A 144,179-nucleotide genomic window follows, 5' to 3' on the forward strand; every position below is an offset into this window, starting at 1 on the left:
TAGCATAACCGAAAAGTAAATTATGATAAAGATATAGAACTGCATGGAATTAACATGGAATTAATTTATTTCCTAATCAAGATCTCATTATTCATTGTAAAAACTACAAAAGCACACCAAAATGCTTCCATTTTAAACATACCAACTAAAACACCACTAAACTATTTACAAACGTAACATTATTACTCACACACTCTCTAAATCTGCTCCGCTATTTATTTATCTATTTATTTATTTCTAAATCTGCTCCGTTATTAATTTATAAACGCAACATTATTACTCACACACTCTCTAACTCTACTCCGGTATAACACTCAACCTACCAGCAACATCAACACTCCCTCCATCTAAAACCCGACCCGAACAACTCTTCGTAAAATAAACATTTCTCCCACGACACCCGCGCTTCTCACCGCCACTTTTATTCAATGCACGGCTAGCCTTCACAGCCAATGCAGCCATCTCCTGAGGCTGCAGCTAGCACCTCAACCGACTCACCGGCAATGCGAAATAAAGCTGGCCAGGCTGCAGCACATCGTCGTCTCGGATAGCAGTTGCAACGTCATCAAACTCCATCTCATCTGAGTTACAGATGAAGAACAAAGGGTGTTTTTGTAAAACGTGTGACACCTTAACTGGATATGAGTATTCTTGAAGGGTTCCATCGTGTAGTATTAACTTGGCGGTGGTGGCATTGACTGTGACTGATGTTGCATCACTAGAACTGCATATTCCCATTTTTGGAGGGTGAGATATGATGAAGAATATGAAGATATGTGTGTGTGTGTGTATATAAAGGTGAGTTGTGGGTGACAGGCAATAAATAGTGAAGACATTATTTTGTAGAGAAATTGGACAGGTGAGGAGGTGTGTATTGATAAGGGCTGACGTTGGCATGATAGGCAGCTGTGTTTATTATTATTAGCATTAAGAGATTATCAATTTATCATGTTTAGGATTATATATTATTAGAATTTGCAGCTAAATTTAGATTTTACAACCAGATTTATTTATAAATATTTATAAAGTATTCAGATTACATCGAAACAGAAGGTAAGCGGGCAACAAGCTGCGCCGTTACCCCATTTTGAATTACAAAACCCAATCTTTTAAAAACTACATTTGCGAATCTTGGAGTCATAACATTACTATTATAATTAGAATAAGAATAAACTAGACTAGGAAATTAGGAATAGTAATCTGTTTTGACTAGATTTTATTTTGGTCTCCAACTAACTTTGAAATATTATACTAGTAGTATAAACTTTTATCGGTTGATGTAAGTGTAACATGTTTTGGTCATTGACATGTATTGAAGTTAACCTTTTCTCTTAAATGTGTATGAAATAACTGAAATAATTAAAATAGTCGTAGTTTAAAAAAATATTATTAAAAAAATTTATGTGTGTGTAGTGCACCATCATCTTTCCCAGGGTGTAGCATTATCGCTTGAAACTGTCGTTGTCGTAGGCCACCAAACACCGCCACCTCTCATAAATTTTGGTAACGTAATCCCCAAGTCTTGTATGTCATTTTATCTCCCCCCCCCCCTCCTCTCAAACTCGTTGACCACCATACCCGTATCTGCACCAAGGTCGGTGAAGTCTTGACCTAATCAGGCACCCAACTCAGATCCACACTTAATCAGGTGTGTGGGTTGTCGAGCGTGTTTGCCTGTGTATTAGAAAACAAGCGGACCCCATAAAAGATTTTAATTTTAACTTTTTTAATAAAAAAACTCAAGAGTACTTCAGTAGCTTTTATAAAATTTAACAAAGAAAGTTAAGCTCCATTTATGTTAGGGATCAAAAATGTGTTATGCTTATGTAAAAGTTTGGACTAGTTGTGTAATTTCCCAAAATTATATAACAAAAGCGAACCACGGAATCATTTGTTTAATTTATTATCAGAATAACATGATAGTTATCTAAAGTTTGGACTAGTTGTGTAATTTTCCAAAATTATATAACAAAAGTGCAATCCAATCAAACCACGGGATCATTTGTTTAATTTATTATCAGAATAACATGATAGTTATAAAGTAAGCATTGGTTGGGTGATAAAAGCCTTTTCTTTTAAGAGTGAAGACTATAGTTTAACATTTGACATGGTAGTAGGTTTTCCCTTATGACTTATGATAGTATAAAACAAATAATTTGAATGGGTATGATAAATCATACATATAATATAAAGTAAAAAACAGGTAAAGAGTAAAACGTATTAATTAAGTATATATTTTTTAAAAAAAGCAATATAATTTTAGTAAGACTTCGTTAGTAGGCGCGACGAACAGTCCATAATACAACGGTGCATTTAACTAACTATAACGGTACGTATACTATTTCAACGATAACAATGAATCTAACTTATTACGCCAATGTATCTAACGTTATAATGGCGTGTCCAATGCATCCAAATCTGACGCAAGGATATGCGCTCAATCGTAATGGTGGGCCCAAACAATAGAATGGTGTGTTATAAACGCTTGTCATAATGATTGTTTTACAATTTTCTCTAAAATACATGTGTCAGAGCATTCTCAACCGATCCCCTATCTCTATCTCCATAATTACACTAAAAAATATTACAGTTTTCTCTTATGTTTAATTAAATAATATTTTTTTGTACCTTAATAATTACAGTTTTCTCTTTTCATTCTATAATTTACAAAAAATCGCTACATTTTCTTCAAATTTATAAAAAAATCACTACATTTTCTCTCTTCATCCTTTAATGTACACTCATAACCACTTAAAACTCTACTCTATAATTTACGAACTCTTCTCACAAAATTTTAGAGGATCAAATGAGAATGCTCTCATGTCTAAATACCATGTTGGTTGTATAATGATACATAGCGCAAAGCTTGAGCTATTTAGTAGTTGTGCAAGTAAAAGGATGCGTATTAAATTTATTTAGTGAAGAAAAAAAAATAATAAAGCAAAAACTATGCTTTTAAAATTTTAATATGTCTGGCATATTTTGCAATAAAATACTTAAAAAAAATATTCTTGAAAAGGTGGGATGCATTCGAAAAATAGTTTATTAAGGTATTTAATAACCCATGCGCGAGATTCTTCGAGAATGTATCAGTTAATAATATAAATACATTTGTTACTCGATCGAGTTTGTAGAAATAGTTGTTATAGCTTTTACATGTAATGTATTTAACCTGCTCCCTTACAACGCACATGTACAAATAGTTATTATTAACACGTATCTTATCTTATTATTATAATAAAACATCTTTAGTTTTCATTTATCCTCTCTGTCTACCCTCACCCCACCCCCTGAGGCGATATTTTAAAACCTTAAGTTGTCCTGGTTATTGTATCATAGGAGTATAAAGAGATAAAACGTTTTTGGCTAAACAGAGACATGCAATCTATTTTAAGAGATATGCATTGTTGTCAATAACAAACACGAAGACACAACTCGTTGAAGACAATGGTTTGAAATTTCGAATCATTTTACATTAAAGTTTTATTACTTATATTAATTCAGTTTTGTATACGATATGATTAAGGTTAAGGTTAGTGATATAGTTAAGGATATGAGTTTGTTAAGATGTAGGATTAAAGTTAAGAATTTTGAAAAACATGTTGCTATCATCTACTATTTTAGAATTGAAAATTAAGTCTTTTGAGTCTATCATGTGAAGTTTGTGTAAAAGATTCCATTAGGTACCTTCGCTCATCCTTCTTCCTCAAATCAATTAAAGATTGATATAAGATACGAAGGTGATTTTGTAGGCCACCTCTATTAACTTAATGTAAGAAGGCATAAACATCAAATTTAATAGTATTTTTGACGGACAAATGTTTAAAATCCTGACTACGCGTCGATTAATTCCTGATCAATCATTAGTCGCTACCGTATCTTCTGATTAATTCCCATTTATCTAAAATCAGCCAAAATTGAAAATTTTATACAAAAATTTGGAATGTATACGTATATTTAAAAATTTACATATAAATTCTAATCCGATTAATCCCAACTAATCCCTCAAGTTCCGAATCGATAATCAAACACAATGCAAACAAATTACTCTTGTTTATTAATCAGAAAATATTACTTAAAAAAACCGATTACAACTCTCAAACCCTAACTCGGTTTGACTCTTGATGAACCTTAACTTGGTTGCATCCATATGAACCTTAACTCGGTTGCATCTCGTTTTTCTCTGGATGAATCTTAATTCGGTTGCATCTCACACGTTTTATAATGTCTAACCTTAACTTGGTTCATATAGAATTATTGGCTAATCTAACTTATTAGCTAAGACATTACCTATTTTAATTACAATACAATTTGAAAACATAACCACCTATGACCAGCTTGTCAACATTAGTCCCTCAAGTTCACCGACTTGTGATTTGGAGTCTGAAATTACTTCCAACAATCCATATTAATCTCGATTAGTCGCTAGTCCCTACCGTACCGTCCGACTAGCGCCTAACGATTTCTACAACACTGCTAAGTTTATTGTGTACTAAATAATTAGAAACATTGAATCTCATAGTTGAATGATTCTCCCATAAATTTATATAAAATACATATATGACGTTTGTTTGATTTCCAAACATAGGTTTTCTGTTACATATGTATTGGAGGTGATGGTGTTCTCATAAATTTAAGAAAGTTGAGGGGTAATAGTTGTGACGTATGCGGAAGTAATAAATATGGCACCGCTACAGTGCACCAAACAACTGATATCCGATTTGTAGCTTACATTTATAATAGTGTGATAACTTATAAGTTATAACATGTAGATTATATTTAACTAGTCTTTTCCTTGGTGCGTTGTGTCGTGGCAAGTCGGTTAAACAAGAGCAATGGTGAAACTTAAGCGTTATCTGTCGCAAGTGTTGAGGCGGTAAGTCAACGCGAACTTAGTCGGTTTCGGTTACGTGCGTTATTGTACCAGTACTAAAACAAAATAAAAACAAAAATTAATAAAATTTGAGGTGGACCAATAAGACGGCGTCGGTCGGTAACACTCAAGCATTGGTAAAATCCGACCGTTGTCAAACCCGGGCGTTGATGAGATGAGTCTACGCAAATTTATAGTTGGTTTCTGTCACGTTCGTTACGGTAGCAAAACTAAAAAAAACCCGGCATTTAGTCAGTTTTTGTTACATTTGTAACGGCACTGGAACTAAAACAAAACGCGTTGAGTCTACTCGAATTCGGCCGGTTTTCGTCACGTTTGTTATGGTACCAGAACTAAAACAAAACAAAAAACAAAATTAACATTCGGTCGGTTTTCGTTATGTTTGTTACGGATCGAAACTAAAACAAACCAAAAGTACCAATAAGGACTTTGCTACACCAAACTTCTTACTTGTATTATATATTATATAATAATTTTAAGTGATCTTTTACCGGACAAAAAGATGCTTAGTAGTAACTTAGTTAAAAAAGACAACCATCATCTGTAATTGAGTTAATGTTAAAAATGTTAAAATTGAAGGAAACTCTTGTTGAGTTGATAGTAACCAAATAACCATCAACTCATACATTTTTCACTAAGTATCGTGTCCTTTAAACTAAGTACCGTGATGCTTTGAACTATAAAACACAAGTATTTGGTTTATTTCAAATTAAATACGCGTGTTGTTTCTCTTTGACTTTTCCAATTGAAGATTTTGAGAATATCGTTGGATTCGTGTACGATTTGGAGATATATTCAGGCAATTCCAAACTACAAAACATAAAAAATAAAAGTCATTATATACGATCTAGTATTTAGATTCTGCCTCGATTTGGTACTGCTTTCATGTCGAAACAGTGTTATGCCCTTGCCGGAGAGATATATTTGCCTCAATTGTTTAGATCTTTCATCAACTTAATTTGTTCATAGCATGTTCCAGTATTTCGATAGTTTTTAGGTTTTCAATTTAATATTGAATGGATTTAATTAAAATGATGTTAATGCATGGGATTATAACTTTTACGTTTTCACCCTATAAATACTACATAAAGACAATAGTCAATCTTGTAAAGAAGTTCTTCTCAACCTCTTTAGAATATGAATCTATCTTAATCGGGTACATAGCTACAAGTATAGGAAAATGTAGATGCAAACAAATAATTTGTGCGGTCTTGAATAAAAAAAAACATAAGGGTTGTATTGTTAAGTAATTTTATATTAAATGTGACCCATTAATTTTAAAAATCTTGGGAAAAAAAATGCAGCAAGGATTGAATAATTTATGAATGAGTAAACCATGGTTTTCGTCAAACATGTCATTTTAGTTCAATAGTTTCAAATTTACGATTTTTGTTCCTATGGTTTCATTTCACTTGCAATTAACCCGAATTCATTGATTCCGTTAATTCTTGTCGTTAAACCCATTAGCGTGTTCTTCACTTGAGGGGCAGATTTCCCTTTTTCTCCCAAATAAACCGTAGTCTTAGTTCCCCAGCCCCCTCACTTGAGGGGCTGGGCTGTATTTTGGGGAAAAAAAAGACAAAACTGCCCCTCATGTGAAGGACACGCTGGTGGGTCTAACAACCAGACTTAACGGTTTTAGTGAATTCAGGTTTAATTGCAAGTGAAATCAAACTACAGGGACGAAAATGAAAATTTTGAAACTATTGAACTAAACTGCAGATTTAAACAAATCACATGGACGAAAACCGCAGTTCATAAACATATGAAAAGAAATCATGTGCAACCTGCCAAGCAAAGCTGTAGTAGTACCAGTCATCTTCATTTTATAACAAAACACAATTTTTATTTCTCTAAACAAATTCATAAATATTAAGATCTATACTCTCAGATTCCATGTGGAGACAATGTCTTCCAAGAAAACATTGTTCACCAAACAACCGGCAACATATATAGCAAGTAAACATTATCAGCAATGACTAGGACTAGATTTAAAAAGTACTCATTCCTATAACCTGATCATGTTCCTATGCATGTAAACTGTTGGTCATACATAAATGTTTTTTACAAATGCTTATCTGCTGTTGTCTGGAAATCTGAAACAACATTCATCCATTGAAGGTGGTGATTCATGCATGCAGAATGATCTGGAGGGGCTGGTTTAAGTTATACCTTCATCGATCGACACACGTATATTTGTTGATCAATTCCGCGATATAAAGATGACGAATACATAATAATCAAACAAATGTCAATGATGAGTATGCTATAGGAAGTTTTGGTTGTTGGTCTTTCTGGTGTTGGTTGTTGACAGTGTTGTAAAAATCGCTTGTCGGTGGTCAGGCGGTGGTATGGGGACTAGCGATTAATCGGATCGGATTTTAATGTATAATTTTCGGTTTTATATATGTAAGCACACATTTTTATATGTAATTTTCAGTTTTATACTCACACAAACATATTTTGGTGGAAATTGACTGGAAGCTCACTGGAAACCATTGGTTCTTGCTAGTCTCTCGCTGGAAACCGCCGATTTTGGCAGGATTTGACCGTTGACCGATTAATTAGCCAACTGGCCCAAAAATAATCAGTGAAGTAGGGACTAGTGATTAATTGGGATTAATCAGTGCCTGGTCGGAAATTTTTCAATATTGGTTTATGATTTTAAAACTGATTACTTGATTCTGTATGGTATTTTAATCTTCCCACTTGCTTAACAACTTGAGAGGAGAAGCGATGAACAAGTTACATGGCAAAATTGCCAATTATGATATTCCAAATCTTTAACTCTTTAAGGTTTCAAATTATTGGGTTAATTGATCCAACAAATCATGGCATTACAAGTAGAGATGCACAAACCGGTTTTAAAACTCAAAACCGGTTTGGGTTGAAACATGTTCGGTTTGGTCAACAAAAGTCAAAACCGGTTTATAATCGGTTTCGGTTCGGGTTGAAACCGGTTTCTTAACTAGGGTACCATCGGTTTACGTTTGGGTTTTAACCGGTATTGGCCTGTTTCGGTTCGCTTAACCAGTTTGAAACAGGTTTCGGTAGAGAGAATTACAAACCGGTTCTGAATCTACGGTTTCAAACCGGTTTTTACATAATCATTTTCAAACCGGATCGATTTCGGTTCGATTTTCGAATCGGTTCGGTTAACCGGTTTATTTGCTCAGCTCTAATTACTAGAAACAAGATTCTTTTTGAGCAATTTAAAAGAACCCAAAGAAGTTTCTAACCCACAATTAGGTTCTCGGTTCAGAGCAATTTCATAGAATAGTAACTAAGTTTTAAAAGTGCTTTAATTAGGTCGCTCAAATTTAAAAAAAGTTCAAACTAATTCACTTAACTTTCATATATATTAAATTAAAGGTTTTAACATGACTTTTTTAACATTTTTCTCTTTTGTTTTATATAGGAAATCTTTTTATCTATATTTTTATGTTGACGTTGAGCGATGATGTGAGTTTATTTTTTAAATTTAACTGCATATATTGAAATTCCGACTCCCGCACCTTATCCTCCATTGTTTTCTTGACGCTTAAAAATGGGTGATGGTCGATTTGAATATTTAGTGATCCGTTTTTTGGGGAAATTTGTATGGGTGACCTAATCGGAACCCTTTTGAACTTTCGTAGGTTTATAATGAGACATGTATAGTTTTGAGAAGTTGGTCTATTATTACCGTTAAAATTCTTTAAAATCAAACAACATTTTGCCTCCAAATTCTCTTACTCAAATGCTTCCGAAGCTACCCAGTAACCTCCCACCCAATATCAGTCTCAAACTCATCAAAACATACTGCGATTCGGACGATTTAACCCGTGCACGCCAACTGTTCGACAAAATTACCCACCCAGATTTTCGCTCTTGGACCGTGCTAATTTCCTCTGACACAAGAAGGGGTTATAATAATGAAGCTATTAATTTATACACCCGATTGCGTGACCGAGAAATCCCACCCGACAAATTCGTACTTTTATCGTTAGTCAAGGCGTGCGCCACATCGAGAGATCTTGTTCACGCGCAACGAGCTTATAAAGATGCGGTCACATTCGGGTTTTGTCAAGATCTTGTTTTGGGGAATGCAATGATAGATATGTTTGGAAAGTGTAAGCATCTTGACGGTGCGAAACGAGTGTTTGACGAGTTGTGGTTTAGGGATGTGATTTCGTGGACGTCGATATGTTCGTGTTATGTTAATTGTGGGAAACCGAAATTCGGGGTTGAAATGTTTAGAGAAATGGTTTTGAATGGAGTGAAGCCGAACTCGGTTTCGGTTTCGTCGATTCTCCCAGCGTGTTCGGAGTTGAAGTATTTGAATTTATGTAGAGAGATACACGGGTTCGTGTTGAGAAATGGAGTTGAGGAGAATGTGTTTGTTAGCAGCGCGCTTGTGAATATGTACGCTGGCTGTGTACGCATTAAACAAGCTGAACTAGTGTTTGATAAAATGGTTAATAAAGATATTGTGTCACATAATGTGATGATATCTGCATATTTTGAGAATAATGAGCCTGCAAAAGCTCTTGATATATTCAAAAGGATGAAAATTGGATCATCAAAGTTGAATTATGCGTCTTGGAATGCTGTTATATGCGGGTGCTTACAGACGGGTAGAACACAGCAAGCGTTAGAATTATTATCGGAAATGCAACACGCGAAGTTCAGCCCGAACCAGATTACGTTGACCGCTGTGTTAACTGCGTGTACAAATTTAGAAAGCTTGCGAGGTGGTAAGGAGATTCACGGTTACATATTTAGACACGGGTTCTTAACCGACACAACAACATTAACCGCGCTTATATTCATGTATGCTAAATGTGGGAAGCTTGAAACATCTCGAAAAGTGTTTAACATGATAACTGTAAAAGATACGGTCACTTGGAACACGATGATTATTGCAAACTCAATGCATGGGAATGGGACCGAAGCATTGAGTTTGTTTAACCAAATGCTAAACTCGGGTATCAAACCGAACCAGGTTACTTTCACGGGTGTTCTTTCCGGTTGCAGCCACTCGCGGTTAGTTGACGAAGGTCTGTTTATCTTCAACTCGATGAGGCGGGTTCACATGATCGAACCAGACACCGAGCATCACTCGTGTGTGGTAGACATTTTAAGCCGCGCGGGGCGGTTAGACGAGGCGTATCGGTTCATACAAAATATGAAAACCGAACCGACTGCTTCTGCGTGGGGTGCGTTGCTCGGTGCGTGCAGAGTGTATAAGAATGTCGATTTAGCACGAATTGCAGCCACACGGTTGTTTGAGATCGAACCAGACAATGCAGGAAATTATGTTTTGTTATCTAATATTTTGGTTAATGCTAAACTATGGGGTGAAGCCTCGGAAACTAGAAAGTTAATGAAACATAAAGGAATAACAAAAGAGCCCGGTTTCAGTTGGGTTCGGGTTAAAAACCAGGTGCACACTTTTGTGGCTGGTGATAAGAGAAACAAACACACTGATGATATTAACATATTCTTGAGTAACATGAGTGAGAAAACGAGGCAACTCGGGTACTTGCCCGACACCGAGTTTGTGCTTCAAGATCTTGATTGTGAGGAGAAAGAAGATGCATTGTGTAATCACAGTGCTAAGCTTGCAGTGGCTTTCGGGTTACTGAATTTGAACGGTGAATCGTCGATTACGGTTTTTAAAAACTTCAGGATTTGTGGGGATTGTCACAATGCCATCAAGTTTATGGCTAAAATTGTTGGTGTGACTATAGTTGTTAGAGATTCATTGAGGTTTCATCATTTTAGAGATGGAGATTGTTCCTGTAAAGATTTTTGGTGAGCTTTGTATCCTATAAAATTTATTATTGCACTAGCTGTAAATGGGTCGGTCTGGGTCAGTTTTGGGCTCAAACTGAACCAAAAAGACTGTAAATTCGGTTTATGAGTTTTTAAAAACCGTTCGGTTTTGGTTTTAAAAGCGTCTTTGGTTCGATTTCGGTTTTACCAAATTTTTAGCTGAAAAGAAATTGGCCCGTGATAATAAATTTTGGTTTGAAACTTTGAGCCCAAATTCTTTTGTTTATTAATGATTAATTGATTATTACACATTTGGACCTAAAATTTTTGGGCTAAATCATTTATTATTTTCTTATAAATTACTTAATTTTTTTTTTCGGTTTGGTTCCAATTGGTTTGCTTTGATTTTTTCGGTTTTTGGTTACTAGTAAAACAGAAACTGAACCGAAAGATCTTTTTAAAAAAGCTTAAAACCAAACCGTCAGTTTGTGATTATGTTCAGTTATTTCGGTCCGTTTACGTACAGTTCGATTATTTCGGTTTCATTCACACCCCAGGCTGCCATTATTATTAATGTAAACTTGCAGACCACAATGCACCTATGTTTTGTGCGTATTAAAACTTAAAACTTAAAAGATTGTGTTGTAAACTGTGATTGTAGTGACTAGTTGCAGACAGTTGGAATATTGGAAAGATTTGTGTGGTGTTTCGGAAGATAAGCAGATAGGAGTCTAGGATAAGATGATGTTCCATTGGCTGGTTTGGGTTATTTTTGATGGTTTTGTGTAGTGCCACGTGGGATTCATGGTTTGTAGGAGAAACATATGCATTTCCACTTAATAGACAATGATTTATATCTAAAATATAAAATAAAACATGTTAACGCTCGGTAACTCGTAGCATCACCACTTTTTATTAGGGATGAGCGTTTTCAGTACCGGTACCGATTAGTATTTCCCGAATTTTGAATGAAATACTGGCACCGTACTAGTTCCAAACTGAACATTTCAGTACAGGTACTGGTACCAAATATTTCAAATTTTCGGGATCGGGATTTTCGGGATTGGGACTAGCCGGCACCGGTAGCGGTACCTAGGGATGAGCAAATTCGGTATTGGTACCGATACCGAAATCAGTACCGATTCGGTACCACAGTTTTGAGTTTCGGTATCGGTACGGTACCGGTACGTACAGTTTTCCCGAATTTTACCTTAAATGCCGGTACCATACTGGTACCGGTACCGAACCGAAAATTTCGGTACTGGTACCAACAATTTGCGTTTTTTGGGAACGGGATTTTCAGTACCGATACGGTACCGCTCTCATCCCTACTTTTTACTAGTGGTATCGAGATCTAGGCCCAAAACGGTTCAGGCACGGTCAAAGATGATCAACTCGGATTTTTTATTTAAACCAGTTCGGGTTTAAATTGTTTATGAGGGAGAAAGAATCGGGTTTTGGTGAGTTTGAAACCGGGTTTTGACCGGGTTCAAAGTAGAGGGTTATAAACCGATTTCCACCGTACAATTTGGTCCAGGTTCAATGTCATAATATTTCTTAATATATTACATTAGGTTGTAATGAGATGCGATCGATCATACATGTCATAAAGAGTTGCACTGAGCCTTTGAGTTATAAGTAGAGGTGTACAAAAACGTTTTTAAACCCAAATCGAACTGGTTTATAAACCGAACCAGTTTGGTAAACGGCTGGTCAAAACCGGTTTGACTCAAACAGGTTTAGAAGCAAGATAGACCGGCCTGGTCCATGTCAGTTCGGTCTGGTTTAGAACCAGTTTAACCGGTTTCCTCAAATTGATTCGGTTTAAAGCCGGTTTGGTAGATCTTTAGGGGAACCAGTCCTGGAAATGACGGCTTGAATCTGTTTCGGTGAAAACGGTTTTTTTTTACACCTCTAGTTATAAGGGCCATGATGGGCTTTACTAAACAGGTCTTTAAGGGCTTTATATAAACCGTGTATTATTGTATTAATGAATTGTATTGGGCCTTAATAGCTTTCAACGGCCCATGACTATTAATGAACATTGTAGTTTGTGGAGGTCCTTTCTTTGGAGACCTTCAATGACGACTTGCTTCCTTACCTATTAAGAATGGGGGTTTGGGGTTGTATTCGGCAGTAGAGGCTTCCTCTTATGCGTTTGTGGCCTCGAGAGCCCAATCGTGGGTGCTTCAGGATCACATTTTGCGAGACAGTGGTATATGTGGGATGGATTCTGATTATTCTTGTGCTCTGGCTTGTCTTCGTGATATGATTCCAAGCTTCGATTTTAGCAGTTTCTCTAACAAAGAGACCGCCCCCTCTAAAGCCCAGCATGCATTGGCGAACACTCTTTTTAGTAAAATTGTTCACGACATGGAGTCACACTTTAACATGACAAGCGGACAAAAAGCCATTTTTGAGTGTCTACAAGCACCACATGCTCAAGATTTTCTTCTTGCTATCCCTATAGATGGGTTAGGCCAGCATATGTCTCCAGCGGAGTATCGTAGTATCCTTAAGTATCGCCTTATGATTTCTCTATTTCCGGTTGATGAGATATGTCATGTTTGTCGTAAAGCGTGTTTAGACTCATATGGGGAGCACGCGGTGCACTGTAAAGAGCTCCCGGGGTTCAAGTACTGACACGATCTGGTTAGGGATGTGCTCTTTGATATATTCAGGCGAGCTGGAATTTCTGTTAAGAAAGAAGCACCTGTGAATTTCCTGACTGACCCGTCGGAGGGAAGATCATCTCTTCGACCGGCTGACATTTTGGTGTTTGGATGGATATGATGGAAACACGTGTGTGTGGATTTAACAGGGGTTTCTCCTTTGGTGGGCTTAAGGAGTAGTGGTTTCGCGGTCGGTCAAGCCGCATTAAAAGTTGTTTCAAGTAAGGTGACAAAACATGAAAAGGCGTGTCTTGACAACCAACATGTATTTATTCCTTTTGCTTTTGACACTTTTGGTTTCCTCGCGCCTGAAGCTGTGGAGCTACTTACCCGTGTTCAACGGGTCATGCATAGTAATGTTATGACTCCAAGATCAGCAAATATAGTTTTTAAAGATTGGGTTTTGCGATTCAAAAAGGGGTAGCGGCGCAACTTGTTGCCCGCTTGCCTTCTGTTTCGATGTATCCAATAAACAATCATTTACAAAGATCTTGAAATCAATATAAATGGAATGTCTGATGGTTCTCCCTAAAAAAAAATTAATGAACCAATGAACCATGATGGCTTTTATTAGGGGTTGTTTGGGATTTCTTATTTTCACCACCTTATAACTTATAAGGAGAAGTTATAAGTTGCAAACGTGTAACTTATCAACATTTCCTCTCACATAATAAGAAAACCCAAACACTTTTTTTTAACCTATCATAAGTCATAAGTTATAAGAAGGTAAAAATAAGGAATCTCAAACACTCCCTTAGACAGCATTATGTCGTAAAGAGTTAATAAGGTTGCAATGAGTAGGATGTGCTTGGTAGCGAACCGGTACCGATCTCGAAAATCCTGATTCTGATTTTTCTAAAAGCTTGGTATAGTACTAAAAATGCTAGGTTCATATATGCATCGTAGACAAAAAGTCAACAAATACCGATACCGAAACCGATCCCAAAAATCCCTATTTCCCCAAAAACTTGATACCAATACCTTTACCGACATGTTTATTTTAGTACCGTACCCGTATCATTTTCCCATCCCTAATACTGAGTCATAGTATATCATAGTGGGGAATAAGATATCTTGATAGAGCATATTTTTGCCCTAATAGTCATAGTAGCTCTTAATTACCCATGATAGGCTTTATTCGGTAATTCTTGATTTACAACAAAAGATACTATATTGTAAGTGACAAAAATATATCGTATGTCTTAATAGGCCTTGAATCCTTGATAGTCATTATAACTCTTAATTGACTAGGGGTGAATAAACCAGGTAAGACCCATGAGACCTGCGAGATCCAACCTAGAACCATACCCGGTCATTTAGAATAAGATTAGTTTTCGGATTTTAAAAATACCATTAAACAGTTCTAGGTCAGTATTGATCTTGCGAGTATGACCATTTACTCTTCACATAAACCAGGTAATAAGTTGATATAATTATGCATAGTCATTTCAAAATTTTTAATTTTCGTTCAAATATGGAAGGATACAACCTAGGTGTTTGTGGAGAAATTATATTAATTTTCTTTTACCATGCATTTTGTTTTTCAACTCATGATTAATATTTATTTTCGATTTACATATAAAGTCAATCACTAAGTCAATTTTGATATTTTATTTAGGCTCCACGTTCATTTTAAATAAGAAAATTAGATTTTAATAATCCAAACTATTAATTATTGGTCATTATTAATCCTTACTAACAACATGACTAGTGGTAATCCCAACTTTCAACTTTGTTACTAGTTTCAATCCTAGTTTAACGAGTCGTTAACTTTGTCAGTTAAGTAGGTGTAAAATTACAAATATACCCATTGACATTAAAATGATAAAATAAAACAAAAATTTACCACTAATTATCACGGACCTTAGAGCATTCTTATCCAACCCATCATTTAATGTGAGAGATGTTTTTATAATTTAGAGAGTGATTTATGGTGTTGTGAGTGAAGAGCTTTTATATTTTAAAAAGTAGTGATTTTTCTGTATATTTGAAAAGCTACTGTTTACCCCCTATAATTTTTTAATATATTTTGAAAGTGGTTGTGAGTGAAGGAAAGAGAAAATGTAATGATAAAAGGTATAAAAAATATTATTTAATTAAAATAGAGAGAGAAAATGTAGTGAGTTTTAGTGTAATTTTTGGTTTAGTGATAGGGGGTGGGATGAGAATGCTCTTAGAGCATTCTCATCCAACCCCTCATATTATGTGATGGGTGTTTTTATAATTTAGAGAGTGATTTATGGTGTTGTGAGTGAAGAGCTTTTATATTTTAGAAAAAGTAGTGATTTTTCTGTATATTTGAAAAGCTACTGTTTATCCCCTATAATTTTTTAATATATTTTGAAAGTGGTTGTGAGTGAAGGAAAGAGAAAATGTAATGATAAAAGGTATAAAAAATATTATTTAATTAAAATAGAGAAAGAAAATGTAGTGAGTTTTAGTGTAATTTTTGGTTTAGTGATAAGTAGTGATTTTTCTGTAATTTTTGGTTTTAGTGTAAGAGCATTCTCATCCAACCCCTCATATTATGTGAGGGGTGTTTTTATAATTTAGAGAGTGATTTAGGGTGTTGTAAGTGAAGAGTTTTTATATTTTAGAAAAAATAGTGATTTTTCTGTATATTTGAAAAGCTACTGTTTACCCCCTATAATTTTTTACTATATTTTGAAAATGGTTGTGAGTGAAGAAAAGAGAAAATGTAACGATAAAAGGTATAAAAAATATTATTTAATTGAAATGGAAAGAGAAAATAAAGTGAGTTTTAATGTAATTTTTAGTTTGGAAACACGGGTGGTATGAGAATGCTCTTTCATGTGTATCACAAACTCTATACCTTCTCCCCCGACCCCGACCCCGACCGAGCACACTTGTCTGCTGGTAAGTCCACCGGCAACTCCGGCGACCTGTTTTCCGGTGACCCCTCTAACCTCGATCAACCATTCTTCCGCAGAACCCATCAACTCCAATACTGACATCATCACTAAACCTCTCTACCATACTCCCTCACCGTTGATCCAACTCCGGCGAACGCACATTCCGACCCAACTTCGCGGCCTCAGAAACCATCGATTATAAACCATGTGGACTTGCCAATTAGGTTCGTTTTTTCCGACGAGCGTACCATCTGACCTAACCTGCAAGTAATTCCGGCGGCGTGGCCAAGAAATTCAGATCTGATTTGACAGATCCAAGCAATTGGAGTGGCAGCTGTTATCGGAAAAAAAGGTGTTTTTGGATGTGAAATGTGAAATGGTGGTTTTATACTTTTATTTTGCTCGCCGGAAAACCAAGGAGTTCGCCGGAAATCTGTTGAAGAAGATGCAGGGCTGGTTTGATGGCAGTGGGCTTCATGAGAATTGGTGTTTTAATTTTTGATTTTTTTAAAATTGTAAATGGGTATTTTGGTCATTTAACACCTACTTGACTAACAAAATTAACAATCCGTTAGAGTGGGATCATTACTAGTAACAAAATTGAAAGTTGAGATTATCACTTATTATGTTGTCAATAGAGATTATTATTGTTCAATAGTTACTAGTTTGGATTATTAGAATCCATTTTTTCTTTTAAATAAGAACTTGAACAATTCTATTTTATAATTTGTCCATGTGATATTTCAATAATACATGGTATAATTTGTCAATTGTATTTTACAACTTATCCATGCGAGACATGTCAAATAATATATTATATATTCGTCTTTTTGTAAGTAATCTAGAATAAAATCATTAAAAATGTTTTTTGTTTTGTTGCATAATAATAATAATAATATATTTTCTTTAATCTAGGACTAGCATCAAGAACGCTATCTCAACATGTTTTAACATTCCTCATCGTCGGTTTTGAACATCTCGTTCATGTGTATAAACGCCATGAATGGGAGAAGATGGGACCAAGAGTGGGGCCAGGTGGGGCTTGGTTAAATCATGTGTATTCGATACTAGACTTGGCTCCCGCAATGCAAGTACAAGGTGGGTTGAATGACTTTTGATCTAGAAAAAAAATGGGTATATTATTTGTATATAAATATATTGATTGTTATGAAAAAGGAAATTTATTTGCAAATTCAAAATATTATTAAATTAAAAAAATAAATATATATTTTAAATAACATAATTTATAATTTTTACTGTAACTTTGTACCTTTAAAATTTTTATTTTATATTTCAAACTTAAAAATTTTCCCACAAAAGACATTTCCAAATTCCAACACATATCCCCGAAAGGCTATTATTTTCACTACAAACACTAATGCTTATTTTTCATTTCTTCACATTGTCACAATTTTAATCTATTAACATTTCTCTAATTCTTTTCGATTCTCACACAAAAATGAGTTCGAGTGAATGAATATCGCATACATCACCACATGTTTTAGCATTTATAGATTTAGCCAAAATGAGGTTTGAAGAATTGATGGATGATGGTGTTGAAAAATTTCATGGAGGTTCATAATGCTAAAAATTCTCGAATCACAACATGATGTAAATGTATGCAGATGAATGGTGAATAAGGGGACGGTGATCTTTGGAAATACTTTTGTTTAGAGTTCGTGTACCCTGAGAGATATTTAGATGAAGGTTCGAGACGAGAAAACAACTTTTAAATCAAACTTACAACGGTATATTCGGCACTCTGTCAACTTCTTTCAAAGATATGATTGTCCTCATAGAAAAGGCCTTTCTCGCCTACATAAAAATGTACAAGTGCATACGTCACTTGGCATATGTTAGGTTTTGGCTCATGTTATGTTTCTTGGGGTCAAGCTGAAAACTCTAATTATTCTCTTTATATACCGATGTCATATAATTGTAGTATTTGTCTGAGCTTAATGGAATAGCATAGTTGCAACCCGTTGATGTAGAGCATTCTACTGGGACCAGGCCACATTAAAATTCTTGTGTCGTTTATTATTTTATGTACTACGTATTTATGTCGTTTGTGTGTAGTTTTGCTTCCTCATTGCCGCTTTGTTCTTAACATGTGGCACAACATGTGATATTTGAAAATGCATAAACATATGTGAATTTCAAGTGCCTTCAAAATTTTTTAGACGCGTTATTGAAGTTTCTCATATTACTAGTTATCTAAAAAGGATAAACCCTTCCCACATACAACATTTTTGTAATGTGCAATCTAACTAATGAGGGTTTTAGGTGTTTTGGGGGTTCTTATATACAACGTCAAAAATCCAGACTTGGCGCCGATTAATCCTTGATTAATCGCTAGTCGCCACCCTACTGATTAATTTTAGGCTAGTTAACCAATTAATCGGTCAATGGCCAAATCCGACAAAAATCGCGATTAATCGGACTTAGTCAACGTTTTCTACCGAGGTTTCGGCCAAATTCACCGGTTTCCAATGATATTCCGGCCAAAATGTATATGTGAATGTATAAAATTGAAACTCTCATATAAAAATATGTGTGTGTGTAACTGAAAAATATACATTAAAGTTCAGTCTGATTAATCCTGATTAATCCCGATTAATCGGTAGTCCCCACCCCATCGTCCGATTAACAACTAGCGATTTTTACAACCCTGCTTACATATTATGAATGCTCCAACTATTTGAAAATAGAAAATGATCTATTTACAAGAATTCAATTTTTGTAAGAAAATAGAATTAAGTCATTTGTTTTCACTTTTACATTAACTCACTCTCTCATACGTGAAAAGACTTGTCCAGATGAGCTTCTATGTTGTGAAGAGTCACTTGGTGGTGGTTGCTTCTCAACTTCGGACTTGTCTATTGTCACCCTCCATATCTTAACCGATTTATCCAAACTACCACTATACACCATCCATCGGGACTGGCAACCCGTCACCGAGCGTTGCTTGTCCTCCACCGCTAAACACTTCACGGGTCCCGTATGTCCACTTAACATGCACAAACACTTATGCTCACCGCTTTTCTCTTTCCTCCACACACAAATGTTAGAATCCACAGAACCACTAAAAACCAAATTCTCCACCACTGCAAGACACAAAATCGCTAGTTTATGACCTTTCAAACCCTGGGAACGGGACAACAAATTATCCCGTTCTAGAAATACAAAAAACCGTATGACGAACCACAGTAAACCATATTCCCCGCCGGATTAATTATCAACGACGTCACGGCACATTCTTGTTTCAACAAGTTGTCAATAAAGAAATGTTTCGTTCTCTTCCCGTGGTACTTCCTTCGCCACGCTTTCACTGTCCCATCGGCTGACCCTGAGAAAACCATACCTTCAAATCCGGCCACCACCGAGTTAATTGCATCTTCATGCGCAGCGATTGACTCCAAACATTTAAAATCGGGCACGCTCCAAACTTTAACCGTCGTGTCCCATGAACCAGAATACAAAAGCGATTGATCTTCGTTTAAGCTCAGGCTCGAAATCGCATCAAAATGCTTGATCCAAATGTTCTTATGACTCCCTCTAACCTCCATATAGTTTTCCGGCTTCATCGATTTCTCCATAACCGATTTAAAATTAGGTAAAGTCCCAATCCTTTTATGTATGCTAGGGTTCTTAGCGGACACCTTCCAAACCCTAATTTTCCCATCTTGATGGCCGGTGAATATTTTCTCACCGGCTATCACAATCGCTTTAACCAATCCGATATTCGATTTAAACCATGAAACTCCTTATGATTCTTCCAAACCCTAATGTTCTTGCTATCCGATCCGGTGTACAACAAATCCCCATTAGCCGCTAACGAGTATATATTCCCTTCTTCTTGAACAAGGGACGCCATTAAGCCGGTGTAATTTGAGTTACCATCGGCGCAATCGGGTGTGGATCGTTCTACATATGATGCCCATGGAGACCTTGTCAATGGAGACATTTGGGTGGAAGGTGAAGCACCAAAGAACATACGCGATGTATATGAATCTCTTTGGGACACGTCGTCCTCAGTTGGAGATTCGATGTCGTCCAATGAAGGGTTGTTGTCGGGCATGTTTCTTAGGCGAAAGGACAACTCGTTCGCCATTTCCTTAGGATGATGTTCGTTGTTGTTCATAAACTTGCTGGTTAATAATAAATGGTAGGTATTGTTGGATTATGATTGTAGATTTGAAGGTCTTGAATTTACAAAGGTCAATTATTCTAGGAGTTTAAGGATTAATTTAATGAATATGATCGGAAAGTGGTAGAGGCATTGGCGATGAAGATGGATGCATGTATAATAATAGGTGGTGCATGATCTATATGCTATTTATGTAATGCATTTTCTTACAAAGCTAGTTGATATAGAAATGAAATTAAAACAAAAATATGAACGGCCACTACTTTATACCAGAAAGAAAAAAAAATTGTAGCACATAATTTATCACACAAGAGTTAATTACACCAAATAACATATAAGAAAAAGGATTTGGGTTCAAGTAAGTGAGTTTATTTCAACATCGCAGGGCCGGTTCCAAGAAAGCAAAAAAAAATTGGGTCGAAGGCGAAAATTTTTTGAGTCTTTAAGTAAAAGGAGTATTTTGTTGGGTTTAAACAATTTAATTTTGATACGGGCTTACTTGGTTATAATTTAGGTTGCGTAAAACACTTTTGTATAAAAACATGATTAAACATGTCTCAAATGAGACTAGAACTCGTAACCTTTTGGTTGGGAGTAATACCCCTTTGCCACTAGACCAAGCAAGTGGTTATGTAATTGAGTTTAAACACTAAATATACATATTGTTTAAATAAAAATACATATAATTTTAAAAAAATAAAAAATTCGGGCCTAGCGGGGTGTCAGGCCTGTGACCGGCGACCACCCCACCACACGGTCCACACCTTATGGGCGGCCCTGCTAAGCATGAAAGGCAAGATTAGCTGATAGGTAGGTTGCACCTAGATTGTCACACCAAAGGACGGGAAGTTTGATCAATTTTATAAGTTTAAGAAGTAGAGCTTTAAGCAAGATGAGTTCATCCAATATGTCAACAAGAGCCTTTTATTCGAACTCGGTAGAAGAATGAAAAACTATGCGTTGGTTGCAACTTTGCAAACAATCATGTGATAATGTTATAACCGAAATAGATTTCAAATCTCTTATAGAACCATGTTCGTTTGGACAACAAGCTCAATTAACATTGGACAAATACGCAGAGAGAAGTCGTAGAATGTTGTGAAGTACAATGCTAATGAGTATTCATGAAGGAATGGAGTATGGTTTGATAATTAGGCAAAGTATAGTTTATGAGTGCAAAAGATATAGGATAATCCATTTAATGACAAATCAAGGTTTTTGACCGGGGCATGCAAAAATTGACACACTTTATTGACTGCAAATGTGTTATTCAGAAAATCACCCTTCCATCATGGTACTACTTTGCTATCAGCCACCTATGAGTATTTAGCCTTGCAAGGTGGTCTTTGCTGATTCACACGGGATTCCACATTCCCCATGCTACTTAGGTCAGAGTGGAAGTTGGTGATGCTTTCGACTAATGGAATTTCGCCATCTAGGGTGCAACATTATACTGCTTCGCCTAGCAACACGATGCTTGTATTGCTCTCCACAACCCCAAGTCAATAAAGTGTAACATGTTAATATACTAACAATTACGTCGATGACCAAAGCATCAATGAATTTTTTGAAGATCAAGAAAGAAATAGCCGAATTATTGGCGAGAGAATTTTGAAACAAAATTAAAACAACTTAATTATTTGTCGATCTACAATTCGAGTATATGTGTCCATCAATCAAGGTATATAAAATCCGTTGATTAAACCAATAGTAGTCCGATCAAGTGAGAATAAAAAAATTCTCTACCATCCCCGAGATGAAGATGAAGAAGTACAAGGTCCGTAAGTATCACACTTAAGTGCAGTTGTGATATTAATGCATCTTTTAAGCAATAAGAGACACATCATTGTCTTTTAGAAACATGGCATGAACATGCTACAATTCTAATCCAACACGCTATACTATTTTGCATTCACTAAGAACTAGTCTTGAAGTGAATGAATTAGAAAGAACGATTTGTTCCGGTTTTGTTCCATTATGTTCTCTATTGATTTTTAATAAGTCATCATAACTGATCTTGTAGCATCAGCACTTTTTTATTTTTTTTCTAGAATGATAATTCAAAAACTTTCTATTTCTACTCTTAAATTACATAATTTTTTTGTCAACCACAAGACTTGAACCTTCATCTTTTTACAAGACAATGTCTTAGAGCATTCTCATCCTACTTTCTATCTCTAAATAAAAAATTACACTAAAACTCACTATATTTTCTCTCTCCATTTCAATTAAATAATATTTTTTATACCTTTTATTATTAACTTTTCTCTTTCATTCACTCACAACTAGAGGTGCACAAATCGGTTTTTTTTAAAAAACCGGTTCGGTTATTAACCGGACCGGTTTTTTTTCACCCGGAAAAAAACCGGTTCGGTTAATAACCGGTTTTTTTATCTGAAATCCCTAACCGGTCTAACCGGTTAGGACCGGTTTAGAAACCGGTTCAGACCGGTTAATAAACCGGTTTTTTTATTAACCGGTTTTATAAAAACCGGTTTTTAGGTTAACCGTTTTTTTTTTTTTTTTTTTTTTTTTTAAATAACCATTATTTTTACACAGTATAAACAAACCGGTAACTACAAGGCAAACCGGTAACTACAAGGCAAAATGGACTCACTCCATTCTTTGCTTTCGTTGTTAGGGTTCTTTGCTTGAAAGATTAAAAACACATAACTTTCATTTATAGCTTTTACATTAAAAATACAAACATTAAATCGTTATCGCATATTCGTATCTCAAAAATACAAACATTAAAGAATGCTTAGACACGATTACATTAACAACTTGCTGTTTCTTACTCATTATTTGCCTCCATGTTTGCTGTTTCTTTAACTAATTTTCTTCGCTACCCGATCCCGAGCTATTCCTTAGGTAATCGTCGTACGCGGCTTCTTCATCGGTCATTGGTTGAGTGTGTCCTTGATTGACCTCGTCTTCATACAAGCCCGCCTCATACTCCATTTCCCCCTCGAGTGAGCGTTGATGTTGTGCCCTATCTAAAGAGTCCAAGTAATCCTTGTAGCAAATCGACATCTCTACAGCTGGTGGAGTGAGTCGAGTCCTCCTAATCGATATAACCCTGCCAGAAACAGAAAAAGCAGACTCCGAAGCTACCGTGGAAGCTTGGACCGTTAGTAAATCTTTGGCCATGGCGGCGAGGATCGGAAACTCATCCTCCTTACCTCTCCACCAAGCCAGCAAATCAAGACTTCTAAATTCATCCGGAGTCATGTGTTTCACAAAGTTGGTACCACCATACCTTCCAAGTTCACTGCTTGGGGTGTTTACCTTTTGACGTTTACCGGCGTCTTCCCAAATCATGTAGTACATCCCCATTTCAAGGTCGGTTTGGGATTGGGATTGGGCAACAGCTCTTAACGAGTCATGAATTTGGGCTGACGACCCGTATTTTGTAAGGTAAACATCATACATGTTTGACAAGGTGGTGTTGAAAGCATTCTTTAAAGTTTGGTTATAATAGGGGTTTTGATCGTCGTTTAACACTAGCTCGTCACAAATTTTTTCTATTAAAGCTTCAACACCACCAACATTGATGCAAGGGTTTAACGCAGCAGCACATGTCAAAACAGCGGGTAGCTCTTGAAAATATTTTCGGAATTTTTCTTTCATTTTTACACCCATATCAAAATAAGGTGCACCCCGACAATGAAGTTCACTCAACTTTGTGCACATGACAGCAATTTTTGGTAAAGCAATGGGGCTTGTTGGATAGTAAACCCCGGATAAACTAGTTGTGCAAGATTTAAAAATTTGAAGGACCTCCGTAACGATCTCAATCAATAACCAGTTTCTAGGATCGTACGGTGCACATTTACCCCTACTTGACAAAATTTGATGAAACGCAATTAATGATTCTTTTTGTTGGATGGCTTTCTCAAACATATCACAAGTCGAGTTCCATCTTGTTGGACAATCCCAATTTGGCCCCAACCATTGACAATTAGCTTCTACACAAAATTTTTTGTATCTTGAAAATGTTTTATTGTTGCTAAAAACATCTCGTAACATTCTTTTAAAATTATTTCTTTGCGTTTCGATCACGTTTAACCCGTCTTGCACGGCCAAGTTGATAATATGTGCAATGCATCGGCTATGAAAAAACGCTCCATCACAAATAGGTTTATACTTTAATTTTAAATGGCCAACCGCGGCCGTATTGTTGGACGCGTTATCAAACGAAATTGAAAAGATTTTATGTTCAATCTTGTATTGTCGAATGACTTTATCCAAGAGTTTAAAAATATTTCTACCCGTATGCGGGTAATCAAACAATTGAAACGCAACGGTTCGTTTCATCATTTGCCACGACTCGGGGTCAACCCAATGAGCCGTCACACAAATGTATGAGTCGGGCGAACCATTAGGTACCGACCACACATCCGTTGTTAAGTTTACACCAGTTTGTAAGTTTGAAAAGTATGAAATTAGTTCGGATTTAGCGTTTTTCCAAGCTTTAAGACAATCTCTTCTAAGGGTCGAACGACTTACGTGTTGGTAGCGTGGTTGAACATACTTTTGCATCATCTCCGTGAATTGAGGGTTGTCGAAGTGGTTGAAAGGAAGTGTTTGTTGAATCACAAAGTTTGAAAACTGTTGACGTACCGCTTCAAGGTCGTACGTAAACACCGTTCCTTGATTCGTCATCTCCGGCTGCGAACTACTTCTCGATTCGTCCTTCAAGGCCTTGCAAAAGGGCCTTTGTACATGCGCTTTTAAAGTGGAGTTTGCATCTTTGCCATAAAACTTCAAACAATGTTTGCATCGAGCTTTTTGGCTACCGTTAGACATTTCGCATAGGTCGAAATGTTGCCAAACATCTTGGTTTCGTTTCGTGGGGATGACCCGAACGACCGTTTCTCCCGTGTTCGAGGCACCCATGTTGACGGATGAAGCAGCACTTTGGGAGGCCATGATAATCGACTACGAAATAAGAGCGTATGGAGTGGTAATGTGGTATAATTGAGCGTGAGATAACAAAATAATCGCGTATGAAATAAACGTTTAGAGCGTTTGGAGCGTTTGGAGTTGTATAATCGAGTGTGATCTAACCAATACCCAACCTAAACTATATATAGATGTTTGTGGGGGTAAAATGGTAAAAAAAAAAAAAAAACGGTCAAAAAAAAAAAAAAAACGGCTATATAGCCGTTTTACAACGGAAATAAACCGGTTTTTAATCGGTTAACCGGTTACTAAAAAACCGGTTAACAGGTTTTTCTATAACGGTCATAAACCGGTTTATAAAAAAACCGGTTAACCGGTTTTTTAGTAACCGGTTATTTAAAAAAACCGGTTTGAAAACCGGTTTGGGCTCTAAAAAGTATAACCGATATACAAACCGGCGGTTTGTAAACCGGTCAAACCGGTTTTAAAAAAACCGGTTTTTTAAAAAACCGGTTTCCGGTTTAAACCGGCAAACCGGTTCCCGGACCGGTTTTTTTGACCACCTCTACTCACAACCACTCTCAAAATATATTAAAAAACTATGAGGGATGAACAGTAACTTTAAAAATATATAGAAAAATCACTACTTTTTCTAAAATATAAAAACTTTTCACTCACAATGTAACACCCCGACCAAAGGCGGATTATACATCGGGGCGCCACATATTGTTTCATTACTCGTGACACTATTGGGTGTCAATATTTAATAAATACATTCATTCGCGCACGCGCAAAGAAGACACAAGATAACATAAATCATCATAAATCAATATATTATAAATCATAATAATAAAACAGCAATAACTTGTCTTGATACATTTTAATCTAGGTCCAAAATAAAGAAAACTTCCTAGGTGTCCACAAGCTCCAAAACAGCTACTGCAAACCTGAACATGTGTTAAAATAAACGTCAAACACTTGCGTGTTGGTGAGAAATCAAGTTTAATACAATACATAGATAACCATAAATCTGCGCGCAACATGTGTATGTCTGGGTTTCAACAAGGGTGTAATCAGATCGGGACCAACTCTAAGAGACAAGACTGCCAGTGCTCACAATTGAGCTCACAAACAAGACTAACTGTGCAAGTGTAACAAAAGAGAAAATCATAAACGATAGTTCTCCCGTGTTCATCTAATGGTACCATGAGAACTGCGGAATAGACCGACAAGACGGTTAATGATCCACACATACAAATAAACAGCCAAGTCTACGTCCTCAACACATGGGATACTGCGCGACTAAAGTTCATAAACAGATTAAGACTCTAAGTTTGTATGAACACATGAACATCCCAAAACATTAAAAGCAAAAAGGGATTAGGTACGAGATTACTCACTTGATAAAGATGCGATGATAGATAAAGCAAGAACCAAACAAGCAAGTTAACCTATAAGTAAAGATTATTGTTTTAACGATCGGTTTTAAGTCTTGATTATAAGTTAGCATAATTAATAAGTAAATTATTATATATATATATATATATTACCGGAAAAGCAGGGCAGAACAGGGAGGAAGACGGAGGCAAGAGAGGAGGGAGGCGGCTGAAGAACAACGGCAGAGAGCAAAAAGGGAGGAAGAGAATAAGTGTAGTGTGTGAAGTGTTAAGAAAATAGTACTATATATAGGCAAACCCTAGGGGACACAAACCCTAGAAAAGATCTCCAAAAGTAAAAGAAAAGATATCAACAGTAAAAAGTTCTGAAAAGTAAAGATATCAAAAGATATGGTAGCAGGGAAAAAGAGGAAAAGGTTGACAGGATCCAGAAAAAGGCATGGGAGAGGACAGATAAAGTTACTGGTCAAGCATGGCAAAAGCAGATTCTCAAAAGATTATGTCAGTCACTTTATCTGCCAACCAATGGGGTTGGTGCGCATGCTGCGCCGAAAGTAACTTTTCAGACATAAAGCAGATTAGGTCAACAGCTCAAAAGATAAGACAACTCAAAAGCAACGGCTAGATTAAACAGAAGAAAACTCAAAAGGTTTAGCGCGAGAAGGCTAAGGCGCTAAGGCAAAAGTGCGCGAGCGCGAAGGCGGACAGAACCAACCTTAACGCGTCGCGGGAAGAATCACATTTCTTAGCGCGCCGCGGGAGGAACTAAAATTCCTAGCGCGCCGCGGGAAGAACTATAATTCTTCGCGCGTCGAGGGATGAACTACGATTCTTAGCGCGCTGCGAGAAGAACTACAAATCCTTAGCGCGTCGCGGGAAGAACTACCGTTCTTAGCGCGCTGCGAGAAGAATTACAATTCTTAGCGCGCTGCGAGAAGAGTTTGTCTCGCGACTCGCTGTACAGGTGGTCTTCACGCAGGATTCCTTGTAAGGGGTCTGGCGCGTGGAGCTGCGCAGACAACCTTAGGCGGGAAGGAACAAGGGACAAGCAAAGAGTTAGAAGAAAAAGAGGGAATCAAGGCGTAAGGGCGGGACGGCGACAAGAGGGAAAAGAAGGCGGAAAGAGAGAAGGAGAGGGACGGGACGGCGGAAAGAAAGAGAGAGAAAGAGGCGGGAAGGAAAATATATATATATTATTATTAAAAATAAAGTATAAGTATAAATAAATACTAAATCATAAAAGAAAGAGATCGGGTCAGAGAAACGGGTACCTGGGTCGGGTCGGATCGGGTCAGATGTCACACACAACACCCTGAATCACTCTCTAAATTATAAAAACACCCATCACACAAAATAAGGGGTTGGATGAGAATGCTCTTATACGATATCTTTGATACCATTAGACTAATTGCGCTTCAATCTTACAATGTTAGTTAATTTAGGTTTCGCTTAGTAACTTAATATTTCCAAAAGTTTGAATTGACACCACACCTTTTTGATAAAGCATATTTAAATTTACCAATAAGTTAGTGGTTGAGTGGTAAAGGAGACTCGATGTTTTATGTGACCTATGTTCGATTCCTGCTCACAACATTTAGTTTCAGAGGCACCAAGGTGATGATGAGAGACTATGCGAGTAGGAGAATTTCACTTGTTGGATCCTTGAACTGAACAAGATTTATCTCACCGCACTTCCGTGCCTTCAAACGAGTGTTCAGGGATATTAACCTAAGATGAAGGTTTTTCCTAGATTAAAAAAAGAGTGTATCTTAATGTAATGAATTTAGCCACCGACCAAACAAAAGATATTTAAATTTCCCATAGAAAATACTACTACAATTTTAAAAAAAGCAAAAACAAAAAGCAAATAGTTAGCTTCGATTCCAATGGCCATAGAAAAAAGACAAAAATCCTCTTGTCTCTATGTCAATGTCACACTACTCATCTTTTCGCTTCTCTTCTCACTCTTCATGCTTACTATTCCCATCGCCAGTTCACCACTTTCCCAATTTCCTCTACACCCATGAAAGTAGTGTGAAACCAAATCCACAATAATAAAAATAATATGATCAAATCCTTATTATTATTATTATTATTCATATTATTATCATTACTCAAACCTTAGTTAGTTACAAATTACATACATATAACAAACCACAACAAATTCTGTTAACCTCACCGAGCTCGTGCTCGTGTGCTCTTACTAATAAACCCTAGTCTGATAATAATATTAATAATCATGCCAGCAGCTGCTGATGGTACAACAATGGATTCGAATACAGGACTACCGTACACGTTTGCGGTGGAATACGACGGTCCTCCGATCTCGCACCGCTCGCTTCCGCGAGCCGTGCCGATTGATATTAGTAAGATTCCCGTTGCTGCTGTTGTTCCGGTTTCGCGTAATAGTGGTAAACTGTCATCTATGCCTGTAGTACAACCGATTGTTGTATCCAAATTAGGTCATAAGGATGTTATTGTTTCGCAGAATTCGGTTATTTCGTTTAATGCTGATAAAAGTTGTGTTGGTAATGGTAATGGTGATGGTAATGGTGATGGTGATGGTTTGAAAGACCTAGGGTTAGGTACGGGAGCGGAAACTGAAACCACGGTGTCCCCGGGGTTTGAGGAGCAGAGCTCGGGTGAGTTTTCGGATATGGTTAATAGTAGGGATGGGATCGGGTTAGGGGGTAGGGGTGAGAGTTCGGGTACGTTAGGGTTTTCGGATAGTTTCGATAAGTCTAGGGAGTTTTCGGGGAATTCGGTTGCGTTTAGGGCGTGTAAGGAGAGTCTAGATTTGAATCAGCAGGATTGGGTGTCGAACGGGTCGGGTTTGAGTTTGAGCTTTGAGTATCCGTCTTCACGCGTGTCGTCTCTTAAAACCGATGATTGTAAGGATGAGCCTGGTTGTGGTTCGATGAAGAATCGGTTGATTGGTTTCAGTGATATCGAGTCTGAAACCGGGAGTTTCGTTGATGATATTGATATTGATATTGATGTTGTTGTTAATACTAATATTAATCAAGGTCAACCCGAGGCTGCTCGGGTTAAGAAAGAGCACGGGGTGAAAACTAAAAAAGGGGTGTGCTACCGATGTAATAAAGGAAATAGGTTTACCGAGAAGGAAGTGTGTATAGTTTGTAATGCTAAGTATTGTGTCAACTGTGTGCTTAGAGCAATGGGGTTGATGCCAGAAGGGAGAAAGTGTGCTACTTGTATAGGGTATTCGATTGACGAGTCAAAGAGGGGTAATTTGGGAAAATGTTCCCGAATGCTGAAACGACTTCTTAATAACTTAGAAGTTAGGCAAGTGATGAAGGCTGAGAAACTGTGTTCTGTCAATCAGTTGCCACCTGAGTATGTTTGTGTAAATGGAAAACCGCTTAGTCATGATGAGCTGGCGATACTGCAAAGCTGCCCGAACCCTTCGAAGAAGCTAAAACCTGGGAATTATTGGTATGACAAAAGTATCCGGTCTTTGGGGAAAGGTAAAGTTTTAATCTTTAAAAAACTTATACATAGTTTATTAATCATGTTTAGATGTAAATTAACTAATTTAGGTTATTATTATGTTGTTTATTTTTTAATAGGAGGGTGAGAAGCCTTCAAAGATTATTAGTCCACATTTAAACGTTGGGGCTCCGATTATGCCCAATGCTAGTAATGGAAACACGGGTGTTTTTATAAACGGTCGTGGGATAACAAAAGTCGAGCTAAGGATGCTACAGGTTTGTCTTTTTTGAAATGAGAAGATATGATTTATAATTTTACAGAATATGTTAAAATACTAATCGTGTCAAATTTTGCAGCTTTCTGGAGTCCAGTGTGCGGGTAACCCGCACTTTTGGGTGAACGATGATGGTTCGTATCAGGAAGGACAGAAGAACACCAGAGGTTATATATGGGGAAAAGTGAGTCTAGTTTAGATTTTTATTATATTTTTTTTCGTGTTTTTAATATTATTTAACATATTTCAAAATATAATTGGTTTTCAGGCTGGAAAGAAGCTGGTTTGTGCTGTATTATCACTTCCTGTTCCGTCTAAGCAAGTTTATCCAACTGGAGAGCAATTAAGTAACACACTTGGTCAATCGGTGCCAGATTATTTTGACCAAATTGCCCCACGCAAACTTCTTTTAATCGGGTGTTCTGGATCTGGTACAAGTACCATTTTCAAGCAGGTAATTTATTAGTTTTATTTGATTATAATATATGATTGCATATTTACCTGATGAAATGTTATTATTAGGCGAAAATCCTGTATAAAGAGATCCCGTTCACTGATGAAGAACGTGAGAGTATCAAATTCATAATCCAGAGCAACTTCTATAGCTACCTCGGGATTCTTCTAGAAGGGCGTGAACGCTTCGAAGATGAAGCATTGAATGCTAGCGGTAATGATTTTGATCATATACTTTATAGATATTTATATTCAACATATCTTGAAAGTATTTATGATTATTAATAGGAAACGAAGCTTCAGAAAATGATAAAATTGTATATTCCATCCCACCGAGACTAAAAACATTTTCCGATTGGCTTCTAAAAACCATGGTGGCTGGTAATTTGGAAGACATATTTCTAGCTGCCACACGCGAATACGCACCAGTAGTTGAAGAACTATGGAATCATCCGGCAATGCAAGCCACATACAAGAGACGGGATGAATTAGAAACATTCCCCAGTGTTTCCAGTTACTTTCTAGAACAAGTAATGAATATGCTTTCATTTTCACAAAATAAACAAACCGATTTACAATAACTTATTATTAACTAATCTGCGTGTGAATCTTCATTCTGCAAACATATTGAGCACCGACTATACACCTTCTGATGTTAATATCTTGTATGCCGAACATGTTACTTCATCAAACGGGCTTTCAAGTGTCGATTTCTCGTTCCCGTTATCACCAGACGAAAGCAATGACACAAGTGAACAACATAATTCTCCAAGGTTTGTTCAATAAATCATAATCTTTATCATTTTCTTCTTAAAAATAAAATATGAGTAAACGGCGGTTTTCGTCCCTGTGGTTTGTCCAAATCTGCGGTTTTTGTCCAATAGTTTCAAATTTGCGATTTTCGTCCCTGTTTAATGTTAAAAATATCATTTCCCTGTTAAGTCTGGTCGTTAAATCCATCAGCATGTTCCTTCACGTGAGGGGCAGTATTGTCATTTTTCTCCCCAAATAAACCCTAGTCCTAATTCGCAAGCCCCCTCTTGTGAGGGGCTGGTGTGTATTTTGGGAAAAAAAAGGACAAAACTGCCCCTCATGTGAAGGGCATGCGGATGTGTTTAACTACCAGACTTAACAGGATTAGTGAATTCGGGTCTAACTGCAAGTGAAATGAAACCACAGGGGCGAAAATTGCAAATTTGAAACTATTGGACTAAAACTGCAGATTTGGACAAATCACAGGGACGAAAACCGCAATTCACTCATAAAACATATTATAACAATCTTTATAATTTTCATCAGGTTTCAACTAATAAGAGTGCAAGCACGAGGCTTTGGTGAAAACTGCAAATGGCTCGATATGTTTGAAGAAGTTCGTGTTGTCATCTTCTGTATATCCTTAAGCGATTTTGATCAGTATGCGGTTGATGCAAACAGGAATTCAGTCAACAAAATGCTGCTAAACAAGAAGTTTTTCACAAGTATCGTGACACACCCGACTTATGAGCAGATGGAGTTTCTTTTAATACTCAACAAATTTGATGTCTTTGAGGAACAGCTCGAGCGGGTCCCACTAACACGCTGTGATTGGTTCAGTGATTTCCATCCGGTAGTGAGCCGAAACAGCCAGAATAAAAACATTAGCAGCAACAATATTAATCACAGTCCTTCAATGGGCCAAATGGCTTCACATTATGTTGCTGTGAAGTTTAAAAAGCTTTACGCATCACTAACCGATCGGAAGCTGTATGTTTCGGTGGTTAAGGGGTTGGACCCAAACAGTGTGGATGAAACACTTAAATATGCAAAGGAGATACTCGAGTGGGATGATGAGAAACCAAACTTTAACTTCAATGAGTACACGATTTATAGCTCGGATTCAGCTTCTGACTCTTAGTGATCATCAAACGAAAGCAGGAAGACGGCATCGTACATAAAAGGCTCATCATGCGAACAGAAAGACTGTGAGTTGTATTATATGATTTCATAGTGAATGAAACTTTAGGTGATACAAATGTATGTATGTTCTGTATTTGTTTATCTGACTAGCAAGTAAAATCTTCTTATCTGTTACACGTTTCCTGCGCTTCTCTGCAATTGGTGACTCGGTGCATCCTCTGTTTTCAAGATAAAATCAAACGTAAATTGCTCATCCGAAACTGAAATAGCCTCGAAAGTTACTAAATTAACCGATACAACCAAACTAAATAACCGAACCCAACCCAACCCAAAACTGTCCGTCTGGTTTTAGGTTTTCTCAAAACCTTAGTTTTTGGTTTGGTTTTGCGTGTATGCATTCCCAATATAAACCTAACCGAACTCAATTGGTACCGGCATCTGTTTTTCATATGTTCGTTATTGGTACCATTCTGTTTGGCAGATTTCGATATTTTAATTGTACCAGTTCCGAATCGATAAAATCGGTACGGTATGCGGTTTATTATTTCACTCGTTTTTGGTATTGATATTTTTTGGTATAGTACTGTTCGGTACCTGTAAGAACCAAATCATACCCGATAAATCAAATCAAACCAAACCCGTAAAAAATGGTGTAGCCCCAAAAAATTTTCTGAACCGACCCGTAAAAACGGAAAAAAACCTATCCAACCATAATAAATGGTGTAGCTCCATAATTTTATCATTGAATGTGTGATAATAAATTAATCATTAATTAACAGAAATTTAGGTTTAAATTCATTATTTTTGACCATTTTTTTGACCCAACAACCCATCATGGAAACGAAACATTTTCGAAAACTCAATACACGAAGTTTGGTTTTAGGCTCAAGCAATACCCAAAAACCGGTTTGAACTCAAAACCGACCCAAACCAACCTATGCACACCTCAAAACTTACACTACCTGTAGGCCGAGTGCTCACCCGAGAGAATAGATCGGGAGAAAGTTGACTGGTTTTCCAGCGAGGTCAAACTCAGGTAGGATATCATCTTCTCGGCTTCACTCTTCTTCGCCTTCGATGAGAGTTGAAAGTCCATACTGTCGAACGAAAGACGGATTAAGGAATTTGGCAACAAAAGCCCATAACTTATAAACATCCTCAAAGTTTGTCAAAAACCCAAGTGAAGCAGTGACCACTTCAGCTCTCACAAACCCTTCAAGATCACGGTTCTTGTTATCCATAGGTCTGCAAACCGCAGTATCTGCAACTTCCATCGCCCCACGATTCTGCTTTGTGCTCTGTATAATCTTCACATTACTAATAATAGCAACAGCAACCGCAATCCCATTTGCTTCAGCCATCTTTTGAACAACTTCAGGACTAATAACACCTGTATTTCCGTCTTGGATATTAAACGCGACAGCCGCACCCCTTTCGTACTTTATTTTCGGCCCGTAAATATGAACAAGCGGAACCGTATCTTCTGCATTGCAGCCAGGAAGTCTCAACTGAAGCAATGAAGTCACCAGCCAATTAATCAAGAACCGAAGCCGGATTGTGGTTTTACCGAGCCCCAACATGCTTACATGATCAAGATGCCTGCATGTTATCTCGGGTTCTTTTCTTTCTGATTCTTCCTCGCTGATATATTCGTCAAAATTGAACGCGGTTCTTCTTCCGAGTAACATAAAATCACCCTCGGTTTCTCTTCGTATAACCGAGCTTTCGGCTATATACTCTTCTTGTATTTCTGGACTGTGTACATCAGCTTTTCTTATAATGTAGCTTTCACTTTCTTGAGGCTGCAAATCGAGTTTTTCGATATTATTCTGCTTGCGCGTGAACCAGAAAGGTGGCGGTAAAGGCGACTTGAAGTTCATCGATTCCGATCCTAACGGACTAGGTCCTAAATCGATCCACATTGAATCTTCGGGTGATTCTTCGTCGGTTAATATCGGGCTTTTCATTAACGAAAAGATTCCGGTTTCGTCAAAATTAGAGTCACCATTATATTCGGTGTCGCTTTCGTATACATCCTTCACTAGTGAAGGAGTGAGTACACCGGAAAAAGCCGGTAACTGGTTTCCAGTACCGGCTTCTTCCGGTGCTACTTCATTTATTCCCGGACCTTCATCATTCCAGGTCCCGGAATAACTCAAATGTGAAGAAAACACTGGATTTATCTTCACTATACCCGAAGTAGTACGGCCCGAGTCTTTCTGTAGTGTTTTAATCATGGATTTCTTAATAAGAAGGCACCCGAATCCAGTCGGGTCATACCCGAAAACTCTATAAAACGATGTGATAATAAAATCGGGTCGAAACAAGGATAACCCGAGTGAATCCATATCTAACGGGCCCAATGCACCCGCATCAAGCAACACATGCCAATTATTCTGTTGCGCGCACGACATCCATTGATACGAGTATTTAGCCCCGGTCACTCGTGACTGAACCGGAAACACAAACAGCCCTTTCGATGAATCTTTCCGTCTTTTCTTGTTTAGTATCCGTTTCCTTAAATGGGTCGAACACGGCTTCAATGTCGGCCACTTGAACCAAGCCGAATGAACCTTTGCACCTTTCTGTTTGGCTCTTTGAGCCATCCAGTTAACCGACTGACTTTCATGATCAAACATGGTTAATAAGCTCTTATTGTTATTAAACGGGTATGATTCAGCTAGAAGTTTGAAAGCAGAACCACGACTAGCGGTTAACACGAGCCCATACTCATTTTCGGGTATGTTTAAGTAATCCATGATCCTAGTTTTAATATCATGTTCCGCGGTACCTTGTTCTATTCCATTAAATAGCGCATAATTGCTCAAATTTGATGTTATTTCGGATAAAGTAAACGAACATGATTCGCAATAACTAACAACTTGAAAAAACGAAAACAACCCGAAACCGCAATAATCAAGACAAACCTTGGAATCATTATCCGCCAAATGAGCGTACTCGTTAACTCTCAACTCATCAATCTTTTCAGATGATTTGTAATTCGGATACATAGTTAAGAACTTGCGGAAAGCATGATCAAGATCATCGATAGAGTCTTCGGTTTTGAATATCATATCCGCAAATAAAGAAGTTGCCTTTAGGAACTCCTTTTGTGCTTCAAGTCTTGCTAATGATCTTGATCTTTGTAAGCCATTGTTTTCGCCATTGTTTTCCATGTCAATATTTTGTGGTTCCGCTAGAGACCCGAATTCGGATGCTTGTTGAAGAGCGGCTTTGAGCTTAAGTTCTTGCAACTTTGGGTTTGTTTTGGTCTCGTCTGTCGATTCATTGGACCCCTGTTTTCTTTTGGTTTTCTTGCGACAGATTAAACAAGCGTAACGAAGTGTGATCCGCATAATCTTTGGTAAAGATTGAAACAAAAGATGATTTAGAAATGAAAGAAGATGAAGAAAAAGGTTTTGTGTGTTCTTGCTTGTTGTGTTCAAATGTTCAATACTTTAAATTCTTCTAAACAAAGGGTTTTATTAAAGACTTTTGGATTATATAAAGCAAAAGTAATCAAGGAAGTTATGGAATAATATACTCTCATAGGAGCTTTGCTTTGTAAAGAAGAAAAGAATGAATATACATGCTAGATATTCACATGATGAATGTGTGAAAAGCATATATTAGTTGCTTAAGTTATTGTTTTATGACATAAACGGTTATCAAACTGGTCGTCTTACTGGTTTACTCGCCCGATCAATATAAACAAATAAAACAAACATATAAAGAACTTTAAAAACAAGTATATGTTACTACTTTATCAACAAAATTGAGTTATTATTTTTCTATTTCTAGATTCGATCAAACCATCGATTAGGTTCGTGGTTCAGATGAAAGCATCTAATGCGCTTACCGGGTCTCGGTCTAGCTGGTTAGACCTCAAAACATTGGTTTAATTAGTCGATTTCATATATTTCTGTTTAAAATTTTAAAATATTATGAAATAAAACTTGTGATATTTTAGGAGTTTAATGACTTCAATCTATAATCAAGTCTCATAATGACAAATGAAAGCAAGTGATGCATTTTGTTTTGTATGTTTGTTTTTGTTTCTCAATAATTACTTATTTTATTTAAAAAAAGGTATATTCAATTCATTATGTTAAATTTCCACTTGTCGGGGGAACGTTCAAACCAAACTTTGAAGTCATCGTGTGCCTGATTAAGACAACATAGTCTGGCCTGAATGAGGCATCAGGGCTTTTCAAATTTGAAGAGTGCGGTAGCCTAAATACAAGAAAGTTGTTTGAAAAAAAAAGTTTTGAGCTTGTAGCCTTTTGCCAACAAAAAGAAGATAGTGAAGTTCTAGATATCTTTTTAGTGTTTGGATGTTTTAAACCTTTTCTTTTAATTGTAGAGGAAGGAACTACTTTTAATATATACTATAATCTAGGTTTATAAAGTAAAGGCATAACACTAAACAAGTACTAATACTAATCTTTTCTTTTGAAGTTTTAATCATTAGCTTGCAATAAGGTTGCATATGCTTAGCTTGTAATGGGTGTTAATTATTTACAATAGCTCATATGACTTCACAATTGTATAAATTTATACCGGGTCTGTCCCAGGCAAGGGCGAGCCACATTTTTTCGGAGGCACTAATTATATATATAAAATATAAAGCCAAAAAACATATTAGCCCCTCTATACGAAACATTAAAACTTTGAAACCAATGCTATGATTTTGTTATGTTTATGTTATAATATAATGTTAATGGACGCTTAAAAGAAACTAGTTTATATAATCTGTTTGGGCATAAGGAATTTTTTTTTCCTAGCTGACACTTGAATCCTTATGAGCATCTCTAAATTTATATGACATAGGTACATAAGATAGAATATGCAACACTATATCAAAATTCGGTGGCGGAGCTAGGAACTTTTTCCTATGGGTTCGAGATTTTTCGATGCTTGAATTTTCCACAGCGTCAAAGTTTTCGAGCCTGGACGAGTCGGGTCAGGTCGGATAAATAGAATGTAATATCACTATTGTAACAAAAGAGAATTGCCAACATTAAGTACAATATTAAAACATTTTAAATTAAAAAAAGTTATTATGTATAATAATTGTTTCATACGCGTTTTCATATTTAAAAAACGTTTTTTAACATTTTCAATTGCGACTTTCAATATTGCTTTTTACTCGTTTTGGATTTGATTATCTGAAAATCTAAATAAAAGAAAAATGAATGGACGCATCATGTAGTTGATTCTACACAATTGGCATTCTAGTTCATTTTAAGAAATCACGACAAAAAACTATTGGCTAAATTAAAATTAAACAATGGTTAAACTTACTTACTATTTTAGTTCATTTTTAATGTACTTCTATAAAATATATAAAAATGTAAATTATTCATGCTAATTACAAAAAATGGTCAAAAAATCGGTTACACCAAAGAAGAAAAAGCACTTTTGATGTTGGACGTTGACAGTTATTTATAAGCTTTGCTTTCGTTTTGGGTGGGGAGAAATAACCTTCTTTTTTTTTGGTTGGCTATTTAATTATTTATTTTTAATACTTCCCATAGACTATTTAAAAAATGAACCTTCTTTTATTTTTCTTTTCTTCTTTTATTCTTTTTATCACTATTGTTTTACATATACTGTTTTAAATATTAATTATAAACCAATTTATTTATTTTATAAAAAGTATATATTTATTTTTTATCAAGTTATTTACTTCTATATTATACTGTTATTTTATCTCAAACAAATTAATTAATCATTTTAGAGGTGTAAATAATTAGCCTATTCAAGCCAAGCCCGACCTCTTATAAGCTCGATCTCGCCCATTCACTTAAAAGTTAAACCTCTCATATACCTATTTGAAAGTATAATTTTATACTTTAATAAAATGCTATGTTTATACAAGTTTTTTAAAAATATGACTAGAAAATAATGTTAGAAATAGATTCTATGAAAACAAAATTATATGTATCCATGTACCAACACAACCATAGTCACATCTATAATGATGTTCTAAAACCTGGTATTCCTATAAGTCAAAGACAGGTAAAGACATTGATAATTCCTATATATATTGGATCAACCACCTCATCAGGTCTTACCAAACACACATGCATGCATTTTTGCTACATTATAATCCCACAAATATAAACCCTTCATTTGTCACTTCCCTTCACTCCACTTTCAATAATATTACACCTTCAATATGGCAGGAGCTTTACTTCTTTTTATTGCTTTAACCGCAGTGGCTGCTGCCGCTGATGGTGGTGATGGAGGCGGAGCGTTGGGGGCCTCTTATATCTTTGGCGATTCGTTGGTTGATGCCGGAAATAATAACTTTTTGCCTACATTATCTAAAGCTAACATTAAACCTAATGGCATTGATTTTAAACAGTCTGGAGGAAATCCTACGGGGCGATATACTAATGGTAGAACTATCGGAGACATCATCGGTACGAGCCTAAATCAATATATAAGATTTGTTAATGTTAATATTATGTTATGTTATGTTTTGTTTTATGATTATAGGGGAGGAACTAGGGCAACAATATTACGCGGTACCGTTTCTGGACCCAAATTCAACCGGAGACGCTATATTACATGGTGTGAATTATGCCTCCGGCGGTGGAGGAATTATGAATGCCACCGGAAGAATTTTCGTAAGTTGTTCGGATTTTTTTCGATTAATAGATGGTTCATAATTTAGTTAATTAATTAATTTTTTTTTGGAACTTAGTATATTCTACTTCTAGGCAGTTTGATGCCCATGCACACAAGTTCGTTTGGCTGGCAAGCGAACTCGACAAGTTCAAGTGGCAAACGAAATGCATAGAGTTTATTGAAAATTATACCAGACATCCATGCTATGTTTGGTGAAACACTCTATGGAGTTTGCTTGCCACCTACTAATAAAAAAATGGTTCTAAAACCATTAAATAAATAGTTACTAACAATGTTATCAAAAACCTTTTAATAGGTTAACAGATTATCAATGGACATCCAAGTAGATTACTTCAACATAACACGAAAACAAATCGATAAACTCCTCGGCGCATCAAAAGGAAGGGAACACGTCATGAAGAAATCCATCTTCTCAATCAGTATCGGCTCTAACGATTTCCTCAACAATTATTTACTTCCTGTTCTCTCGATTGGAGCTCGAGTTACACAGACTCCCGACGGGTTTGTTGATGATCTCATTAGTCACCTTCGATCCCAACTAACTGTAAGTTTCATCAGGGCTGTCTCAACAATTTTGAAGGCCTATATCAAAATAAGATTTTTGTGGCATTTTCATAACAACTGTAGATAAAAAAAAGAAACAATAATTGCTTAGAACTGGAACCAAACTCATGACATACAGCTAAGAGGCACACAAATTTACCATCAAAACAATATATAATGATGAGTTTACTCTATCATTAAACTATATCTATATTTAATGTTTTTTTATTTAATTTGAAGGCCTTAATTAAATATAATATAAAGTCATTGCTTTAGTTTGGCTGGCCCAGGGGCTGGCCCTGAGCCTCATGTTACAACTTATATTTACAAACTCTATTGAACTAATTAAAGTGTAAATTACTAATGATTTCAGAGACTTTATCAACTGGATGCTCGAAAATTCATCGTGGGAAACGTTGGGCCAATCGGTTGCATACCTTATCAAAGGACGATTAATCAGTTGAACGAAAACGAGTGTGTTGCATTGCCTAATCAACTTGCAATTCAATACAATGCTAAACTAAAGAATTTGGTTGCGGAACTGAATGATAATCTCCCCGGGGCTACATTTGTTCATGCTAATGTTTACGATTTAGTGCTGGAACTCATCGTTAACTATGACAAATATGGTGGGAAACAATTACACTTATATCTATTACTTATTGTTATCTTTAGAATATTGGATATTTAATTATTTATTAATGTTTTTCTTATCATTTATTTAGTTGGTTTAATTTACACTTTTGAAACTTGGTTACTATTATATGACATTACGACTGTTTTTTATTCCATTGCAAATTACTATCATAGTTTTCAACAAATAAATTAACCCTGATTGTAACACTTTTAAAACTTTGTTACTATTATGTGATATTTTCCTATTCTGTTCTATTCTTTCACCCGCATTGTATGTTGAATTGGAATTTTGGACATTTCAGGGTTTACAACCGCGAGCAAAGCTTGTTGCGGGAATGGAGGTCAATATGCAGGGATCATTCCATGTGGTCCAACCTCGACTTTGTGTGAGGATAGAGATAAACATGTGTTTTGGGATCCTTACCACCCTAGTGAAGCTGCGAATTTGCTCATCTCCAAGCAATTGCTCCAAGGTGACCCAAAATATGTGTCTCCGATGAATCTAAGAGAACTTCGTGATCTAAATCTTTAATAAATGATCGATCAACTTGTGCTACCGTTAACTTTTTGTATTATGGATCTCAGTTAATGTTTCAATCTTTGTGGTTATCAACTTATCGTGTAATCTATAGTTGATTGTTTATAGATGTATGTGTGAATTGGAGCATGCGTTTCCATGTAAATAATCGAAAGATTGAATTTGTAATCTTGATGAATCGGGACAACAATGTCGAATTTGTTTTTCAACAATGGGGACTAAAATTGGATCAAAATGGATAGGTATAAGACGAGTCTAATAAAAAAGATATACGTTACATTAACTCCTAGTATATATCTGTTGACAACTGCTAGAACCATAAAATGTACTTGAAGACTACTTGTACCTCTTGCTAAGTGTTATACAGAAGACGATTACATAATAACCAAAGAATGAATCCTTATATATGTATATGTATAATATAACACTTATGAAACACAGTCATTCATATATATAATATATATATATATATAATAACTATCAAGAGAATCAAGGGTATTGAGCAACTATTTCCTGCAAATAAAGAGATAGATCTTTCGATTTCGACATCATAATCTTATGACCGGCTCCCGGAAAAGACTTCACTTCCTTAGGGGGGCTATCTTTTATGATAAATCTCTGAAATTCTTCATCCATAACACGGTCATCTTCGCACACCACGTAAACCCTACTAATCGATCCATATTTTTCTCGGGTTAGAAGACCCTCCTTGCTCATGTCCTCCAAGAAGAAGTTACTCGGTCGCATCAACATCTTCGCCAATACAAGGTCCTAAGTACACCAAAACGTTAGTACACCTTTTAATGGTTAATCAAAGTGACCAACATGCATGGTTACAGTTTTAGAGTTTAGACTAAAAGGAACAATTTGACACCATTCACCACTTGTCACATAGGGACATAGGTCTAGTGTGGATGGTTTTGATATTCACGAGTAGTGAGTCCTCAGATAACTCGAAACAACTAAATATTTTCTTAGCATCGACGTACATGAGCAAACCTTTCTTTCTTTCTTTTGAACACATCCCTATTTGTTTTTAACTAAATATCGCATATCACTAAATTTATTTGTAAATTTATTTAACGCAGCACATCAGATTCTTTATCTTTATTTTTATCTCTCACAAACATTTATTTTATTATTTTTTTTCTTATACGGTCACAAATATTTATAGAGGTTATGAATATTGAATATTACATCTCTATAAGAGTAATAGAATTCATTAAATTCTAAATTATGCGGATAGAGTTGGAGATAAAGAACTAGACGAAGATGCAAAATATAGAAAAGCTATATATTTTAGTAAATAGAGAATGATGTGAACACTCTAAAAGTGTGTTATCTCTTTATTGTTACTTCAAAATAATTTCACGCACATATATGGCCATGATATATACAGAAGAGATATAACCCCAATTTACGAGCAAAACCCAAACCCAAACCCAAACCCGAACCCGAACCCGACACAATTAAACTCGACAACTGACATGGCATTTGCTTAGCCAATAAGATTAATTACAAGATGTCACTATCACATTCCGTCAGGCTGTTCACCAGGTAGCTAGGGACCAATGACGTGAATGATAACATCAATCATAATATCCTCAACTATATACTTAACATAGCAATAACAATAACATAAATGATAACAATAGTCATAACCATAAGGATAACAATAACCATAATAATATGAAATACTTGAAATCTATAGATTCATATAGGAAAATTTCAATTTTAAATCTCCTACATATACTTCTCTTAATATTTTTTTTTTTCAAATTTCATAATATTATCTGTAATATTATAATCTTTTTTAACTAATTATATTATTCTAATATAAACTTAATATTATGAGTTTTAGACTTTAGTAATTGATGAATTTGATGCATGTATGCAACCAATTTACATGTGGTCCCTTTAAACTACCTCATTCAATTCATCTATTGTCACATTTGCATTAAACGCCAAATTTCAGATATCAGATGAAGAATGGAACTGACCTCCGGGGGACAATTCGGATACATCATGGTGGCCATGTAATTTTCACCAAGTTCTGCGGACTCCAGCGATCCATTTCTGAAAATGAACCGACAATCGATATACGTTTCTGGCTTCAAAGTCTTGAAATACTTCAAAACAAGGAAAACAAAACAAAAATTTACTTTTCAGATAAATACGTAAAAGGAAAGGAAAGGAAAAGAAAGAAAAACAGGTGCACGAGACTCCAGCATGTACTTGTGTCATCTGTAGGGCTGGCGGGTCCATACAATTTGGCATATAAGCGGAGATAAAAACCGCCACCGAGACAACGTGGGGAAACTTCTCCATGGCAAGAGAAATAGCAAGTCCGCCAAAGCTATGGCCCACCAACACAACTCTTTCATTAGCTGGTAACGACTCAAGAAACTGAAGCAATGGTGGTATGAAATCATCGAAAGTGGCTATTTCATCAAGCCAACTTGGGTGCACCCCAGAACCACCAAGGTCCACTGCTGACACCTGGTGTCCGGTGGACCTTAGGTAGGTCATAACCTTGTACCAACACCAAGCTCCGTGGCATAGCCCATGGACTCGCACCAAGTGCTTCTTTGAACCGGTGGAGGCCGTTGGCATGTGGTTAAGATTTAAGAAGAAAAAATATATCCTATGGTTATGTACTTATTATAAAATGTTGACATTATATTTATATATATAGTATATAGTGTCAAGCAACCTTTCACATAAATAACCATCAAATCATCAATGGACCATGGAAAATGAAAAGTCTAAGGTGTGCTGTTTATAGAGAGCTAGTCCCATGTGCAAAATAATTAGGACGACTTGGATTTAATAATAATTAATAAATTAATTACAGCTTTACTGCTTTCACAAATGAATGAACTACGCTGACTTTTCATAAACTTAGAAAAAATGAACAAAATCAAAAATGTTTATTTTATCAGTCTAGTCTAGGTACACAAAATGTTTATTTGACTAGCTTTTTCTAAGGCTGTCTTTGAGAATCTCTTAAAATTTTGGGGCCTGGAAGTTGGAACGAGTAAGAACACAGGTCTCTAAAATCGCGTTCTAAACTATGTAATAGATAATTTGACAATTTTATCAACAATGCTACCTTTCAAAAGCCCAAAACAAACAAATAAAAGAACTCAAATAAAAGTTTTTTTCCTATAAAAAGAACACTAATTGTGAGAATTGAATCCATGACCTTTGTTACTATAGTCTGAAACATTTTCCATTCAACTAAATAGTCGATTTTAGACTATTGTGTTAAAATAAAATTATATATAAAATTTAAATTTTATTTTTTTAATAATTATGGACCTCTCGGAAGAGTGGGCCCGGGTCCGTCGCCCTCCTCATCCTCCCCTTCGGCCGGGCTTGAATTTTCTAAAATGCCCATAATCCACTAAACCTCGTACTTATTCAACTTACTAGATTTTCAACCAATAAAATTACAACATATGTAAAAATATTAGATGGAAGCCAAAAAATCTTCGCCGAGGTCAAAAAAGGTCTCAGTGGAAGCCAAAAAAACCCCCTGCGAAGAGATAAATCTTGTCGGGGACGATATAAATTTGTCGGAAGACAAAAAAAAATCTATTCAATAGCCTAAAAAAATCTCTTCGGGAGCCAAAAAAAACCAAAAGACATAAAGAACCTCACTGGAACGCCTAAAAAATACCGTTGAGACCCTAAAAAATCCTATCCGTTCGACGGTATTCTTTGAAAAATCTAGGCGTCCTGAAAATTGGCTTGTGTTGAAAAATCTAGTTGGATGAGGATTATTAAGTAGATAGGTCGACTAGATTTGAGCTGGACATTCAAATGATAGTCAAGTGGACATTTTGGAAATGTTTTAATTCCAATGAATGTTAAATGGCCGGTTTTATACAAATAAAGGTAAACTAAAACGGCCCAGGATGACAAATATACGTGTTATGGTTTGTTTTGTCTTATAATTCAAACTTCATGCACATGCTTTTTGTTATATGAATACTAGTGTGATGCCATTGATTGACCATTTGACCTGATCTCTTTTTGACAAATATACGGTTCCTACCCGTACCCAACCTGTAGGTACGACTTTGGGTTTCTCCCCATACCGGACCCGACCCGGGCCTGCTGAAACCGTTCCATCTTTACCCGGTCAAAACTCGGACCGATCCAACCCGAAAAGAACCCGGAAACCTGGTCAAATACCCAAAACTGGTTCCTACCCGACTCGGTTTTGACTTTTGTTGACCAATTTCTATGCAGTCAATATCACCGATATATCATCGATGGTATATCTGTTATCGGTCTCTTGGTAAAATATCAGTCGGAATATCGGTAGTGATAATATTAACGATATTGGACTATATTTAACCGATTAAGGCTGGCAATTTAGAGACGATACACGAATACACGACACGAACTTACACGACTTTAACAGGTATCGGGTATGTCGTTAACAGGTTTCGTGTACTAAACAGGTAGACACGAATCGACCAGTTAATTTTTGTGTCTAAACATGTAAAATACCGTTTACCTGTTAAGTACCCATTAGTACCTGGTTAGATTTTTTTATAAATACAAGTATATATAATAATATAATATCTTATATACCCTAAATAGTTATCCCTAAATTTTTATACCAAACTATTGAACATAACACCCATAATTCCAATTCAACATCAAGCAGACAACGCATAAACCATTCTCTGATTCTCCATCTCCGGATCTCCGATATCGGCAATACTGACCGCCACTGGACCAATATATCACCGATATTCCCGATATCAGTGCTCTAAATCTTAATTATCAACTTTTAGTGTTTTAAATCTTAATCAGTTCCTACTTGCTACGATTTTGTGTTTTGCAAGTTGCAAAAGGTTAATTTGCTAATGGTAGGAGAGTATACTAAATTATTGGTGTTAAATTGCTATACATAAATGAATTTTACAAGATACAAAAATTACCAATATCCCACTGACATCTCACCATTACTGCATTACAGCAGATATCTTAGGTATCGGTCCTTGATCGATATCCGATATTCTCCGCATGAATTGCTTAGTTAATCATACCCGGAAGCGGTTCCTGAAAATACCGGTTTGTGCACCTCTGGTCCAAAGTGATGAGAATATAAAAAAGCAAAAACAGTAATCGACTCGAATCTCAGTCCATATTCAACGGTGCAAACTAACATGAACTCAAAAGTTAATACGAGAAACTAATCGTAACCAATATGTACATATGAACAAGTGTTATAAAGTCAATTACCGCCAAAACATCATTTAAACAACTGTTTTTTCTACAGAATTAACGTGCCAGAAGTTTGTTCCATAGGTTACAAATTTCAGCTGAGCATCGTCGGATGCCCGGTTTGAAGCATCCTCTTAAACATGTCCATCCCGAACGCTGAATCTGATGAACTAAACGTAACGCAGCAGTCAATATTATTGGTCAAACGAAAACTAACATTACTGGTCAAACCATGAAAACCCGTTAAAGGAAAACTCACCTTGAGATGGTAATTTCATAGGGAAATGAGACGCCTTCCTTATTTGGTATCGGAGGGATGTGATCTTTTTTCTCGTTAACGAATTTAATTATTTGAAATAAAACTTCGTGCAGAGAGGACTCGAGTGTTGCCCGCCTGGCATTTCTCTCATCAGACGCACTTTCTGTAACAAATTGATATAAAATTATAAATATACAAATTCAGAGCCGGAGCTGATAAGTAATCATTATACCTCCAGGGTCTAAAACTAATTTAGAATGATGTGATTTGCCAGAATGTGGTTTCGGATGGTGAGCGACGTTTAAGTTTATATACCATTGTTCCCAGTATAAGTGTTCGACTTTGTGAGTGAACCATGTTGCTTGTTTGTTCTTTACTTCAAAGAAAGATAAACATATCTGCATCATTATTAACATTAACATCAACATTATCGTAAATAAAAAAATAACATTAACATTTAAGTTTATATCTAAAAGTAGGGGGGTGCACGGTGCGATTCGGTGCGGTTTTGGGCTAAAACCAAACCAAAATCCGAAACTTCGGTTTTTGGATTTTTGAAACCGTTCGGTTTCGGTTTTTCAGTTTTCGTATTGGTTTCAGTTCGGTTTCGTTTTTGTCATTTGAGCTTGAAAATTTTAGGCCGAGAAAAAAGTTAGGCGGAAAATAATGAAATTAGGTATAAATAATTTTGTTAATTATTAAATAAGTGACTATTATATATTTGGCCAAAAATATTTGAGTTATACATTATTAAATTCTTATAAATAAAAAAAATAAAAATCTAGAAATTCGGTTCGGTTCTTACAAAAAACATAAACCCAAACCGTCGGTTTTTTGTTTCAGTTCGGTTTTTTCAGTTTTTTCGGTTTCTAGCACACCCCTATCTAAAAGTAAAACCTGGTTTTTCTTGTTTGGGTGTTTCTCGACCCTATCGATGAACTGATCAATCTTTTCGTCTACTTTCTTTTCAAGCTCCGCATCACCACATTGCACCTAGAATTTGACAGTAAACCATGTGTGTAACAATATAATATATTCATCTAATGATTATAGCTATAACTTATAAGGTAATATGATGTGTATAGTTCAATGGTTTAGACAATACTTACATATGTAATTTCAAAGAGAGTAAGATCAACGTCTTTGGGCCGCACCAGACCTAAAGCTCTGTGAAAGAAAATCGTGTGCAGGATGCCTGCAAAACATTTTGGTAATACGACTGACTACATCTGTTTTACATATCAACTTTTTTATCAAGAAAATCCTGTTTTTGACCAATTTTTCCCAAAGGTATAGGAGCTGTTGACTTTTAAAACCGAGTATGCAGTATAATATGCAGTTTAAACTATCAATCAACTAGGGCATCATATTGGTCAATAAACATCAACAGTTCACTAAATTAAAAAACAGGATTGCTCAAGCACATATTATTACGGATCCAACTTCAATAAAGTCAATTGAAACATATAAATAATGAAGTCTTAAGACGTCTCATCATCATCATCATCATCATCTTCGTACTCAGCATATCCACCAATAGCAAAGCCATGGTAGGGTGTGCGGAGGGTAATATGTAGACAGCCTAACCTCTACCCCGTAGGAATAGAGGTCTTAAGACGTCTAGGGCGCAAAAAAAAGGTCAAATTGGAAAAACTAGGGAATCTAAACGAACCTAACGTTCGGCAAAATGTTTGACGGGAAGTTTGTTTAAAACATATGTAAAATTAACATATGAATACGAATATTGATTAAAACACCAACACAAACAAGGTAGCCGGACCGAACCATTGACACTAACCATTCTCGGTTACCCAAACCAAATAAAACATTATTTGTGTTCATTTTCTTAATGAACAAACATGGACAAGAAGTTTTGTTCGTGAACCGATCTTTTATCCAATAACAGCTTAACGAACAAACATGAACAAAGCTTTGTTTGGTTCAGTCAGGGTCATTAACAACCCTGGCCTCACCACAACATATAAATGAACTTTAAACTAGAGGGGGTCATCTTGACCCAAAGCCTTCCAAATGGGTCAGTTTGGGTTGCTTTTAACTCTAACGGTCAGCATTGGTCGGTTGCAATTTCATCTTGTCATTTTTGGATCAAAGCGGGTCGACAACTTTAAAGAAGTAGATCGATGTGGGTTAGTGTCTTAAAGAAACTTCACAGGTTTCGGATCAGAATGGGTTTCAGGCCGCACAAGTATTCACACGAGACGGGTTATGCCATAAAACAGGTTTCGGATTGAAACGGGTCGGTTCGTATTGGGTTTCAGGCCGAGACAGGTTTCAGGTAGGGATGGCAATGGGTCGGGTTTGGGCCGGGTTTAGGTATTCCCAAGCCCATACCCGATTATGAAAGCCCGTCCCAAACCCCTTGGGTTTCCAATCAGGTTTTGTCAAAATACCCGTTGGGTATACTGGGCCCAAAACCCAGTCGACTTTTGACAAAATATAAATAATCGATTACAAATAATGATTACCATAAAAATAAAATGTCTCAAATAATTGTCATAACCAAGTTTCAACAAATAATATATTTAAAATATTTAGAGTATATAAATATGAATATAGAAAAAGTTACTTCGGGTACATCAAGTCTATAATCGGGTAAATGGGTCAATGTTATCGGATCATTGGGTATATTACAAATCCCAAACCCACGAAAAATTTCAAAACTAATCCCAAACCCGTCCCAATTACGTCGGGTTTGGGGTTTTACTGCCATCCCTAGTTTTGGATCGGATCGGGATTCGGGCCAAACCGAGCCATTTCCCAGTCGTACTTGAAACGTAACATACAATTACAATTGACGCCTAATGAAATATGAACAAATTAGGTGAAACTAGAAGATCTAATCAACGCAATAACTTACATCGAAGCACTTCGCGTATCTCAAAGTACTCCACATCCTGAAAACACAAGCAAATCGAATGCTAAATTGTGATGAATCTGTTTAATTAAGTGTATGCATAGAAGAAGTAAGTTACCAGTTCTTTCAGTTGACAAACTTCGCAATTCATTATATCTTTAATTAGAATTTTGTTTGAATCAGCTACGACCGGATGAACCCTAATTGTAAGTGTTGAGTTTTATTTGGATTAACGTTGTTATTGGATCAGGTTGACGATCATCGTACGTTTGTTTAATTTGAGTAAAATGTTGTGTTTTTTGCTTTTTTGGGGCGTGCTCCTTTAAGTAAAGAGGTTAGTCAATAATAGTCCTTTAAGTATGGCTATTTGACAATTGTTGTGAAGAAGTTTCTTAGAAAAAGTATTTTAAGTTTTAACACCTTTAATTTCGAATCCTGAACTCTTTTCGGGTAAAGACAATGTTGCAGAACTCGCTATTTTTTATTCGGGTGGTGGGTGGGGACTAACGATAATTGGATTGGAACTTTTTGTTAGATACTTTTCAGTTTTATATATACACACACATTTTAGACATAATTTTTAAAATATATATCGATAATTTTATGTATATATATATAGAATCGCAGGAAATCGCTAGGAAGTAAAGTCTAGGAAGTAAAGTCTAACTAGGAACGATAGGTCCGACTACCGATTTTCTCTTCAATTACCCAAAAATTAATCAATCACCAGCTTATTTAAGCTGGCACTGGTGAATTTAATGGGAGCTAGAATGAAGTACCACATTTTTTTTTCATTCATAATTTCTTGGATCATATAATCAGATTGATAAAATGAAAACTATGAAATGACAATATGAACTCAAGGTGGATTATTACTTCCCTTAATTTCAAACTCAAAACAATAACCATTACATCTTCCTCCATTCAAATCCTTTCCTATTTTCTAACACAGTTACACTCTCATAACCGCATAAATTTGGAAAGAACACATGTATATAAAGCTACATTCAACAATAACCGAAAACTTTCTACTTCAATGGTGCTAAACCACATCTTAATGCATTTTCTGGAATGTCATATTAAAACTCTTTTCATTGTTCCAAACACGAACATACAACTCTTGTCCCAAGTATCGTCTTGGCCAGATCGCAGACCTTAGATTCCACATGCCTTTGTTATCCAAAGAAACCAATATTGCACTCCATGATTTTGGATACACCTATCAAGAAATATATGTTGTTCAATATTATTACAATATTCTACTTTTATATATGAAAAAATCACAACTTTAAGTGACTCAAATGAAATATGTTTACCTGCACAGTGTGTCTTGTAGTAGCATCATTAAGATTGTAAAATCTCCTTCTAAGTGTAGAGTTCCACACACCAGAACCAAAGCTATAATTTAAAAATCATTTTCATGTTATTTAAGTTAATATTTAGTAATAATATTAGAAAAAAAAAAAGCTTACCCAACAGTCCAAAAATCTTGACCATCAAGATGCCATGACTGAATGGTGTTCTCGTTGTTTTGGAAGATGATTTCAACGAAGTCATGAAGAGTGAAACCAAGAACCGAGACACCAAGAATTGGAGGTAATGAAGGGGGTGTATCTTTAAGTGAGTTTACATTAAAGACTCCAGAAATGTTGTAAAAATCAGCAATCTTTAATGGTGTTTTTGGGTTAACATAAGACACTTGATTCACTGCATACCGAAGCTTGCCATTAATATTTGCTTCCGAATTAGCCAACACAATTGTTCTAGTTACCGGGATGGTCCCATAATGATACGAGCCTTGCGGGTTTGGCCTAGCTGCGTTTGCTGTCAAATTCCATCTAAAAAACAAGAAAAAATATAAATCTTTAACCCTTAAAATTGCCTCAAATGGTATGCCAAGACTCAAGAATATGTTATACCTTATTGTTCTTGCCTGCTTCATTGACCAATGGATTTGATAGGTGGGATCAATAGGCAGTGGTAAAGAAGCTTTGGTTTGAGAGCCATCATAATGAAGGATTCCAGTAGCGGTAAGCGTGGGCTTGGTGAAACGAGTCGAAGCAACGATGAAATAGTCTTTTACCGGAGCATGAAGTTTGACCAAGAAAGATGCGGATTGACCAACATGAAGGTCAAACGATTCATACGCTTCTTGCAACGTATGCGATCCTTCGGTCTCAACTAATGTCAGTGTATGGCCTTGGATCCTAAAGTTGACTGAAGTAGTCAATGCCACATTTGACACCCTAAACATGTACAATCCACCTGGATCACAGTATACAAGAGTTTGTTAAAAGATGAGGCATTTGAAACATGAATACATAAGCGGATAGATATTATGTTATTATATGTATACCTTCTTGAACGGTAAAAGAGGTTGAAGAAGAACGCCCGTTGATGAGAAGACCATCGGCCATAGGAAGAGGCTTCCCAGCGTCAAGTGTTTGAGATAGCACCTGAAAACAAAATAACCTTAATTAATTGTTTGCCTGGCCCGAAGCGAAAGCAAGAACTATAAAGAAACACGTAGATAATTCTAAAATATAAGTTGATAAATTTCTAAATGCCTCGAACTATTACATAAGGTGCCCTTAGGAATTCAAATTTTTGTCAAGCTGGTTCAGGTAAGAGTATGCTAAGTCTTGAAACAACTTCTCATTATTGTTACAATAAACCTTTGGTTCATGCACTTATTAAGATATGAGTACAAACCTTGTGATCAGATTTCCACCAGTCACTAATTAGTAAAGTGAACTCTTCAACTGGCTTAAGATACGGGACAAAAATCACGGCCCTTGCGCATATATTAATCGCTCCAAAACCACCAACTGCTCTATGCATCTTGGTTGAAGGGAAATACGAATACGATCCAATTTGATCTTTCATTTGCATTTGGTATGTCCAGTTTGAGTTTGGTGGGATAGGACAGTTTGTCCCCAACACTCCATCTTGCCATGAGGTTTTTCTTTGCTTCACACCATTCCTGTTTTGCAACTATTAAGATACAAATAGGTGTCCAAAAGTAAAAACAAATGTATCCACTAAAACAAAACGAACACGAACCATGTGATAAGAAAAGGCTCATCAAGCTTATTAACGACGTTAACAATCACGTTGTCATTGGTGACACAATCTATCGTTGGGGCTGGAAACTGACCGTTGATGAGTATGCCCTACATCATCATCATCATCATCATCATCGTACTCAGTATATCCCACCAATAGCAAAGCTATAGTAGGGTCTGAGGAGGGTAAGATGTAGACAGCCTTACCTCTACCCCATAAGGATAGAGAGGCTGCTTCCGGTGAGACCCCCGGCTCGATAGTAGTTTTGCATCAAGCCTTGGACATAAGGCACATAGCACTCAATCATCGGGACACCGGCTGATCGGTGCATGTACCCTTGTCTTTCGGCTATCAACGCCACTACATGATGCCTGATTAACCGTCCGTCACTTTTAACGTTATTTTCACGAGATTAGTAAAATAACGTCAAAATTAGTGCAATTTCACTTTTGCCCACCCGAGGGTTCACACATATATACATCATATGTGCGCACTGCAAGCAGGGCTGATGAGTATGCCCTACAATGATTGTAAACAATAAGACATCATCAGCGGTTCGTATTTAAACAACTAAAATTAGTTCAATATTACGCTTTGTGGAACTCCAAGTGGAGAAATTTGTCCATATGTTACTTCAAATGTGAAGAATCTATATGGATCTTCAGCCTTAACACAAAAGACACACAACCAAGCAAGAAATCCAAGATAAAATGGAAGCGAGACGGCTCGTTTCATATTATCAGCCTATTAGAATATGTTCTTCCAAGAATTTCTAAAACATGTGACATTAGAACATGGTTTAGAAAATATGATCATGATCGATAAACCGAAAGTTAAATCAAATACTTACAGAGTTGAAAGAAGCCAAAGAGCTAGAAAATGAGAATGTGATGATCAGAAACATGTACATTGGACAACTTATATAGGAAGACAACACTAGAAACATGACATCGATTAATGCGGTAACATGGAATCGATTTAGGAAATAGAATCTGGATCTATTGCCCCATACAAAAACATGGTATCGATTAATGATCATTAATAATCGTTGTTATGTATTCATATAGTAGCTATAGTGAGATCTGTTTGACTCAAAATAGTTTAGTAGTTGACTTGAGCAATGTAGTATGATGCTGGCTGACACTCGCAGTGAAAAACGGATCAAACATAAATGTGTTTAATATTTTTTTTCATGTTTTCTTAGTGATTTTAAACTTTATAACTAATTATGAGAGAAGTGAGCTAAGGTTTATGGGGATTGTACATGTAGTGGAATTGCAAGCCCCACGGCATCCGGAAGAGTATAGTGAAAAATATGTTTTCTTCACCGGCCGGCCAACCATATAGTTCGAATAATCGACTTGACTGTTGGGTTCGTAGGCCTTGTTGGCCCGGTTTATTATATGAAGTCAAAAGAGGAGACGGGTGTGGGCGGTCGGGCCCAAGCCCGGCCCGGTTTAGATTTCTTGCATAATAATTTACTAACCCTAGTTCAGTCTCTATATAAACAACATTATGTACTTGTAATATTTGTCACTCAATAAAGATATACCTAGTTGCCACCCGTGGACGTAGGTCAGTTTAGACCGAACCACGTTAAATCCTCGTGTTCGTTTACTGCTTTCGTGTGTGTGTTCAGTTTCGTGTGTGCGTTTAATCCTAACAAGTGGTATCAAAGCTTAGGTTCGTATCACACGAAGAACACGGGAACCCATCGAGTCGCCGCCAAACCTCCCGCCGCCGCCACCCCACTACGCTAGGGTTCCGCCGTCGTCCGAATCTTGCCGCTAGGAACAGACACGGCAGCCTCGCCGGTTATCTAGCGGGAAACTTTTGTTTGCATTTTTTCGGCAGGAGACTTGATTTAATTTGTGAGTGTGGGTTTGAGAGAGAGAGAGAGAGGCAAAATTTAGATACTATTGGTTGCCTTTTGTTTGGATAAAGGCGGCGTGACTAGGGGGTTCTGACCAAGATTAGGTTGTTTGTTGGACTATTGAATTTTCTTTGGCAAAAAATATTGAGGTTTTTTTTTCTTGAGGGTGTGTGCGTGAGAACAAAGTGGTACTACCACAAAAATTATTATTTGAGAGTTTCTTGTGTTTTCATATTAATTGGTGTCCTCACGTGAAAAAAAAAAGGAAAAGTCAACCACAAGCAACCAGCAAGCAAAGTTCGATTTAGTTTGCGGGCCGATCTCCTAGTTGCAAAGTTGAGCCAAGAACAATTATATCGCGTTTGTCAGGTTTTATCGTTTCGGTTAAAGTTTCTGTTTTCTAATTTACAGTTCGTTATTCCGCTGCACGTTTAAAATAGGTTGATTTTTTTTAACAGAGTTCAGTAGAACAATCGTTAAGTTCAGGCTCGTGTTGTTGTGTCTGTCTCTGTTTTATCCAGTTTTTCGTTTTAGTCATTGCCATGGCAGAAGACGGAAAGTTTTCGATACAGAAGTTTGACGGACAGAAGTTCGGTTGGTGGAAGATGCAGATTGAGGCACTACTTTGTCAGAAAGACTTGGATGTAGTGTTTGAGGATGAAAAACCAGAAAAGTTGTTAGAAGCAGATTGGAAGAAGTTAGACAAGAAAGCTAGGGCTTGTATTACATTGTCGTTGTCGGAAGATGTGGCGTTTAACGTCATGAAAGAAACCACAGCCCGTGGTATGATGGACGCACTATCCAACATGTATGAGAAGCCTTCGGCAGCGAATAAGGTCTATCTTATCAGAGAGCTAGTGACAACTCGAATGAAAGAGGGTGGGTCAGTTACAACTCATATCAATAATCTTAATTCGATCTTGTCCCGCTTAGTGTCAGTTGACATTAAGTTTGATGATGAAGTTCAAGGCCTCTTGTTATTATCCTCTTTGCCCGACAGTTGGTCGCAAACAGTGACTGCAGTTTGTAGTTCGTCTACAAATATTACTTTCGATGGGATTCGAGATCTGATTCTGGGAGAAGATTCAAGACGCAGAAGTTCAGGTGAATCATCAGGCAATATGCTAGTCACAGAAGGTAGAGGTAGGGGAAAACAGCGAGGCAGTGGGAGCAGGAAGAGGAGTCAGTCTAAGACTCGTAAGGATATTGAATGTTGGGGTTGTAAAGAGAAAGGACACTTCAGGAATCAGTGTCCGAATGGTAAGAAAGAGGTGAACGTTACAGAAGACGACACAGATAACGGGGTCAGTAGTGATGAGGCTTTGGTTTGTAGTGTTGAGAGTAGCGTTGATGCTTGGGTGATGGATTCTGGTGCATCGTTTCATGCCACTCACTGTAGTGAAACGATGAAGAATCTTAAATTTGAGGATTTTGGAAAGGTTCGACTAGCGAATGATGATATTTTAGAGGTTACGGGTATGGGAGACGTTGATTTGATAACTTCAGCCGGTACTTCTTGGACTTTGAAAGACGTGAGGGTTATTCTAAGTTTGAAGAAACGTTTGATTTCAGTTGGGCAGTTGGATGACCAAGGGCACGATGTTAAGTTCGGGAATGGGCAGTGGAAAGTAGTCAAAGGGAATCTCGTTGTTGCTCGTGGCAAGAAAATGGGTTCGTTGTATATGGTCGATATGTCATCGAAATGAGTGGATCCAGTTTTGGTGAAAGACAAAGTCCGTTTCACAGAATCTCGTGGGCAGAAGAAGGTTCGTTTAGCAAGTAACAAACCCAGAGCCAAAGTGAAGATTCAGGATGAACGAGCTAGGAAGGTTAAATCAGTTGGGGGACATCGTGACAGTGGGAGCACAGGTCGTGTTTCAGTTACAGTTCCAGGTCGACAGTGGATTAAGAAAACCAGTATTCCAGCTGTAAAAGTCTCTCCAATGAATTACTTGCTGAATATGGAGAGTGTTTGTTCTCAGGTTATCTCAGGATCCGGTAGTTCGTTACAGTGGGAGCCGGTAGGGACAGAGAATGGGTCAGGGGCAGTTTCAGCCGTGACTGACGTGTTGGAGCTCCGGGGAGCTTCAACGGGCCTTCAGGTTAATTGATGAGAAGGCGGTGGCAACTAGAAGAAGTTTAATGTTCATATTACAGAAGTACAATCAGGAGTGCAGACGAGAGTACTCAAGGCCTCCGAGTGGGAGATTGTTGGGTTCGTAGGCCTTGTTGGCCCGGTTTATTATATGAAGTCAAAAGAGGAGACGGGTGTGGGCGGTCGGGCCCAAGCCCGGCCCGGTTTAGATTTCTTGCATAATAATTTACTAACCCTAGTTCAGTCTCTATATAAACAACATTATGTACTTGTAATATTTGTCACTCAATAAAGATATACCTAGTTGCCACCCGTGGACGTAGGTCAGTTTAGACCGAACCACGTTAAATCCTCGTGTTCGTTTACTGCCTTCGTGTGTGTGTTCAGTTTCGTGTGTGCGTTTAATCCTAAAATTGACTACACGCTTTAGATCCATACACTATACGGGTAATTAATTAAAGTAAAATATTTAATAAATAATCAAAATACAATTTACTAATATATTTATCATACACTAGTATACAGTAGTAAAAAAATAATAATTATTTGATTAACTGATATCTTGTCAATACAATGATTTAAAAAAAATAAATAAAAACAAAGTAACCCAAATCAGTTAAGATTTTTTAGGTCTTAAATTTTGTGATATACTTTTATGACTATTTTGAGATTCTTTTCGTAAAAATATCTTGATTTCTGGTATAGTTTTTAATTAAAATTAGAATTTTTAAAATTAGGTATGGAGTTACAATTATGTAAAAGAAAAATATTAAGCATTCTGAATATACACACACACACACTAGTTTTTATCCCCCGTATTACGGGGGTTGTTATACGTTATTCGTTTATAATATTTATATCTCTTTTTGGATTTTAATTTTATTTATTGTAAGAAAGCTAATAATACACTTAGAGTTTGATGATGGAAGGGTTTCACAAATAAATGAAATTTTATAACTTGGTTAAAAGTTATGTGTGTTCGGTGAGACCCATGACCCGTTTATTTTTTATAACTATAAAGTTGTTTATTAATTATAAATAACATCCTTTTTTTTAAAAAAAATCAGATATTAATTTTAGTATATCCCTATTTTTTTAGGATTTCATATCAAATGTTTGGTGAGATTGATTTTTAATTTAATGAGTAACTATAACCCGTTTAAGGGCTATCTGGGTTTGATAAGACCCATATCCGTGAATTCGGATCAAATGAATAAGAAGCCTCCATTTACAAATAATGAAATATGGTAAAAAAATTGGCCTAAAGCAACCTTTATTGTACAAAAAAAGCTGAATTATGTGAAGTTGCATTAGACCTAATGCAATATTTTTTTTAGATAACGCAACTGTTTTTTCCAATGCAACGTTTTAAAAAGGTTGCATTTGAAATAAAAGTTGTGTTATTTGATAAAAGGGTTGCATTAGATCTAATGCAACTTCACCTAATGCATCTTTTTTTTGTAAAATAAAGGTTGCCGCAGGCCAATTTTTTTGTAGTGAGAGAATGCAGGGAGCAACCAGAAAGCTTTTAAATGTTTCGTTTATATATATTTAAAATTATTTATTATGTTAATAAAGAGTTCTATAACTTGCTTGAGTAAAACTAATAAAAATAACATTTTAATACTTTGAAAATTGTTTAGAAAAAATGTATTTTTAAATTATCTTATCTTTCTATAATATATATAAACGAAACCCCTAAAATCATACGTATCGCGATGTGGTCGCTCCCCCCTTTTATGGAAGCCACCAGATTGCTTAATTTTTAAATGGAGGCATCTCATTGATTTAACCTAAATTCATAGGTATGGGTCTTACCAAAACCAGATAGCTATTAAACGGGTTATAACATATCATTAAATTAAAAATTAATCTTACAAATTATTTGATATGAAAATCCTATAAAATAGGGATATACTAAAATTTAATATCCAATTTAAAAAGAAAAGGATATTATTTATAATTAATAAACTATTTTATAGTAACAAACATAAGCTGGTCATGGGTCATCAAATCCAGATAGCTTTTAAACGAGTTATAACATGTCATTTATTTATAAAACCTTTTCATCATTAAACCCTAAGTATATTATTAACTTTCTTACAATAAAGAAAATTAGAATCCAAAAAATAAATATTAAAAAACGAAAAATGTAAAACAACCATTCTCTCAAGCCATCATATTGCTTTATTTGTAAATGAAGACTTCTCATGCATTTAACCCAAATTCAAGGGTAAAGGTCTCACTAAACCCAGATAGCCCTTACACGGGTTATGACATCTCATTATATTAAAAAATAATCTAATCAAATATTTGATATGAAAATCCTATAAAATAGGGATATACTAAAAATTAATATCCTATTTTATTTAAAAATATATATTATTTATAATTAAGAAACAATTTTATAATAAAGAAAATAAACGGGTAATAGGTATCACCAAACCCAGATAACTTTTAAACCGGATTATAACATATCATTTATTTGTGAAACCATTTCATCATCAAACCTCAAGTATATTAATTATTAACTTTCTTACAATAAATAAAATTAAAATCCAAATATACATATATAAATATTAAAAATGAATAATGTACAACAACCTCCATAATACGGGGGATAAAATCTAGTAATATATATAAATGAAACCTCCCTATATTCTCTCAAGCTACCAGATTGCTTTATTTGTAAATGAAGTCTTATCGTGCATTTGACCCGAATTCACGGGTATGAGTCTCACCAAACCCAGATGAGCCTTAAATGGGTTATAACATCTTATTAAATTACTAAAAATTAGTTTCTGATTTTTTTAAAAAAATATATTATTTATAATTAATAAACAATTTTATAATAAAAAAATAAGCAGGTCATAGATCTCACCAAACCCAAATAACTTTTTAAATCGGGTTATAAAATCTCATGTATTTATGAAACCCTTTCATTATCAAATTCTAAGTATATTATTAACTTTCTTACAATATATAAAATTAAAATCCATAAAAGTAATATGGGGGATAAAAACTATTTTAGTTATAAAAAAAATAAAAAAGATATATTTTTTTGTTAAACTACATATGCTAATTTACTAAATTGGGAATTAGGAAGAAAATAAAAAAAATAGATTAAATTAAAATTACTAAATTTATGTGCCGTTCAATTTTTTTACTAAATTTAGGTAATTAAGGATTTGGAAAGAAAATTGCAAATAATATGTATTAAATTAGCCGTTATTAAAATTATGTATTTAATAACAATAATAATAATAATTTTAAAAAAAATTATGAGGAACTTGGGAGAGACTAGTGTTAAAACATGTAGTTTTATATTATTATAGATATAGATTTTAATTAAGTCTAGATGTTGATTATGTGGACTGATGCTAATAAATCGGTTACGATCTTTTCTTTCATTTAAGACTATGCGTAGTCATAAGCCCTCTTATGAGACGTTATGCGACACGTGTATGTCGTGTCAACAAGGGGGTTATGAAAAAAGAAAAATGGTGTAGTGGCTTCATTGTCAGGTACCTGAAAACCATTTCTTTTATATTAAAAGTACTATTTTAAGAAAAAAATCGTATAATATGTTTAGTGATTTATTCTTTGGGTATTTTTGTATTTTCATGTTTGGATGGCATGTGACAAGCTCATACATCCTGGAGGAAGCAAAGTGTCAAGTTTTAGCTGGGAAGGGTTTTGCTGCAAAATAGGAGGGACCGGATGGAAAGTCAAGCCAATATTAGAAGGACTAAAAGTTGGAACTTATATATCTTAATATAAAGAATTCACAATCTGATGGATTTCTTCATCTTCTGTTTATAGATCTGCTACACGTTGTTGCAGGTTAGATTTCATCATAGTATATATACAGTTTTTGATTTAAGATTTTAACTGAGATTGTTGAGAAGATGTATCAAACACTTTTGTAAATTTGATTATAATTGATGAATAAAATCGTTTACTCTTTGAGATTTTGACATTTTGTTCCAACAATAATTGAGGGACATTACTAAGACCCTTTGAAGAGGTAGGTCCCAGCAGAGCCCAGTTGGACCCGCAAGACTCACCTCAAAGAGGGACGTCTGCGCAGTTGAACCCGCAAGACTCACATTCAACAGGGACGTCTGCGCAAAGGCTAAACTCGCAAGACACCTTGAAGAGAGACGTCTGCGCAGAAACCAACTGGATCTGCAGGACCCACCATGATCAGAGACGTGACGTCCTTACGCGCAGTACGCAAGCTGTTCCCGCAGGAAAAGCCTCCCAATGGTCGAGGTACTCCGCCTGTTCCCGCAGCAACGGATACTATCCATTAGGGAAGGCTACCCGCGCAGCAAGGCTACACGCACAAGGCACTTAACTCTTAAATAATTCAGTAATGTCACCTGAAGAAGGAGTGAGCAAAGCCGGGAACATTCCCGTACAAAGCCGGGAAAACTCCCGCCCAAATGAGCCAGTCCGTACGCTACTGGAGGATCTTTTGTACTGTACCTGACGAGGTATGGACAAAAGATCTGACCAAAGCTGCGACAGCTCACTGACAACAGTACAACAAGCAGCATGCTCTATTACTTAATGTCACTATCAGCCGCTGCCTACTCACCAACCTGTCATAACACGTGCATAGCCTGCAGTTGGTGGAAAATGAATAGTACACAGCCGGCCTGGTCACTATCAGCCGCTGCCTATCCACCAACCACCAGCATGGTATGTGCGTAGCCCACAGTTGGCAGAACAGGAATACTATTCAGCCGGCTGTACCTTCTTGGAAACCTACCTTCGGCTATAAATACTCCAACACCTTGGAATGGTATGGACACATTACATTATCTGATATCTCCATATATTATCTTATCTTCACTAGCAATCTCTTAATATACACTTATATTCAAGAGCAATCTAGTCTGATTCTCACGCCGGAGGGTGGTCACAAGGAGGTACCCCCCTTCTCAGTGACGAGCTCACGGTGTCTGTTTTGCAGGTCATCAGAAGAACCATCTTTGCCAGACCTAACCCCTCGTGGGAAACATCTATTTAACCCCCAGATTATCCGTAATCTGCCTGGGGTCGATTAGTGTTTCTTCACCCTTCCTGGTCGTGTCACCGTTGACTTAATAAGTCAACCTAACCTTAATAAAAATATTTGCCTAATTAACTAACAAACTGATTTGTGCGACAATATAGAAATGTACTTGAGGTTGGAGGAGCAGCTCTAGGTGCTGCCTTTGGTCAATTGCTGAAACTTGTCATAAGCACGATTAAACAAACCCTCGCGTTCAAAAAACTACTCACACGCCTTAAAACAACCTTGGAACAGATTGAACCAGCATGCGCTGATATTAACACACTGTCGAATCGTCCTCTTCAAGAGAGGACAATACTCCACCGCTTATTAGACGATGGGAATAAGCTCGTTGTCAAGTGCTCGAGGACTAAGAGTTGGAATTTAATAATGAAATACTACTACGCAAGACAGTTGATTAATTTGGACAAGGAGCTCTTGCGGTTCTTTCATATAAAAGTGTCCACGGCGACATTAGCTGGAGTTAATGCTTTAAATGCCCGAGGCAGGTCATCGGGTATATGCAGAGTTACAGATCCCCCAGAGTTCACTGTTGGTTTGGATCAGCATCTCATAAACTTGAAGCGTAGGCTGCTTGAGGATGAAACTCGGGTGTTGGTGGTTTTGGGCCATGGAGGTTTTGGCAAGACTACTTTGGCCAAGAAGCTTTGTCATGATGAAATCAAAGGTACCCACAATTCTTTTTGTTGTTTAGATTATGGGTGTTCAAAATCGGAACTGGACTAGAAAAACTCGAAATTCGATTCAAATCATAATTAAGTTTCAAGGTTTGAATTCGATTTTCAAAACTTTGAACTCAATTTGATTTCGGCAATTGAATACAAATTGGTGATTTTCAGTTCGATTCGAAATTTGAATTAAGATACTGCATTTTATTTTTATCACACACACATACATACAAAAAATTCTAGAAGTTTTAAGTTCTAAAGAGTAAAAAATTGGATGATGTAACTCTGAATTTTGAATGGTTTATTAACTTCATAGATTTGTATCTGTTGTTGATAAAAACTCAAACTTGTGGTGGCTTTAAAATTATAAATAAAATATATATTTTTTGATTGAATTCGAATCGAATCCACACAAATTCGATTAGTATTCGAATTAGTCGAATATTTGAAATTCTCTTCATTGAACACCCTAGTTTAGATGGTTAACTTCTGGGTTGCAACATGGGTTTCATGGATCTTAATTGCTTGTATATTGACAGGCGTGTTTGGTGACAATATCATCTATGTTACTGTCTCCAAAGAGACCAGTCTAAAAAGCATTGGCCAGACCCTACATGACCATTATCGCATAAATAACAATGAATTTAGAAGTGAAGAAGACGCCAAGAATCAAATCGAGAACCTAATTAAACAAAGGGGGATCAGATAAAGTGCTGCTGGTCCTAGATGATGTCTGGTCTGAATCTGTTATTTGGGATCTTAAATTCCAAATACCAGGATACAAAATTCTGGTCACATCGAGGTACAAATTTCCAGAGTTTAACTCCACCTACGAATTGAAGATTTTGAATGATGAAGATGCAATGAATCTTTTCCGCTATCACGCGTTTGCAAGTGGCCAAAGTCATGTTAATGTGCCAGATGATATCATCAACAAGGTAGATGAATAACATGTTTTTTTTTCTCAAAATTAAAATGGTAACATTCTCATGCGGTTTTCTTGGTGCTTGTGGATTCAGATGGTCAAAGTCTGCAGTGGACTTCCATTAGCCCTAGAAGTTGTTGGTAGATCACTACGCGGTCAATCTTTAGTCATATGGAGATCCCATGACAACAAATGGTCTGAAGGTCAATCGATATTAGAATCACATGAAAAATTATTGGATTGTCTCCAGACCAGTATCGATGCATTGGATGAGTTGCATAAAATTGTTTCTTGGACTTAGGTTTGTTTCCTGAGGATGATCAGATTGCGGGTTCAGCTTTAATGGATATGCAGGTGGAGTTGTACGATCTTGATGATGAGGGGACGAATGCCAGTGTGAACCTTAATGAGCTCTCATCGAGAAATCTCATCAATCTTGTTCCAATCAGGTACTCCGTATTCTGAAAAAGGTTTTTATTGTACCATTGATCAACTAACCAAAATCTAATGTTATAGGAAAGATGTAGCTGATATTGAAGGCCATTGTAGTGAGTTTCGTGTGATGCAGCATGATTTGCTTAGAGAGTTGGCCATCTACATGAACAGACAAGAGCCTGAAGCAAAACGAAGGCGACTGTTCACGGAAATCCATCGCGATGACTTTCCCAAATGGTGGAAACAACCTGTCGATGCACGCATCTTATCTATTTCAACAGGTTCGAGATATTTTTTATGCTTACACAAAGAAAACTTTGTTAAATCCTAAGATAATTTAATGTTGTTAGACAAAGTGAAGAGAATATTGAAAGTAAGAAAAGTGTGATTACAGTTTACAAGTTATTACATTACATACATGCTTTGTAGAGCACGATAAATAAATAACAAAATCAAATTCGAAGTACATTATGCTTGTCAGATAGCGTGAGAGAGAAAGAGCGAGGCGGTTGTGTAGGGGTTGCGACGCGGCTTATTGCCCGCTTACCCGCCACTTCATTATAAATCATTTTGGATTTTTTAATGAATATTATATATATATGGCTATGTGGTTCTAGTAGTTAGAGCATTCTCATCCCATCCCCCTATCCCTAAACCAAAAATTACACTAAAACTCACTACATTTTCTCTCTCTATTTCAATTAAATATTACTTTTTATACCTTTTATCATTACCTTTTCTCTTTCCTTCACTCACAACTACTTTCAAAATATATTAAAAAATTATAGGGGGTGAACGATAACTTTTTAAATATACAGAAAAATCACCAATTTTTCTAAAATATAAAAACTTTCCACTCACAACCTGAATCACTCTATAAATTATAAAAACATCCCTCACATAAAATGAGGGGTTGGCTGAGAATGCTCTTATGCACTCAAAATTGGTTGCTTATTGAACGTCACTCTTAACTTTTTACTTTATACTTATAGCTGTGGAGAATGTTATGTACTACCTAACGAATACTCAACTAAATCTACTCTATATTCTTTACACCCAACTTGTTTAGAGCTATATGCATCCTCTTGTCTCTTTAATAACAATTACCTCACCATCTTTAACTACAGATAGAGAATTCAGCTCTACTTGGAATGATGATCTAAATGCGCCTAATGTTGAAGTATTGATAATGAATATAAGGAGTGAAAACTACACTCTGCCTGAGTTCATCAAGAAAATGAGCCAACTAAAGGTTTTAATTGTGACAGGCTACGGAGCTTATCCTACTCAACTAGACAATCTTGAAGTTTTAGGATCTTTATCCACATTGCATAGAATCAGATTCAAACATGTTTCAGTTTCATCATCGATTCAAGTCATCTTCACATTAAATACTTTAAAGAAACTTAACTTTTATATGTGCAAGATAGGTGATGCTCTTCGTAGTGTTACCACTCAGTCTCTTTATATGTTGGACAACCTCAAAGATCTCGAAATCGATTTATGCTATGATCTGAAGATACTGCCAGAAGAACTTTTTCGTTCTGCTCGGCTCCAGAATCTGATCATCACCAAATGTCAAGAACTAGATTCTCTTCCTATAAATTTAGGGAATCTATCAGAACTTGAATACTTGAGGCTTCATTGTTGCACAAAACTAAAAGAACTACCTGCATCAATAGGAAGTCTCCGTAAACTGAGCTCACTTGATGTATCTGATTGTTCACATCTAACTGCACTGCCTGAAGAAATTGGCGAGCTAAGCAGCCTGCAAGTGATTGATATCAGCGGTTGTGAGGGGTTGAAAGATTTGCCAGAATCTCTGGCCAAATTGGTGCAGCTTGAGGATGTGATATGCGATGAAGAGAGATTGCATTTGTGGAAAAAATTTGAAAGTGTCCTCTCTAAGATGATAATAAACCTTGTTGTGGAGGACAGATTAGAAACCTTAAAGAAAATCTGCCAGTAACTTATCTTGATGTTGTTTTTGTCAAACTTTGAAGTACTGTTTGTGTAATAACTTGGCAAATTTGTGATTTTAATTTGAAAAATTTTTATAAATAAGATGTTTGTTAGTAGTTTAATTTTCAACTTCAACAGCATGAGTTGAAATATGTTGTTCCATTTTGTAGATTTCATAGTTGGCTTTACCATAAGTAATTAACTAACTATAGCTAAGTTTAATAAGTACATGGATAGTATCAAGAAAGTTGCTGCCAGGATGGAGAACTCAAACTGTTGCTAGCATCCCAGCAAGCTAAACGACTGCAATGACCTGAAACTGAAGACAGTCGTGGGCCCAAATCTTTTTCATGGGTTCTATCGATGGCCCGTCAAGGTGTTAGCATTTGGATATTGATAACTATATAAGTTATATTGATAATTAGAGGTTATTAAATTTAAATTAAAAGATATTTAAATTACAAATTTGGCATTTCTTAGGGGTCGTTTCTAAAATTCATGGGGTTGGTTTCAAAAGTTTAAAGGGGTGATTACAAAGTTTTTTTTTTTTTTTTTTTTGGGGGGAGGGGGGGCAGTGGTCGGGATTTTCACTAGCGTAAAATACTAATTTTTTTAAGGTGAACGGCTGCTCCCATGAGATGGCAGTGGGCCTCTTAAGATAATCAAACTAGGTCAAACCCAGCCCCTTGTCATGAGACCATCAAGCGTAAAATACAAATTAATCTCAAGCTTTTTGTAGGTTGATGATATACGAGATTGACAGGTGTTTGTAGACGGGCTTTCCTTTCTGTGCATAACATTTACTAGCCACCAATGGGTGCATCAAATAATCACATTTCAATTTTTATGTGGTCACATATAGTTTTTCAGGGCCTCCCTTTGCTATGTGTCGAAAACAGTAGTCCAATGAGTCAATAATTCAATAGGTCTATATAATATATATCTATGTATATATATATACAATAATTATAGCTTGTTCATATAAGCAACTTGTTTATTATTATTTTTTAAATTCTTTTGCTATTTTTTGTTAAGTATATATTTATTTGAAGGCAAAACGGTTCATGTCTAGTGTTAAATTCCTGCTTCTCTAAGGTTCATGTTGAGTGTTTAACGAACATTATTACCCTGTCGGTGCTCCAAACGGTGAAATGGCGTTTAAATTATGGTGTTTAAACGTCCAATTAACAAAAATCAAACCGTTTAGTACCATTTCAAATAAGTTTTACATCAATCAACTCGTATCCTTATTCCAATCAAAAATCCTAAAACGTCAATTTAAAATTCAAAAAAAATTAACAAAGTTTTTTTCTTTTTATTTAAGGAGGTCCAATGAAAAATAATAGGACGAAAGGTGGGATTATTGACTACGCGTGATAAGATTATAAATTATTATTAACATCCAAAAAAGTTTTAAAAAGTTTGGTTACAACTTACAACCGTGTCCCGACAGAATTTTGTCGCCATCCACTGAATAATTGAGAATCTACAAAGAAAAGAAAGAACCTTAATTCCTGGTCCTTTAAACGTCGACTTAAAAGTCAACCAAACCCCAATAAAAATATTCGTTCATCCAAACCTTGAGTCATTATTTAACGACTTTTGACAGTATAATTTACCGGGAAATACCCAAGCTAAACTCTAAAACTAGCATAAACAAGATCTTCAAATTAAAAAGTGTGATGTATAATAAATTAATAATTATTATAAAGAAATTCGTCGTTAGTAAAAAAAATAAAAATAAAAAATAAAAAAACTTCCTTTAGTCTTTTAAAAGTCTTTAATTATGATTGGTTGTTTTTCTTTAAATATTCTATTGTCGTGATTGTTACATGTATAATAAATTAATAATTATTATAAAGAAAGTTTTAAAATATCCTTTGTTTCAGACTTGCTATATTTGTTGAAAAAGTCTTTAGGTCCCAACACTAGTATTTTACTATTGTATCACCATCCATCTAAGAAAGAGAGAAATTGCAAAGAACCTTCATAACTCATAAGTCAATACAAATATTGTTCATCCAAATCCATCTTTTGAATTACAAGAGACAGAAACAAGAGTTCCTAGCTAGCAAATTGATTTGTGATCAAATGGCAGAGGCACTTATTGCAGGAGCAGCTCTAGGTGCTGTCTTTGGTGAATTACTAAAACTAGTCATAGACACGATTCAACAACCCATGGAATTCAAACCACTACTCACAGGCTTCGAAAGAACCTTGAAAACGATCGAACCATCATTCGTTGATATTGACAAACTCTCGAATCGTCCTGCTGATGAGAGGGCAACGCTCCGTGACCTATTAGACGATGGGAAGAAGCTCGTTCTCAAGTGCTCGAGCATCAGTAGTTTGAATAAAAAGATAAGAAAATACACAAAGGAGCTGACTAAGTTGGACAACAATCTCTGCAAGTTCTTTCATATAGAAGCGTCCGCGGCGACTTTGGCTGGAATCAATGCTTTATTGGACCGAAACAGGCCTTTTGAATCGTGCGGCGTTCCAGAGCTCCCGGAGTTCATTATTGGTTTGGATCAGCATTTAGCAATATTGAAGCATATGCTGCTCAAGGATACCACACGCGTGTTGGTGGTTTCAGCCCCTCCAGGTTTTGGCAAGACTACTTTGGCCAATATGCTTTGTCACGATGATGATATCAAAGGTACCCACAATTCTTCTTGACGTTCTTTTAGATCACAGGTGACAAGATGTATGGGTTGGTTTGGATTGTTGTTACGTCGGAATGGATTAGGGTCAGGATGTGTAATTAAAAAAAAAAGGTTAGGATGAGTTTGGGTCAAGATGATTTAACTTAATTTTTTATAGACCGATGGTTAACTATGTATTATTAAAATGCGTAACGGCACAATTAACGTGTTTCGCGCGTATGATAATGCTTAATGGGTAACAAATCAAACATTCTATTTAAACCAAAAACAACCCTAAAAAGTTTTTATTATGACCCAAAATCACCGAGCTAGGTGGTTACATTTGTCAACCCTAGTTTAGATCGTTTATTAATGGTTAATCATTCTTGTTTGAATATTGACAGGAGAATTTGGTGACAACATCCTCTATTTAACTGTCTCAGCTGAAGCCAGCCTTATGAGCCTTGCCAAAAGCCTATTCATACATTATGGCATAAATAATTATGAAATTAGAAGTGAACAAGACGCCAAGAATCAAATCAAGAACCTAATTAAACGAAGGGGATCCGGTCAAGTGTTGTTGGTCCTTGATGATGTCTGGCCGGAATCTCGTATTCAGGATCTTATGCTCCCAACACCAGGATTCAAAATTCTGGCCACCTCAAGGTTCTTGTTTAAACAGTTTAACCCGACGACGTATGAGTTGAACTTATTGAGCCGTGAAAGTGCAAAGGCTCTTTTCTGCTATCATGCGTTTGCAGGTGGTTCGAGTCCTGTTAATAGTGTCCAAGATGATCTCATCGACAAGGTAGATGAATAACATTTCCTTATATAGCTAGGAATTAAATTGCTAATTCTCATATGGTTTTGTTTGTGCTTGTGGATGCAGATGGTTGCATTCTGCAAACGGATTCCATTAGCGCTAATTGTTGTTGGTGCGTCACTATGTAATGAACCTGAGGTTACTTGGACATCCACTCTCATGCAATCCATATTAGAGTCTCATCAGCAGCTGCTGCTCTGTCTCCGGACCAGTATCGATGCACTGAGTGAGTTGCATAAAGATTGTTTCTTGGACTTAAGTTTGTTTCCTGAGGTTGACCAGATTGCGGGTACCACTCTCATGGATATGTGGGTGGAGTTGTACCATCTTGATGATGGCGGTGTGCGTGCCTCTGGCAACCTTAACATACTCAAATCAAAAAATCTTGTCAATCTTGTTCCAGTCAGGTACTCCCACATTCTCATATACATGACTTTGGTTGGATTTACACAATTAATTCTCTACTTAGAACAGATAAGATAATCTACAAAAAGAAGGCTTTCCATTTACTTCTCCGTGTTAATTCAAAATATTCATAAACCCTCAGTGCTTCTTAAATGAATAACGGTTATGAAAACCTTGAAAACTCATTCTCCACCCTGAAAACCTTGTAACACATATGTGGCAATTCTCTGCATATATAAGTTCTATTATTATTATTATTGTTTTTTTTTGTATTACTAAATAATACAAAGTTTCTTCCATAATGTTATTGTACCCATAATGACTTTATATAGTTCGTTACTTTCATGGGTAGTTTCTTTCTTTGCTACATGGCTAAGCTTATATCTATTAAAACCATTGATCAACTAACCAGCATATGATGTTACAGAAAAGAAGCAGGTGAACCAGAAGGCCATTGTAGTCATTATCGTGTGACGCAGCATGATATGCTTAGAGAGTTGGCCATCCACCTGAGCAGGCAAGAGTCTGAAGCAGATCGAAAACGGCTGTTCGTAAAAATCCCTAGCAATGACTTTCCTGAATGGTGGGCTCAACGACCCATCATTGCACGCGTCTTATCTATTTCAACAGGTTTGTGATCACTTTTATGCCTACCCAATGAAAAGTTTGTTAAATCCTAATAGAATCTAATCTCTAGAGAAAAAGCGCAAAGGATTTTGAATATGAAGAAAGTGTGATTATAGTTTACAAGTGATAATATTACGCATATAACTTCCTAGGAACACATACACTGAACTATGAGAACTGCACAATCACTTGTATGCAGTGTTGTAAAAGTAGGTCTCCGAGGTCGAGTACTCCCCAAGTAGTCGCTACAAGGTATGGCGCCGACGAGAGTTTCTTCAACTCCTCCTAGTTACTGAGAATCGATCAAATGTGGTCAACCCCAGCCAGAGCCACATTTAGTCGGTTAACTTAGGCCGATTTTGACTTAAAAAAGAAAATATAATTCATAGTTCTATAATATTATAAAAAAATATTACTTTTTTTTAGTTAATGATTAGCAAATTTTAGAATAATTTAGTATTTAAAAATATATATTCTCTTATTTATATTGATATTCCGTTACTTTGTTATAAATATTAGCATACTTATGACATTGACATATATTTAATATCCAAAAATTAATTTTCTTTATATTCACCGTTTCCGAGTACTCCCCGAGTACTCCGAGTACACCCAACTTCCCAGTCAGCCGTTTAGGGTCTGCCTAACGACTTTTGCAACCTTGCTTGTATGTTGAGCTTGTGACTTGTAAGAGTGTGAGATATAGCAGGGCAGTTAAGTGTTACATAACTATGTACTATAGTTAAAGCATTAGGCAAACATGGCTATGTGGTTCGTGCATTTATATTCTTAAACTCGGTTTTTGTTTTGAAGGTTCTCTAACTTTGAGTTTACAGTAATAGAGAATGTTGCCTACCTAACTAATACTCAACTATTATTTAGCACCCAACATGTGGATAATTATATGCATCCTCTTGTCTCTTTAATAACCTTACCTCACAATCTTTAACTACAGATGATAAATTCAGTTCTACATGGAATGACGATCCAAATGCACCAAATGTTGAAGTATTGATATTGAATATAAAGAGTGAAAACTACACACTGCCCGAGTTCATCAAGAAAATGAGCAAGCTAAAGGTTTTAATTGTGACAGGCTACGGAGTTTATCCTACTCAACTAAACAATCTTCAAGTTTTAGAATCTTTATCCAACGTGCATAGAATCAGATTCGAATACGTTTCAGTTTCTCCATTTATCCAAGCCATCTTCACATTGAAGACTCTAAAAAAACTTAACCTTGTTATGTGCAAGATAGGTGATGCTCTCAGTAGTGGTACCACCAAGTATCCTTACACGTTGGAAAACCTCAAATATCTTGAAATCGATTTGTGTTACGATCTGAAGGAACTGCCAGCAGTACTATGCAATTCTGTTCGTCTCGAGAAACTGGTCATCACCAATTGCCAAGAGTTGGATTCTCTTCCAAATGAAGTAGGGAATCTGTCAAATCTTGAAATCGTGAGCCTTCATTGCTGCACAAAACTAAAAGAACTACCTGAATCAATCAAAAGCCTCCGTAAACTGAGAATACTTGATGTATCTGATTGTTCGGATATAACTGCACTGCCTGAACAAATTGGCAAGCTAAGCAGCCTGCAAGCGATTGATATCAGTGGTTGTGAAGGGTTGGAAATGTTGCCGCAATCTCTCGCTGGATTGGATAAGCTCAAAATTGTGGCATGCGACGAAGAGAGATCGCATTTGTGGAAGTGTATTGAAAGCCACCCTGGTAAGGTGAAGATGAACCTTGTTGAAGAGGACAGATCTGAAACTTTTAAGAAAATCTACCATTAACTTATCTTGAATTCTGTCTTTGTCAAACTATAAAATACTGCTGTTGTAATGAGTAATAACAATAGACAATTTATGATTTTAATTTTCAAACTCAGATATGTTTATGCTTTCATGAGAATCGATACGAGTTGAAATTTGTGACTAGCAGTATTTTTCAGTTAGATGGTTTAGTTTTCGATTTCATCGTCACGAGTTGAAATTTGTAGATCTTGTATATGTCTCAATTACAAGTAACTAACTATAGCAAACATAAATAAGCATATGGGTATAGCATCTTATTTATTTGTGAAACCCTTTCATCATCAAATCCTAAGTATATAATTAACTTCCTTACAATAAATAAAATTTAAATCCAAAAATTTACTTAAATATAGATAAATAATGTAAAACAATCATGTAATACGAGGGATTAAAACTAGGTGTTTGGCTGAGCTTTTTAAATTGCTTTTTTGTTGATTTGCTTTTTAAAAAATAAAAGTAACTTTTGAAAAGCTCCAATTTGAAGCTTTTGGGGGAGCTTTGCCAAACACATTTTGTTTTTCAACAAGCAAACAAGCAAGTTTTAAAAGCTCACTCAGACACCCAAGTAGGTTTAGATTTTACAAAGCAACATATAATATTATAATCTAACAAGTTGGGCCACATTTACATATTTTGGTTACATATACATTGGGCCTTAATTGACTTTGACATGTTTTAATGGGTTTGGGCCAACTTTGCATATCCTTACGAAGCAACATAATCTTATACGTGTGTGTAGAGCTGGGCAAGCCGGTTTTTAGGAAGCTTTTATGGGTTTGGTCAACAAAAGTCAAAAACTAGGTCGGGTAGGAACTATTTACGCCTTAAGGGACTCAAATACATTAGAGAAGACTGCCCCGTCGTCGATCCAACCACCACAAGAAAGTTCTGAACAGTTTTAGCAAAAATCTTGTCAATATCTTATCTTGTATTGTCAGCAAATTAGCGACGTATATGCCATCAGTAAGTATCTTCCCAAAGAACAAAGAAACCCGCGTATCTCTTCCACAGGTGCTTGTCAAGTTTCTATCGGTAAGTGTTGGTTGACCTTGGTCAACGCAATTCGTCGATAATCACCAATGATAAAGTATTAATTACATTATTTATTTATCTTTTTAATCTCACAAGGTTCTATTGGTAATTACAGACAGATATATTTCATTTAGAATTTGTTTTTTTTTTCCTTACAGTAGTGTCAATTTAACTAGCTAACTCTTGCATGTGTCTTATTTTCAAGCAAGATAGCCCAATCATTTTTTCACCAATCACCACCACCCCCTTTACACAACACTTCTTTTTTGTTTAAAAAAATCACTAAAATACAAAATGTTTTTCATTTTCACTTGATATGGTGAAAAATTAAATATTTTTTTTCTTCTTCCCATATGTCATAAAATGATTTACAAATCTAGCAAGCAATCTATGTAGCTAATAGACGTACTCTAGCCGCGAATAGGACAAGCTCTAGGTATGATGAAACCCCTATACGTCGTGTCTGGCAGACATCTATTTAATTATCGATTTGAAATCCCACTTTCCGAGTACCAAGTAGGGTTATGAATCATTGCGGACCGCCGACAATTCTAGGTCACACCTCACACTCAACAATCATGAAATAGAAGAAGGAAATAGAAGTGAGTGGAAGCAAACACCAAGGACCCTCTTGGCAATAGTAGACCAATTAAGTTAAAGGAAGGTGTATCACATGACACTATTGGTATGACTGACATGTTGTGAGTCTGGGAGATTCACTAGGTGTCTTATGCAAGTGGTACACTTTAGTTGTGTGTGCCCTATGAGAACACGACTCCCTTTATGTACCATGTATCCCATTTTTATTTTCTTATTCTTAATGTTAATCTTGCTACCATTTTCATTTGTGTATTAATTGTTTTCTAATATATAAACATTATATATAGCTAACAGTAAATAGTAATGAGAGCTTTTACGGTGACCAACTCTATTTTTCCATAATATTATTGTGATTTTATGCTAGGTAACATTGGTGTTAATATGAAATATGGTTCTGTTGATTGTTTCTATCTTAGTAAGATTAAAACTGAATATGAAGAAATACAACGAGAAATTACTATCAAAGAATTCCCTATGCGCCGCTTATACACACTCGCATAACCACCTCTAACGGTTTCTAACAGAAAACGAAAAAATATATGTATTCCCTGTTGAGGTAACTATCATCATTAGTAACTATATACCTCTTGTCAGCACTAATTATTCCTACTAACATTTATAACCTTTGTTTGATAGAAGGTTATAATTTGATAATATGTTTCGCCACTTCTCTCCATTCTTTCATAATATAATGTATGCAAATACATTGAATAAATTAGGCCAATGATTTAGGAGATAATCATGGCAAAATATTCTAATCCCCCCCACCAACCCAGGTCTAAGCTGCATGATCATAGATACTTAGACTAGCGCGGAAGTCGTCAAAAAAAGCACCAGGTAATCCTTTGGTGAAGATGTCAGTGATGAACTGATAACGTGAGGGTACATGTAGCACTCGAATATGACCTTGTTGAACTTTCTCGCAAACAAATAGGATGTCTATTTAGATATGTTTGGTGAGTTGCTTATTGGTGCTAAACTGGATTACCTGAAAGATATATGGAATGAATATAACAACCACACAAACTCAAAATAGGAATATCATTCCTGTTGACAATTAGCACCTACCCTAAGTTTAGTTCCAACTTCCAACTAACAGCAATACGATTAATAGACTTACTGCATATCGTCTTAGCTTTTTGCTACCGATAAACTATTTCCCGTCGATAGCTTTTTGCCACTGCTACTCATTAGTCATCACCAATCTCGAACTTTTCCTATACTTAAGGCATGATCCGAAAATGTCATGGATCCGAAACCATAGAAGTGAAACATACAATTAACATGATTAGGAGTTATTTTCATGGGAAAAAAAGTTAAACCACCAAATTGGCATGCTCCACATAAATGTATACATCCTAATCATTGGTCATTAATGTATCATCAAGTCACCATCAAACTTAAATAAAATTTGAACTTTGAAGTAATAATATATAGTCAAATCCAACACAAGGGCATCCTATGTAATGGAACTTGTACAACAATAAATTCTATTTCCAAAGTTATGAGCTGAAATGGTTGAATCAAGAACATCACGCATATAAGTAAACACAAAACAAACTATCAAGTAAAAGATAAGTAATATACAATGATCATTTGTTTGCTGCATCTTTTTAGAAGAATTTCGGGTTGGGTGAGCGGATATCTATTTCTTGAGTCCAAGCAGCCCGAGGCTGAATGTGCAAATACCAGTAGGTTTGAGCCACTGAATCAGGGTCGATATATCCGTCCCCTCCTACACTCTCGTGTTCCCCAACCATTGATCTTTGTGGCATTGACGATGCGCTGCAAAACAAGTTTTTCTATATTTTAGTCATGTGATAATGTTCATGAACACCAAGTGTCCAAAACATGCCACAAGTATATATATTGAAACAACTTTCTACTCAACTCCATCAAAGTATATAAGGGTTTTGATTATAATATTTAGATAACCATGTCGATCTAAGAACGAAAAAGAAACGGATTTGATGTGCAATAAAACTAACGAAAAAGTCACGGATTTGATGTAAAATAAAACTAAGATGTTTGTCATTTTATGATATTTCACCATGCTTTTGCTAATGTGATAAATAAAATCGAATGCACAAGTGAGCAACAAATAGTATTCCAAAATAAGACATCATGTTCTGTCACAAAACATAACCTCCATAATATTATACCTAATTTCTATAAGGTTTTGGAATTTAAAAAGGGGTAGCGGCGCAACGTGTTGCCCACTTGCTTTCTATTTCGATGTAATCAAAATTCATTAACATTTGCTAATTGAATAAAAATCTATATTCTTATTCCTTAAAAAAATCTATATATTTAAACTAATTTATGAAAGATTAGCTTTTTAGAAAGACAACAGTAGAAAAAAAAATATATAAAATGTGTATCCACACCATAGATACATATATATACCTCTCTTCCTATTTATATACAAACATACATACAAACATATATACAAAATGCAACTGATTCACAATCTAAATAACGGATGCAACCTTGCAAACAATCTTGATCAATTGGCTGAACGAAAGATACAGAAAGTAGCACGTCATCACAAGACAAGATGCATGTGGGCCCCAGTAGTGTAAAGTTGATCTAGCCAATGATGAACAGAATATGACGTTGCAAACTAGTCTCCTAAACTTTTTCTGGGGTCACCCAATTATTGATCATCACCATCATCGTACTCAGTATATCCCACCAATAGCAATGCTATGGTAGGGTCTGAGGAGGGTAAGATGTAGACAGCCTTACCTCTATCCCACAGGGATAGAGAGGCTGCTTCCGGTGAGACCCCCGGCTCGATAGTAGTTTTGAATCAAGCCTTGGACATAAGACACATAACACTCAATCATCGGGACACCGGCTGATTGGTGCATGTGCCCTTGTCTTTCGGCTATCAACGCCACCACATGATGCCTGATTAACCTTCCGCCACTTTTAACGTTATTTTCACGTGATTAGTAAAATAACGTCAAAATTAGTGCAATTTTACTTTTGCCCACCCAAGGGTTCACACATATATACATTATATGTGCGCACCGCAAGCAGGGCGTTCACCCAATTATTGATAAAAAGGTTAAAGCTTGTTACTAGACATCTAGTGTCGGGGCCATAACGGGCGTTAAATAAACCGCGCTTGTTTTGATCATAAAACAAACGAACAATTGAACAAATAACTAATCATCCGATTGTTTAGAAATGAAGTAATTAAAGTTTACTTATTTCGATTCGTTTATCGTATGAAAGCAGCTTTACAAAATAAAATTCATGTTTGTCTTGATAATATCTTCGTTTTGTGGGCTGTGAAGCTTAGATTAGATTTAAGGTTTTAAGTTGTTTTAGTCATGTTGTCCTAATTGAATATGTTTGGGACCAAAGTTTGAAGGTTTTTGAGTTTTCTTTACGCTTCTGATTGAAAAAGATGGGAACAAAGAATTTGAATCCAAAACTTTATAGGGTATCAAAATATAGTATTAAAATATACAATTACACGTATAATCCAGCTTTAAAAGACAGAAATTGAACAATATCAACGCTCCAAAGCGTCTTTAGTCTAGTGGTAACAAAAAATGTTATAAGCCTTTACTTTTACAAGAGGTTTGAGCTCAATTTCGGTAGTTGTCAAGCGTGTAATTTATGACTAAAACTAAAGAGTGTGAGTTGATGTTAAAAAAATAATATCAACGCACTAACAAGTTAAAAAGAAACGGGACCCGGATTGTTACTTCTAATCAGTTTCTATTATAGTTCTCTTATTCTCGAAAAAAGAAAAAAAAAATAGGGCATGATCACTACATTATATGTTAGTTATTGGTGATGATAGATGATCATTTCACTACTAGGAAAATAACTTTCATCAACGGAATGTTATCAACACACATGAACGGATCACCGTATTAGGTTAATTTAAAAAATAAAATAGAAACTTATAGTTAATTTTTTGCTTGTCAATGTTGATTAATCTGCAATCAATGACATATCACACTGAGATATGACGGATCGCTTGACAAATGGGCATAGGTGGATTCCCATCTAGCAACAATCAGTCGACAAAACACGTGGTCAAAAAAGACCGCCGGCAACCCATCAGTGACATAACGACAACATGTCATCGATTGGTGATATGTGACAACACCCATCATTGTTAATCGATAGGGTTTGTGTCAGTAATCCGTCATTGAATATTGTAAAGGTAATCCGTTGGCATATAATCACTGACGGATTACAAACATTTCGAAAGATCATGATGAAAGTCATCTTTGTAGTGTTTAAGATAACTAAGAAAATAGAAATCGCATATTCTAAAATCATTGAAAGGATAGTTGACCATGACAACAAAAGATGGCCATCAAGAAGAATCTACAATCAAAGGAAATAAAAAATATCTTTTGATTCATTCTTTCAAAAAGAATTACGAAACCAATCAAACTTTGATAAACCTGGTTTTCTTCTGCTGATTTGCCATATAATAGTATGTCAAGAATATTAATAAAGGAAATAAACGCACCGAGATGAACCGATCACACCATCGATGATGACATGTGCTATGTGTATCCCAAGTGGATGATATTCTTTAGCCAAACATTGGGATAATCCTCTTAATGCAAACTTCCCACAACCTATGTAACATTTATAACAAAATTAGTATTGTTTGTATAATCCTATGTTGGATACATAATAAATTGTTGATCCAAGAACTTATGTTCTTTGATAAAATACTTATGACATGGGAATTTTTGAACGAATATCGTACCGAAAATGTATAGAACGTTTTACAGTAAAAAAATAGACTCAAGTAAAGGGTTTTTGTGACGTATTAAATAAATTGTTGATCCAAGAACTTATGTTCTTTGATAAAATACTTATGGCAGGGAAATTTTTGAACGAATATCATACTGAAAACGTGTAGAAGGTTTTTGCGGTAAAAAAATGGACTCAAGTAGGCGTTTCTGTAACAAATTAAATAAGTTGCTGATCCAAGAACTTATGTTCTTTGGTAAAATACTTATGACATGGGAATTTTTGAACGAATATCGTACTGAAAACGTGTAGAAAATGAAAAGAGTAGATTATGATAAGATTGATGAACCGAAGAATATAAAAGACGCATGCGCACATAATTCAGAGAATCCGGCGACCCCCGCTAGAGAAGCAGCACATCCGGTGAATAATATGCTCCCTCGTCCTCTTTCAACCATTCCCGGCAACACCTGATTGTGTTTGAGCAAATATATATAACAATTACAATTAGAAACACTAGTAAACAAAGTGTAAGAACTAAGAACAGTAAACAATGACATATGTGATATGTTATAAGTTATTGTGTACCTGCTGAGCACAATGGAAAGCGCTAACAGAAGAGACGGCTAGCGATTTCTGAAACGAATCTAGACGAATGTCGGTGAAGCTGGATGGACCGCCGTACTGCCATGGAATTGGTTGGTACGCGTTGTAAACCAAAACCTCGACAAAACCTAACGACAAGACACCTTCGAATGCTTCTCGTACGCTTTGAGTATCGGAGCAATCGATACGAATAGCGTACACTTGTGCTTTCTCTTCCCTCGCTATCTCGTCCGCGAATCTTGATAACCTCCCTGAAAACGACTGGTATTTATCATTTACGTCAAGACAGAAGGCAAACAGAACCAAGCTGGAAACAATCTGCGCAGCTAGCCATTTTTTAATACCAAAACAATGTTTTCATTTTCAAAAACTATGCTCAAAAATGTTTGTGTCATGTCATTAAAATATTCATGACCAGTTAAACATAGACTAAATAGCTGGTATTATAGATCTGAATGATAGAGTTAGAATACCGAGGTCTCTAGCGAGTATTGCGACGGTGTATCCTTCGTGAGCGAACTTCCGGGCGACTGAGCGCCCGAGATTGGGACCGACGCCAACAATGGCCGCGATGCCTCTAGTGGAGCTAGAGCTTGTGACACTACGCAACATATTAGGTGAGTGATTAAAATGAATGAATTATTATAAGATAGAGAAGAAGATGAGGAGTTTAAAAAGGTTTGAGTTGCCTCCTAGAGAGGATACATATGGCTTAATGTTTATTGTAGAATAATTGTAATAATAATATATTGGTGATGAAGCTAGCTAGCTAGCCTTGGGTTTAAATGCAGGCAAGCCAAGCCAACTGCCAACCCTACCTCTGTAGCCTTGACTCGGGTTATTGTCGGGTTCACTGCCACTTGCAGGTCTTTTACCCTATTAGGCTGAGGGGTGTGGGGGGCGAGAGTGGGGGCTCCAGCCAATAATATTGTGACGTGTGGCAGAGAGAGAAACTTGATAAGATGGGTGTTGGTTGTGGTGCTCGCGCCCCGGGCCCTGGTGTGGAGGGGCGCGAGCGGTTTTTTTTTTATTTTTTTATAAATGTATTAAAAAAACGTATTATTAAAAAAACTCATAAATTATTTAAAAAAACACACATTAATTAAAAAAACACATTAATATCTAAAAAAAAAATTAAAGTACTAAAAAAAAACATTATTCTTATTCTTCGGCTTGGTCTTCTTCGATCAACCTCTTCCGGATACGTTCCTTTTGTTTTTCCATCAGCATTTGGTCGACCGGATTTAGGTTATTGAAGTCTCTTGTAAGGAAGTCCAAATCTCTCATTCTTTTTTTTCCTTTTTGTCATTAGAGACCACCTCCATGGTTTTGTTGAATTTATTGAGGGATTTAACAAGATCGGTGATGTTTACGGCTTCCCCCTCAGCCGGTTTTTTCCCCCTGGCGTCCCTTCCCGATGGCCGCCTCCTCGGCGGTGAAGACGTTTCCTCCCCCGCAACGTTTAGGTCGAATCCAACCCGGCAATCCGACCCGGCGGAAGTGCTATACGCTCCAGACGAACTAGTTTTAGTCCGTTTCGGCCCTACTTCCGCATCAAGGTCCGGCGCCACCAGCTCAACCCACTTAGAACACCTTCTCAACCTCTCCCACACCTTTACATCGTCCCACGTCTTCACCGTCCCATACCTCCGCAGGCACTTCTGCTTCCACTCTTCGACAGTGAAATTATAAACCGCCAAATCATCACTGCCACTTGGTCTCATACGACCGGCGTTCCTGTTGAACAGATTAGTAAACAAGCCGTCAAATTTTCTGATTTCGGTCCACCGACCCGAAATCATATCGGCGTTCCGCTCTGTACTCCCAACGAGCGAATAGAACGTCTCCCTAACCTTTGTCCAAAAGACCTTGCTCTTTTGGTAGTCCGCTGCAAAATGCATAAATAAATTTGTAAGTCATTTAACTTTTTTATTAAAAATCATTTTTAAAAACGTTAAAACAATTACCGCAACGCCGATCCTCAGAAATGACTATCCAAGCCCGACACAGGGCTTCTTTCTCATCCGATGACCACAGAGTGGTTTTCCGTTTCGTCCTTCCAGTCGAAGCCGAACCCGACCCGTCCGTTGCAACTTGTTTTTTCCGGTGGACGCGTCTTCTTTGTCCCGCAGCTTCACCTTCTGGTTCTTGTGTCTCCGGAACAACAAAGTTAGGAGACGGTTGTATGTTGGATGGTTGAAAGCCGGATGATTGTTGCGACCCCGAATAAAACATCGGTTGGTCCGGTGCCGACCATAAATCGTCGTAACTGTAATCTGAATCTAGGTTTGGGTACCAATTTCCAGCCATGTTTTTAAAAAAAGGTTTGGAAGATGGGGTGATTTTGGGTTTTGGGTGTGGTATGTGATATTGGTTTTGGGTGGTATGTGATATTGGTTTTATAGAGAAAAAAATTTTTTTTTTTTAATAAAAATAAAGAGCCAACGGCTCTATTTCAAGCCCCAACGGCTCTTCACGCATTCCCAGGCCAACTTTACGCCCACTTTCACCCGCTAGCCCTCTTGCGCCTGCCTTGGTCTGCGTGCTCGCGCCCCTCTCGCGCCTCTCTCGCGCCTCGGTGGTGTGGTGCTCGCGCCCCGGATTGGCACACGCGCCCCCTCTCGCGCTCCACACCCCTCAGCCTTAACTCAAGGGGTGAACTGACTTTCAAGATTATATTCTAGAGGCTAAAAACCAACGTGAGTTTAATGTTTTTTTATGTTTTAAGTAACCAGCTAAGTTTAAAATAAAAACCTACTTGAGTTTGTGAAAATTCTAAAAACTCATTATCAATCACATGTTTTAATTAATGTTTAAATCTTGTGGTCCACAATTAAAGTGAATAAAAAATGTAAATATAAATATAACTTTTTCTCTCTCCTGAAAACATATATAAAAATTATTAAAAAAATGTTAAAAAATAGCAAAACATTTTTTTTCGATGTTTCGATGTTTTGTATTAAATGTTACAACATATATTACATGTAACAAAAAAAAAACGATGTTACATAGGGTTTTCGCGGGTTTTCATAACTCAAGTGGGTTTTCATTTTAACCTTACCCTATATATATATATATATATATATATATATATATATATATATATATATATATATATATAGGGGAGATTTCAAATGAGAACCCCTTTGAGTTTGAAGAACTTGAAAGAACTCAGTGTAACGATTGTTTTTTTTCGAATTTTTTTTACACATGCGTAATATATGTAGATACACGTAAAAAAATTACATAATTTTTTACGCGCCGAGTCAACTTATTACATATGTGTAACGTACGTTTAAAGTTGTGTAATCACTGAAAATAGTTATTCTCTCTCCTCTTTGACTTTTTACCAAATTTAATCTCAATCACATATTTCAATCAATTTAATTAAATGTGTGGCCTAGAATGGAGTTCTTAAGACTCAACATGGTTCTCAAAAAATCCCTTCTCTCTCTCTCTCTATATATATATATAGGCTAAGTATAAAATGAAAACCCACTTGAGTTGTGAAAACTCTAGAAACTTATTCTCAACCACATGTTTTTAATTAATGTTTAAATCTTGTGGTCCACAATTAAAGTGAGTAAAAAATGTAAATATGAATATAACTTTTTCTCTCTCCTGAAAACATATTTAAAAATTATTTTAAAAAATGTTAAAAAATAGCAAAACATTTTTTTTCGATGTTTCGATGTTTTGTATTAAATGTTACAACATATATTACATGTAACCAAAAAAATGATGTTACATAGGGTTTTCACGGGTTTTCACAACTTAAGTGGGTTTTCATTTTAACCTTACCCTTAAGTAACCTATGTATATATATATACTAGATTTTATCCCACGTATTACGGGGGTTGTTTTACGTTATTCGTTTTTAATATTTATATATGTATAATTGGATTTTAATTTTATTTATTGTAAGAATAGTTAATAATTAATATACATGAGGTTTGATGATGAAATGGTTTCACAAATAAATGATATTTTATAATCCAATATTTGATGAGATTAATTTTTTAATATATTGAGATGTAATAATAACTCGTTTAAGAGCTATCTGGGTTTGGTGAGACCTTTACCCGTGAATTCGTTTAAAAGTTATCTGGATTTTGTGACCCTTGACCCGCTTATGTTTTTTTACCATAAAATTGTTTATTGATTATAAATAATATATTTTTCTTTTTAAATTAAATATTAAATTTTAGTATATCCCTATTTTATAGGATTTTCATATCAAATAATTGGTAAGATTAATTTTTAATTTAATGAGATGTTATAACCGTTTAAGAGCTATTTGGTTTTTGTAAGACCCATACCCATGAATTTAGGTTAAATCAATTAGAGGCCTTCATTTAAAAATTAAGAAATCTGGTGGTTTCCATAAAAGGGGGAGCGACCACATCGCGGACCATGCATAGTTAAAACTAGGCACTTCCTGTCATTTTACGTCATGTGGCATCTAGTCAGTTTTTGGACATTTTGCATAAGGTGGGTGTAGTGGGAAAATACCTTCAAAACGCCTCTCTCTTTCACACAAAACCCTCAAAATTCGAGCCAACACCACGTTATGTACATAACGTTCTTCACCATAATGTCTGGGGGCGGTGTTCCCAATCATATGGCTCCAAAACGCCACATAATTCATCCACTATGGATGGTCTAACTTTCTAGGTTTTTGCAAGATTTAAATCATTCACACATCTTGAATAGAAATGAAACATTTTACCATCATATCATGTCTGTTGAGGTAACTTGAGTTCCTATGTAATTATTAATCGCCGCTAGGGTGATTATAATTTTTACAAAATCATCTAGCTAGGGGTTTTCTTTTAAACGTTTTGTACATAAAATTTGTGTAAAGATCACTACCACTATAATAGAACTATTGTAAACCATGAACTTCTATCTATTTTAGCTCATATATATAGTATACTGATCGATTATTCCATCAGTGACAACTATATATATATATATAACGTGCTAAATGTGAGAATTAAGTAGAGTAATTATATATATAAGTATCATAGAGTAATTACGTAATTACTCTATGATGTAATTACATAATTACTCTACTTGTATATATAATTACTCTACTTGATTCTCATGTTTAGCACGTTAATTTTATTTGTACGTTAACTTTCCCCTATATATATATATATAGTATAACCATTGGTATACAACTTTTTTTGTTGGTGTACATTCGTAACATGAATGACTTCGTTCCTGTGTTATTTCCTCTAGTGTTGAATTTCATAACAATTGGTTTAGGAGCAGGGCCGGTCCTAAGAAGGCTCATATTGTGATTATACTGGGTCTTGGGGATCAAATTCTCAGGTAGCTAGGTATTGAAAGTAAGTCTTCACCTTGAGTAGAATTATGCATTCCATTCTTGCTTTTTACTAGCTTAAGCATCTTTATCAAAGTTGGATCTTCAAGACAGCTAGATTGAGTGAAGACATTCCCTAACTCGAATTATTCCTATAACTATTATTTGATTTTCAAATAATATTTATTTAAACATTTTTGTTTAAATAAGTTTATAAACTTTTTCTAAGTTTATAAAACTAGATTTCTTCATTTTATTAATGTTCAATGGGTTGGACTTGCAATTACATAATTTTCAATCTTTGATGTAGATTTAACACTTGGTTGTTTTAATCATAAGTTTTTAGTGACTAATGATGATTAATAAAGTGTTTAGGGGCATGTATGTGACTTAGCATCATTGATGCGCTATTAATATTTCAAGTCACATTAAGTTAATTGATCATTATTAAAACCATCAAAGTTTAAACCATTGTTTTTTCAAAAAGTACCCAAACAACCTCTTTGGCATTGACTATCCTAACAACGGGTTCAAGATTGATCCATTCATCATTCTCACTTTCTGTAAGTAGAATTATGCTTGGATACATTGTTCTTAATTCCACTAGCCTCATAGTCAACATGAGTGTTCTCGTTCTCTTTACCTTTCCTTTGATCCTTGTTAAGTGGCAATCAGCCGAGACCTCTAGTACAACCTCCAACATGCTTAACACCTCCCTATCTAGCCGTTTCAGTAGTTGGTAATTAGATGCGAAACACTATTGTGTTCATGCTAGGTAATCATTTAGGACTCTGCGAGTAAGCTAAATTGTTAATAAAGTTGATCAAGTTCTATTAACGCTTCATTTTACTATTTGTGTTCTACGTTCCTCACCAGGGACAACCTCCCTGTACTATTATTCACCTCTTACGAGGCGTAAGAGTCTATGAGGCATTATATCATCTATCTCATACTATACGTTGTGGCATCGATCTACCCATATTGGCATTTTTTACTGTGTCCCATTCTAGGTCTAAGTTCATGCATTAGGAGATGTCCGAATTTCTCAAACTTTGTTCAACAGATGGATTACAAATCCTTAAATACAACATAAAGTGTTAGTGCCTATAACGATAAGCATAAAGAGATGCTAACCTCGGGTAGGTAGCCTGCTCCAACGCCGTCAAGCCCAAACGTCCTTCCAAAGGACCTACTCCTTACCGGATAATAAAATTATATTGACTTATCATCCTTTAACTATTGAAAGAGAAGGTTCTCGTAAAATTTAATAAAGCATATGTAGATACCTATTGCTTGAGGCACATTAGGTACCTTCATAAAGCTGCTTTATGAAGCTTTATGAAGGTACCTAGTGTGTCTCAAGCCTTATCTGGAGCAAATATAGCAACTCAACTCGAACTAGAAAAACCGGACTTGGGTTTTGCAAGGTTCATCAAAACCGAATTGTGACATCATGAACTATCTCCATCAATTTGATATCAGCTTTATTGCTTAGTGACACATTTTATATATGTTGATCAAGCACAATATTATAACAGAATTAGATAAAACTTAAGATGATTAATGAACTTGGGATTAAGTGATAGACAGTTTTATATAATTGTGTTGGCTATCAATGGTCCAACAATAGTTTTGGCATCTCGCTGACGTCCCACACATTTTGGAAGCATGATCTTTTCAAAAATTCTAACAACTACCAATCGATCGTTAGTCTACATCACTTCCAATTCTTTAAACGATCTTCAAGTTTTATGGTCAACTCAACCTTTTCAAGGCATAAAGCTAATAAGATCATTCTGCCATTTTTGTAATAAAATTACGTAGTTCGTTTGCTCGAGCCCGTAAAAAAATAGTGTTATATATTTATGTATTTCGATATCGCACCCGTAGAAATTTTGGTATTAAACCCGTGGAAACCTTTACACCGAACCATTAGAAATCTTGACAACGAACCTTAAACCAAATTTAAATTAAAAATGATAGTTAAACCCATAACATTTATTCTAGAAGTGTAACCCATTAACCAATAACATAGCCCATAACTGTTTAAGCCTAATTGGCTATTTAAAAAAAAATACGGGATTGACACTTTCGCAGCATCGACAGACTCCACGGCTCTAGTGCAGCAGTGCTCCAAGGATTCAAGAAAATTTCAAGTGAATTTCTTACAAAAGTTTTGATAGATGATGTAATGGCCAATGGGTAGGTTTCTAAAAATAAAGTTCGTTGAGGGCAACTTTAAAGACGAAGGCAAATGCCACTCACGGTCAGAACTCAAATCAATAAAACATGTTTTAGGATCTTTGAAATTTGAAGACATGTAAACTTCATATATACAAATCTTACTATACTATTAAGACAGAATTACAAATTTTGTCCTTTAAAATAAGACGAATTTCGGTTCGTGTCCTTTTCTAAGTTTCCTTGCAGGCGGTGTACTTTAAACTTTTTTTTCCTACAAGTTTTGTCCTTTACGCTAACTGGGTTAGAAAAACTCAGTTAAATGCCCTCACGTGAGACGCATGTGAGGGCATTTTTGTCCTTTCTTATATCTCTGCAACTAAGCCTCTGTATCACTCTTCCCCCTCCCTCTCAATCGAATCAAGTGCCGGCGATCAAAAACCTTAAACCCTCGTGTCCGACGCGACTCAATTAGGGCTTCAATCAATTGCACATCATTCTCAGAACTTAAACACGTAAGATGGATGATCCTCCTCATCCTCCATTCTACATTCGTGAAGCTGATGAACAATCAGATGCTGATGCGTTTTATGGTAAGTTAAAACTTTAGGGTTTATAATTGGGTTTATTTGACTAACAGCTGTTTAATCTTGTTTGTATAGTAAATAATCCACATTTGTTCACGATCAAGATGCACCATGGTGGCAGTTTCACTAAATTTCCAGGACGGGTTTATAAGAGAGCCGTTGTCCATTTTGTTGACATGCTAGATATTGACAAGTTTTCAGTTCACGAGCTTGATCGAATCTTGCTTGAATTATCCTATCCTACAGATAAGGTTAGATTCTACCATTATGTAGTACCGGGTTCAGAATTGGATTGGGGGCTTAGAGCTTTGGGAAGTGATGATGATGTTAGGGGATTTGCTAAGTATATTGGAGCTTTTAATCAGTTAATGAATGTGTATGTTGAGCATGAGTTCACCTCTATACACACATACTTCTGCTCACCCTCAAAGTTTACCATTGAAGAGATAACAGATGAGGAGTTTCTTGCAAGTGAGGTCGTACTAGATAAAGCAAACTCAGTTAAGAAAATGTTGTTGTTGGAATGGCAAGATAGCACAAATGAGGTAGTTGTGGAACAAGACAAACAGGATGCAAATGTGAATGTTGTAGAAGAGAATAATGTTGGTGTTGTTGAACAACAAGACCAGATTGATATATGTCATGAGGATCCAGAATTTGACCCTATGTTTGGAGAGGATGCTTTTGGTGTGCAACCTACAAATGAGGTGGAGATTGATTACAATGGTGATGTAGATGGAGGTGGGGATGGAGGTGGATATGGTGTGCAGCCTACAAATGAGGTGGATATGGATTACAATGGAGGTGGGGATGGAGGTGGGGATGAAGATAGTGAAGATTCTTCAATTTCAGATGAAGAAAGTGGAGATGAGTCTTCAAGTTCAGATGAAAGTGGAACTGATGATAGTAGGGATTCTAACTATGAAATGAGAGATGAGAGTTCTGATGATGATGAACATCTAGAGGGTTGTCCAGTTAAGAAACCAAAGAATGTGAAGAAATCTAAGAACAAAAAGAAATCTAAAAATGTTAAGAAAACTAGGGATGGTGATGAAGATTCAGAAAGTGATTCAGATAGTGACTTCAACTATGAAGATGGTGAAATACATGATGTAGATGTAGATATGAGGGATTTCAGACTGCATACTGATTTTGAAGTTGAACAGCAGGATGCAAATTTCAGAGTTGAGGTTTTGGACATAGAAATGGATGATGTGATGTTGGATAATGATAGGATGTATAATGAGAAACAAAGAAATGAGGGGGACATGGATTATCTTTTCCATGTGGGACAAGTTTTTGGTACAAAAGCAGAGGTGAAGGATATGATCAAGGCACATGCAGTTAAAACAAGAAGACAAATTAGGATAAGAAAAGATGATTTGGTAAGGGTCAGGGCTGTGTGTGAAGGAGATATGGAAGTGCAGGGGGTTGGATCTAGCAGTGCTAATAAAGATGAGGGACCAGTCCAGAAAAGTATTGGGGGTAGGGGAAAAAGGAAAGACCCACTTGCTATTAGATGCCCTTGGGTACTGTTGTTGTCATACCAAAAGAGAACAGCTTCATGGAAAATTACAAGGCTGTAGATAAGTTGTTTCCTTCTGCAGAGCATAGGTTTTGTGTGAGGCACATTGAAGATAACCTAAGATCACTCTTCAAAGGAAAGCTTTTAAGGGATGCTCTTTGGAAGCTGGCTAGATATACATCACCTACACAATATGAGAGAGAGATGAACAACCTAAAAAACTTGAACAAAAGGTGTCATCTTTGGGTATCTAAGATCCCACCAGAAACATGGTCAAGGTCACACTTCTCTGGTAAGTTTTTAATTTTGTATCCTTTATTCTCTCATAACTTTCAAGTTTTGTCCTTTATCTGTTGTGTTTTGTTATAATAGGTAGAGCAATGTCTGATGTGTTGACCAACAACATGTGTGAATGTTTCAATTCAAAGCTGGTAGATGGAAGGGACAAGCCTATTATCACATTGCTGGAATACATCAGAGAATATGTGATGAGGAAGATTGTTACTGTGTTGAAGGTAATTGATAGGTCATCAGGGTTACTAACACCATATGCTACACAAATTATGGAGTCAGTGAAGAAGGAAGCAAGCAGGTGAGTTGTATGTGAATATTTACTTGTCTTGTAAATGATGTGAATGGTTTACATATTTGGATGATAGGTACTCTGTGCATTGGAACGGTGAGGATCATTATCAGGTAACAGGTCCATATGGTGATCAGTGTGTAGTGAACATGAGCACAAGTACATGTGCATGTAGGAGATGGGAGATAACTGGGATACCTTGTAGACATGTGGTGGCATGTATTTGGGTGAAGGGTGCACATGACAGATCTGTTGGCAGGCCAGAAACATTTGTCAAACCAATTTACACAATGGATAGGTGGAAGGCAGTGTATAGCTACAAGGTGTATCCCATCAATGGTATGAGTATGTGGCCCACATCACAAGTCCCAATCCAGATCACAGCTCCTAAATTAAAAAAGCAAACTGGAAGGCCAAAGAAATCAAGGAAAAAGTCAGCAGTGGAAAGGGAAGATGGTGGTTCAAGGAAAAAGTCAAAGGTTGATGCAAAGGGCAAGGGAAAGGCTGTGGAGGGTGAAGGCCAGAAAGTGAAGGCAGTGAGAAAGACAAAGCCAAAAGGATCAAACATTTGTGGGACATGTGGTCAAAAGGGTCACAACAAGAGATCATGCATGAAAAATTTTGCAGATTAATGTGCCTACTGTTATGACTGTTTTTGCAGATTAAGTTGTTAGACTTTTTTTGAAGTTTTTCATGGTATGGATGTATTAAGTTGTTGTCTGGACTTATTTTAAGTTTTTCAAACACTTGTATGGATGTATTAAGTTGTTATGGATGTATTAAGCTTTTCATGTTTTTGAAGTTTTTCATGGTATGGTAATGGTTGTGCATAACTGCAGATGGATGGATCAGATGTTACTTATTTTAAGGGTTTGGACATATTTGCCCTTGGATCAGATTTTACTTAATTTAATGGTTTGGCAGTTTTTACTTATTTGCCCTTGGATCAGATGTGCAGATAGATAGTGCAGATTGTGCATGATGTGCAGATAGATGGATGTGTAGATAGATAGTGCACAATGTGCAGATTGTGCATGATGTGCAGATAGATGGATGTGCAGATTGTGTATGATGTGCAGATTGTGCATGATGTGCAGATAGATGGATGTGTAGATAGATAGTGCACAATGTGCAGATTGTGCATGATGTGCAGATAGATGGATGTGCAGATTGTGTATGATGTGCAGATTGTGCATGATGTGCAGATAGATGGATGTGTAGATAGATAGTGCACAATGTGCAGATTGTGCATGATGTGCAGATAGATGGATGTGCAGATTGTGTATGATGTGCAGATTGTGCATGATGTGCAGATAGATGGATGTGTAGATAGATAGTGCACAATGTGCAGATTGTGCATGATGTGCAGATAGATGGATGTGCAGATTGTATATGATGTGCAGATTGTGCATAATGTGCAGATTCTGCATAATGTGTAGATTGTGCATAATGTGTAGATAGTGCACAATGTGCAGATTGTGCATCATGTGTAGATAGTGCACAATGTGCAGATTGTGTATACAATCCATCCAAAAGTCCAAAATAAACTAACCAAAGATCCAAAATAAACTGATGATACATTGCTTAAAAGGGATCCAAAATTACATCCAAAATAAAGTCAAAATACATAATACTTAAACTGCATAAAGTCCTAAATTAACTAATAAAGTCAAAATACAAATAGTCAACAACTTCAAATTCAGTCAACTAGTTACATTTTCATTGCAATTACAATTGCAATGAAAATGATCCAACTAATGACCAATCTGTTCTTCATCTTCCTTGCTTGTTCTTTATAACTCTCTAAACTTTGTTCAACCTTGTTTTTCGACTTCAATAAGCCCGGGATAATCTCCAATGCCCGTTCACACATTGGTGGGTCACGCCATCCAAGAAAGGGGCAATCCGATGTCTGGAAAAGAGGAGAAACATGAAGTATAAACAATTGACTGGAACTTAAATCGAATTACACACTCACCATGTCCGGACAAGAGAAAAACCGACGACCTGGATTTCTATCAGTCCATGAAGTTCGAACAACTGCTACCTTGCCACAAACACAGTAAGCCATCATCAATTGAGCCCTGGTATTTGAATTTCGCATCGAGCCCTAATTGATTGAAGCCCTAATTGAGTCGCGTCGGACACGAGGGTTTAAGGTTTTTGATCGCCGGCACTTGATTCGATTGAGAGGGAGGGGGAAGAGTGATACAGAGGCTTAGTTGCAGAGATATAAGAAAGGACAAAAATGCCCTCACATGCGTCTCACGTGAGGGCATTTAACTGAGTTTTTCTAACCCAGTTAGCGTAAAGGACAAAACTTGTAGGAAAAAAAAGTTTAAAGTACACCGCCTGAAAGGAAACTTAGAAAAGGACACAAACCGAAATTCGTCTTATTTTAAAGGACAAAATTTGTAATTCTGTCTACTATTAAAGCAATACAAGGTTTCCACATAATATTCAACTAGCATGATCCACATAGGCTTTCAACTCATCAATTCTCCATTTATATAATTTCAACATGTTAATTTGAACATTAATTTTAAACATTAACTCCTAAGTTAAAGAAAGTTTCAAAATAAATTGTTAAAATCATCATTTATTGAGTACTAAGACAACTAATTGTTTTCATTGTTATTTTTTTTAATTTTGAGACTTTGTTATTTTATTTTATTTTGGATTTTGGAAAATTATTTATGAACGTTTGGATTGGTTGTTTGGATTGAAATGGTGGTTTAAGTCACGAGGTTTAGATTATATTGTTGCTTATTGAACGCGCGGTTTATTAAAAATTATAATTATATCTCATTGTTATAATCATATTTTTAGCATTTTTTATCTTGTGTACTTAAATGTTTTATAATTTCAATAAAAATAGTTTTTATAACACACAACTTATGTTACAACATCTACATGTTTACGCTTCATAGTTTACAACATATGACTTTGGTAGATGATGAAGTTTTAACTAATATGTCTTTTTTGTTTCATGGTATAAGTTAGAAATATGTGGCACATCTTAGAATTATGTTTTAAATTGTTATTTTTCTCTATTTGTCTTTGTATGTTAGGCTCGTTTAATTAAAATAACAATATGATACCTTATAATAATAATGCTAGATTATCTGACGTTTACAATTCGTTAAAATGTATATAACACATTAACACACATGCACGCGCGCGCACACATATGTATATGAAGTTTTATATATTTTCCGTTCGTGTGTAATACGGAATCTAACCTAGTTTTTCAAATATATAAACATATATTTACATGCTCATTTTTCTATAATTTTCACTCGTGTGATAAACGAGTCACTAATCAACCTAGTTTAACTAATAAGTTAAGTATCTTATTATCCATGATTGGAGTTGGGTAACTAATAAAAGAAAATGTTGAAGCTTAGGTGTCAAGCCTACATTTCTTCTAATTCCTAATCTCTCATCTCATTCACTCTAGCTATCATGGGCAGACCCAGCCCAATGGGAGGGCGAGGAGGGCGACGGACCCAGGCCCACTCTCCTGAGATGCCCATAACTGTTAAAAATTTAAAATTTATATTATATATATATATATATATATATATATATATATATATATATATATATATATATATATATATATTGTTTTAACACAAAAGCCCACAAAATGACTCTATTGTTGAATGGAAAGTTTCCTAGGCTATGAAAACAAAGGTCATGAGTTCAATTTCCATAATAAGTACTTTTTTTTTTAATAGAAAAAAAAAACTTTCATTTGTTTCATATGAGTCATTTTAATAGCATGTTTATTATTATTTGTTTGTTTTGGGTTTTTGAAAGACAATCTTTTTAGTAAAATTGTCAAATTATCTATTACATAATTGAGAAGTCGATTTTAGAGCTAGTCCAGGCCCCAAAATTTTAAAGAGTTCTCAGAGACGGCCTTAATCATGGGTGATGGATCAAAACCATTTTGTCAATTGGGTTATAGCATATGTATTTTATTCATTATTGAGTTAAGTGTTATTTGCATACCTGAAATTTGACTAACTACGCAACTTTAGCACTTTAATTCATAAGTATCTTGAGAGTCATAATTAAAATGATGAACCTTATTTATTTTTATCATTTGACAAATCCGGTGTAATATTCGAATTCTAACAGGTAGTATTTTTCATATAGTAAAAACGTTCCAATGAATTGTAACATAGTAACAGAATCTCATTAAATATCTCACCCTTTCTTGCATAAGTTATTATATTTACATTATTTTGTTTCATTAGTATATATGTGGAAGAGAAGAAAAATAAGAGAAGGGGGAGATGGTCCCAGCTTAGCTGCCAATAAAGTGATGGCTAATCATTAGATGCCCATATACCCCCCTTCACGGCTCCACACATTATGTCGACCTCTATCCCTCATATACAATTGCCATTCATTAAGTACCTTAATCTTTAATCAAGCAAATAAATGTTAAGACCGTCTTTTTCTATGTACATGTATATACTGTGTTATCTGTATATATATTATATATATATAATGCATGAAACAAGAGCAAATTAAAATACTTAATTATAAGTGTTTTACACATTTAGTTGCATAAGGTACATGTATAAAAATATATGAACTCATCTTATAAACAAATATATCATTCAAGTCATTTGAATTCTATAAATATAATTATAAGTATGGTATCTCAACTTTACTTAAAATTTGTTAATTTAAGAATTAGTTACAAGTTTGATCCTTCATGTTTATCCACTTTTATTCAACTTTATTCTTTTTGGTTTTCTTCATATGTGTTTTATAAAAATATGATTAAAAAACCCAAACATATCTATTTAAACGGACTTATTGTTATCGGCATTTCAATATAATTTTTTTTAAAGCAGATGGAACGGTTTAAATATATGAGGGGCTTATTATATGTATAGCCCCGGCCATAATGTCTACATTTATTTGTTTGTTTTTTTTTTTTTTTTTGCTTCTTATATGTTGCACAAAAATATGATTAAAAGTACTCAAATTATATAAATAATTAAATATCAAAATAATCAAGGCGAACTTGAGTCGAGCTAGCCTTGGCATGGCTAGACTTGGCTCGCTAACAACCTTTAGTCATTGTTTCCTGCTACATCGTGCGAGTACTTGACTAATATTACATATGTAAGATGGAAAAAAACATAATTTTATATAAAAATTTAAGAGTTTAGGTGATTACAAGTATTAAAATACATTGTACAATCTTATAAAGCATAAAATAATTTCTGCTCATTAAGTTCGAGTCAAACTCAAGCTAGCCTTGGCTCATCTTTGCTCATTAATAGCATTTAAGTGTTGTTCACCGTGGTATCGTGCGGACATCCCACTAGTCAATATAGATATATATACCACAGAGGATATAGATCACTGAGAACTCCTTTTTCATTGATTCCAGAGAGTATATGTAATCAACGAGCCAAACATATGTTATATTCACGAGTTAGCGATATTAATGGTTAACAGAAAATCTACCATATTACAGGACTAATTAAGCTTTGTTCACAGAGGGTATATGTAATCAACGAGCCAAACATATGTTGTATTCACGAGTTAACGATATTAGTGATTAACAGAAAATCTACCATATTACGGGACTAATTAAGCTTTGTTCACGAGTTAGCAAGTGATCACTAATGGGTGGCCGGTCTACATTCTTAATGCAAACGCATATGATTGGAGTTGGGTTAAGGCATGTAGACATTATGGCCGGGGCTATACATACAATAATAAATGGCAATTACTATTTATTTTGTTCTTATTGTTTTATTTATTTATTGTTGATAGACACGAATATCTTTTTGTGATCCAGTTGAATGCGACTTTTTTCTTCTTTTTTCTTTTTCTTTTTTAAAATTTAAGCAACATATGTTATGATTTTGTCAATGTAGTGAATTTATTCTGTAACGGGAGACAAAAATGAGAAGAATTTATAGCCACATAGAAAATCCTTAAAATAAAATAAAAATAATAATAACTCAAAATTTAATAAAAAATGAAAAAAGTAAAAACACAAAAATATTTCCACCGTCTTTCTCGTTCTAAAAAAAGTACAATGTTGAGTGAAAAAGATCATTGTGTCTTTTTGTTTATCATTGTGTTTTGTATTTATTTTCATCGTTGATTGTCTCTTTTTTCTTTGACATTGTGTCTTTTTTTTTCTTGATATTGTGTTATATTGCTCAACATTGTGTTATATTTTGTTCGGCATTGCGTTATATTTTGCGATCTGTTGTGTCATTTTTAGTTATAATTGTGTCTTTTCGTCATTTTTTTTAACGAAAATGATGAAGGAAACATTTTAAAAAAAATTCATTTTTTATTTATCTTTTGAGTCATAATTATTTTTACCTTTCTTTTTTTTGGGTTTTTTGTGTGACTACAAATCCTTCTCGCACCTTCCATTTTTGTCTTCCTTTGTATTTTACCTTTTTCATGTTTATATATCTATTAATTTCAAATTTTTCCCATTGTACCTTTGCTTAATTTTCATCAACTAAAGAGGATTGAAATACGATAATCCTCAAAGAAAAACCATGCCATGTCAAATTACACACCAGTACACCACATTATTCAAGAACTCCAAAAGGCCTAAATCTTCATTTCAATTACGGTTATGACCCCACGTTCTATTAATGTTATGTTTAACGATTTAGTTTTGCTATTTAAAAATGGGCTAGCGGCGCAGCTTGTTGCTCGTTTTCGTACGATACTGATATAAACACAATTTTGTAACTTATTAACTTATTCACTCACAATAACACATAATACCAAACACCTTTTAACTTTTTCAAAAGTTAATAAATCATAAGTTGCTTAAAATAAGCAATCTCAAACACCCCTAAATTACTCCATTTCATGGGGATAGTTTCAACATGACATGATCTATCACTTGAAATTCCATTGGTTTCTTATTTTTATATGCCACTTTATGGTTATTTTTAGTAGTATCCACTTCGTTACCAACAAGCTCTCGTTGGCCGCTTTCACCCCAACTAATAGGTGTTCTATGCTTTATACCGTATTAACATTTTACAAGGAGCATTCAATGCTAGAACGATAACTATTGTTTTATGAAAACTCAACCATTAGTAAGTAACTAACCCAACTATTTCCAAAATCTATGATACAAGCACATAGAATTACCTTGACCGTTTTAGGGGGTTGTTTGGGTGGGCTTTCAAACTTGCTTATTTGGTTATTTGATTTTTGAAAAGTAAAGCACGTTTATTTACATTGACAGTTTTAGGGGGTTTACAAGAAATGGTTATATACTAACCACAATTACAAAATATTACCTCTAACTTCTCTTAATTACATTGTGTCTAATAAGAGGAAAGTTATACATATGACCACTAGAAAGCTGTTATCATCTTAACCCCCATTTATATCAGGAAGCACAGATCATACATTATCTTTAATAAACACAAGAGAGTTAAAAAATATATATTTGCTTGGACAAGTGTGTCGAATCATGAAATGAATCTTACCTGATCCATGACGATGTTTCCACGGATTTTGAGATGAATGAACCACGACTTGCTTGCTTCTGCTCCGACCGCTGCTGTGATCTGCTGTGACTTTTGGGGGTGTGGATGTGACCGCTAAGAAATCCAGAGGATCTCTTGTTCACAGACACAAAAATATGGTGGTGGCTCTTATTGAGCTATTTGCCAACCCTTGATAAGGAGGTGGAGACCTCCTTATATAGGGAGCCTCATGGCCACCATCATGGTTATAGGTGATCAAATCGGGTTGGTCAAAGGAACCGGAACCGGTTCAGAACCGGTTCCATTAGTCAACATCACTGTTTAAACCGGTTCCATGGTCGAACCGGTTAGGGAACCGAACCGGTTCCCCAACCCTCGGACCCGGAACCGGTGGAACCGGTTCTGACCGGTTCCTAAACCGGTTCTTACACTGTAACCGGTTCCAACCGGTTACAGTGTAAAATATTATTTTTTTTTCGTTTTTCGTTTCCGCTGCTTGTGTAGGTGATGATTTGTGTTCTTCTGATTTCTGAAGAGGCTCATGCTACTTTTGTTGTTCACCCACAGAGCAATGGTAAACAACATATTGAACTTAATGCTATGAGTGTCAGCGTGTTTGAATTGATTAGTCTGTATCGTGTATCGTGTAATGGTGAACTTAAATCTGTATCGTGTTACATTTGTTGAGTTTGCTATGTATTATAGTCTTTTGGCTTACGCAAGTCAAATGCTGAATTATAATCAAGAGCGGTGTTATACGATTCGTATTTGTATAACATGTTAAATAAAAAAAACAATTAACATAAAATTCATTTTATTTACTTTAAGAAGTTCAAAAAAAAAAAGGTTACATGTTTTAAAATATTCAAAAACAAACTAACAAAACATTAAACTTATAAATATAAAGTTGTGACATATTATTTCTAGAAAAGCCTTCTTGTTCGTCGTAATTATTGAGTGGCGACTTATTCATCAGAATTACTTGTAGAAACGCCTTCTTGTTCGTCGTGCTCTCGAACATCAAGTGGTGTTTCGTCTTCCAGAGTGGTTACGTGTTGAACACGATCGATTGAGTCCAAGTGATCCTTCAAGCAAATGCACATCTCCACCGACTCCGAATTCAATCTTGTTCTTCTCCCCGATATTACCCTGCCACTAAGAGAAAAAGCAGATTCCGAAGCTACCGTAGAAGCTTGGGCGGTTAGTAAATCACGGGCCATGGTGGCAAGAATCGGAAACTCGGTTTCCTTTACCTTCCACCAAGCCAAAACATCAAAAGTGCCATATTCCTCTTCGGATAAACCGGTAGAGAAATCATATGCACTATACCTTCCTAGTTCGCTTGAAGGGGTGTTACCCCTTTGTTTTTTAGCCGTTACGTTGCGAACGGTGTTCATAAGGCTAATCATGGGGTCTCGTACTCTAGGAGCACTTGAACTTGATGAAGACCCCCCCGGCGTAGGCATGTGTATGTTTGACCCATATTTATTTATATAAAAGTCATACATAAATTTAAAATTCAAGTTAAAATCATTTTGTGCCTCTGTTGAAAAGTTTGGGTCAACTTCATGCATATCTAAGGCTGAAAAAATTTCGTCTATCACACATTCAACCCCCGTAACATTTAACATTGGGTTTAAAGCGGCGGCGCAAGTAAAAATCGGTGGCAATTCAAGAAAGTATTTTTTTAATTTAAACTTCATTGGTAATATGATGTTTGAAAACATTGGGCTTTTATTTTCAAATTCTTTAAGATTGTTAACGATTAAAAATAACTCCGAAAGAACCAAGGGACTTGTCGGATAATACGTTCCCGATAGTTTCGTAGTTGATGTTTTAAAAACTTCAAGAAAAGTCAATAAGTCATTGATAATTTCCCATTTCTCATTTGAAAAGGGGATTGCCAAATCATTCTCGGCAAGACTAGAATGAAACATTTGTAAAGTGTCTCTTTGTTTCAAAGCACTTTGAAACATTATGCAAGTGGAATTCCATCGATGAGGTACATCCCAATTAGCTCCCAAAGCTTTTCTTCCCGTATCTTTACAAAATTTTCTATAATCCATTTGTCTTTTTTTACTTTTCTTAAAAACTTCATGTAGCATTACTCTAAAATCGTTTATAACCGATGTAACCTCATCCGAAGCAAGTCCGTCTTGCACGATTAAATTAATGATATGTGCAACACACCTTGAGTGAAAAAATACACCATTGCAAATCGGCGTATATTTTAATTTTAATTTATCAACCGCCGATGTATTATTCGACGCGTTATCAAATGCAATTGAAAATATTTTATTTTCTAGTTTATAAGTTTTTATAACATAATCTAAAATTTCAAACAAATTATCTCCCGTATGTGGATACTCAAAGAGTTCGAAAGCAATGGTGTGTTTTATCATTTCCCACGATGACGGGTCTACCCAATGAGCGGTGACACAAAGATAAGATTCGGGTAGACCATGTGGAGCCGACCAAACATCAGTAGTTAAGTTTATTCCCGTATTTATATTTTCAAAATATGCAATTAGTACCTCTTTGGCCTTCTTCCACAATTTTAAACAATAACGTTTAAGAGTATGACGACTTACGTGAGTGTATTGTGGTTGAAGCGTATCTCGAATCATGGCGGTTAAGCGAGGGTTGTCGAAGTGGCTAAACGGCAAAGCTTCTTGAATCACAAACTTCGCCATACGATCTTGAACTCGATCAATTTGGTATGTAAATATTCCGCCTTCACTATCCATTTGCGTTTGTTGCGACTCGACGTTCTGTTTCAACGCCCTGCAATACGGTCTTTCGATGTGTTTCTTCAAATTTGAATTCGAAAGTGGGTTTAAATAAATCCCACAAAACTTGCACCGAGCCTTCAATGAATGGTCACTCAATTCAACCAAATCCCAATTGCACCAAATCTCTTGATTACGATTATGAGGTACAATACGAACGAAACTTGGTCCGGCGGTGGAACCTTGACCAACCGATGATTGTGAGGCAGCCATAACAACAAATATGAATATAGAAGAAGAGAAAACAAGAGATTAGAGAACTCAGAACGTTGTAATAGCGTTTTTTTGTATTTTTTTGCGTTCGGGTTTGCGTTTTGAGTGTTGTGATGAACCCATTACACCAAATACCTGTAATAGTGGGGTGTTTGGGGAGCCAAAAAACGGCCATTTTTGACCCCAACGGTCAAAAAACGGCCATAAAACCGTTTCCCAACGGCTAGAACCACTCCAACGGCTATAACCGGTTCCGAACCGGTTACGGTCGAACCGGTTCCAGAACCGGTTCCGGTTCGGTTCCGGTTCCTACTCGGTCCACCTCCAAACATGTCAAACCGGTCCCGGATCGTCGGGTTGAAACGGAACCGAACCGGTTCCTACGAAAAACGGGTAGGAACCGGTTCGGTTACGGTTCGGTTCCACCGAACCGGTTCCAGGAACCGGTTTTGTTGTCCACCTCTAATCATGGTACCCTAATGGGCCTAGCCCAGTTAGGGTTACCTCCACAAAACCCCCTCAGCCCACAAACAAATGTATTAGCCCATATAATAAAATAAGCCCAAAACACAATAAATTAGGGTTCTTAGTACCATACCCCGACAAGCCCCCCAAGTCCAGTGTTGCTCCTAGGCGTGCAAGCGTTTAGGTGGAGCACTGGACTTTATAAGGTGTGCTAGATCGTGAGGCGGTTTCTTCCCTTTTCTTCGGCCTTGTCTTTGAGTTTTTGGAGGTTTTCTCCATGATGGTGACATGTTGTGATCCTTATGATGATGATGGTGCACTAGTATGAATAAGATATAGCACGCATCATAATAATAGTGGCGCGGGGCCTGATAATAAAGCTTGCGCGCGAGGCGACTTATGAGCTATAATAATAACAAAAGCCTGCGCGCGAAGCGACTTACGAGCTGAGAATAATAAAAGCCTGCGCGCGAGGCGACTTACGAGCTGAGAGTAATAAAGCTGGCGCGTGCGGCGACTTACGAGCTAAGAATAATAAAGCTTGGCGCGCGCGGCGACCTACGAGCTGTAGAATAATAAAGCTGGCGCGTGAGGCGACTTACGAGCTTGTAGAATAATGAGAGCCTGCGCGTATGGCGACTTACGAGCTGTAATAATAAAGAAGCTGGCGCGCGAGGCGACTTACGAGCTTGTAGAATAATGAAGCTGGCGCGCAAGGCGACTTACGAGCTTGTAGAATAATGAAGCTGGCGCGCAAGGCGGCTTACGAGCTGTAAAATAATAAAGCTGGCGCGTGAGACGACTTACGAGCTTGTAGAATAATGAGAGCCTGCGCGCATTGCGACTTACGAGCTGTAATAATAAAGAAGCTGGCGCGCGAGGCGACTTACGAGCTTGTAGAATAATGAAGCTGGCGCGCAAGGCGACTTACGAGCTGTAAAATAATAAAGCTGGCGCGTGAGGCGACTTACGAGCTAAGAATAATAAGAGCCTGCGCGCATTGCGACTTACGAGCTGTAATAATAAAGAAGCTGGCGCGCGAGGCGACTTACGAGCTTGTAGAATAATGAAGCTGGCGCGCAAGGCGACTTACGAGCTGTAAAATAATAAAGCTGGCGCGTGAGGCGACTTACGAGCGAAGAATAATAAGAGCCTGCGCGCATGGCGACTTACGAGCTGTAGTAATAAAGAAGCTGGCGCGCGAGGCGACTTACGAGCTGTAAAATAATAAAGCTGGCGCGTGAGGCGACTTACGAGCTAAGAATAATAAGAGCCTGCGCGCATGGCGACTTACGAGCTGTAATAATAAAGAAGCTGGCGCGCGAGGCGACTTACGAGCTTGTAGAATAATGAAGCTGGCGCGTGAGGCGACTTACGAGCTAAGAATAATAAGAGCCTGGGCGCATGGCGACTTACGAGCTGTAATAATAAAGAAGCTGGCGCGCGAGGCGACTTACGAGCTTGTAGAATAATGAAGCTGGCGCGCAAGGCGACTTACGAGCTGTAGAATAATAAAGCTGGCGCGTGAGGCGACTTACGAGCTGAGAATAATAAAAGCCTGCGCGCGAGGCGACTTACGAGCTGAGAGTAATAAGAGCCTGCGCGCATGGCGACTTACGAGCTGTAACAATAAAGAAGCTGGCGCGAGGCGGCTTACGAGCTGTAATATGACGATAATGACTGGCCGACAAGGGCCTCTTCTGCGCAGGATGACTATCCCGGCTTGTCTTCAAAATAATAATGGAGGCACAAACGGCCAGATAATAATAATGATGTCACAGGTGCTTGCGCGGCTCGTGGCCGAACCTTTTAGTATGGCGCGAGGCCTGTGGGTCTATGAGTATTCCACCCTTGGCGCGAGGCCTGTGGGTCTATGACTATTCCACCCTTGGCGCGAGGCCTGTGGGTCTATGAGTATTCCACCCTTGGCGCGAGGCCTGTGGGTCTATGAGTATTCCACCCTTGGCGCGAGGCCTGTGGGTCTATGAGTATTCCACCCTTGGCGCGAGGCCTGTGGGTCTATGAGTATTCCACCCTTGGCGCGAGGCCTGTGGGTCTATGAGTATTCCACCCTTGGCGCGAGGCCTGTGGGTCTATGAGGATTCCCAACTTTTAAGTTTGAGCTAAGGCTCATATTTTTGGGCTAAGGCCCTGACGTTTTAGAGTTAAGACTCGTCAACGCGTTTGAGCTTGAAGCTCGCGCATGTATGTTTTACTTCGTTTTATTTTTAGTTTGATGTCAATATAATGTTGTCATATTGCTCAAATTAATGAAAGGAAGTGTGAAACATGTATGCAAAAACATGTATGCGGTGGCGCGAATGCAAACCGTTGTGGCGAAGAGTGATCGCCGGGAGCGCGCATGCGGAATCCGAAGTTGATCCGCGGTGGCGCGCATGATCTAGAGATTTTGAATGCGTGAGCATCTGTGATGTGTGAGCATGCGTGATGCGTGAGCATGCTTGATGTTTGAGCATGCTTGATGCTCGAGCATGCTTGATGTTTGAGCATGCTTGATGCGTGAGCATGCTTGATGCTTGAGCATCGATGCGTGAGCATGCTTGATGCTTGAGCATCGATGCGTGAGCATACTTAGATGTTTGAGCATGCTTGATGTTTGAGCATGCTTGATGCTTGAGCATCGATGCGTGAGGATGCTTGATGCTTGAGCATGCTTGATGCGTGAGCATGCAAATGTTTGAGCATGCTTGATGCTTGAGCATGCTTGAGCATGTGCTATGCGCCATGAGCATAGGTTTTGGCTGTGTTCATGACATCTTGATTTTAAGCCTCGGTCTTTATCTTGTGGGTTGACCTTTCGCGCGCTCGGTGCCTGCGCGCATGTTTGAGCATGCTTGATGTTTGAGCATGCTTGACGCGTGAGCGAACCCAGATCTGATTCAGCACATATATGAGGGTTTTCACCTAAATATCGGGTATTTCTTCCTGTGTATTTCCAGATCATTGTTCAGATCCGATAGTATTTCTTCCTGTGTATTTCTTCCAACAGATCTGATAGTATTTCCAGATCTGGAAATATTTTTTAGATCTACGGAAGAACATATCTGAGAGAAGAAATCGTAGATCTGAGATATCGATGAACAGATCTGGAATATTGATGAACAGATCTGAGATATTGATGAACAGATCTGGAATATTGATGAACAGATCTGGAATATTGATCCGTATATCTGAGATCTTGATGAACAGATCTGTAGATCTTGATGAACAGATCCGTAGATCTGATGAACAGATCCGTAGATCTGAGATGCTGATGGACAGATCGGAGGGCCGAAACGAGAAGCGAAGTGTGGTTCATTGCCGTCCCACGGATGGCGCCAATGTCGAATCATGAAATGAATCTTACCTGATCCATGACGATGTTTCCACGGATTTTGAGATGAACGAACCACGACTTGCTTGCTTCTGCTCCGACCGCTGCTGTGATCTGCTGTGACTTTTGGGGGTGTGGAGGTGACCGCTAAGAAATCCAGAGGATCTCTTGTTCACAGAAACAAAAATATGGTGGTGGCTCTTATTGAGCTATTTGCCAACCCTTGATAAGGAGGTGGAGACCTCCTTATATAGGGAGCTTCATGGCCACCAACATAGTACCCTAATGGGCCTAGCCCAGTTAGGGTTACCTCCACAAAACCCCCTCAGCCCAAAAACAAATGTATTAGCCCATATAATAAAATAAGCCCAAAACACAATAAATTAGGGTTCTTAGTACCATACCCCGACAAAGTGTCTTTGGGGACCAACCCACTGGCCAATCATTTTGCCTTTTTGGGTGGTTGACAGTAAGGAAAGAAACCTTTTCCAAGAATAGAATGTATAATTTGCCTTTCTAGGAAAGTCTTTGGCTGAGTATTAGAGATGCATAAATTAGGAACGAGTAGAAAACCGAATTAACGGAATCGAAATCGAATTAATCGAAAAAACCGTATCGGAAAAACCGAACCGAATCATTAACCGACAGTTAATTTTTTGTTTTTTTGAAAAACCAAAATTTCGGTTTCGATTCGGTTATCCATTTTTAAAAAACCGAAAAAAACCGAACCGAACATATTGATTATGATAAAGTTTATCAAGATTAGGAGGAATGGACTAAACGTTTAAGATAAATAAATAAGATGATGATGAAGATCTGGACTAAACTTTTAATGCTTTTTAATTTTTAAACTATATTTAGCGACTTTGTATTCGTATAGTTCCACATAACACGTGCCTATTTTTTGTTTTTGAATTCAATATATATATATATGAACTGTGGTACTATAACACGTTCTTATACAAACTTAAAATATACATTTTCATTTTTTAATTTCTTTTTGCAATGTCAACACATAATTGGAAAAAACCGAAAATAACCGAACCGAAACCGAAAATAACCGAACCGAAACCGAAATTAACCGAAAAACCGAAAACCGAACTGTTTGCATATTCAAATAACTGATTACTTCGGTTTCGGTTTGGGTTTCGCCTGATAACCGAACCGAACCGAACTATGCTCAGCCCTAGCACAAATAGTGTTTTTTTAATACTTGGTTTTGGGTATGGAATTGGATTCGGGTATGAAATCAGGTTCGGGTATGACTCGGTACTGGAAAATCGGATATTGGTAATACCCGGGTCAAGTTCGGGTCCGGGTATTGTCTCTAAAAACCATACCCTATGCATCAGGTTCGGGTCGGATATATAACCAGGTATTCTAAAACCAAGTATTTGAATACCATATTTTCGGGTATTGAAAAAACCCTGTTTTCATGTTTTTCGGGCTTTTTTTAAGGTATTTTTCGGGTATAGATTGGATTTTTTAAAATGTTGCACTTTTTAGGGGTATTTTTGGGTACTTTAAGGTATTTTTCGGTTAATTTCAGGTATAGATCGGGTATTTGAAAAAACCCAATTTCGGGTATTGGAAAAACCCGGTTCCGGGTATGGAACCGGTTCCAGTTTTTGGGTAATACCGGGTACAAATCGGGTTCGGTTCAGGTATGGTTTTGGTACTGAAATGCATACCCTATCCATACCCTACGGGCTACGGGTAGGGTCGGGTATTAAACGCCCGGGTATTAAAAACCCGGTTCCGGGTTTTTTTCCAACATTAAAATTAAAATAAATATCAGTCAGCTGTTCATTGTTGGCAATAGAAATTTGTACATGTTCTTTGTTGCTATATAGCCTATATATCATGCTATGCCATCGAAAGATGCTGGCAAGAATGTCTTCTTTCTTATTTTAAGTTGGGCTTTTGCTAAAGAAAACGTAGGCCTTTGCTAATATTGCAATGGGCTTGGAGCCCTTTTCATATGGAAGATGATTAAAGATTGTATCTAAACCAGTAGGATTTTCCACGCTTACACGGCGGGAATTCTGTCAGTATCGGTTCAGTTTGTTATAGCGGAAGTATGATATCAGCACTATAGCAAAAGTATACGCACAAGAGATTTACATCAATCAAAAACCTTAAAAACGAAAACGAAACCGGTACCAGTACGTTCGGATGGTATCAATTCGATTCGTCATGGTATCGACACTCATTATAGCTTACCAAAAGTTATATAAAAATTTATCAAAACGTGATAAAAAATAAGGACATCGCACCCATATATTTAGAATTTTATAAATCATTATATTTTAATTGTTAAAACAACAAAAACCTAAAAAACGCCACTTTATTACAAATAAAAACTAAATTGTGAGTACCTATGATAACATAAACGCTTGTGCTTCAACTATTGGTAGATTACTAATCAAAACTCGACACCGAATTAAATTTATATCAAGTCATAAATAAAAGGAGCATGTCGCCATGACATAAAACTTTACTAAAAAAATCAAAAATTTAAAGTTCTAAAAGATAAAACAGCATATACTCAAAAGTAATTATATAATACCTAAGTAATACAAAAAATGGTTTATATACTCAAAAGTAATTATATAATACCGAAGTAATAAAAAAATGGTTTTATCGGTATCGTTTCAGTTCATTACATTAGTGTGGTTCAATTCGTTAACACAATTTAGTAACCAAAGCTTCCACCTACATTAATATGTAGATGACAAGTCATGTGCCGTTCACCTACATATACACCCAAACATTAATTAATATTACATTAATTAGTGGAAAATACAGGAGAATCTCTTGGTGGAGGTAAAGATAGTTGCAGGATATTGTAAGTTAACAATCTAACTAATCCCTTGATCCCATCCATGATCCATCTAATATAGTAATATGAAAATACATAAATCAACTAATGTATTTAACACCTGTGCCAGTAAGCAGTCAAAGACCACTACACGCTTAAAATAATATTCATTTTCCACCCTTTAAATAATAATAGAAAAGGCCCTAGAAGTAGGACTGTTCTTCAAGAGCCGAGCCGAGCCGAATCAAGCGAAGGGTTGCTTATTGCTTGGCTCGTTTACAATCGAACCGAACGGCTGAAATTCAAACCGAGTGAAAATCGACATTTTTCGATCAAACATCGAGTGATTTTCAAGCATTATTTATTTCTTTTTTACTTTAAAATTTTCAATAAGAAACAAGTTTGAAGGTTGTAAATAATATATTTTGTAAACAAATTAGTAGTTTTTAGACAAACGTGAACAGGTTTAAATTTTTTAGATGAAAGAACTTTAAAGTGAGATATAATAAACATGTAAACAAACTTTTATTATTATGAAAACTTGAATTGAATAATGATACTATAATATTGACGCAATAGGAAAAATTTTAAAGGGTTTAAAAAAATATATACTTATATTTTATGTGTTTGTCTACGTATTTATATATTTGTTTATATATAATTATATATAAAATAAATTAAAAATATTCGAGCAAACCGAACCGGGCAGACCTTTGTTCGTTGTTTGGTTCATTTACAAACCGAACCGAGCAAAGCGGCTCCTTTACAATTGAGCAGAAAAAACGAGCAAGCATTTTCCGAGCAATTTTCGAGCAAGCGACGGACGATTTGGACGGCCCTACCTAGAAGGCAGTGTGGACAATTTAATTTATTATGGCTTTCCCAGGTTTGACCTGCAGAATATAATAATATTAATTAGTTTGACATTATTGGTCTTACATTACACACCTAAATACTATATAAATACAACGGTTTTCATTGCAAGTTGCAACATTCACTGTCTTTCACAGTTTTTTGGGTAAGTTTCTCGAAAAGTAACAGTTTTATATCAAGTTTTAATTATATCAGAACTTATATTAGTGGTCATGGTTCCATCATACTCTTCATTCATTCTTATTTTTATATTTATGTGTCACTCGACGCTTATAACCGAGGGACGGCTTCTAATATCGATAGAGAGACGAGATGATTCGCATAGCCAAAACGATGAGAAACATGCAGAAACTGCGTTTCGACCAACAACGCCGGGCAAGAGCCCAGGTGCAGGCCATTCTTTCACAGAGGACCGGGTTGATAAGTAATCAGAAGTAGTGGTTAATTTCACTCGCATCGATCCGTCTAGTACAGAACATGGCCACAGCCCGGGAGCAGGTCATTCGATGCACAACTAAATTGGAAAGTTTAGAAGCTTAGATTTGTATGCAATTTTATAGTTACTGTGAAGTTGCTTCTTTTCTGGCATATGTAATCACTTGAAAGTATTATCTGACACGACGAAATTTTTACCCTCTATAGTGGCATCATGTTGTCAGCATATGGCGACAACATGTTGTCGCTATAGGGTTGTTGCGAAGCTGTAGCCCCTAAGGGTCCTAAACGTCGTCAGCCATGCCGTCGGGCGTCGCCTTAGAGTTTGTCGCCGAATTTTCTGGCAAATAAAAATTTAATGAAGTTAATATTCAGTTGTACCGATGACATGTTGTCGCTATATGGTATTTTTAAAATATAAAAAAATATATTTAATAAAATAAATTTCCAATCTTTAGTAGCCACATGTCGTCGCTATAGGGTGAAAAAATTCTTTAAAGACATGAAATTAATTAATTAAACAAAATTATAATCATACCTCCAAATTTCTTTAAGAGTCACTAACTTTTAGCTATGGATATGAGATGTCGTCGGGACAAGTTATAGAGTGCTTGAAAACTCAATCAACTAGATTATTCCTACAATTAGTTTGGATTAACAATAAAAAAACAATAATTTAGGTTAAAACTCAATAAAAAGATGGGTAACTTACTTCTTGAAGATTGCAAGCGGGGATTTGCACACGGTGCTAGAGGCGGATAATGGTGGCTTTAGGCGGTGAAAATTGGTTGTGGGACCTGTGGGTGGCAAGAGCGGATCTAGCATAGTTTGAGGGGTAGCATGCGCTACCCCTCAAACTTTATTGGCTAAAAACATTTTTAATGAAAATTTTTTTTCTTCTTCGTTCTATGTATCCTCTACCCATGAACAAAAAAAAAACAGTGTGCGCCACCCCTCAACTTTTCTTCTAGATTCGTAGTGATGAAATTCGTTACAGAAGTGAATCGTGTTCAAGAGAGAGAGAGTGTGTGTAAGAGAAAGAATGCAAAGGAGGGTCTCAGGTAGCCAATGATTAATTTAGGAGTCTCAGCACCCCATGGCGACGACTCAAAACGATATAGTCCGGCTTTAGTGATTAATAAAATTAGTGCATAATATTAATTTCTTTGTAGCGACATATTCGAGGCGGTCAATCTCCCAAGAAAACTATAGGACCTGTAGAGCACGATTCAACCATTCAATCAAGAACAAGAAAGATGAAACCCTAAACACAATCTTGAATTAGTTGAACAACACGGTTTTTTACGTTAGGTATAGACAACGTATATCTACAGATACTGTCACACCCCAACCTACGACGGAATATGCCGGGGCGCGACATAATTGTATCATAGCTCAAAAGACACTAAGTAAATACACGTGTCAATATCTAAATTATTTATTTCATATAATCCAAACACGTAAAGCACAAACATTGTTTCAAAAGAAATTACAACTAAAAATAATAGAAATAAAGTTCATCATTATTCATCATGCATCCTAAGGTCCAACTATTCTTTAATCCCTTTATTCTTCATCCAATATAGCTACCTGCGCCATGCGGGAAAATACATAGTTTGTCAACATAACGTTGAGCAAGTAATTACGGTTTTGAATACATATAATATAAAAATGACAATTCCTTGCGATAATATGAAATACTACAATTAGCATAACAACAATATAACAATAATATAAAAGTTGGCTTTTCACTCGAATCCCATGGATAACGAGCTACTCCGACGGTATATGATCATACTAATGAGGATTAAGATGAGGACGAGGATGAGATACCAACCACCAAAACATAAAAATAAACACATAGTCACATTTGCAAGTATAACTAATTAAACAATATCATATAACGCAAATAGTGGAATTGTAGTGAAAAATTGAATTAACGCATAGCACCCCCAAAATATAAAACGATAAAAAGGGGATGTGAATTACTTACTTTATCGAGTAGATTAAAGAAGATAAGAGTGACGATAAGAGTTAAGATAAAACGGTCAAGCTCCTTGAAATGCATCAACAAAAGGACCTAATGTTAACAATAGTGTAATTAATAAATGAGGAAAGGAATTAATATAACGATTTGAGTTTGGTGGGATATTATTAGTTTCAGCGTCATTATTGTGATTTAATCGTTTTGAAAGATTTGGCGTCTTTTAAGGTTTTAAATTATTATTATAATGGTTATTTATTATTTAATATTATCATTACTATTATTATTATTATCATTATTATTATTATTATCATATTTATTATTATTATTTATCATTATTATTATTATAAATTTTAGTGGAATATTGATAGATGACAAATATTATGTATAATCGTGTATATTAACGAAATATATATAGTGAGCTTATATATAAAATATATAATTGGTTTAGAAGGAATCATATTTTGTTATATATATTGTGAACTCCTATATAATTATATATACATATATTATATATATACGTATATGTTATCAATAAATCGATAAATGAAGGTTTGCGCTAAAAAATATGACTTTAGGGTTCGGTTTCGTTACACTAATGATTATTTAGTGTTATGCATACAATATACATACCAAAGGTCGATTTAAAAGCTTCAAATAAATAAATAAAAAAGAAAACGGGTCTAGGGGTTAGATCCCGCGCCCTGGACCGTTCAGAGTTTTATCCACTTATGATGGCTGGTGCTTCAGTTTGCGATTTAGAGCAGGTCCAAACAATTAAATACAGAATGGAATATACATCCCCAAACCAACCATAAACCCTAAAATCTTGAATCTGTTGATTTGTTTGTTGTTTGTTCAAATTGATTTAGGGTTATTGATTATCAACTAAAAACGAATATAATGCATATAATGATTACCGTTAACAGTTATGAAATGAGGGTTATCGAGCAAAACGGGTCACGGCCGATTCTTGATAACAGAACTGGTTCTTGATGGCTTCGAAAATGTAATTAGCTTAGGGATTAGTGTCACAAGATTGAGAGAAAGGTGTGAGCGAGTTTAATTGAATTCTAGACGTGTATTTATAGTGTTTTAGAGTCTAGGTTAGCCGCGATTTATTTTTTTGGTTAATTAGCTGTCATTTGTTAAGCGTTTTCCAAGTTTAAGGTGTCGGTGGAATCGAAATTGGGCGGAGAATCATTTTCATACAACCAATTCCGCGATTGGGGACAAAGAACGCGAGTTGCCATACGTGGGGGAATGGGATGAGAAGAAGAAGAAGAAGAAGAAGAAGAAGAAGGTTGATATAATTTTGAATGGTAATTGCAGTTTGGTCCTTCTATTTAGCTAAGGGTACAAAGGAGATCCAATGTTTAGTTAAGGGTTATATTTGTATATTTTGGATAGTTAAATAATTATATATAAAAAAAATAAATAAACAAATGAAATCCTTTATTGATAATTTACCCGCCTACGAACCGCGTCGGGTAAAGATTACAAAACAAGAACGGAAAACCCGAAATGTTACAGATACAAACCATGTAGTTTCATCCATTACTAACTATACATGTTTACATAATGACCTCCTAATATAGCAACTAAAGAGTTCTCTATAAAAACACTTATATAATACGCGACTCATTTTAATCGTGTTATGCGTCAATTAAGCAATAGGTTTGTGTATGTGAGGGATCTTTTAAGTCTTTTCTAGGAAAAGAAAACATAATATAGCTTAACACTTGCAAAGATTGATTTTCAATAGATGTGTTGTTTTTTATTAATCTCAACTATCATATTTTAGTCATACTAGTTGGCTGCTAACGGTCTCATCTTTAAACGTATTTGTTCCCAACGGTCTGTGACTAACAGAATCCTAACGTCGTTACTTGTAGGTCGCCGGAAAAATGTTTTTGGCCTGAAAGTCACATTTTTTTGCTACAAAACTCAACCTAAACATCACCGTCACCATCAACTTACTCACCACCACCACTTGAGTGCCACGAACGGATTCCGATGATGGTTCTAGGGTTCCGGCAAACTCAATAATTGGGGGCTTTTGCTTGAAAAAAGATCCTATATAAGGTTACAAAGATGTTTGGGACGAAAATGTTGAGTTTTCCGAGAAAAAATGTGAGTTTTCTGGGGAAAAAGTGTTTCTTCGGCGACTTTCAACTAACGGCGTTAGAATTATGTTAGTCGCGGACCGTTGGGAACAAATATGATAAAAGATGGATCTTTATCAGCCAATTCGTTAGTTGAAACCAACAGCAACCAAAAGATGTTAGTTATAATTAACAAAAACCAACGCACATTTTCAATACGATTAGTTCACTTTTTTTTGGGTGGGTGGATGCTCTTCATGTATAAGATTACATGGTCGGTATAAAAGAACTAAACTCTCAAATTTAAAAGATTCACCAGCCTCTTGCAGCCCTACCACTTTTATTGGCTGTGAAACCAACTTCCAAATAGTTTAAAATGTGAAATCCATGAGTTAATCATAGGTTTGTAAACAAACCGAGCGAATATAAACCCGGGTATGTTTCTGTTCATTCAACTTTAACCGAACACTGACGTAAACACAAACATATAATCGAACAAAATTTTGTGTTCATGTTCGTTCAATAATACGGGCGTGATCGTGTTCGTTCATGCTCGTTCGTTTAAAACCTAAACAAACAATTCACAAACGTTAATGAACAAAAACAAACTTAAACGAATATAATAGAACAAACACACATGAGCACAAATAAGCATAACTTACCAAACATAACCAAGTATGAGCCCCCTTTAATACACACAAGCACACGTATATACCATATGATTTAAACAACCCCCCCCCCCCCCCCTCTATTTATAACGGCAACTTTTTTGTATTTAGACTATCGCACTTTCTAAATTTGGAGAGCCCCGTTGTCCCACTCTGGCCAGACTATGTTGTTTTAACCGGGCCTACGCTGGCTTTCAAAGTTTGGCTTGGGCATTCCCCCGGGAAACCATATCGCCGACTGCCACTTGACAGTCGTTGTGCCACCATAAGAGTATAACTCTCTAGTGTAACACACGGTGACACGAAAACCCGGTTGGGGTCGGGATTCAAACTGACAACCTTTGCATAAGGCCTAGCACAAGACCTTCATTGCCCCCTTTATATTTGTATATATAAAAACATAACTACTTAAGTATTTATTAAAATTAATATGAACATAAACGACTATAAATAAACAAACATAAATGGACGCTCGGGAATTAAAAAACAAAACGTGTGTTCATGTTCTTTAGTTTACTTAAATAAATATAAAAAAGTTTGTTTATGTTCGTTTATTTAATTATTTATTAAATAAACGAACTTCTCATCGAACAGTTCATAAACATTCCGTTCATTTACATGCCTACTTAGTTAAGCAGTTAATGCGGAAAAATATCAGATATCGGATCGGTTATCGCAGTGAGATATCGATGGGATATCGGTAATTTTAATATCATGTAAAATTCATATATATATAGCAATACAACACTAATAATTCAATACGTCTCCTACCATTAACAAATTAACCTTTTGCAAATTGCAAAACACTAACAATCGTAGCAAATAAGAATTAATTAAGACTTAAAACAATAACATTGAACACTAAAAGTTGATAATTAAGAATTAAAACACTGATATCGGGAATATCGGTGATATATCGGTCAAATATCGGTCCAATATCGGTCAAATATCTGTCAATATCGTTGATATTATCAATACCGATATTCTAAACCGATATTCTGACTTATATATCGTCAATGGACCGATAACCGATATACCACTGATATATTTACGATATCAACTGTACAGACTTGATTACTTTTGTGCAGGAAATTGCCTAGTTGGCTCCTCAAGCTTTGGAAGTATATTCCTAGCCTCATCCTCCCACTTAAAATGATAATAATAAAAGATTAAAAGATGAGATTAATGGTCTAATGATTGTTAATAATGGTTGGCGGTAGTGAGGCGGCAGTGCTAATAATAATCTAACATACTATGGTCAACGAATGATTATGATAGTAACTTTGAAGAGCCCCATATTATTCATGTCTTTACACTAATCTGTCACGCAATTTTCAAACGGATAACTTGAATCATGTAAGAGTCGTATGTACTTTTAAATTGAAATTATTTGATGATTCTTCAAATATTCAGCCAGATAAACTCAGACGAGTCAAAATCGTAATATGATTTTGATTGTGAGTTTCATGAACCAGATTAAAGAGCGTACGAATTTGTCAGGAAATCACATTTGTGGATTAGGGTTGGTATGTGCCAAAGGCTATTACCATTTTGAATTTTGAATTTTCATTAAAACTCGTCTATATTTGACTTATAATATTAACAAAATCCAAAATTTCATTTTTTAATGAACTTTCAACATAGCAATAATGATCAAAATAAATTTTCGACTGTAGTTAGGGGTCGTTGCCCACGAACTCCTGTTGGTTAAATGGTTAGGAGTTTCATCCCTAGCATCATAACCTCACACCTCTTAACTTATTTAATGTATATTAAGATTTACATTGGTTGAAAAATAAATCAAATTATATTAAAATATCTAATAGAATCATGTAGACTTAATGTCCAAAAAAAATAAACACCATCATGAATAACCTTAGAAGAATTTAGCGATCTTTTTAGATTTATGGGTGGTTTAGAGATGAGCTTATTATTTATAGGTATTTTAATATGGCCGTTTTGTTGATTCAACTAAGCCTACTAGTATTATTAGCTGTGTGTTGTCGTTGAAGCCGACGTGTTAATTCATTCAAACATATTGTGTTGCATGGCGCTGACTGGATCCAACCCTTCAACCCTTGTTGACCGCGACACCGGTGAATTCACCCCATTGTCGTTCGCGTCCGCTGAATTCATCCATTCGCGAGCCAACCCATCAATTTTCTTCCTTTAGCCCAAGCGAGCACGCTCGACCGAGGTCGCGACGAGCGGTGAAGCGAGGGTGTTGTGGTGTTCGTGGCCGACGTGGCTCGCGCCACTCTCTGAAGCCGGTCGCTCGCTTGCCACAACGCATAGTCTAAAGTTGAGTGTTGTGAGTGGGTGCAACCACCTCCATGTCATCATAGTGAGGGGCCTTTATTTTTACGGCCAATCAGCTTTCCACCAACTTTTTTATCTTTAAAAAAACATTGTTTGTTTGGTATAAATTAACGAAATGAATGGGTGAATGGAATGGACGGAGTAATTGAATGGACAAATGAATGAAATCGATCATTAACATTCAATTATATTGTTTGATTACCGTGTAGGAATAGAGTGATTCATCACTTTATTATTATTATTTATACTATTATTAACAATAATAAATTATATTAATAATAATACGAATATTAATAGATCCACGCATTGCGGCGACATTGTTAAACCGAATAAAAACAATCACAAAAACGTTGAATACCGTATGCGTGTTATAAAGTGTTAATTCAGCAAATTTAAAATAATAATATGGATAATATAATAATAATTCATGACAATCAAGCATGTTTAATTTCATTCTTTTGGAATGATCTATTCCATTTCACCTTTCGTTCCTTCGTGTCAAACGCACGCTAAATTAATAATTTGGTGGGTTAGTTAAATCATTACACATGTTTGATGGTTTAGTTAGTGACATCCCACTACTTACATGACATTGACGTAATTATACCTTTGATTAACTAATCATTGGTTTTGACAAGGCAATACTTTTGGTTAACTTATCCCCTTCCATAACATTGTCACAATAGTGATGTCTTAACAAGAGTTCAAAGGGAGAGAAAGGAACAAGAAAGAAAATGGATAAAGTAAGATTGAAGCGGCGGAGTTAGACAACTCACCAGTGCTACTTTCTTCGCTGCTAGTCACAATCGATCAACTTTCTTCGCTGCTAGTCACAATCGATCGGTGGCGCTGTGTTTTTCTTAAATGTGAATGAGATTTTGTTGTTTTCTGAATTGTGTTTTCATTAAAAAGATGGGTTTTTTTAAGTAGTTGTTGATAGTCACATATGTGTGTTTTGTAAATGAAGTAACAAGTTGTGTATAATCTAAACAAGTCATGTGTGAAATATTAGTTGTATTGGGTTCAGTTTTATTACACCTTGAAAAACAAGTAAATCAAACATCAATACATCAACACCAACCAATAAACAAAAAACATAACATTCTAAATTCTTCTCTTCCCTTGCTAATTTCCAACCCCATAATTGTTCTAAAACCTTCTACATAAATAACTATTCAATCAAACCTCAAAACAAAACACAAAAACCTCAACCCATTGTAGAACCCGAACCCGACCCGGACCCACCTGGCCCCGGCTGTTTTGCAACATAAATCTGTTTTACTTTCGTCGAAGACGGGAAACCTTTATCTGTCCCCATGGATTGTTGGTGGTGGTATCTTCCATGAAACCCGGGCCTACGGTGAGCCCACTGGCCGCCAACGGGTTTGTTCTTTGGAGACACGCCTAAACCGCCTCTTTGATACCCGTAACCGCCAGCATGGTTATTATTGTAATGTTGAGAAGACGAGGTTTTCACCGGTTGGTGTTGATTCTTGAACTCAACACCTCCGCCACTATTATTGTTGTTCTTTATGGTTCCTGAAGAGATGTGACTGACGGTAACCAGAGCTGATGTGACGGAAGAGGGTGGCCCGGATGAGTCAACCAACCCGAACTCGTCTGGGAAATGGGTGATGGTTGAGTCTCTAACAACCGGGTACACCAGAGAAGGGTTTGAAGGTTGAGGTTCGGATAATCTATTGGGAGGAAATGTTGACTGATCAACTGAGTGCCCTACATGGCTGCTAAACTGGGAAGGTCCGGTTATGGCTTCAGTTTGTTGCTGTAAGGACAGTGACATAGGGACCGGATGAAGCGGTGATGCAGGTACCTGAGACCACCGAGCTTGGACCGTCATGTCTGGCGCGGTCTGGTCATATTTGAATAAGTTCATTCAGTATTTATAGAAACAAGTGAACTTCATATATGCCTCTCATATACCAACAGAAACATAAATATTATGTATGCCCTTTAAAACTACTTAAAATACTAAAAATACACATTTCAACAAAAAAACGGTTAAAGAAATGACAATTTTACCGCTAATTTTCAAAAACTTCATATTTACCCGTTCTGAAAAATGCTTATTGTTTTTTACTGCGTTTATAAATAAATAATTGTCTACCTAAAGTATTTAAACAAAACTCTCATTTTATAAAATGTTTTTGGCACCTTTCTACTCAATATATAATATATAATAATAATAATAATTAAGAAAGAATTAGCAAGTTAAAAACCATATATATAGGGGTAAAATGGTCATCAACTAAAATTCATTCATTTTTGTAATTATAATATTTAAAGTTGGGTTAAATAAGCAGCAAATAACTAACTATTAGAAGAGCCCAAACAGTTACCTGAAATGGAGGCACATCGAACATGGTCAACGGTGGACCCATGGGCATTAAGGGTGAGCCCAGGCCAAGATGCTGGCTTGGCGGCTGCATGTTAGTTGGGTTACGAGGCATGGAAGCCATATTCATGGAACTCATGTCCTCTTCACCTCTACTAGAAGTCGCATCATGCTTCCAATCCGGTTGTTTGCCAGACGGGATATATGTAGCACCCATAAAGCTCAAACCCACCTGCCCGAACTGACCGACAGGTGCATAATGGTTATAAACCACCATATGTGGTGGAGCTTGGACAACAGGAAGACCTCCAGGTGGAGCAATGAACTGCCCTGTGAATCCAGCAGGACCATAGAATGAGTCCATGCCGGAATGGTTTTGCCATGCACCAATATGCCTTGAACCTGGCCCGGTGGGTTTTTGGGCTTGTGAATTGGGCCCATCAGATTTGTCATGTGGGCCAAATGCATAGACCGGACCACTCATCATGGGGTGGTTCATATCATAGAACGGAAAGTGAGAAGGTGTGGGCCCAGGGAAATGAGATAACATTTGGGGTGATGAGCCTTGTGGACTCGGGAGTGGGGTCCACAACGATATCGGTGTGGTTTCAACCGACAGATCAGCAGGAAGTGATACACTAAGTGATTCTTCCGGCTTAGATTGACTTCCAGATTGTTGATCTACAAAACATTTCAAGTATCAACAGATTAAATTCAATAAATAGATGAATAAAATAATAAAAAAGTAATAAAATTTATTTGATTCTCACCTTTTGGGTCTGAAACAGAAACAGTCCCCAACCCGTTTCCAATTATCTCATTTGTATCAATGGCGGCCACATCCACAGCTGAAACAACATCTTCAACTTCAGTAACACAGTCATTCTCTGTTTTTAAAGCATTTTGAGTATTTTGAGTCACGTCAGGACGGAATAACCCGGGAACCCCAATCCCATGTGAAGCAACACGTGTACTGGGAGGAAGTACTGTTGGGGAAGTAACCGCCCCTGTTCATGAGACATCATCAGAAATATGAACTCAATACAGTATTTTAACATATTCTTACCAAACTGAATTTTTTCACCCGCAAGTAGAGAGTTGACTGGGCTTGAAGATGATGAAATTGGCTTTCCCTTTGTCAAGATTGATGTAGATGACAAAACAGGTTCACTAACCAATGTGATATGATCGCCTATAGATGTTACATGTGTCTTATTGATAGTAGTATTGAACCGTGCTGGCTTCATAGCCTCATCCAGTTGTGTCTGAGTTAAGGGGATAACCTGTAGGTTGTTTTTAAAATAATAATACAATTCAGATTTACATGCTAAGAATAAACACCAAAATAGTAAGGCTTTCACTTTTCACCTGTTGGTCCATTTGTGCATTACCCCAGTCGCCCAGGGACGTTTGAACATCATCCACAACCTTATTTTCAGACTCGAATATTAGATTTGAACCATGATCTTCTGCAGCATCAGATATTGCAGATGCAGATTCTCTTTGCAGATTCCTGCAAGTAATGTATAGTGTAAAATATTTAATAAAGACTCTTCTATGCTATTTTTAATTCAATTAGAGAAAATATACTTGCTATTATCCACAGTATGTGTGTCAGCTGGAGCCAATAATTGAGTGGAGAACTCAGCACACGGTTCTTTTTTAGCAGCAACAGAACGAGTGTTGTTTGATGCAGAGACTTTATTTGGACCAGTGGGGGTTACAGACGCCTTTCGCGGTTGCTGAAAAGATAAAAGAAAATTGCAAATAATATGTATTAAATTAGCCGTTATTAAAATTATGTATTTAATAACAATAATAATAATAATTTTAAAAAAAATTATGAGGAACTTGGGAGAGACTAGTGTTAAAACATGTAGTTTTATATTATTATAGATATAGATTTTAATTAAGTCTAGATGTTGATTATGTGGACTGATGCTAATAAATCGGTTACGATCTTTTCTTTCATTTAAGACTATGCGTAGTCATAAGCCCTCTTATGAGACGTTATGCGACACGTGTATGTCGTGTCAACAAGGGGGTTATGAAAAAAGAAAAATGGTGTAGTGGCTTCATTGTCAGGTACCTGAAAACCATTTCTTTTATATTAAAAGTACTATTTTAAGAAAAAAATCGTATAATATGTTTAGTGATTTATTCTTTGGGTATTTTTGTATTTTCATGTTTGGATGGCATGTGACAAGCTCATACATCCTGGAGGAAGCAAAGTGTCAAGTTTTAGCTGGGAAGGGTTTTGCTGCAAAATAGGAGGGACCGGATGGAAAGTCAAGCCAATATTAGAAGGACTAAAAGTTGGAACTTATATTTCTTAATATAAAGAATTCACAATCTGATGGATTTCTTCATCTTCTGTTTATAGATCTGCTACACGTTGTTGCAGGTTAGATTTCATCATAGTATATATACAGTTTTTGATTTAAGATTTTAACTGAGATTGTTGAGAAGATGTATCAAACACTTTTGTAAATTTGATTATAATTGATGAATAAAATCGTTTACTCTTTGAGATTTTGACATTTTGTTCCAACAATAATTGAGGGACATTACTAAGACCCTTTGAAGAGGTAGGTCCCAGCAGAGCCCAGTTGGACCCGCAAGACTCACCTCAAAGAGGGACGTCTGCGCAGTTGAACCCGCAAGACTCACATTCAACAGGGACGTCTGCGCAAAGGCTAAACTCGCAAGACACCTTGAAGAGAGACGTCTGCGCAGAAACCAACTGGATCTGCAGGACCCACCATGATCAGAGACGTGACGTCCTTACGCGCAGTACGCAAGCTGTTCCCGCAGGAAAAGCCTCCCAATGGTCGACGTACTCCGCCTGTTCCCGCAGCAACGGATACTATCCATTAGGGAAGGCTACCCGCGCAGCAAGGCTACACGCACAAGGCACTTAACTCTTAAATAATTCAGTAATGTCACCTGAAGAAGGAGTGAGCAAAGCCGGGAACATTCCCGTACAAAGCCGGGAAAACTCCCGCCCAAATGAGCCAGTCCGTACGCTACTGGAGGATCTTTTGTACTGTACCTGACGAGGTATGGACAAAAGATCTGACCAAAGCTGCGACAGCTCACTGACAACAGTACAACAAGCAGCATGCTCTATTACTTAATGTCACTATCAGCCGCTGCCTACTCACCAACCTGTCGTAACACGTGCATAGCCTGCAGTTGGTGGAAAATGAATAGTACACAGCCGGCCTGGTCACTATCAGCCGCTGCCTATCCACCAACCACCAGCATGGTATGTGCGTAGCCCACAGTTGGCAGAACAGGAATACTATTCAGCCGGCTATACCTTCTTGGAAACCTACCTTCGGCTATAAATACTCCAACACCTTGGAATGGTATGGACACATTACATTATCTGATATCTCCATATATTATCTTATCTTCACTAGCAATCTCTTAATATACACTTATATTCAAGAGCAATCTAGTCTGATTCTCACGCCGGAGGGTGGTCACAAGGAGGTACCCCCCTTCTCAGTGACGAGCTCACGGTGTCTGTTTTGCAGGTCATCAGAAGAACCATCTTTGCCAGACCTAACCCCTCGTGGGAAACATCTATTTAACCCCCAGATTATCCGTAATCTGCCTGGGGTCGATTAGTGTTTCTTCACCCTTCCTGGTCGTGTCACCGTTGACTTAATAAGTCAACCTAACCTTAATAAAAATATTTGCCTAATTAACTAACAAACTGATTTGTGCGACTATATAGAAATGTACTTGAGGTTGGAGGAGCAGCTCTAGGTGCTGCCTTTGGTCAATTGCTGAAACTTGTCATAAGCACGATTAAACAAACCCTCGCGTTCAAAAAACTACTCACACGCCTTAAAACAACCTTGGAACAGATTGAACCAGCATGCGCTGATATTAACACACTGTCGAATCGTCCTCTTCAAGAGAGGACAATACTCCACCGCTTATTAGACGATGGGAATAAGCTCGTTGTCAAGTGCTCGAGGACTAAGAGTTGGAATTTAATAATGAAATACTACTACGCAAGACAGTTGATTAATTTGGACAAGGAGCTCTTGCGGTTCTTTCATATAAAAGCGTCCACGGCGACATTAGCTGGAGTTAATGCTTTAAATGCCCGAGGCAGGTCATCGGGTATATGCAGAGTTACAGATCCCCCAGAGTTCACTGTTGGTTTGGATCAGCATCTCATAAACTTGAAGCGTAGGCTGCTTGAGGATGAAACTCGGGTGTTGGTGGTTTTGGGCCATGGAGGTTTTGGCAAGACTACTTTGGCCAAGAAGCTTTGTCATGATGAAATCAAAGGTACCCACAATTCTTTTTGTTGTTTAGATTATGGGTGTTCAAAATCGGAACTGGACTAGAAAAACTCGAAATTCGATTCAAATCATAATTAAGTTTCAAGGTTTGAATTCGATTTTCAAAACTTTGAACTCAATTTGATTTCGGCAATTGAATACAAATTGGTGATTTTCAGTTCGATTCGAAATTTGAATTAAGATACTGCATTTTATTTTTATCACACACACATACATACAAAAAATTCTAGAAGTTTTAAGTTCTAAAGAGTAAAAAATTGGATGATGTAACTCTGAATTTTGAATGGTTTATTAACTTCATAGATTTGTATCTGTTGTTGATAAAAACTCAAACTTGTGGTGGCTTTAAAATTATAAATAAAATATATATTTTTTGATTGAATTCGAATCGAATCCACACAAATTCGATTAGTATTCGAATTAGTCGAATATTTGAAATTCTCTTCATTGAACACCCTAGTTTAGATGGTTAACTTCTGGGTTGCAACATGGGTTTCATGGATCTTAATTGCTTGTATATTGACAGGCGTGTTTGGTGACAATATCATCTATGTTACTGTCTCCAAAGAGACCAGTCTAAAAAGCATTGGCCAGACCCTACATGACCATTATCGCATAAATAACAATGAATTTAGAAGTGAAGAAGACGCCAAGAATCAAATCGAGAACCTAATTAAACAAAGGGGGATCAGATAAAGTGCTGCTGGTCCTAGATGATGTCTGGTCTGAATCTGTTATTTGGGATCTTAAATTCCAAATACCAGGATACAAAATTCTGGTCACATCGAGGTACAAATTTCCAGAGTTTAACTCCACCTACGAATTGAAGATTTTGAATGATGAAGATGCAATGAATCTTTTCCGCTATCACGCGTTTGCAAGTGGCCAAAGTCATGTTAATGTGCCAGATGATATCATCAACAAGGTAGATGAATAACATGTTTTTTTTTCTCAAAATTAAAATGGTAACATTCTCATGCGGTTTTCTTGGTGCTTGTGGATTCAGATGGTCAAAGTCTGCAGTGGACTTCCATTAGCCCTAGAAGTTGTTGGTAGATCACTACGCGGTCAATCTTTAGTCATATGGAGATCCCATGACAACAAATGGTCTGAAGGTCAATCGATATTAGAATCACATGAAAAATTATTGGATTGTCTCCAGACCAGTATCGATGCATTGGATGAGTTGCATAAAATTGTTTCTTGGACTTAGGTTTGTTTCCTGAGGATGATCAGATTGCGGGTTCAGCTTTAATGGATATGCAGGTGGAGTTGTACGATCTTGATGATGAGGGGACGAATGCCAGTGTGAACCTTAATGAGCTCTCATCGAGAAATCTCATCAATCTTGTTCCAATCAGGTACTCCGTATTCTGAAAAAGGTTTTTATTGTACCATTGATCAACTAACCAAAATCTAATGTTATAGGAAAGATGTAGCTGATATTGAAGGCCATTGTAGTGAGTTTCGTGTGATGCAGCATGATTTGCTTAGAGAGTTGGCCATCTACATGAACAGACAAGAGCCTGAAGCAAAACGAAGGCGACTGTTCACGGAAATCCATCGCGATGACTTTCCCAAATGGTGGAAACAACCTGTCGATGCACGCATCTTATCTATTTCAACAGGTTCGAGATATTTTTTATGCTTACACAAAGAAAACTTTGTTAAATCCTAAGATAATTTAATGTTGTTAGACAAAGTGAAGAGAATATTGAAAGTAAGAAAAGTGTGATTACAGTTTACAAGTTATTACATTACATACATGCTTTGTAGAGCACGATAAATAAATAACAAAATCAAATTCGAAGTACATTATGCTAGTCAGATAGCGTGAGAGAGAAAGAGCGAGGCGGTTGTGTAGGGGTTGCGACGCGGCTTATTGCCCGCTTACCCGCCACTTCATTATAAATCATTTTGGATTTTTTAATGAATATTATATATATATGGCTATGTGGTTCTAGTAGTTAGAGCATTCTCATCCCATCCCCCTATCCCTAAACCAAAAATTACACTAAAACTCACTACATTTTCTCTCTCTATTTCAATTAAATATTACTTTTTATACCTTTTATCATTACCTTTTCTCTTTCCTTCACTCACAACTACTTTCAAAATATATTAAAAAATTATAGGGGGTGAACGATAACTTTTTAAATATACAGAAAAATCACCAATTTTTCTAAAATATAAAAACTTTCCACTCACAACCTGAATCACTCTATAAATTATAAAAACACCCCTCACATAAAATGAGGGGTTGGCTGAGAATGCTCTTATGCACTCAAAATTGGTTGCTTATTGAACGTCACTCTTAACTTTTTACTTTATACTTATAGCTGTGGAGAATGTTATGTACTACCTAACGAATACTCAACTAAATCTACTCTATATTCTTTACACCCAACTTGTTTAGAGCTATATGCATCCTCTTGTCTCTTTAATAACAATTACCTCACCATCTTTAACTACATATAGAGAATTCAGCTCTACTTGGAATGATGATCTAAATGCGCCTAATGTTGAAGTATTGATAATGAATATAAGGAGTGAAAACTACACTCTGCCTGAGTTCATTAAGAAAATGAGCCAACTAAAGGTTTTAATTGTGACAGGCTACGGAGCTTATCCTACTCAACTAGACAATCTTGAAGTTTTAGGATCTTTATCCACATTGCATAGAATCAGATTCGAACATGTTTCAGTTTCATCATCGATTCAAGTCATCTTCACATTAAATACTATAAAGAAACTTAACTTTTATATGTGCAAGATAGGTGATGCTCTTCGTAGTGTTACCACTCAGTCTCTTTATATGTTGGACAACCTCAAAGATCTCGAAATCGATTTATGCTATGATCTGAAGATACTGCCAGAAGAACTTTTTCGTTCTGCTCGGCTCCAGAATCTGATCATCACCAAATGTCAAGAACTATATTCTCTTCCTATAAATTTAGGAATCTATCAGAACTTGAATACTTGAGGCTTCATTGTTGCACAAAACTAAAAGAACTACCTGCATCAATAGGAAGTCTCCGTAAACTGAGCTCACTTGATGTATCTGATTGTTCACATCTAACTGCACTGCCTGAAGAAATTGGCGAGCTAAGCAGCCTGCAAGTGATTGATATCAGCGGTTGTGAGGGGTTGAAAGATTTGCCAGAATCTCTGGCCAAATTGGTGCAGCTTGAGGATGTGATATGCGATGAAGAGAGATTGCATTTGTGGAAAAAATTTGAAAGTGTCCTCTCTAAGATGATAATAAACCTTGTTGTGGAGGACAGATTAGAAACCTTAAAGAAAATCTGCCAGTAACTTATCTTGATGTTGTTTTTGTCAAACTTTGAAGTACTGTTTGTGTAATAACTTGGCAAATTTGTGATTTTAATTTGAAAATTTTTTATAAATAAGATGTTTGTTAGTAGTTTAATTTTCAACTTCAACAGCATGAGTTGAAATATGTTGTTCCATTTTGTAGATTTCATAGTTGGCTTTACCATAAGTAATTAACTAACTATAGCTAAGTTTAATAAGTACATGGATAGTATCAAGAAAGTTGCTGCCAGGATGGAGAACTCAAACTGTTGCTAGCATCCCAGCAAGCTAAACGACTGCAATGACCTGAAACTGAAGACAGTCGTGGGCCCAAATCTTTTTCATGGGTTCTATCGATGGCCCGTCAAGGTGTTAGCATTTGGATATTGATAACTATATAAGTTATATTGATAATTAGAGGTTATTAAATTTAAATTAAAAGATATTTAAATTACAAATTTGGCATTTCTTAGGGGTCGTTTCTAAAATTCATGGGGTTGGTTTCAAAAGTTTAAAGGGGTGATTACAAAGTTTTTTTTTTTTTTTTTTGGGGGGGGGGAGGGGGGGCAGTGGTCGGGATTTTCACTAGCGTAAAATACTAATTTTTTTAAGGTGAACGGCTGCTCCCATGAGATGGCAGTGGGCCTCTTAAGATAATCAAACTAGGTCAAACCCAGCCCCTTGTCATGAGACCATCAAGCGTAAAATACAAATTAATCTCAAGCTTTTTGTAGGTTGATGATATACGAGATTGACAGGTGTTTGTAGACGGGCTTTCCTTTCTGTGCATAACATTTACTAGCCACCAATGGGTGCATCAAATAATCACATTTCAATTTTTATGTGGTCACATATAGTTTTTCAGGGCCTCCCTTTGCTATGTGTCGAAAACAGTAGTCCAATGAGTCAATAATTCAATAGGTCTATATAATATATATCTATGTATATATATATACAATAATTATAGCTTGTTCATATAAGCAACTTGTTTATTATTATTTTTTAAATTCTTTTGCTATTTTTTGTTAAGTATATATTTATTTGAAGGCAAAACGGTTCATGTCTAGTGTTAAATTCCTGCTTCTCTAAGGTTCATGTTGAGTGTTTAACGAACATTATTACCCTGTCGGTGCTCCAAACGGTGAAATGGCGTTTAAATTATGGTGTTTAAACGTCCAATTAACAAAAATCAAACCGTTTAGTACCATTTCAAATAAGTTTTACATCAATCAACTCGTATCCTTATTCCAATCAAAAATCCTAAAACGTCAATTTAAAATTCAAAAAAAATTAACAAAGTTTTTTTCTTTTTATTTAAGGAGGTCCAATGAAAAATAATAGGACGAAAGGTGGGATTATTGACTACGCGTGATAAGATTATAAATTATTATTAACATCCAAAAAAGTTTTAAAAAGTTTGGTTACAACTTACAACCGTGTCCCGACAGAATTTTGTCGCCATCCACTGAATAATTGAGAATCTACAAAGAAAAGAAAGAACCTTAATTCCTGGTCCTTTAAACGTCGACTTAAAAGTCAACCAAACCCCAATAAAAATATTCGTTCATCCAAACCTTGAGTCATTATTTAACGACTTTTGACAGTATAATTTACCGGGAAATACCCAAGCTAAACTCTAAAACTAGCATAAACAAGATCTTCAAATTAAAAAGTGTGATGTATAATAAATTAATAATTATTATAAAGAAATTCGTCGTTAGTAAAAAAAATAAAAATAAAAAATAAAAAAACTTCCTTTAGTCTTTTAAAAGTCTTTAATTATGATTGGTTGTTTTTCTTTAAATATTCTATTGTCGTGATTGTTACATGTATAATAAATTAATAATTATTATAAAGAAAGTTTTAAAATATCCTTTGTTTCAGACTTGCTATATTTGTTGAAAAAGTCTTTAGGTCCCAACACTAGTATTTTACTATTGTATCACCATCCATCTAAGAAAGAGAGAAATTGCAAAGAACCTTCATAACTCATAAGTCAATACAAATATTGTTCATCCAAATCCATCTTTTGAATTACAAGAGACAGAAACAAGAGTTCCTAGCTAGCAAATTGATTTGTGATCAAATGGCAGAGGCACTTATTGCAGGAGCAGCTCTAGGTGCTGTCTTTGGTGAATTACTAAAACTAGTCATAGACACGATTCAACAACCCATGGAATTCAAACCACTACTCACAGGCTTCGAAAGAACCTTGAAAACGATCGAACCATCATTCGTTGATATTGACAAACTCTCGAATCGTCCTGCTGATGAGAGGGCAACGCTCCGTGACCTATTAGACGATGGGAAGAAGCTCGTTCTCAAGTGCTCGAGCATCAGTAGTTTGAATAAAAAGATAAGAAAATACACAAAGGAGCTGACTAAGTTGGACAACAATCTCTGCAAGTTCTTTCATATAGAAGCGTCCGCGGCGACTTTGGCTGGAATCAATGCTTTATTGGACCGAAACAGGCCTTTTGAATCGTGCGGCGTTCCAGAGCTCCCGGAGTTCATTATTGGTTTGGATCAGCATTTAGCAATATTGAAGCATATGCTGCTCAAGGATACCACACGCGTGTTGGTGGTTTCAGCCCCTCCAGGTTTTGGCAAGACTACTTTGGCCAATATGCTTTGTCACGATGATGATATCAAAGGTACCCACAATTCTTCTTGACGTTCTTTTAGATCACAGGTGACAAGATGTATGGGTTGGTTTGGATTGTTGTTACGTCGGAATGGATTAGGGTCAGGATGTGTAATTAAAAAAAAAAGGTTAGGATGAGTTTGGGTCAAGATGATTTAACTTAATTTTTTATAGACCGATGGTTAACTATGTATTATTAAAATGCGTAACGGCACAATTAACGTGTTTCGCGCGTATGATAATGCTTAATGGGTAACAAATCAAACATTCTATTTAAACCAAAAACAACCCTAAAAAGTTTTTATTATGACCCAAAATCACCGAGCTAGGTGGTTACATTTGTCAACCCTAGTTTAGATCGTTTATTAATGGTTAATCATTCTTGTTTGAATATTGACAGGAGAATTTGGTGACAACATCCTCTATTTAACTGTCTCAGCTGAAGCCAGCCTTATGAGCCTTGCCAAAAGCCTATTCATACATTATGGCATAAATAATTATGAAATTAGAAGTGAACAAGACGCCAAGAATCAAATCAAGAACCTAATTAAACGAAGGGGATCCGGTCAAGTGTTGTTGGTCCTTGATGATGTCTGGCCGGAATCTCGTATTCAGGATCTTATGCTCCCAACACCAGGATTCAAAATTCTGGCCACCTCAAGGTTCTTGTTTAAACAGTTTAACCCGACGACGTATGAGTTGAACTTATTGAGCCGTGAAAGTGCAAAGGCTCTTTTCTGCTATCATGCGTTTGCAGGTGGTTCGAGTCCTGTTAATAGTGTCCAAGATGATCTCATCGACAAGGTAGATGAATAACATTTCCTTATATAGCTAGGAATTAAATTGCTAATTCTCATATGGTTTTGTTTGTGCTTGTGGATGCAGATGGTTGCATTCTGCAAACGGATTCCATTAGCGCTAATTGTTGTTGGTGCGTCACTATGTAATGAACCTGAGGTTACTTGGACATCCACTCTCATGCAATCCATATTAGAGTCTCATCAGCAGCTGCTGCTCTGTCTCCGGACCAGTATCGATGCACTGAGTGAGTTGCATAAAGATTGTTTCTTGGACTTAAGTTTGTTTCCTGAGGTTGACCAGATTGCGGGTACCACTCTCATGGATATGTGGGTGGAGTTGTACCATCTTGATGATGGCGGTGTGCGTGCCTCTGGCAACCTTAACATACTCAAATCAAAAAATCTTGTCAATCTTGTTCCAGTCAGGTACTCCCACATTCTCATATACATGACTTTGGTTGGATTTACACAATTAATTCTCTACTTAGAACAGATAAGATAATCTACAAAAAGAAGGCTTTCCATTTACTTCTCCGTGTTAATTCAAAATATTCATAAACCCTCAGTGCTTCTTAAATGAATAACGGTTATGAAAACCTTGAAAACTCATTCTCCACCCTGAAAACCTTGTAACACATATGTGGCAATTCTCTGCATATATAAGTTCTATTATTATTATTGTTTTTTTTTGTATTACTAAATAATACAAAGTTTCTTCCATAATGTTATTGTACCCATAATGACTTTATATAGTTCGTTACTTTCATGGGTAGTTTCTTTCTTTGCTACATGGCTAAGCTTATATCTATTAAAACCATTGATCAACTAACCAGCATATGATGTTACAGAAAAGAAGCAGGTGAACCAGAAGGCCATTGTAGTCATTATCGTGTGACGCAGCATGATATGCTTAGAGAGTTGGCCATCCACCTGAGCAGGCAAGAGTCTGAAGCAGATCGAAAACGGCTGTTCGTAAAAATCCCTAGCAATGACTTTCCTGAATGGTGGGCTCAACGACCCATCATTGCACGCGTCTTATCTATTTCAACAGGTTTGTGATCACTTTTATGCCTACCCAATGAAAAGTTTGTTAAATCCTAATAGAATCTAATCTCTAGAGAAAAAGCGCAAAGGATTTTGAATATGAAGAAAGTGTGATTATAGTTTACAAGTGATAATATTACGCATATAACTTCCTAGGAACACATACACTGAACTATGAGAACTGCACAATCACTTGTATGCAGTGTTGTAAAAGTAGGTCTCCGAGGTCGAGTACTCCCCAAGTAGTCGCTACAAGGTATGGCGCCGACGAGAGTTTCTTCAACTCCTCCTAGTTACTGAGAATCGATCAAATGTGGTCAACCCCAGCCAGAGCCACATTTAGTCGGTTAACTTAGGCCGATTTTGACTTAAAAAAGAAAATATAATTCATAGTTCTATAATATTATAAAAAAATATTACTTTTTTTTAGTTAATGATTAGCAAATTTTAGAATAATTTAGTATTTAAAAATATATATTCTCTTATTTATATTGATATTCCGTTACTTTGTTATAAATATTAGCATACTTATGACATTGACATATATTTAATATCCAAAAATTAATTTTCTTTATATTCACCGTTTCCGAGTACTCCCCGAGTACTCCGAGTACACCCAACTTCCCAGTCAGCCGTTTAGGGTCTGCCTAACGACTTTTGCAACCTTGCTTGTATGTTGAGCTTGTGACTTGTAAGAGTGTGAGATATAGCAGGGCAGTTAAGTGTTACATAACTATGTACTATAGTTAAAGCATTAGGCAAACATGGCTATGTGGTTCGTGCATTTATATTCTTAAACTCGGTTTTTGTTTTGAAGGTTCTCTAACTTTGAGTTTACAGTAATAGAGAATGTTGCCTACCTAACTAATACTCAACTATTATTTAGCACCCAACATGTGGATAATTATATGCATCCTCTTGTCTCTTTAATAACCTTACCTCACAATCTTTAACTACAGATGATAAATTCAGTTCTACATGGAATGACGATCCAAATGCACCAAATGTTGAAGTATTGATATTGAATATAAAGAGTGAAAACTACACACTGCCCGAGTTCATCAAGAAAATGAGCAAGCTAAAGGTTTTAATTGTGACAGGCTACGGAGTTTATCCTACTCAACTAAACAATCTTCAAGTTTTAGAATCTTTATCCAACGTGCATAGAATCAGATTCGAATACGTTTCAGTTTCTCCATTTATCCAAGCCATCTTCACATTGAAGACTCTAAAAAAACTTAACCTTGTTATGTGCAAGATAGGTGATGCTCTCAGTAGTGGTACCACCAAGTATCCTTACACGTTGGAAAACCTCAAATATCTTGAAATCGATTTGTGTTACGATCTGAAGGAACTGCCAGCAGTACTATGCAATTCTGTTCGTCTCGAGAAACTGGTCATCACCAATTGCCAAGAGTTGGATTCTCTTCCAAATGAAGTAGGGAATCTGTCAAATCTTGAAATCGTGAGCCTTCATTGCTGCACAAAACTAAAAGAACTACCTGAATCAATCAAAAGCCTCCGTAAACTGAGAATACTTGATGTATCTGATTGTTCGGATATAACTGCACTGCCTGAACAAATTGGCAAGCTAAGCAGCCTGCAAGCGATTGATATCAGTGGTTGTGAAGGGTTGGAAATGTTGCCGCAATCTCTCGCTGGATTGGATAAGCTCAAAATTGTGGCATGCGACGAAGAGAGATCGCATTTGTGGAAGTGTATTGAAAGCCACCCTGGTAAGGTGAAGATGAACCTTGTTGAAGAGGACAGATCTGAAACTTTTAAGAAAATCTACCATTAACTTATCTTGAATTCTGTCTTTGTCAAACTATAAAATACTGCTGTTGTAATGAGTAATAACAATAGACAATTTATGATTTTAATTTTCAAACTCAGATATGTTTATGCTTTCATGAGAATCGATACGAGTTGAAATTTGTGACTAGCAGTATTTTTCAGTTAGATGGTTTAGTTTTCGATTTCATCGTCACGAGTTGAAATTTGTAGATCTTGTATATGTCTCAATTACAAGTAACTAACTATAGCAAACATAAATAAGCATATGGGTATAGCATCTTATTTATTTGTGAAACCCTTTCATCATCAAATCCTAAGTATATAATTAACTTCCTTACAATAAATAAAATTTAAATCCAAAAATTTACTTAAATATAGATAAATAATGTAAAACAATCATGTAATACGAGGGATTAAAACTAGGTGTTTGGCTGAGCTTTTTAAATTGCTTTTTTGTTGATTTGCTTTTTAAAAAATAAAAGTAACTTTTGAAAAGCTCCAATTTGAAGCTTTTGGGGGAGCTTTGCCAAACACATTTTGTTTTTCAACAAGCAAACAAGCAAGTTTTAAAAGCTCACTCAGACACCCAAGTAGGTTTAGATTTTACAAAGCAACATATAATATTATAATCTAACAAGTTGGGCCACATTTACATATTTTGGTTACATATACATTGGGCCTTAATTGACTTTGACATGTTTTAATGGGTTTGGGCCAACTTTGCATATCCTTACGAAGCAACATAATCTTATACGTGTGTGTAGAGCTGGGCAAGCCGGTTTTTAGGAAGCTTTTATGGGTTTGGTCAACAAAAGTCAAAAACTAGGTCGGGTAGGAACTATTTACGCCTTAAGGGACTCAAATACATTAGAGAAGACTGCCCCGTCGTCGATCCAACCACCACAAGAAAGTTCTGAACAGTTTTAGCAAAAATCTTGTCAATATCTTATCTTGTATTGTCAGCAAATTAGCGACGTATATGCCATCAGTAAGTATCTTCCCAAAGAACAAAGAAACCCGCGTATCTCTTCCACAGGTGCTTGTCAAGTTTCTATCGGTAAGTGTTGGTTGACCTTGGTCAACGCAATTCGTCGATAATCACCAATGATAAAGTATTAATTACATTATTTATTTATCTTTTTAATCTCACAAGGTTCTATTGGTAATTACAGACAGATATATTTCATTTAGAATTTGTTTTTTTTTTCCTTACAGTAGTGTCAATTTAACTAGCTAACTCTTGCATGTGTCTTATTTTCAAGCAAGATAGCCCAATCATTTTTTCACCAATCACCACCACCCCCTTTACACAACACTTCTTTTTTGTTTAAAAAAATCACTAAAATACAAAATGTTTTTCATTTTCACTTGATATGGTGAAAAATTAAATATTTTTTTTCTTCTTCCCATATGTCATAAAATGATTTACAAATCTAGCAAGCAATCTATGTAGCTAATAGACGTACTCTAGCCGCGAATAGGACAAGCTCTAGGTATGATGAAACCCCTATACGTCGTGTCTGGCAGACATCTATTTAATTATCGATTTGAAATCCCACTTTCCGAGTACCAAGTAGGGTTATGAATCATTGCGGACCGCCGACAATTCTAGGTCACACCTCACACTCAACAATCATGAAATAGAAGAAGGAAATAGAAGTGAGTGGAAGCAAACACCAAGGACCCTCTTGGCAATAGTAGACCAATTAAGTTAAAGGAAGGTGTATCACATGACACTATTGGTATGACTGACATGTTGTGAGTCTGGGAGATTCACTAGGTGTCTTATGCAAGTGGTACACTTTAGTTGTGTGTGCCCTATGAGAACACGACTCCCTTTATGTACCATGTATCCCATTTTTATTTTCTTATTCTTAATGTTAATCTTGCTACCATTTTCATTTGTGTATTAATTGTTTTCTAATATATAAACATTATATATAGCTAACAGTAAATAGTAATGAGAGCTTTTACGGTGACCAACTCTATTTTTCCATAATATTATTGTGATTTTATGCTAGGTAACATTGGTGTTAATATGAAATATGGTTCTGTTGATTGTTTCTATCTTAGTAAGATTAAAACTGAATATGAAGAAATACAACGAGAAATTACTATCAAAGAATTCCCTATGCGCCGCTTATACACACTCGCATAACCACCTCTAACGGTTTCTAACAGAAAACGAAAAAATATATGTTTTCCCTGTTGAGGTAACTATCATCATTAGTAACTATATACCTCTTGTCAGCACTAATTATTCCTACTAACATTTATAACCTTTGTTTGATAGAAGGTTATAATTTGATAATATGTTTCGCCACTTCTCTCCATTCTTTCATAATATAATGTATGCAAATACATTGAATAAATTAGGCCAATGATTTAGGAGATAATCATGGCAAAATATTCTAATCCCCCCCACCAACCCAGGTCTAAGCTGCATGATCATAGATACTTAGACTAGCGCGGAAGTCGTCAAAAAAAGCACCAGGTAATCCTTTGGTGAAGATGTCAGTGATGAACTGATAACGTGAGGGTACATGTAGCACTCGAATATGACCTTGTTGAACTTTCTCGCAAACAAATAGGATGTCTATTTAGATATGTTTGGTGAGTTGCTTATTGGTGCTAAACTGGATTACCTGAAAGATATATGGAATGAATATAACAACCACACAAACTCAAAATAGGAATATCATTCCTGTTGACAATTAGCACCTACCCTAAGTTTAGTTCCAACTTCCAACTAACAGCAATACGATTAATAGACTTACTGCATATCGTCTTAGCTTTTTGCTACCGATAAACTATTTCCCGTCGATAGCTTTTTGCCACTGCTACTCATTAGTCATCACCAATCTCGAACTTTTCCTATACTTAAGGCATGATCCGAAAATGTCATGGATCCGAAACCATAGAAGTGAAACATACAATTAACATGATTAGGAGTTATTTTCATGGGAAAAAAAGTTAAACCACCAAATTGGCATGCTCCACATAAATGTATACATCCTAATCATTGGTCATTAATGTATCATCAAGTCACCATCAAACTTAAATAAAATTTGAACTTTGAAGTAATAATATATAGTCAAATCCAACACAAGGGCATCCTATGTAATGGAACTTGTACAACAATAAATTCTATTTCCAAAGTTATGAGCTGAAATGGTTGAATCAAGAACATCACGCATATAAGTAAACACAAAACAAACTATCAAGTAAAAGATAAGTAATATACAATGATCATTTGTTTGCTGCATCTTTTTAGAAGAATTTCGGGTTGGGTGAGCGGATATCTATTTCTTGAGTCCAAGCAGCCCGAGGCTGAATGTGCAAATACCAGTAGGTTTGAGCCACTGAATCAGGGTCGATATATCCGTCCCCTCCTACACTCTCGTGTTCCCCAACCATTGATCTTTGTGGCATTGACGATGCGCTGCAAAACAAGTTTTTCTATATTTTAGTCATGTGATAATGTTCATGAACACCAAGTGTCCAAAACATGCCACAAGTATATATATTGAAACAACTTTCTACTCAACTCCATCAAAGTATATAAGGGTTTTGATTATAATATTTAGATAACCATGTCGATCTAAGAACGAAAAAGAAACGGATTTGATGTGCAATAAAACTAACGAAAAAGTCACGGATTTGATGTAAAATAAAACTAAGATGTTTGTCATTTTATGATATTTCACCATGCTTTTGCTAATGTGATAAATAAAATCGAATGCACAAGTGAGCAACAAATAGTATTCCAAAATAAGACATCATGTTCTGTCACAAAACATAACCTCCATAATATTATACCTAATTTCTATAAGGTTTTGGAATTTAAAAAGGGGTAGCGGCGCAACGTGTTGCCCACTTGCTTTCTATTTCGATGTAATCAAAATTCATTAACATTTGCTAATTGAATAAAAATCTATATTCTTATTCCTTAAAAAAATCTATATATTTAAACTAATTTATGAAAGATTAGCTTTTTAGAAAGACAACAGTAGAAAAAAAAATATATAAAATGTGTATCCACACCATAGATACATATATATACCTCTCTTCCTATTTATATACAAACATACATACAAACATATATACAAAATGACAACTGATTCACAATCTAAATAACGGATGCAACCTTGCAAACAATCTTGATCAATTGGCTGAACGAAAGATAAAGAAAGTAGCACGTCATCACAAGACAAGATGCATGTGGGCCCCAGTAGTGTAAAGTTGATCTAGCCAATGATGAACAGAATATGACGTTGCAAACTAGTCTCCTAAACTTTTTCTGGGGTCACCCAATTATTGATCATCATCATCATCGTACTCAGTATATCCCACCAATAGCAATGCTATGGTAGGGTCTGAGGAGGGTAAGATGTAGACAGCCTTACCTCTATCCCACAGGGATAGAGAGGCTGCTTCCGGTGAGACCCCCGGCTCGATAGTAGTTTTGAATCAAGCCTTGGACATAAGACACATAACACTCAATCATCGGGACACCGGCTGATTGGTGCATGTGCCCTTGTCTTTCGGCTATCAACGCCACCACATGATGCCTGATTAACCTTCCGCCACTTTTAACGTTATTTTCACGTGATTAGTAAAATAACGTCAAAATTAGTGCAATTTTACTTTTGCCCACCCAAGGGTTCACACATATATACATTATATGTGCGCACCGCAAGCAGGGCGTTCACCCAATTATTGATAAAAAGGTTAAAGCTTGTTACTAGACATCTAGTGTCGGGGCCATAACGGGCGTTAAATAAACCGCGCTTGTTTTGATCATAAAACAAACGAACAATTGAACAAATAACTAATCATCCGATTGTTTAGAAATGAAGTAATTAAAGTTTACTTATTTCGATTCGTTTATCGTATGAAAGCAGCTTTACAAAATAAAATTCATGTTTGTCTTGATAATATCTTCGTTTTGTGGGCTGTGAAGCTTAGATTAGATTTAAGGTTTTAAGTTGTTTTAGTCATGTTGTCCTAATTGAATATGTTTGGGACCAAAGTTTGAAGGTTTTTGAGTTTTCTTTACGCTTCTGATTGAAAAAGATGGGAACAAAGAATTTGAATCCAAAACTTTATAGGGTATCAAAATATAGTATTAAAATATACAATTACACGTATAATCCAGCTTTAAAAGACAGAAATTGAACAATATCAACGCTCCAAAGCGTCTTTAGTCTAGTGGTAACAAAAAATGTTATAAGCCTTTACTTTTACAAGAGGTTTGAGCTCAATTTCGGTAGTTGTCAAGCGTGTAATTTATGACTAAAACTAAAGAGTGTGAGTTGATGTTAAAAAAATAATATCAACGCACTAACAAGTTAAAAAGAAACGGGACCCGGATTGTTACTTCTAATCAGTTTCTATTATAGTTCTCTTATTCTCGAAAAAAGAAAAAAAAAATAGGGCATGATCACTACATTATATGTTAGTTATTGGTGATGATAGATGATCATTTCACTACTAGGAAAATAACTTTCATCAACGGAATGTTATCAACACACATGAACGGATCACCGTATTAGGTTAATTTAAAAAATAAAATAGAAACTTATAGTTAATTTTTTGCTTGTCAATGTTGATTAATCTGCAATCAATGACATATCACACTGAGATATGACGGATCGCTTGACAAATGGGCATAGGTGGATTCCCATCTAGCAACAATCAGTCGACAAAACACGTGGTCAAAAAAGACCGCCGGCAACCCATCAGTGACATAACGACAACATGTCATCGATTGGTGATATGTGACAACACCCATCATTGTTAATCGATAGGGTTTGTGTCAGTAATCCGTCATTGAATATTGTAAAGGTAATCCGTTGGCATATAATCACTGACGGATTACAAACATTTCGAAAGATCATGATGAAAGTCATCTTTGTAGTGTTTAAGATAACTAAGAAAATAGAAATCGCATATTCTAAAATCATTGAAAGGATAGTTGACCATGACAACAAAAGATGGCCATCAAGAAGAATCTACAATCAAAGGAAATAAAAAATATCTTTTGATTCATTCTTTCAAAAAGAATTACGAAACCAATCAAACTTTGATAAACCTGGTTTTCTTCTGCTGATTTGCCATATAATAGTATGTCAAGAATATTAATAAAGGAAATAAACGCACCGAGATGAACCGATCACACCATCGATGATGACATGTGCTATGTGTATCCCAAGTGGATGATATTCTTTAGCCAAACATTGGGATAATCCTCTTAATGCAAACTTCCCACAACCTATGTAACATTTATAACAAAATTAGTATTGTTTGTATAATCCTATGTTGGATACATAATAAATTGTTGATCCAAGAACTTATGTTCTTTGATAAAATACTTATGACATGGGAATTTTTGAACGAATATCGTACCGAAAATGTATAGAACGTTTTACAGTAAAAAAATAGACTCAAGTAAAGGGTTTTTGTGACGTATTAAATAAATTGTTGATCCAAGAACTTATGTTCTTTGATAAAATACTTATGGCAGGGAAATTTTTGAACGAATATCATACTGAAAACGTGTAGAAGGTTTTTGCGGTAAAAAAATGGACTCAAGTAGGCGTTTCTGTAACAAATTAAATAAGTTGCTGATCCAAGAACTTATGTTCTTTGGTAAAATACTTATGACATGGGAATTTTTGAACGAATATCGTACTGAAAACGTGTAGAAAATGAAAAGAGTAGATTATGATAAGATTGATGAACCGAAGAATATAAAAGACGCATGCGCACATAATTCAGAGAATCCGGCGACCCCCGCTAGAGAAGCAGCACATCCGGTGAATAATATGCTCCCTCGTCCTCTTTCAACCATTCCCGGCAACACCTGATTGTGTTTGAGCAAATATATATAACAATTACAATTAGAAACACTAGTAAACAAAGTGTAAGAACTAAGAACAGTAAACAATGACAGATGTGATATGTTATAAGTTATTGTGTACCTGCTGAGCACAATGGAAAGCGCTAACAGAAGAGACGGCTAGCGATTTCTGAAACGAATCTAGACGAATGTCGGTGAAGCTGGATGGACCGCCGTACTGCCATGGAATTGGTTGGTACGCGTTGTAAACCAAAACCTCGACAAAACCTAACGACAAGACACCTTCGAATGCTTCTCGTACGCTTTGAGTATCGGAGCAATCGATACGAATAGCGTACACTTGTGCTTTCTCTTCCCTCGCTATCTCGTCCGCGAATCTTGATAACCTCCCTGAAAACGACTGGTATTTATCATTTACGTCAAGACAGAAGGCAAACAGAACCAAGCTGGAAACAATCTGCGCAGCTAGCCATTTTTTAATACCAAAACAATGTTTTCATTTTCAAAAACTATGCTCAAAAATGTTTGTGTCATGTCATTAAAATATTCATGACCAGTTAAACATAGACTAAATAGCTGGTATTATAGATCTGAATGATAGAGTTAGAATACCGAGGTCTCTAGCGAGTATTGCGACGGTGTATCCTTCGTGAGCGAACTTCCGGGCGACTGAGCGCCCGAGATTGGGACCGACGCCAACAATGGCCGCGATGCCTCTAGTGGAGCTAGAGCTTGTGACACTACGCAACATATTAGGTGAGTGATTAAAATGAATGAATTATTATAAGATAGAGAAGAAGATGAGGAGTTTAAAAAGGTTTGAGTTGCCTCCTAGAGAGGATACATATGGCTTAATGTTTATTGTAGAATAATTGTAATAATAATATATTGGTGATGAAGCTAGCTAGCTAGCCTTGGGTTTAAATGCAGGCAAGCCAAGCCAACTGCCAACCCTACCTCTGTAGCCTTGACTCGGGTTATTGTCGGGTTCACTGCCACTTGCAGGTCTTTTACCCTATTAGGCTGAGGGGTGTGGGGGGCGAGAGTGGGGGCTCCAGCCAATAATATTGTGACGTGTGGCAGAGAGAGAAACTTGATAAGATGAGTGTTGGTTGTGGTGCTCGCGCCCCGGGCCCTGGTGTGGAGGGGCGCGAGCGGTTTTTTTTTTATTTTTTTATAAATGTATTAAAAAAACGTATTATTAAAAAAACTCATAAATTATTTAAAAAAACACACATTAATTAAAAAAACACATTAATATCTAAAAAAAAAATTAAAGTACTAAAAAAAAACATTATTCTTATTCTTCGGCTTGGTCTTCTTCGATCAACCTCTTCCGGATACGTTCCTTTTGTTTTTCCATCAGCATTTGGTCGACCGGATTTAGGTTATTGAAGTCTCTTGTAAGGAAGTCCAAATCTCTCATTCTTTTTTTTTCCTTTTTGTCATTAGAGACCACCTCCATGGTTTTGTTGAATTTATTGAGGGATTTAACAAGATCGGTGATGTTTACGGCTTCCCCCTCAGCCGGTTTTTTCCCCCTGGCGTCCCTTCCCGATGGCCGCCTCCTCGGCGGTGAAGACGTTTCCTCCCCCGCAACGTTTAGGTCGAATCCAACCCGGCAATCCGACCCGGCGGAAGTGCTATACGCTCCAGACGAACTAGTTTTAGTCCGTTTCGGCCCTACTTCCGCATCAAGGTCCGGCGCCACCAGCTCAACCCACTTAGAACACCTTCTCAACATCTCCCACACCTTTACATCGTCCCACGTCTTCACCGTCCCATACCTCCGCAGGCACTTCTGCTTCCACTCTTCGACAGTGAAATTATAAACCGCCAAATCATCACTGCCACTTGGTCTCATACGACCGGCGTTCCTGTTGAACAGATTAGTAAACAAGCCGTCAAATTTTCTGATTTCGGTCCACCGACCCGAAATCATATCGGCGTTCCGCTCTGTACTCCCAACGAGCGAATAGAATGTCTCCCTAACCTTTGTCCAAAAGACCTTGCTCTTTTGGTAGTCCGCTGCAAAATGCATAAATAAATTTGTAAGTCATTTAACTTTTTTATTAAAAATCATTTTTAAAAACGTTAAAACAATTACCGCAACGCCGATCCTCAGAAATGACTATCCAAGCCCGACACAGGGCTTCTTTCTCATCCGATGACCACAGAGTGGTTTTCCGTTTCGTCCTTCCAGTCGAAGCCGAACCCGACCCGTCCGTTGCAACTTGTTTTTTCCGGTGGACGCGTCTTCTTTGTCCCGCAGCTTCACCTTCTGGTTCTTGTGTCTCCGGAACAACAAAGTTAGGAGACGGTTGTATGTTGGATGGTTGAAAGCCGGATGATTGTTGCGACCCCGAATAAAACATCGGTTGGTCCGGTGCCGACCATAAATCGTCGTAACTGTAATCTGAATCTAGGTTTGGGTACCAATTTCCAGCCATGTTTTTAAAAAAAGGTTTGGAAGATGGGGTGATTTTGGGTTTTGGGTGTGGTATGTGATATTGGTATGTGATATTGGTTTTGGGTGGTATGTGATATTGGTTTTATAGAGAAAAATTTTTTTTTTTTTTAATAAAAATAAAGAGCCAACGGCTCTATTTCAAGCCCCAACGGCTCTTCACGCATTCCCAGGCCAACTTTACGCCCACTTTCACCCGCTAGCCCTCTTGCGCCTGCCTTGGTCTGCGTGCTCGCGCCCCTCTCGCGCCTCTCTCGCGCCTCGGTGGTGTGGTGCTCGCGCCCCGGATTGGCACACGCGCCCCCTCTCGCGCTCCACACCCCTCAGCCTTAACTCAAGGGGTGAACTGACTTTCAAGATTATATTCTAGAGGCTAAAAACCAACGTGAGTTTAATGTTTTTTTATGTTTTAAGTAACCAGCTAAGTTTAAAATAAAAACCTACTTGAGTTTGTGAAAATTCTAAAAACTCATTATCAATCACATGTTTTAATTAATGTTTAAATCTTGTGGTCCACAATTAAAGTGAATAAAAAATGTAAATATAAATATAACTTTTTCTCTCTCCTGAAAACATATATAAAAATTATTAAAAAAATGTTAAAAAATAGCAAAACATTTTTTTTCGATGTTTCGATGTTTTGTATTAAATGTTACAACATATATTACATGTAACAAAAAAAAAACGATGTTACATAGGGTTTTCGCGGGTTTTCATAACTCAAGTGGGTTTTCATTTTAACCTTACCCTATATATATATATATATATATATATATATAGGGGAGATTTCAAATGAGAACCCCTTTGAGTTTGAAGAACTTGAAAGAACTCAGTGTAACGATTGTTTTTTTTCGAATTTTTTTTACACATGCGTAATATATGTAGATACACGTAAAAAAATTACATAATTTTTTACGCGCCGAGTCAACTTATTACATATGTGTAACGTACGTTTAAAGTTGTGTAATCACTGAAAATAGTTATTCTCTCTCCTCTTTGACTTTTTACCAAATTTAATCTCAATCACATATTTCAATCAATTTAATTAAATGTGTGGCCTAGAATGGAGTTCTTAAGACTCAACATGGTTCTCAAAAAATCCCTTCTCTCTCTCTCTATATATATATATATAGGCTAAGTATAAAATGAAAACCCACTTGAGTTGTGAAAACTCTAGAAACTTATTCTCAACCACATGTTTTTAATTAATGTTTAAATCTTGTGGTCCACAATTAAAGTGAGTAAAAAATGTAAATATGAATATAACTTTTTCTCTCTCCTGAAAACATATTTAAAAATTATTTTAAAAAATGTTAAAAAATAGCAAAACATTTTTTTTCGATGTTTCGATGTTTTGTATTAAATGTTACAACATATATTACATGTAACCAAAAAAATGATGTTATATAGGGTTTTCACGGGTTTTCACAACTCAAGTGGGTTTTCATTTTAACCTTACCCTTAAGTAACCTATGTATATATATATACTAGATTTTATCCCACGTATTACGGGGGTTGTTTTACGTTATTCGTTTTTAATATTTATATATGTATATTTGGATTTTAATTTTATTTATTGTAAGAATAGTTAATAATTAATATACATAAGGTTTGATGATGAAATGGTTTCACAAATAAATGATATTTTATAATCCAATATTTGATGAGATTAATTTTTTAATATATTGAGATGTAATAATAACTCGTTTAAGAGCTATCTGGGTTTGGTGAGACCTTTACCCGTGAATTCGTTTAAAAGTTATCTGGATTTTGTGACCCTTGACCCGCTTATGTTTTTTTACCATAAAATTGTTTATTGATTATAAATAATATATTTTTCTTTTTAAATTAAATATTAAATTTTAGTATATCCCTATTTTATAGGATTTTCATATCAAATAATTGGTAAGATTAATTTTTAATTTAATGAGATGTTATAACCGTTTAAGAGCTATTTGGTTTTTGTAAGACCCATACCCATGAATTTAGGTTAAATCAATTAGAGGCCTTCATTTAAAAATTAAGAAATCTGGTGGTTTCCATAAAAGGGGGAGCGACCACATCGCGGACCATGCATAGTTAAAACTAGGCACTTCCTGTCATTTTACGTCATGTGGCATCTAGTCAGTTTTTGGACATTTTGCATAAGGTGGGTGTAGTGGGAAAATACCTTCAAAACGCCTCTCTCTTTCACACAAAACCCTCAAAATTCGAGCCAACACCACGTTATGTACATAACGTTCTTCACCATAATGTCTGGGGGCGGTGTTCCCAATCATATGGCTCCAAAACGCCACATAATTCATCCACTATGGATGGTCTAACTATCTAGGTTTTTGCAAGATTTAAATCATTCACACATCTTGAATAGAAATGAAACATTTTACCATCATATCATGTCTATTGAGGTTACTTGAGTTCCTATGTAATTATTAATCGCCGCTAGGGTGATTATAATTTTTACAAAATCATCTAGCTAGGGGTTTTCTTTTAAACGTTTTGTACATAAAATTTGTGTAAAGATCACTACCACTATAATAGAACGATTGTAAACCATGAACTTCTATCTATTTTAGCTCATATATATAGTATATTGATCGATTTATTCCATCAGTGACAACTATATATATATATATATATATATATATATAACGTGCTAAATGTGAGAATTAAGTAGAGTAATTATATATATAAGTATCATAGAGTAATTACGTAATTACTCTATGATGTAATTACATAATTACTCTACTTGTATATATAATTACTCTACTTGATTCTCATGTTTAGCACGTTAATTTTATTTGTACGTTAACTTTCCCCTATATATATATATATAGTATAACCATTGGTATACAACTTTTTTTGTTGGTGTACATTCGTAACATGAATGACTTCGTTCCTGTGTTATTTCCTCTAGTGTTGAATTTCATAACAATTGGTTTAGGAGCAGGGCCGGTCCTAAGAAGGCTCATATTGTGATTATACTGGGTCTTGGGGATCAAATTCTCAGGTAGCTAGGTATTGAAAGTAAGTCTTCACCTTGAGTAGAATTATGCATTCCATTCTTGCTTTTTACTAGCTTAAGCATCTTTATCAAAGTTGGATCTTCAAGACAGCTAGATTGAGTGAAGACATTCCCTAACTCGAATTATTCCTATAACTATTATTTGATTTTCAAATAATATTTATTTAAACATTTTTGTTTAAATAAGTTTATAAATTTTTTCTAAGTTTATAAAACTAGATTTCTTCATTTTATTAATGTTCAATGGGTTGGACTTGCAATTACATAATTTTCAATCTTTGATGTAGATTTAACACTTGGTTGTTTTAATCATAAGTTTTTAGTGACTAATGATGATTAATAAAGTGTTTAGGGGCATGTATGTGACTTAGCATCATTGATGCGCTATTAATATTTCAAGTCACATTAAGTTAATTGATCATTATTAAAACCATCAAAGTTTAAACCATTGTTTTTTCAAAAAGTACCCAAACAACCTCTTTGGCATTGACTATCCTAACAACGGGTTCAAGATTGATCCATTCATCATTCTCACTTTCTGTAAGTAGAATTATGCTTGGATACATTGTTCTTAATTCCACTAGCCTCATAGTCAACATGAGTGTTCTCGTTCTCTTTACCTTTCCTTTGATCCTTGTTAAGTGGCAATCAGCCGAGACCTCTAGTACAACCTCCAACATGCTTAACACCTCCCTATCTAGCCGTTTCAGTAGTTGGTAATTAGATGCGAAACACTATTGTGTTCATGCTAGGTAATCATTTAGGACTCTGCGAGTAAGCTAAATTGTTAATAAAGTTGATCAAGTTCTATTAACGCTTCATTTTACTATTTGTGTTCTACGTTCCTCACCAGGGACAACCTCCCTGTACTATTATTCACCTCTTACGAGGTGCGTAAGAGTCTATGAGGCATTATATCATCTATCTCATACTATACGTTGTGGCATCGATC

At 36.2% G+C, this 144,179-nt stretch overlaps 10 protein-coding genes and 5 pseudogenes across 13 annotated transcripts; 7 read left to right on the forward strand and 8 right to left on the reverse strand.

Moving 5' to 3' along the window:
- The first annotated feature begins 8,621 nt into the window (after nucleotides 1-8,621).
- On the forward strand, nucleotides 8,622-10,694 carry LOC143628783 (pentatricopeptide repeat-containing protein At1g20230 pseudogene; annotated as a pseudogene).
- An 8,286-nt stretch (nucleotides 10,695-18,980) lies between these two features.
- Nucleotides 18,981-20,328, reverse strand: LOC143628784 (protein JINGUBANG pseudogene; annotated as a pseudogene).
- An 8,556-nt stretch (nucleotides 20,329-28,884) lies between these two features.
- Nucleotides 28,885-32,901, forward strand: LOC143628709 (extra-large guanine nucleotide-binding protein 1-like; annotated as a pseudogene). The gene is made up of 9 exons (XR_013152807.1): nucleotides 28,885-29,197; nucleotides 29,231-30,133; nucleotides 30,236-30,373; nucleotides 30,455-30,556; nucleotides 30,641-30,826; nucleotides 30,895-31,039; nucleotides 31,114-31,356; nucleotides 31,442-31,598; nucleotides 32,125-32,901. The product of XR_013152807.1 is annotated as an extra-large guanine nucleotide-binding protein 1-like (transcript).
- Nucleotides 32,902-33,676: 775 nt separating this feature from the next.
- On the reverse strand, nucleotides 33,677-36,079 carry LOC143628785 (uncharacterized). Its single transcript, XM_077098271.1, has one exon. The coding sequence runs from the start codon at nucleotides 36,075-36,077 to the stop codon at nucleotides 33,780-33,782; it is 2,298 nt and encodes a 765-aa protein (XP_076954386.1). The 5' UTR covers nucleotides 36,078-36,079; the 3' UTR covers nucleotides 33,677-33,779.
- A 2,812-nt stretch (nucleotides 36,080-38,891) lies between these two features.
- Nucleotides 38,892-41,290, forward strand: LOC143628786 (GDSL esterase/lipase At2g23540-like). The gene is made up of 5 exons (XM_077098272.1): nucleotides 38,892-39,149; nucleotides 39,226-39,356; nucleotides 39,674-39,922; nucleotides 40,295-40,550; nucleotides 40,860-41,290. The coding sequence occupies exons 1-5, from the start codon at nucleotides 38,903-38,905 to the stop codon at nucleotides 41,087-41,089; spliced, it is 1,113 nt and encodes a 370-aa protein (XP_076954387.1). The 5' UTR covers nucleotides 38,892-38,902; the 3' UTR covers nucleotides 41,090-41,290.
- Nucleotides 41,291-41,584: 294 nt separating this feature from the next.
- Nucleotides 41,585-43,708, reverse strand: LOC143628826 (methylesterase 10-like). The gene is made up of 3 exons (XM_077098310.1): nucleotides 43,331-43,708; nucleotides 43,096-43,224; nucleotides 41,585-41,866 (listed from the first exon to the last, which is right to left on the reverse strand). The coding sequence occupies exons 1-3, from the start codon at nucleotides 43,706-43,708 to the stop codon at nucleotides 41,585-41,587; spliced, it is 789 nt and encodes a 262-aa protein (XP_076954425.1).
- A 2,662-nt stretch (nucleotides 43,709-46,370) lies between these two features.
- On the reverse strand, nucleotides 46,371-49,656 carry LOC143628787 (autophagy-related protein 101-like). 2 transcript variants are annotated; one of them, XM_077098274.1, is made up of 7 exons: nucleotides 49,592-49,656; nucleotides 49,477-49,513; nucleotides 47,708-47,793; nucleotides 47,496-47,591; nucleotides 46,831-46,996; nucleotides 46,599-46,761; nucleotides 46,371-46,501 (listed from the first exon to the last, which is right to left on the reverse strand). In XM_077098274.1, exons 1-7 carry the CDS (start codon nucleotides 49,622-49,624, stop codon nucleotides 46,474-46,476), a joined length of 609 nt encoding a protein of 202 aa, XP_076954389.1. In that variant the 5' UTR covers nucleotides 49,625-49,656; the 3' UTR covers nucleotides 46,371-46,473. The 2 variants fall into 2 exon arrangements, with proteins under 2 accessions (XP_076954389.1, XP_076954388.1); XM_077098273.1 differs by having other exon boundaries at nucleotides 46,371-46,509.
- An 871-nt stretch (nucleotides 49,657-50,527) lies between these two features.
- LOC143628788 (L-ascorbate oxidase homolog) lies at nucleotides 50,528-53,274 on the reverse strand. The gene is made up of 8 exons (XM_077098275.1): nucleotides 53,131-53,274; nucleotides 52,537-52,646; nucleotides 52,186-52,456; nucleotides 51,830-51,929; nucleotides 51,393-51,738; nucleotides 50,946-51,311; nucleotides 50,790-50,871; nucleotides 50,528-50,692 (listed from the first exon to the last, which is right to left on the reverse strand). Exons 1-8 carry the CDS (start codon nucleotides 53,272-53,274, stop codon nucleotides 50,528-50,530), a joined length of 1,584 nt encoding a protein of 527 aa, XP_076954390.1.
- Nucleotides 53,275-63,259: 9,985 nt separating this feature from the next.
- LOC143628790 (putative disease resistance protein At5g66900) lies at nucleotides 63,260-65,634 on the forward strand (annotated as a pseudogene). The gene is made up of 3 exons (XR_013152820.1): nucleotides 63,260-63,632; nucleotides 63,700-63,899; nucleotides 64,746-65,634. The product of XR_013152820.1 is annotated as a putative disease resistance protein At5g66900 (transcript).
- A 2,037-nt stretch (nucleotides 65,635-67,671) lies between these two features.
- LOC143628710 (putative disease resistance protein At5g66900) lies at nucleotides 67,672-71,907 on the forward strand. Its single transcript, XM_077098215.1, has 5 exons — nucleotides 67,672-68,239; nucleotides 68,630-69,033; nucleotides 69,115-69,455; nucleotides 69,881-70,083; nucleotides 71,036-71,907. Exons 1-5 carry the CDS (start codon nucleotides 67,672-67,674, stop codon nucleotides 71,875-71,877), a joined length of 2,358 nt encoding a protein of 785 aa, XP_076954330.1. The 3' UTR covers nucleotides 71,878-71,907.
- Nucleotides 71,908-75,065: 3,158 nt separating this feature from the next.
- Nucleotides 75,066-79,487, reverse strand: LOC143628791 (uncharacterized). Its single transcript, XM_077098276.1, has 5 exons — nucleotides 79,347-79,487; nucleotides 78,856-79,124; nucleotides 78,644-78,737; nucleotides 78,035-78,146; nucleotides 75,066-75,315 (listed from the first exon to the last, which is right to left on the reverse strand). Exons 1-5 carry the CDS (start codon nucleotides 79,483-79,485, stop codon nucleotides 75,144-75,146), a joined length of 786 nt encoding a protein of 261 aa, XP_076954391.1. The 5' UTR covers nucleotides 79,486-79,487; the 3' UTR covers nucleotides 75,066-75,143.
- A 36,154-nt stretch (nucleotides 79,488-115,641) lies between these two features.
- LOC143628711 (uncharacterized) lies at nucleotides 115,642-118,144 on the reverse strand (the record flags this gene model as incomplete). The annotated part of the gene is made up of 4 exons (XM_077098216.1): nucleotides 115,642-116,465; nucleotides 116,953-117,629; nucleotides 117,719-117,955; nucleotides 118,015-118,144. Coding segments are annotated over 4 exons (1,707 nt in total), but the record flags the coding sequence as incomplete, so codon positions are not given.
- Nucleotides 118,145-118,950: 806 nt separating this feature from the next.
- Nucleotides 118,951-124,667, forward strand: LOC143628712 (putative disease resistance protein At5g66900; annotated as a pseudogene).
- A 2,007-nt stretch (nucleotides 124,668-126,674) lies between these two features.
- LOC143628713 (putative disease resistance protein At5g66900) lies at nucleotides 126,675-130,907 on the forward strand. The gene is made up of 5 exons (XM_077098217.1): nucleotides 126,675-127,242; nucleotides 127,633-128,036; nucleotides 128,118-128,458; nucleotides 128,881-129,083; nucleotides 130,036-130,907. Exons 1-5 carry the CDS (start codon nucleotides 126,675-126,677, stop codon nucleotides 130,875-130,877), a joined length of 2,358 nt encoding a protein of 785 aa, XP_076954332.1. The 3' UTR covers nucleotides 130,878-130,907.
- A 3,158-nt stretch (nucleotides 130,908-134,065) lies between these two features.
- On the reverse strand, nucleotides 134,066-138,488 carry LOC143628792 (uncharacterized). The gene is made up of 5 exons (XM_077098277.1): nucleotides 138,348-138,488; nucleotides 137,857-138,125; nucleotides 137,645-137,738; nucleotides 137,036-137,147; nucleotides 134,066-134,315 (listed from the first exon to the last, which is right to left on the reverse strand). Exons 1-5 carry the CDS (start codon nucleotides 138,484-138,486, stop codon nucleotides 134,144-134,146), a joined length of 786 nt encoding a protein of 261 aa, XP_076954392.1. The 5' UTR covers nucleotides 138,487-138,488; the 3' UTR covers nucleotides 134,066-134,143.
- Between the last annotated feature and the right edge of the window lie 5,691 nt (nucleotides 138,489-144,179).

The sequence above is a fragment of the Bidens hawaiensis genome, unplaced genomic scaffold (assembly GCF_021521415.1).
Source record: "Bidens hawaiensis isolate Kalapana, Puna unplaced genomic scaffold, B.hawaiensis_p1.1 tig00005061_1, whole genome shotgun sequence".
Lineage (NCBI taxonomy): Eukaryota > Viridiplantae > Streptophyta > Magnoliopsida > Asterales > Asteraceae > Bidens > Bidens hawaiensis.

Excerpts from the sequence above, each read along its gene's own strand:
- LOC143628785 (XM_077098271.1), bottom strand. The coding sequence starts at position 36,077 with ATGCGGATCACACTTCGTTACGCTTGTTTAATCTGTCGCAAGAAAACC.
- LOC143628826 (XM_077098310.1), bottom strand. The coding sequence starts at position 43,708 with ATGCCAACGGCCTCCACCGGTTCAAAGAAGCACTTGGTGCGAGTCCAT. Across the intron at positions 43,225-43,330 it reads CAGCCCTACAGATGACACAA|TATTTCAAGACTTTGAAGCC; the intron begins GTACATGCTGGA and ends CTTGTTTTGAAG. Across the intron at positions 41,867-43,095 it reads ATCCGAATTGTCCCCCGGAG|GACCTTGTATTGGCGAAGAT; the intron begins GTCAGTTCCATT and ends TGGTGTACTTAG.
- LOC143628788 (XM_077098275.1), bottom strand. The coding sequence starts at position 53,274 with ATGAAACGAGCCGTCTCGCTTCCATTTTATCTTGGATTTCTTGCTTGG. Across the intron at positions 51,739-51,829 it reads CTCTTTTACCGTTCAAGAAG|GTGGATTGTACATGTTTAGG; the intron begins GTATACATATAA and ends ACTGTGATCCAG. Across the intron at positions 50,693-50,789 it reads CTACAAGACACACTGTGCAG|GTGTATCCAAAATCATGGAG; the intron begins GTAAACATATTT and ends ATTTCTTGATAG.
- LOC143628710 (XM_077098215.1), top strand. The coding sequence starts at position 67,672 with ATGGCAGAGGCACTTATTGCAGGAGCAGCTCTAGGTGCTGTCTTTGGT. Across the intron at positions 69,034-69,114 it reads AAGATGATCTCATCGACAAG|ATGGTTGCATTCTGCAAACG; the intron begins GTAGATGAATAA and ends TTGTGGATGCAG. Across the intron at positions 70,084-71,035 it reads CGTCTTATCTATTTCAACAG|ATGATAAATTCAGTTCTACA; the intron begins GTTTGTGATCAC and ends CTTTAACTACAG.
- LOC143628786 (XM_077098272.1), top strand. The coding sequence starts at position 38,903 with ATGGCAGGAGCTTTACTTCTTTTTATTGCTTTAACCGCAGTGGCTGCT. Across the intron at positions 39,150-39,225 it reads AACTATCGGAGACATCATCG|GGGAGGAACTAGGGCAACAA; the intron begins GTACGAGCCTAA and ends TTATGATTATAG. Across the intron at positions 39,357-39,673 it reads ATGCCACCGGAAGAATTTTC|GTTAACAGATTATCAATGGA; the intron begins GTAAGTTGTTCG and ends ACCTTTTAATAG.
- LOC143628792 (XM_077098277.1), bottom strand. The coding sequence starts at position 138,486 with ATGTTGCGTAGTGTCACAAGCTCTAGCTCCACTAGAGGCATCGCGGCC. Across the intron at positions 138,126-138,347 it reads AATACTCGCTAGAGACCTCG|GGAGGTTATCAAGATTCGCG; the intron begins GTATTCTAACTC and ends AGTCGTTTTCAG. Across the intron at positions 134,316-137,035 it reads GGTGTGATCGGTTCATCTCG|CGCATCGTCAATGCCACAAA; the intron begins GTGCGTTTATTT and ends CTTGTTTTGCAG.
- LOC143628791 (XM_077098276.1), bottom strand. The coding sequence starts at position 79,485 with ATGTTGCGTAGTGTCACAAGCTCTAGCTCCACTAGAGGCATCGCGGCC. Across the intron at positions 79,125-79,346 it reads AATACTCGCTAGAGACCTCG|GGAGGTTATCAAGATTCGCG; the intron begins GTATTCTAACTC and ends AGTCGTTTTCAG. Across the intron at positions 78,147-78,643 it reads CGCCGGATTCTCTGAATTAT|GTTGTGGGAAGTTTGCATTA; the intron begins GTGCGCATGCGT and ends AATGTTACATAG.
- LOC143628713 (XM_077098217.1), top strand. The coding sequence starts at position 126,675 with ATGGCAGAGGCACTTATTGCAGGAGCAGCTCTAGGTGCTGTCTTTGGT. Across the intron at positions 127,243-127,632 it reads TCACGATGATGATATCAAAG|GAGAATTTGGTGACAACATC; the intron begins GTACCCACAATT and ends GAATATTGACAG. Across the intron at positions 129,084-130,035 it reads CGTCTTATCTATTTCAACAG|ATGATAAATTCAGTTCTACA; the intron begins GTTTGTGATCAC and ends CTTTAACTACAG.
- LOC143628787 (XM_077098273.1), bottom strand. The coding sequence starts at position 49,624 with ATGAATTGCGAAGTTTGTCAACTGAAAGAACTG. Across the intron at positions 49,514-49,591 it reads TTTGTCAACTGAAAGAACTG|GATGTGGAGTACTTTGAGAT; the intron begins GTAACTTACTTC and ends TTGTGTTTTCAG. Across the intron at positions 47,592-47,707 it reads CTCTCTTTGAAATTACATAT|GTGCAATGTGGTGATGCGGA; the intron begins GTAAGTATTGTC and ends GTCAAATTCTAG.